This window comes from Spea bombifrons, chromosome 6 (assembly GCF_027358695.1).
Source record: "Spea bombifrons isolate aSpeBom1 chromosome 6, aSpeBom1.2.pri, whole genome shotgun sequence".
NCBI lineage: Eukaryota > Metazoa > Chordata > Amphibia > Anura > Pelobatidae > Spea > Spea bombifrons.
In genome coordinates, this window is record NC_071092.1 from 42,399,818 (window position 1) to 42,542,819 (window position 143,002).

Genomic DNA, 143,002 nt, shown 5'->3' on the forward strand with positions numbered 1-143,002 from the left:
GCTTTTTTTTATGTTGTATGTTGTGCCTATTGTTTTATTAAGGCACAGAGGCCTGTGGCGGCAAATATTTCTTTTTATTTAAACTTTTTTTTTTAATCCTAATCTGTCCATTCTACATGAGAATTTCAAGGCTGTTGCTACATAGTGTGAATGTTTATCTGAAATTTAAATGTCCAAATCTCAATGCCTTGCAAAACCATTAAATAAAAGATTACAAACCGCATACATGATCAAAATGGTCTTTCCACCTTGCCTAAGCTGTGTTTTTGTTCTCCAAATTTTTATACAGAAACACAAAATAAAGGCATATATATATTGAGGTGTCTTCTGGTTCTACCCTAATGGATATTACCTTTTTTATATATATAATTTTTTTTTTCTATTTTTCTTGTGACCATGGCACCACACATTTATATATGTGGGCTCTAGTTTTAGTTCCACTGCTTCATTCATGCGCAAGAGTTTATACATTAAACCCCTTATGGCAAAAGCCAACTGTCCAAATTTGTTGCATTGTGTAGGTCCAGCCCGGTCCGAGCCGTTGACCACGTTACTAGGGTGCTTTTTATAATGCACCGTACAATGGAAGCTGCACCTTAGTGAATAAACCTCTACATGCTATCATTCCACCAGTGCCTCTTTCTGGGCGTCTGTCTATTTTATAAATGGTCAGCCTTTTTGGAACGGATTTTAACTTGTACATGCTATTTGCATCATCTCTGCCTCTGAGTGACCGGTTATATTAGGGGTGTGCAAATATCTTCTGGGCCTGTTCCAAATCTGAAACGGTGTAATATGAAAGCATATAAAACTTCTTTGTCATTTTTGCTAGAATAAACAATTTAAAGCATATTTCTTTTTTTCCTTCTAAAAATAGATCCTTTGTCTTTCTGGAAAGGACAAGCAAATTTTATTTTATTATATACATTGAAAAAGTGTTCCATGGATTCATGACTTGCACTTATTTTTAAGTCTATGTATTTGACACGAGTAGCGATCTGTCCTTGGCAGGACAAAACTTTTTTTTCTTCTAGATACAAAACATGTGCTTTGTAGTAACTGTAATACGTCTTGGAACAGCAAATGAGACAATAACACAATACACTGCGGTAATAGTATGCACACTAGTCTCCAGCTACCGTACGGTGACGGGACTTAACTGAACCAACTTTTTTTTTTTTTTTTTTTTAATAACTTCTTTCTTTGACTTTTTTTGGTACCTTTATAAAGGGTTACTCTTTAGGATATTTTTTTGCGTGTGTATGTGTTTTACCCAAGACATTGCTTTGACATTTTAACGCCTTTCTCTCTCCCTCCACGTTTTACTGAATTTCAGCATGTAACTTTGGTACTCTGACTGTTGTTAGTATAAAACACGTTCTGTCTTTTTTATGGTGTCAAGAGGAATTCATGTAGCTAGATTTTAAATGGTTTCATAATGAAACAAGATGTATGTTTAGTGTTTTTTCAAATAAATCATGATGTAGCCTTTTAGGTAGACCGATCACGTTATGTGTATACTTGTCACCAGGTATGTGAAACATACCCAACAGGCTAAAGGAGCACGATGCAATAACTAAAACAATGCAATAATGCACATTTTACACAGTCGCTGAATACAGTCTAGCTTTAATAAAGTGCATGCTGGGTCATATGGCCCCGTGCACTAGCACAGGCGAAAACTGAATTTACTTTCCATAACATAATTAGGTTGTCATTCCTTGGCAAGAGGGTAAGAAACAGAATACATGGGCCCTCTTTCTTAGTTTTCTGTAATTCACCATCCCAATGAGACCCAATGGGGTAGGTAGTCCATAAATATTCTGTATCTGCTTTTATTAGAAGTGTAACTGTTGCCTCTGCTCTTGCTAAGGAACAACTCCCAGGATCCCCAGGCAGCATGTGGTTTGGCACACTGTTGTAACTATTTTGTAACTTCTCGAACAGTGACCTCCCCTTTTTTAAGATGAAGATCTTCGACCAAATATACAAAGTTTCCTGCATCTTGGTTTCCATCCTCTATGTTTAAAACTCACATCTTCTGCTCTGGACCTAAGTGAGTGATAAGAAAGAACAATTGGAATAGATTTAGCTGTCCTTTATTATGGCAGGAGGAAAAAGTCTACCATAATGTAAGGCACAATAGTTTCAAACACCTGCATTTATGTCGGTTAAGATGGCAGCATTTTGATGTCGGTGTGACAAGGGTCTAATGAAGGTGACCTATCTGCCATTGGCCAATGGAAATCTGATCTCCATCCCTATCCTTCCATTCTGATGGTTCTCCATGCCATTGAGAACACCACTAAATTGGATCCACTTGAACATAAACTTGGACCGTGTTGGCCACCATCTTTCCGCACTTGTAACTGCTTTGCTCTGCCCAGCTGAATGTGATACCCCTGGTGACAAGTATATTCTTCAAGCTCTTTTTCTCTTGGTATTTGCTTTTGGTTTGGTACCATGGTGCACTATTGTTACAAGTACGGTTGCATCTAATCGTTCAATAATCTGTATTGGCTGTGTTTTTAAACCCCCTTACCACGGGGTGTTGATCTGTGTACGGCATTTACATGGCTCCATGATACTTTGTCTTGCAGAATTAAAAACAAAACAAAACAAAAAAGTTTTTTCTTGATTTCATATGGCTGAAGCGTCTTTTTTTTTCTTTCTTAATTGGAACGTCTATGGGGGAAAAGTGTAATGTGTTACTGATTAGTTATATACTTGGACTAGTTTCCCCTCTTCTTTCGGCTCCACCTGAATCTATCCCTATTGCCAATGCAAAATGAAGCTAAGTCTTGACTTGACTGGTATTGTCCATGTATGTATTTACATAATTCTTCATTTTTCTTAATTTTGTAGCCCATTCATGCACTTTTCAAGCTACATGATGTCCTCTTTAAGATCAGGTTCCTAGACTCGCACTGCATAGTGGGGTCGTATATTTTCCTCACGTGTGTCAATACCGCTTTCTGTACATGAGAACATTACTGGCTGTTGAAGCACTAACTGACATTGAACACTAGCGCTATGTTTGTCTATAGTTATTCCAAATACCTTTCATTTAATGATTTCCCTAAAATCATTGATTGTATCATTTGCACATTTATTTCTTTTTTTCCAAAATGCATAACTTTGCATTTGTCAACATTCAAGTTCATCTGCCGCATGGGTGCCCGGTCCAAATACTTGCAGAATAGCAACATCTAGTTCTTACCTAATAATCTGTCCTCTGCAAACACCAGTTCATGGATTTAAATAACCACTGCAAGATCGTTAATAAAAACATTAAATAATAGTGGACCTAGGACGGAACCCTGAGGAACTTCACTTTTGACCAGGTGGACAAAATGCTTTTGCAAAATCCAAATAAACCACATCCACTTTCACATCCAGTTTCCTCGCCACAGATGTCAGGCTTGCAGGTTTGTAATTACCTGGCTAAGATCGTGATCCTTTTTTGAATATTGGTGCTACTTCTTTACGTCGGTCTTCATGCCAGACAACAGGGAACGTTTAAAGGTCTAAAGCAATTGCTCTTATCCTAATTACCTACAGAAAGACTCACCCAACCACACGATATGGGAATGAATTTCTACAAAAGTTACAAAATTCTTATTAATTGATCCGTCAGAGTAAGGAAATTGAATTACTTTCTTCTGCACCAAAAATAGTATCCACCTAGCTAAAAGTAATATTAGTGTACAAAAAGATACAAGAAGTGATGTTGCTCTAACAATATGCCAAGACCATGTTTAGAAATAATTTATTACAAATCTAGGTTTTATTGTTTGAAGTCATCTAGATACAGCCTCAAAACAAAAATATACAGAGCAAGGGTACAATAATTGTGGAGTGTTGCAAAAATAGCTGGCCGTTTGTATTTTATCAGATGCCGGTTTTATGTTTATTCATCTAAACGGTATCTCACGAATTCATTATTTATGATCGTGATGGACACCAACAATACGTACTTGTGATCCATTGAACATATGCAAATTGTATTTTTTTCCAGCTGAATATTCATCCCACGCTATGTATAAATGAAAGCACTTGTTACAAAGACTTCGTATTTGAGATTTATAATTATGGATTATTCAATTATTTTGCCCTGAAAAGAGCAGCATAAAAAAGCGACAGAAGAATTAAAGGGCATCTTTCATAAAGGAGAAAAAAAATGCATTTTGTTACTCTAAATCGAGCAAAAGATCACATTTTGAGTCTTCAGCTTTTCACAAGGTTCCACGGTAGGTGGGTAGAGAGAAGGACCAAGCATTGTGTTTGTGGAACTTGGTTTAAGAGAAAGAGATTTTAAATTTGGGGTAAAGAAAAATATCAATTTGGCAAATGATCTATGGTACAAAACCGAATAACAGATGTAATTTGTACAGTGTTAGGCTGGTTTCTTCCAATACCCAAATTCCAAACATTTTAGACTGGCGGAGATGTGAAAAGCCATAGGAACACTGACTATAGTGAGTACAAATAGGGTTGCCATCTGGCCGGTGTGATTGGCCGAGGCTGAGCGCTGGGGGGAAGTGATGTTTAATTTCATGACATCAGTTCCCCCAGCGCTCTGGAGTCTGGCAGCATCCGCAGACCGGCCGGCCTGTGCAAGCTCGCTGCCTGTGGAAAAAGTCCCTACTCCTGCCTGCACTGATAAAAGTAAGGTAGGTGCACATTATGTTTCTGTGACAGGAAATATTTTTTTTGGGGGGGTAGGTGCACATTATGTTTCTGTGACAGGAAATATTGGGGGGAGGGAAGGTGCACATTATGTTTTCTGTGACAGGAAATATTTTTTTGGGGGGTAGGTGCAAATTATGTTTCTGTGACAGGAAATATTTTTTTTGGGGCATAGGTGTACATTATGTTTCTGTGACAGGAAATATTGGGGGGGTATGTGCACATTATGTTTCTGTGACAGGAAATATTGGGGGGGTATGTGCACATTATGTTTCTGTGACAGGAAATATTGGGGGGGTAGGTGCACATTATATTTCTGTGACAGGAAATATTGGGGGGAGGGAAGGTAGGTGCACATTATGTTTCTGTGACAGGAAATATTTGGGGGGGGGTAAGTGCACATTATGTTTCTGTGACAGGAAATATTTGGGGGGAGGTGCACATTATGTTTCTGTGACAGGAAATATTGGGGGGTAAGTGCACATTATGTTTCTGTGACAGGAAATATTGGGGGAGGGAAGGTAGGTGCACATTATGTTTCTGTGACAGGAAATATTTGGGGGGAGGTAGGTGCACATTATGTTTCTTTGATGTTACACATATATCATTAATTAATTAGCATGGCCGGTATTTTTTTGCAAGAAAGGTGGCAACCCTAAGTACAAACCATGTGAAATGGGTATGGGGCCATGACCATTGTTTGCACACCCCACGGCTCTCGGATACAGAACAAAATTTCCTGTCTTGCAAAATATAGAATCATAGAATTTAACAGTCCATTCGGCCCATCTAGCATGCTCTGATAGTCAGGTCTCAGTCAGTCCTTGGTCTTCACAATAACTTTATGCCTATCCATGCATGTTTAATGTTGCATTGCCTGCTTACCTTCAGCCATCAGAAAAATTTACTCCTAAGTCCCTCTCTTCTGTTGTCACCGACGCTATATTCTTCCTTTGGAGTTTTACGTCCCAATTGCATTATTTTACATTTATCAACATGAAACTGCCACACTCGACTATTCTTCTAATTTGCTTAAATCACTTACCATTTGGTTTGTTCCACCAGGAATGTCCACCCCGTTGAGGTTAAGACCTTTTGTAATATCTAAAAAGAATAAAATATTAAAAAGTATGGGTCTCAATACTGATCCCTGAGGTACCCCAAGGTACCCAACAAGAAATTCCTCTGAATATATACCAAAAGTGGAGTCTGGCCCGGAGGGATGTCGCGCAGGAGCTTCTTATTGAGCCTCTCTGATCTCACTCACTTAGCCACGGCCACTTTTAAATTCTACATGTTTTGCTCATATTGAGCCGGATTCGATAACCCATCTAGTTTCTAGACTTTGGGGGGGGGGAAAGAACAAGTGTTAAATTGTTATTAGTCAGTGATTCAACTCCCAGGGCACACGGCCAAGCAACATGTGCTAATTACTCAACCTTGCGTACATGTTTAGCGAATGGAACTCAGAATTTCCTCCCAGTGAACACTATTTTCAATTATCAATCACCACTTGTCTAAGCAGATCAAAGCAAACCTCTGGGCAGCCAATTCAGATCAAAGTAATTGACCGATTATGTTCAATTAAGCTAAACTAGCCATAAAAAAATGGGCCTGGATCCCCCTGACACAAACTTAAACTCATACAAGACAAATACAACCTTTACATATGCATTCAAACATTATTGCCATATTTATCTAACGCTGTCTATACAATTTAATGTAAAAAAATACTTGTAAATAACAATAATAATAACTCCAAAAAGACATCTGATTAGGGAGGCATTACGGCAAAACAAAAATTAACTTGCAATCCTGGCACCTTTTAATTTTTATATTATTTAAATCCAGGTAATAATGATTTATTAATACTTATTAGTATTGTTATTTCTATTATTAGTTGTTTTAGTTTTAGTAATTATTACATTTTATACACATGTAGTACATAAACTAAACTATTATACTGCTGACACCTGTTAAATTTTAACTGGCAATGAAATGGTTCATTCTTCAGTCCTGAAGTGTATTGAGACTCCTCTATGTTGTTAGATTGAGATTTTAATGGAGTCTGTTGAGTAGAAAATCTAAATAAAATGTATCAGTTTAACGTGCGTTATTTTTCTACGGATCAGACTTTTTTTTTAATTGCAGGCATCTACATTAGTTTTAATTGCAGTGTTTTTTTAGCAGTCATTGTCTGGACTCTACCTCTGAGAATCTGAGTTTAGGCAGGTCATCGAATCACAAACCAGGGGTTATTCATCTCCACTAAAACCAATTAAGATTTAGATGTGCCATTGGATTAAGCCCATTGTTCCTTTAAGGTCATTATCCCTGCACCTGACTTATTGTAGTATATATGACTTCACTAAATAGAAGGCAAACACTTTAGCGTCTGGGATGTTTTTACCTAGAGGATTAGGCAGAATCAAATGCCCCACCCCACGGCCAACATCAGCAGGAGATAAAATGCCCCCGAGGTCTGGCCATTGGCCATTCATAGAGCCTCCAGGCCAAGCAGGGATCAAGACGACCTTTACTCAGTTTTACTTACTCAGCCTGTTTTCCTGCTGTTGCTTTATATTTTTTTTCTTCTGCATTATCATTACTTATTAGTTTTTGCCCTATATTTTTATTGTATGTCAAATGCTTCTTCTGGGATGGTTTTACGCTTCACCAATTTACAAGATCCATTCTACTCTATTCTATACATAATATGTAAAGTACTGAGATGTATCTCGGCTGGGTGATGGCCTGCAGCTCCTTTCTACCATGCTGAGCGCTGGTATATGATGTCATGTTCCGGCTTTTCTCATGTGCCGCACGGAGAAGGCTGTGCCAATTAGGCAAATTGTTCCAAAAGGTATATGGTTACATGCTGCCCCCTTGGAACTGCCACCCTAGGCCTATTCAGAATCCTATATTTTTGTTAGTTTTTTTACTACTTTACAGTGGAACCTCTTTTTATACTTCCTCCCCGCTGCACATTGCTTTAACCCTATGTATCCCAGATACTATGCTACTGAATTTGATGGCGCTATATAAAAAAATAAATAATAATCATTTTAAACAGGTAATTATAGCGTTACCAGCTGATGCCTGCATACCGCCGAGTAGCTCTCATGCGGCTGGCACACTCCACGGCTGGAGGAGGAGGTGGTGGTGTGATGTGTCTATTCAAGCACAAGTAAACCACAGAAAAATGACATGATAATCAAAACTAGCAGAATACATAAAGTATAGCTTTAATCGCTAAAAACCTACTAGTCTCAATGCGTTTTCAAAGGGGTATGAAAATCAGAAATAACTAAATTTATGTAAAAAAAAATAAAATAATAAAAAAAGAGACAAAGAGACTTTTTGAAATGTTTCTAGAAACAGTCCTCTGCTTGAAACAAGGGCTTGCAGAAAGTCCAGCACCGAGAGCAGTAATCCAGAATTCTTTTTTTTTAAAATCCCTTTTGTCCTAGAAGCAGTAAAAGACAGTTGTGCTGTGTCAGGGTTTTTTTTTTCCATCGGTTCTCTTTCTGTTCTACTTCTATTGTATCCACCAAGGAACAGAGTACTTTGGAAAGCAGCCAGCAGCGAGATGTGGAGGAACACCTGGACAGACCGACTTACAATGGCGTGCAAAGCTAAACAAAGACAAATGGCTTTTCAGTGAGGCTCTTGTAATGTGCCAAGCTCTCTTCTTGTCATGCAGCTAGACTTTATATCATAATAAAAGCCTTTTTGAGATGATGCCGGAGCTGCCTGAAAAGGCATACATGTATTAATTGCTCAATCCACTCAAAATAAAATAAAAATACATTTTTTTAAAAAAATCTGTGAACAGCAACGACTTCATAAAATATTCAACATAATCTTTTTAAATGTAATTTCTCCCCGGGGCTTCACGCAGAAAGTTTTTAAATAGCACCAAGTGGCATCTATCTAGCAAAACAGGACCATGGGTGGGGAAGGGAAACAGATGATGCGGAGCTGAGTTAAAGGGACAGAGAAGAAAGTGTTTTAAGAAAGAGAGGGAGAAAGAGGGAATGGTACATAAAGGCAATTAAGTGCAATGTCTGCCTCAATGAATTTTGGCAACTTGCCTATACCTGCAGAGTTTTCCCCTATAGGGGTAGAGTGCCTCTTTGGGACCCATCTTGGGGTACCTGTTATACATTCACACTGAAAGGGACCCCCCTTTCTTGAGTTCCATTCTATTAAAATATGTTTTATTCTAAAATCATTAGGATTTTTGGGACCACAATTAATTTGGATTTTGTCAACATGCTTGTTATTTCTGTAAATGGCCAAAATACTTTGTTGATCCTTAACACTGCAGTAAAACACATCATCTCCTGTACAGAGATTGTACTTGGTTGTTGTTGCTTTATGTCTGGCAACCATACCCGGTAACCTCTTAAATTTATCCCAGAGTTGGCTGGGGAAGCACTGCTTCTGAGGAACTCCGGATACATTTCTTTAATATCCGGGCAGCTTCAATCCACTTCACTGCCTCGAAGCATTACCAAGAAGCTGTAACAGGCTCATCAGCCCAACAGAAACCACACAAACCCTTCATTCCTCTTGTAGCTGGATGTCAATTGCTGTATTGTACTTGTTGTTATATGTAAAATTTTCATCTTGTACAGCGCTGTGGAATCTGTTGGCGCTTTATAAATAACGTATAATAATAATAAACCTTCTTCTCCTGAAATAAAATATTAGCAAAACTTCAGCATTGTAGGCTGTTGTAAGACCGAGGTGGGTCTCTGGGATCGCTATCAACATCTTCAACTTCAGGTCCATGCATTCCTTAATCCAGCAATGAAGAACTTAATGGGAAGCAGGCATTATGTCTAAAGAACCTAAAATGCTGCTAAATTCTATCTCTCTATGACTCTCACCTGCACAAACACAATTTTTCCATGGGGTAGAAAATGCCATTTTCTTCTTTTTTAGTTGACATTGCCAACTTGGGCATTAACAAGGTGTTGGGCCCCCACAAGACAGTGTAGCTGAGAAATAACTGTTCTAATTTTTTAGCATGACATAGCAGATACATTTTTAGAACATTTCCACGCGTAAAGCGTTGCATTGTACTCACACCCCACTGGTATCTAAAGTGTTAACAATGAATGGCTATTATTCTGCATCCCGTTTGACCTCCTGCATATGAATTTCTCCAACGAATAAGAATGTCTGAAAATCAGAAGAAGGCGATAAAGTGTGACTGGTTATATCAGTGTGGATCCGGCAACCAACAAAGTACAATCTCCAGTTCTGTTGTAACAACACCAGGAGATATGCAATTTTTCTAACAACAGCCAGAAATTTGGAGGCTGCCAGGCCTGTAGGGTAAGATATATAGTTTTCGGGACAAAAACTACACCCTACACATGATTTGGCCACCCATCTAGATTCTGTAGGATTACAGACCATGTAAAATCTATTTTAGTTTCTACAGGCAATTTTTGAAATAGCAGTGGTGGCTCTGTAATGCATCGGGAAATTCCTGGTATGATATGCCACCCACCTGCACCGTTTTCCACCCAACCGTCCTTGGGTGTATTGCACACCCGTGTTTATTCTTGACATGGCTCGCTTTACAGGACAACATTATACATGTGCTGGTTGGAAACATGTGAAATTCAGAAAAAAAAGTTCAATGTGATCATCACAGTTCCATCAGGAGCAACTGACAGAACCCCAAAGTCAATGATGATGACCGTAAGGTTATATCTGTTATATCATCAGCAGACGATGAACCTAAAGCTCTGAGCGCAATGAGAAGAACTATTTTAGATATATTTCCCCCTTAAGTGCAACTTATTTTTTAAGGAGTTCATCATAGGGCTGCCATTTTGAAAAAAAGAGCTGTCTCTTTTTAAATCCCACATAAAAGACAGGTAATGGTCTGAAATAAGTTATGTATATGTATTAGAAACCCACCTTAAGTGTATAACATAGGAGCAGCCATCTTTAACAACCGTCACGATCAAAGATAATAATGTGTGTTTTAATGTATAGCTTTAGTTCAATCTGTTAAAACTATTATATAGTTTGATAATGTGCACGGAACTGAAAATGTAGGGGTTCGGGGGAAAGAAATTGTGAATAATCAACCCCAAACTTTTCCGATTTGCCCTTGTTACTAACGATTTTTTTAAAGACAGATGTGAGTGAGAGCTATTCGGAGGAAGGATTTTTTTTTGAGCGTATTTCGGCTTAATGTCCTGTGTCATTATGTATCCTGAGTTCTAAGAAGCAGTTTCTACAGAGGAACATCTGCTACATCAATACAGGCGAAAAGCAAACTTCACGGATTGAAGTCCGCTGTTATGTTTGCTCTTTAACGTACATCTGATTCAGTGTCTTTGTATCTGGTAAATCGTCTGAGAAATGTCATTTGTCAGTTGACAATATCCTTTAACTCTTCGACTACCAGTCATATGTGAACAAGCTAACGGGAGCAACCACAGCTACATGTGCAATAGGTTGGCAGACGCTGCTCTATAGTTAGCACCTTTGCAAATTAATTCTTTTAGTCATTAGCAAATTAATAACCCGACGCGGCATTGAGCTGACACTGCAATCAGTAAGGTTAATGACATCATTTTACAAAATGCACTGGGGCACATGTAAGAACAAAAGAAAGTCTTAAAAATAGAATTAGAAGTACTACTTTTTTGTATATGAAAGCAAGAAAACTTTTTTTCTTTTTTTTTTTTTTACTCTTTTGTAACGAAAGTGGCAATAAATTAATTTGATAAAATCCTGTGGAGTGACTGCAGAGAGTTTATCTTGTGATGATAATATTGGTTTATACTGAATTCATTTACATTTTAAAGTTTAAATTTTTTGAACAGATGTGGGAATAAATGATTTAAAATTACCGTAGTGTGCGTTATGTATTAAGCTAATGGTGCTCTTTGTTATTTTTCATATCAGGGCCAAACCTTCAGCGACGTATTCTGTCCTAGGGCAGCTAGGCCCAAGCCTAGGGAGGCAAGTCCAAGGGGGCGGCAGTCCCTCGCCACAAATTCATGGGGCAGATCGCCCTCTTGGGCGATCAGGTCCCTCAGTGCTCCTCTGCTCAATGGGCCGGTTACAAAGGAGATCTTCTCAACTGGCCCAACTGACACATGGAGGTTGTGCTGAGCCAGCTCAGCCTTCTTATATTGCTTTAAAATGTGATTTGCACCTTTAAGCCACGGAGCCATGGAGCGCAGGGATATGATGTTGTATTCTGGTGTACCGCAGCAAAGACCACAGCCGTCCCTTCCTAACACAAGATGCCACCAAGACTCTTATACATGCCCTCATTATCTCCCACCTTGACTACTGTAACCCTGTCTTTGCTGGTCTCCCTCTTGCCCCTCTACATGAACGCTGACCCTCTCCTCACTCACTGCAAAACTGCAAAAAAAAACACTATTACTATTATTTATTGATTCATACAGCACTTTTTATTCTCTTTCTTTGTACCCCCATATCGGGATGAATACCTAGATTCTCAGGATCACGTAATCTCAAGCTGACTCCTTCACATTCTTTTATTCGTTTTCCATTCTGTTTTAATGATAGAAAGATCCTAATTGGTGTTTTCCTCAATGTTGTAATAACAGATAATTTCTGCTCTAATACAGGTGACTTAATCAGAATATCTTTATATCCTGAGACATTATGACGTTTAGAATAAACACTCCAGATGTAGCTGAACACCCTGCAGCTCAGGCTATATTAATACGCCGTCTTTACTAAAGCTTCTTTTCTGTTCCCCGTGTATATTTTTGCTGGAAAAGATCAAAGGACTTCTCTGCATACTCAGAGCATTCATGGAACAATCTAGAGGGTCTAGAGGGATTTGGGCTTCAAAGAGCGACTGTCTCTAGAAAAAAAGAGGCATTAAGAAAGGTGGCGCAGTTGCCTTTTAGCCTCATTAAAGCCAATATAAGGAGGCAAAGTATGCATACTTTTACATATACATTTTTATATATATACATACATATCTGCCAACATTCTAAAAACAACATTTAGTAATTTTATTAGTGTCTTTAGTAATATAGCACCTTTTGAAGTGAATCTTGGGCTTCCTGGTAGCAGTAATCTATACCGCACCTCGGTATTATTCTTTGTGAAGGTAAAAAATAAAATAAGAAGTGATATTTGTATAATATATTAGTGGTTACTAGATAACCCTGTCATTACCTCGTCTGTTTTGAACGAACTGTCTAAATTTGGTTTCAGGAGCGACCACAGAAGTTTAACTTCAATTCTGTAATAAGCAGTTACTCTAATATCAACCTGTAAAGAGGAAGAGCTGGTCTGCGGCTTACAGTCACTTGTGTGAAGTTGAACATTCTGAGATAGAAGCTTGGGGATAAATAGTGCGTGTCAAACATATTGATACTCTGCCTAACATGTAATCGACACGTATGCAGTGATTACAAAAATAAAAAAAAAAGAATATTCTGTCTAGTTCCTGCATGCATTCTTTAGTGCAGATATAGACACTGCCCGCAGAGCATTGCGGAGGAAGAGACATCCCTGGCAGTGCCTGTTTGGACAGGCTTTGGTGAGAGCCATAGAGCTCAAGCTCAAAAACTTTTATCGAGTGAAAGTATCCATCTTACCACCCTGTACCTTACACACAGGAACACACATGAAGGGCGCCATTGGCGATGCTTGGCGTCTAATGTGCTGTGTGAAGGACGCTTTATTGTTTGCCGACAACTGCCTGGTGTTGAGGAGGGAGAAGGTCACAGTCCATGACTACTGTCTTATAGAGAACTAGTCCCACTCTCCTCCCGGCCCAATCACCTCTTCAACTCCCTCATTTACACCAGCTCGCCCTAAACTCGCCTCCCACACTCACCCCAGTCACAACACCACCCCCATTTCCCCAGGTCTGTTTGCGTCACGTCTGGTAATCGTACTCTGCAATTATATTCTGAGCTTTCCGTGAGTTTGAGTTTGTACTCCACGTGACTCTCCCTGCCCTGCGTCACAGGACTTATATAGTATGTCTGATGTTACGAATGGGTTGCTTCTGTTCGGCGTCACAGTACATTTTGTATTTTTACTGATATTATTTATGTTTTTTATGCTATTTAGATTTTCTTCATTCTGTCCCTCCATGGCCTTTTTGGCTGGTTGGTGAGGAGATTAACGTTTATTATAACAGGCTGTGAGTTGGGGCTTCCTGTGGCTCTTCCCCCCCCTCACTTTTCCCTCATATACTGCAAATTTGTTACATAGAAACATAGAGCCGGCAGGTAAGACCCATCAGAAGTGGTAGAGGGTAATACAGTGAGGGAATTTAACCATGCATGGGGTAGACATCTGGCTCCTAAAGACAAGATCAAGGACTGATTAAATCCTGAAAAATGGGCAGATTAGATGGGCCGAGTGGTTCTAATCTGTTTCTGTTTCTATGTAAAATGCATTTTTTGGAGTTTTTTTTGGCGGTAGAAGGTGGCAGTGGCTTTTGGCTCCCATCTCTCCTTGAAGAATGCAGTGGTCCCAACTCAGGTTTTAACCAAGGAGGGAAGGAAGGGGCAGAAGATCCTCTCAAGGAGAGTTTTGGGGTTTGGTTTCTACTGTGGCTCCTACCGAGCACTTTTTGGTCGCTTCTTCATGTGGATAGGAAACGCCCTCGGGCCTCAATTAAAAAAAGTGAACTAAATATTCTGAACTAAGTATTCAAATTATCGATATTATATAGAAAGGCAAACAATTTACTTTTTCTTTGTGAACTTATTTACGGGTTATCTGTATGGTTTCTTACATGTGTGAATCGCGTTTAGACATGTTTATGCATAAAATCAAACACGGGGATAAAACATGAGACTAAGGGATCATGTTTAGATCCTTAAATAGCCGATTCATTTATACATCACCCCCTATTGTGTCTAGCGGGTATACATTACAAAATACAAAATACCAGACTATGGCTGTGAGTGCCGGTGACAGGGGAGCGAGCGGCAGGAATAGCATGGAGATTAACCTCACACATAAAGACTATGAAGCTTCTTAAAATTAAATTCAGTTTATACCAAGATTACAGTTACAGAAATTCACAGAGCGTGTAAACGTTACGGCGGCTGGGTATTTATAGTTTAATTGCTTTGTTTTATAGTCAGGCGTGGGGATTCCATACATTTATTTCCCTCTGCAGAATTTATGATCAGTGAATATGACGTAATTCCAAGCTGTCTATTCATTGGCTAAAATCACCAAGAAACCCATTAAAAGCCAGCTTTTGATTTCAAGTGTATCGGTTAAGATGTTCAATTGAACTAAGATTATGAATTAATATTTGGGCTTCTGTGGCCTCCCACCAATGCGGTAGATTATCAGGATCTCCAGCACCCCCCAGCAGGCATCATGAGCCAAACGGAAAGATCAGAAGACATTTTCATCTGGCTCTATTGTGATACCCGCCAATGCATAGCTTTATAATATGATGTCATATTTCACCAGTGTGTGTGAACCAATGGTCAGGACCTATAGTGAGCCTGGCCACAGAGGTCTGGCCTTTAGAGAAAAAAGACTGGCTCACTCTGCTGAACCAACATTGAGAAGGACAAGAAGATAGTGTAAGCCATATCTATCTATCTATCTATCTATCTATCTATCTATCTATCTATTTCTAAAGTAACACATTAGTACACAGATTGCCTTCACAAACACTGATTACCTTTATGTTTACCACGGCAATCCCTACACATAAATATTGTCAACTGTAACCTGAAAGGCAATCACACTAACCATGTCAATTTGGTGGCCACCTGGATTACCCCAAATAGAATGCAGTGAGATGGAATTAAAAGTGGGGTAAAGACTTTTGGCCCTTTCCAATATAAAGAAACTTTTGCCAAAGAACAATGTATTCGTCCATTTCTTCAGCCAGCTATGCCACATACGCTATTATGTTGACATCAGAATGCGCTCGACATTTCAGGAAGTAAATAGAATGGTCACAGAAACTTTCAAAGTACTCAAGCGGCTGTTGGCGTTCCCATTGGAGGTTTCACAAAACGCAGAAACATCATGGGTATTTGGTAATAATTCCCTTCCCCCAACGGCTGGAGATCTTCTACCAAATCTGGTTCCTCAGGGGAACTAGCTATAGTGATCACCAACGAGCAGTTGGTGATATGAAATGTACTTGCTGTGTCATACTACAGTTAAACAATATCTCAGCTAGCCTCGGAAAGGTTATTCCAAAGTGATTTATTTTTAAACATTTATTTTAGGGGGACAAATAAGATATACTAAATACAAAGAATATAGGGCAGGCTGGCTTAATCTAGCAAGAGCTCGGAGATCTTTGTGTTGCCAAAACAATGTGAATTTAACAGCAACGTAATATAGCAAGTAACCTCTGAACTGTTCTGTCAATAGATTCAATGGTCATTGAATATTCCCATCCCCCAACCCATAAAATTCTTCATTAGTTTACTGCCCACGTCGGAGCTTCATGGTAAAAAGTCCTCAAGACAAGCAGTTGGCAGGATAGGACTGGCCCGTTCTGTCCGGGACTCGGGAGATAAGAGCCAATTTGGCATCTGCTCGTACATAGCTTGTAAAATCTGTCCACGCCATGTATATCTAAATATATATAGCTTTGCGTGCTTAGCTGCTAGAGTGTCCTGGGATTCCCCTACCCAGCAACTTAACCCCAAGCTAGTAACAGGATTCCTAGAAAGTGTCACAGACTCTATGACAAATTAATCAAACACGCACCAATGTAAGGGGATATCTTCCATTGGGGAGATGCTGGGATTTCCCTTTCCAAACAGATGTATTTTTTTTTTTAAATCATTTGAAATAATGCGATATAAGGGTATTTCGAAAGATAAGCGGATGGGTTTTTCAGTAGTCATCGATACATTGTATCACATATTATCTTTTACTGTAAGGGAAAAATATTGAATTATACAATTCAGAAAATGGTTTTTATGGTCCTACAAAAACTTTTAGGAGAAAACATGGTTTTCACCCATAAAATTACTTAAATGATGTCGTGCGTGTCATGATGTGCTTTGTGACATCAGCAGGTTTGTGGACAACCAACCACAGTACATGGGTGCCGCTTATGTCATACGCACAGAAAACTCCCTTTTGCGCATGATCAGCGATTTTAAGACAACATGTAAAGAAGTGGGGATTCACGAGTGACGTAATGGTGAAAAGAAGACAGATTCAGAAAACATAAAATGTGACCTTATGATATATATCCCTCAAATATATCAGCAGATTAAAGCAAAGTATTGTATTAAATTAAAATATTTAAAAAATCATGATTAAAGGGCCGCATGCAGAGGTACTGCTAACCTACAAAAGAGGTTGTAGTTTCCTGTTATGGACTCCCAGCAGATGTGGATAGGGCAAATTTTGTCACTAGAGTTTGCGGTGCATTCTGCTGACCACCGAGATGTGTTATATTATATTTGTAATAAATAAATAAGAGGAGACAGATCGTTGTGCAGTTATAAGCAGAAGGGCCTTTTCTTCTTCCATAATTCATCTATATGAATGAACATAACCGATAATTTAGTCGCATTACATACGTAAATTAAAAGTGACATTGTTTTTATATATAACCCCCCTTTTTAAAGGCTATTGCAGCGAGTAAACCCGGGTCTAAGACTATAGCATGGCAGTACACATACTTAGACAGACAACACAGAGGACAGATCATACGTGTTAAAACACGCAGTGGAATTTATGTGAACTTTCTTAGCACAGAGTATCTCCTATCGTTATCTAGCTGCGGGGGCTCACATGCACCCAGAGAGGGGAGAGACTTCGGAAGAAAAGGTGTGAATATTTCTGCAAATTCTTCCTTAATCAGGTCGAACAGCTTCAGCCACAGCGACTCCCAAATTACTAGCGTGAAAGTCCATTATGTTGAAGGATTTCAGTGGCCCGTATATTGCCTGAAGCAGAGAGGGAACTGGTTAGGATGAAAGAAACACAATGTCGGCGGAAGGAAGAATAGATTGGAGAAGGAGAACGCGGGGCGGACAGCGAGATACAATGCAGAGCGGACACGGGAGGTGGCGAATAAAGAGCGGCTCTGGAGGGAAATACATTACAACATCCTAACCAAATATTTTCAAACGGCCATGTTTATAAAGAACAGGCCTGGTGCTGAAGTTCTAAATTTGGAGTTGGAGCGTAGCTTTGGTTGCCATGGAGATTGCTCTACATTTAGAAGATTCCCCCGGACGCTCTACATGTGGCCCTGGGTCTCTCGTCCTTCTATGGCTGCTTCTCTCATTACTCTCTCATATAACACTTAGCTCTCGGGATACGTTCATTTCCCAGTTTAAAGAAAGGTAGCTCTTCAGTGGAGTGTGTTAAACGTGTGCTCACCCACACGCGTGGCGCACCAGGACAGAAATAGATGCGTGAGTCAGACGTGTCTCTGGACATTCCCAGGGAGCCGGCTGATCTGCCCGTCTGCTTACCAGGCGGCGTGTGCAAACCAGTGTCTCCTCTACTTTTTTTCATTATTAACTCATTAAGGACCACAAAGTGTTTCACATTTAAAACCCTCTTCAATGTCTCAAACACAAATAATTCAGGAATTTTGCTTTAAACCGTTTAGCGTCAAATATTACACTTTTTTTTTTTTTTTTTTTGGTGAATGACGTTACACGGTTTTGATTTGTGTGCATTAATAAAATTAATTACGGAAGTAAATGCATTTCGTGCAACTAATAAAATGAAGCAAGAGTTTTCTTGTTAAACAAGGTCTGGCAGCCTTTAATATAGAGAAACAAAATAGAGGTAGCCCGCAACTCACGTCCAAGACGATGAGATCATTTCTTGCCCTGGAAAAAAATATGGATGAGACAGGATGATTGTTAGTGGGGTATCTGTGTGTAGTCCTAAACTAACATGGGAGTATATAGGGGCAGTTTTTCCTGGAACCCTAGTATATAGAGGGACCGTATATAATGGTATAATTATGAGGATCACATGGGGTTCCGAGTCGTAAGGCGCTTTGTCACATAAACACACTGGGAACACTCTGAGTTTGATCAAAGAGTATGATGAATGATGGACAAGTCCAAAGTAAAGTTTGGTTGGCATGAAAATTGACCACAAATCTTGTAGATTGCTTGGATTTGACAGGAATTCTGTCCTAGAAAGCACCCAACTGCAACGAGATTCCGGCGATAACAGGAACACGTATTCACTCACTCTCATATCAGTGGGTGGCAGCAAACAGGAAAATTCACCATTTTTAAAAACAAACAAGAACAAATTACCTAATTGCTGAAAGCCAAACTTACAAAGCCATACCTGGAGTTTTAATACTGTAATGGCTAATGAGCATAAGCTCACCTGCCATGTCAAGCCACCCCATAAGAAGGGAAAATGGCTGGGCTTCCAATCAAAGTATTTGTGATTGGATAATCAATGGAGAGCAACGCCTTAGGATAAACATGGGTATGTAGACTCAGCAAAGTTGTCTCAACTCTAAAATTCCAAACTCTTCCAATTGAATTTTGCTGCGGCTGAGTTTTGAAGGAACCAGCGGCAAGTGAAGTTAAACATTCCATTAAACTCGTCGGGGTCCCTTGTGCTGAATAACCTGGATAGGATAAGATGCTGAGTCAAGGCAAAGTTGGACAAAACCTTAAATAATTTGATTGTGTCGGTGGTAATGGTGAATAGACAGCTTTCATTTGTGCACCAAAGCCAGTGACCAAGACCAGAGCTGCCCATCTTGCTGACCGTCTAGATGGGTATTAATTGTAGTCCAATTTGAATATATGAATGCATTCCTGCCCATGTGTATGCATTAATCTGTAACCTACACCCTCATTCAGACACGTGCTAATTTCACAACACGTGCAAACCGCAGGAATACAGATGAGATCAGGACTCCGTCTCTGGACTGTAGAAGTTAGAGCTGCATTCGACCAGCACAAGAGCACATTCATCCGTTAACCAAACAAACCTTTCCATATCCGTTCCAAGGCTTTCCAGACTTCGAGTTGGTTTCATCCACCGGCACATGTGGCACTTTATTTATTTTTGTTTCCACTCCATCCCGCTCTCCTTTTCCCTCCTCACATTCATTTTTACAGCATCTTTGATGAGTTATTTTGCTTTGAAAGTCACTTAACATTTTGGTCTAGGAAGCAGGTGTGGTAAAAAGCCACTGAAGCAATAGGATGACTTGTCATGAGAAGAAAAAGCGATCCATATTAAAATAAGCTGGAGCTTCAAAACTCAGAGATATTGCAGTGTTCATATCTACAAACGTTAAATATAAGCCATCTTTGAGGCCCCGTGAAAAAATTAACCCTTAGCTTTCTATGTGGTATAATGTACATAAGTTGCCTATACCAACTGCTCGAACCCAATGACCTTCAAACAAACTCAGAACTCCATGGAGGTCCAGTGACCAAGGGTTGAAGTTTTACTGGATCACCTGTGTTCAAGGGCATTTTTCATCTCTGAGTTAGTAGTAGGAGAAACAGAAAAATGAGCGGTTACATAAAACCAGTAAAGCACTGGAAGCAGAACTTTACACTGGGGAATACAAAATGTTCTACGAAATGTGTTTTCTGTGGAAAATGTTCAGTGGTCACTGCCAATTCAATTTAAATGACCACTTTGGCCCTATTTTCCTGTGAAATACATATTGGTGTTTATTTTGTATGCATTCCAGTGCATTTAACTGAATAAAAATTGGTTCAGCCATTCTTTAGTTATCAAGGTTAAAAAATGATGCTTCTGTCTCATTTAACTCCTCCCCTGGCTGCATCTACTGAAAGCATAACGTGTACTTAAGTACACTTCCTGCACATGCTGAGAAGCACTCCTGTTGAAGTCATTGGACGCTGATCTCCCATTGGAAGATCAACGACTGATTAAAGTCTGAAGTCTCTACATCAGGAGATATGGGCAGACTAGATGAGTGAAATGGTCTGTATTACCTTTAAAACTTTTTCAGGCTCTGATATTTTCTTTTCCATTAGATTTCAGAAGTAAATAATTTGTAAGCATAGCACAATTCTAGCATTAAACCCGTGTTCAAAGAAAAAAAAATGACCCAAAGATTTATGGAGTAAAAAAAAAAAAAAGTTTAAAAATCTTCTTACAATAAATAAAAGTTCCCTGTAGATGATCCATCATTAATAAACATCTGGATGAGTGGTAGCAGGGCCCCCTTCATCACATTAATTAACAGGCGGATATGAATTACCCCGAGAACATTTTTTACTCCCAAAATTAAAGAAGAATGTATGCGTGGGAGAGACAGGGGATTTATATGCACACATTTCAGAAATCCTTATCACATTCTTTTACTAAACATTTTTCTTTGTGTACTTTTCAGCACATTTCTTACCAAATATTTCTCAATCTTATGTTTTATTTTGCTGACTACATTCTAAGTCCTGTGTTTTCATGGCAATTAAACAATTAATCGTTTTGAACAAAAAGCCATGAGTGTCCACAGATTGTTGGCCGGGGAGCAAATAATTAGCCCTATGCAAGGAATGGGGTAATGGCAGAATAGGGTGGTATTGTTAGGGAATTGGAAAAGGATATGGGTCCAAATGAGGGATGCCTGGGAGGAATTCAGTTCCTGATCCTTTTCCTTTCGGGATCCACCAAGTGAAATACTTCACCTGCGGATCAGAAAAGGATTTTAAAAAACAGTGCTGTTCCGGATAGCATCAGGTAACAGTTATCTTGGTTTATCGGTAAAAGACGATGTATTTTTATGCAGTCAAGAAGGACATTTTCAGCGCAACCATCCACTGAAAACATAACTAAATTCCACCGACTCAGATCTTTTCCCCAGAACTCGTTTCAGGTGCAGGTACCGCCAACATGGCAGCATGTCGGTTGAATCAGGAAGTCTACTATCTCTTTTAGATCCCTCCGTGATGGGGACCGGTAACGTGTTATACTTGTTTGATAATTGGCAGCCCTCAAGGCTGGACTAGGAGCTTTAGAATTCTCCATGGCCAGCATACGGTCATGTTGACCACAGCTTAGATTTCTTTGTAGCTGTTACAGGTGGTTGAAAGCAAAGATGTTTTGTTTAGGTGGTGGTCATCCCTGTTGAAGCTTGAATGAAACCAAAGCATTTCATGGGTACAATGTCCCCTTTGAGCTTGGCATCGGCCTATAAGCTGCTTAGTAAGCCGGCTCGCACCTGTATACATAAAGAATCCTTCGAATGAAAGAGATGTTGTGATTCCTCCGCAGGCTGCGTTACAGAGAAGCCTGTCCAAAGCCTGCCTAAATTTGACCACAGTCCCCTGCCTACCCCTTTTATGTAGGAAATGAGTAGGGTGAAACAGGGACTAGCAAATGTAAGTCAACAGATGAACATTTCAAAGCGACGTATAGATGAGCCAAGCAGAAAGTTGCAATGGAGGAAAGAAGTGTTGGCTGTTTGCTTTGGAGCTCGTGTATAGCGGGGTGAGAGGAGGGTGGATGCGAGCGTATAAGAGATGTTGTGATTAAGGAGGGGGACTCAACGAGAAGGAGTTAGAGCAACATCTGGAATTGATTTGGTGTGCACGGGAGAAGAAGAAAAGATGCAGAAATAGATGAAAATCAGCAGAAATACTTGGAGGAAGGGAAGAAAGAGAGCACTTACTAGCAAAAAAAAAGACCAAGAAGTGGCATGATACGGGAGGAGAGGCGCGCTACTCCCAGTTGGTTTATTGCATGGTGTCTGCCACCTGAAAACATCTTAACATTAATTTGTGACGATAATAATCACATTCTGTGCAAAGCATTCCTTCCAAGGGAAGCAGCCTTTCACCCAAAACGTTCCCAGGTATGAGTGCAGGCAGCGCTACGCATGGATTATCAACCGCAAGGGGTTGCCCTGACCACGTGGGGACCAAAGCAGCAGTTTAATTCGCTTATAAAGAATCACCGCCACAGCATCTTTCATAATTTTATAATACAGGTGATGTCCATTCTGATCAATACTCCAGATACATCACACCATTCACCTTCACTAAACTGGCAAGCATTTATTTATTTCAAGGAATCATACTTTTTATTTTTTTTTAATTAGTTTAATCAATTTTTATTAATCTTTCCACAATATGTGCAGAGGTGCACACGCTCACGTATGTTTAACGTATACATTTAAAAGAGTTAATAAATTGCTTAAGTTGAGTCAGAATGGTTGTCTAGCTCTCCCCCAGCCCCTCAAAAAAAAGTCTGCTATTACGAATGAATAAACAATTCAGGTTTAGGAGTTGGATCTCCCTGATTAACGAAAGAAATGTATCCAGCATTTCACTGATAATCAACACAAGCTGCCCATCTCGTTCCAGAGTTGGGTGAAACTTTTCCTCCCCTGGCTGCTCTGGGTGGAATGTGCTGATTTAGCAGTTTGAAGATCCTGGCTACGGAGAGGTACATACTGAATTTAAAATGAATAGTCAAGGGACTGGAAGGTGAAACATCAAACTGTGCTGAATGAATTACAGGAACACATCCAACTCACAACTGCAAAGTGCTTCAAAGTGTTCGACTCTCCCAGCTACCTCATCGAGCGTTACTTGCCAGATGAACTAGGCTTTTCAATTTATAGGTGCCTCTGAGGTTAGCCAAACGCGGAGTCTGTGAGCCAGAATAGGTTATTAAACCAAACCTTCTCTGGATATATTTGATCTCTTTTTCCTGAACTGCATAACCACCACTTAAAAAAAAATTGGGGTGTCTTTGCCAATCTGAACATCCAATTAGCGAAGAGCAAAAACTTCTAACGCAACCAGCGTCTGAGGACTATATGAAAAAAAATTGGCTAGCGGCTGGTTTTGTCATATTTTCTTGGAGGCGATAAAATGTATATTATATTACATTTTATTTATAACGTGCTACAGATTCTGTAGTGCTAAAAAATCCTTAAATGAGACATCCTCGATTAGGAAAAAGGGGAAGCAAATAAAATAATTTTAAGAGGAAAGGAGTCAAAAAAAATGTAAGCTTTTTTTTAAAAAAAATGAAAATAGTAAAAATAAAAAATAAAAAATTACAAAAATAAACTTTCGCATGGCTTGGAGTCAAATGGAATCTTAGTAAGTGTTAGGGGGAATGAAAGTAGATACACTACCGAAGGTGAGGACTGGTTCACCTATAGTGAGCATATGGATAGGTTTTCAGGTTCTGCCAAATGTTGTGTTTCCTCAAAAAAGAAAACTGCTCAGGACCTTTTTTTGGTGATTATTGTTGACCTTATTTGCATGCACCTACCCAGAATCCCTTTTGTTTCTGGCAGCACCATGAGATTTCTGAGGGGAAAAACAAGCCTTCTGGTATGTCTGGTGTCTGTAGATAAGTGTTCAATAATGCTTCTACTACCCCCTTAATTTTAAGTGGAAGGGTTTTCCATCACCTTTACCCACCATAACTTATGTAATGGTATTTCTCCTGCTACCCCAAGCCTCAAGCTAGTTTCATATCCTCATGCTGAAGAGTCCTATGAGGACAAAAGAGCTGTCCATGGGTGCTGATCTGGCTATTGCACCTCATGCCTGAGTTTTGTCTAAAGGCTGTTTTGTATAGTGGGCAATTACTTTCAAGGGATCCATGTATAAAGTGGATATAGAGGCAAGAGGTGATTATTGCTGATCTTATTTGCATGTGCCTACCCAGAATCCCCTGTGGTTGTGGCAGCACCATGAGATTTCTGAGGGAAAAACAAGCCTTCTGTCTTGTCTGGTGTCTGTAGATTAGTGTTTAATAATACTTCTACTACCCCCTTAATTTTAGGTGGAAGGGTTTTCCATCACCGTTACTCACCATAACTTATGTAATGACCCTGTTTTTTTACACAGAGAAATGTATGTGAATAATATACTAATATATCACTCTGGGTCACTATTGTCCATTAAATCTGTCCAGGTTGTTCTTGGAGGAGAAGCTCTTCTTAAAGTAAAGTGAAGTCAGAGAGAACCGTCTTCTAACTCTTTGTAGAACAAACCTCTAGAAGTCAGAGCGAGCCACGAATGGTGAGATGGGGCTGTAAGAATTTGGTCAATACCTGGGAAAGGTGTCACTCACCCCATTTTTAGGGGTCAGCATTCATTCCTTCTCTTTTCCTCCCCTTTTATATACAAAGCCTTAAACTGTTTGCTAGAACTCAAATGAAATGTCCCAAAAAAAGATGTATGAAGCAGATCTCCTGTATGGGGGTACAGCCAATAATTATAAATCGAAGCACCACGCTGTGTATATCCCATAAACTTGGCATAATTATACCGGGGTCCCATCGCCAATAACTGCCAGGTATTGCAGCTGCAGTTATCCATGGATTAGAAAATTATTTCAGTTAAAAAACAAAATAACTGGCATAAGAGTGGCAAACGGTCAAAACCAACTCTCGTATAAGTCTTTGGAAAGCAATAAAAGGATAATTCGAGTTTTATGTGACTTACTTTGCCTTAAAGCGCTTGTTGGATTCTCTTTAAAGTGTTACCCAAAAATGTGAGGAAATTGGTTTCTAGTGCCATGTTAGTTAGTGCGGAGTGTTACCTTCTTTCCGAATTCTAATTTAAACTGTTTAAACATCCTTAGTGAGAACAGAAGAGTAGTGTTCCCATTCGCATAAGGAAAATGAAATACCAGCCTCCCCTTTGATTTTACTTAAAATAAGACAGAAAAGAAACTTAACGTACTTTTCTCTCTCATGTAACAGAACCTCTGTTTCAAAGATCATAATGGGGTGAGATTTGGGACTTGGCTTAGTTGACAGGGAAGGGGCTGAAAGAGGAGGACAAATTACCTACGTGTCATTAAAAACTGCCATCCACACGACGATCCACCTAAACACCATTTCTTTACTGTCAGCAGTTTATTATGTGCCTTTATAGTCTGGAAATTCTTCCCTCTAGAAAAGCCCATTAAAATATACATAAGCAACAACCCTGATTTGACTCAAACAGTATCTCCTCTCTGCCCCAAACTGGAACTTTTATACAAAAAAAGGTTTGCTCTACTACTGACCTCGGAATCCAGAAGGGCAACACTCTGTCCCAAGTTTATCAAACAGGATAATGTCAGAATGTCAGTAGAAGTTGGGTGATGCAGCAGGACATTGACCCCAAACATTACAGTAAATCTACTACAGAATGGTCAAAAGGAAAAAAAAAATGCCTTTTGGAGTGGCCCAGGCAAAGCCCAGATCTTAACCCTTTAGAGGTGATGTGGAATGACCTCAAGAGCCGTTCACACCAGACATCCTAGGAATTTGGCTGATCTTACGAAATTCTATAAGAAAGAATCTTCTAGAATTCTTCCTGAATGTTGTGCAGGTCGGATCTGCTTGTTTGAGGTTATTGCTGGCAAAGGAGCTTTGTCTAGTTATTAAATCCAAGGTTTCACTTACTTTTTCCACCAGCACCGTGAATGTTTAATGGTTGCGTCCAGTAAAGACCTGCAAGGTTATATTATCATTGTTTGTTATCAGCTTATCAGCTGAAGCACATTGTGTTCGTCTCTTCTTTTGACTTAGATGTAGATAAGATCACATTTTATGAACAATTCATGCAGAAAACCAGGTAATTCCAGAGGGTTTGTTTACTTGTTATAGCCGCTGTATGTAAGAATGCATGTGTGTGCAGTATGCCTTTATGTATCTATGCATACATCTCTGCTTCAATGACATATATTTATATATATTTATATATATATAAGATGTACCTTTATATTGTCTTTAGGGATCTGGTTGAGTGTACAGTTAGCTGTTATAAATTTTATGAAGCTTTGTGGGAGCAAAAACTTGCTTTATGCGATTTACGTCCTGGCTATGTCTGTGTTCCCTTCTTAGGCAGAATCCCCTCGTATGCATTTGCCCCTTTCAACACCCCCAGTTAAATGCCATGATGGAGATGTGTTTAGCCAAACAGATCTCCCTGCACATGTTATACTCACAGCACTGACTCCTACAAGCCTTCAATGGAAGCACTTGCCTGCCATTGATTGGCTGCTTCAAACAGCCAATCAGTGCAAAGAAATGTTGGACTTTGGAGGGGAAAGTGGCTGCTGCAGTAGGATTGCACGTTCTAGGTCATGTAAATGCTTTATTGCTCCCTTATAAAATAAAAATCCTATCTATATAGAGTATTATTCAACTAAATCAGCGAGACCAAATTTGTGGAAGGAATCCTATGTAAATTTGCAAAACAAATGTTTTTTTTAATTTTTATATTTTTTTTCTCTTTTATGCACATTTCATTTAGAACTAATGAAAGACTATACAAAAAAGTGGTATAAAGGCAACGTCCTTCAAAAAGCAATATATAATTTGTGCTGAAAATGGTAAAAATGCGTCCGTCACTTAGGGAATAAAACCCTGTATCACGAAGTGGTTAAAGTATTCACAGAGGGTTAAGGTTACTCACAAAGTAATATCCATCCTAGTGGAGGTGTCAGGGAGCATAATACCGACTAGAGATTTCCAAACCCAGCTTGAGTTGTGCTGCGACTGCCTAACGGGTAAATAAGAAGAGTTCCAGAATCGTAGTGAAACATAGTAATCCTGCCGAGCACCCAATGGCTTGTTAAAGCAATGTGTGTGCGTACATTATTCTGCAGGGGGCCCCTTGTAACAGTGTTGCCCACCTGCTATTGACTTTCCCCCGTATACCCACATGCCTTTTATTAACTGTAATGACTGTGGGTTTTTTTGAGTAGTCAGCAAAAATGGGGCTCTCTTTCTCCCTTCCCCCTTTGGACTAAATCGTAGAACTCCTTTTCAATAAGGTCTCTGATAGAAATTAGACTTAAAACACACGATGAGATTTGTAGTCAAAACACTTCTCTCTCTCTGCATGTTCTAACGTTACAATCCCGCAGCCCTGAAATCCCAGACAAAGCCCACCCCACACGGCAGCTGTCTCTGGGTGACCACCAAATAACCCGAGCGCAGAACGGCTAAAGACCGCAAGAGTTTCCGAATCTTAAACCTCGTAGATCCACCTCGTTCTGCGGTGTTATTGTTCCCGTCCGCTCCATTTGGGTTCAAGACAACTTTATGAAAGAAACAATTGGGATTCCCATTTGAAACCATACGGTTGTTTGCGGCGCAGGGATGTAAGGCATGCAGCTCTATAAATAAAGTATATAGAGATTTTGGAAGGCGCTCAGGTTCCTGCTTTATTTTTTATTGAATTACTTTACTATAGGGATGGAAAATCCATTAACCCTCTTGGACAGGCCTGGCTGTGATACTAAACATTTTCAGCACAACCAACACTGTTCTCTGTGGCTTCAGTGTAGTCTCAGCCCTTTAATGCCTTGAAAAATGTGGTCACCCTATGGATTGGGACAAAGGGGTAGATGGAACATTGTTCCCAACTTCAGTAGGTTCCTTGTTGAACGTGAGCGCTATTAGTTACCAAGGTTCATCTAAAGAGTTCCCAGATCTAGACTGCGATTGAAATAAATGAGTAGCGATCTATGTCAGAAGCTTCACTATTGACCACGTTACATCTCCTGAGCCTGAATGAGGACTGGCCACCAGAATTCCACTACAATCAGCCTGAGACATTTCTAGAAGAGGGAGAAACCTATGACTTCATTTACATACCTGCAGAAAATAAAGTGTTTAATTATTGCTTATTTGTTCCAGTTAATAACAATTGTCACGTTATGAAACTTAATGTTTTCATAAAACAGAAGATTTCATTCTAAAATCAGCTTGTTATGTAATTATTATTCCGGCCCTTGGACCATCAACACTGGTAAGATAGAAAGCTTCCCAACTTGCACAACTGAGGCTTGCCTTACGCTGCGCTAAATCTACGTTTGTTGACAGTCAAAACAGCAGTTTAGAAGGGAACAGTTTCCGGCGTGACAAAAAAAATGAATTCTTTAAGAGGAAGTTTACTGTGAAAACACAAAGCAATCTGTTTAACGATAAACCTCCCCCCCATCTAATGGAAAATTGGATGGGCGGGGGAGGGGGGGCAAGTAAGCAAGTGGAAATTGCCCTTCCGCTTATAACCCATCTCTGCGATTAACCCTTTCAGTGGTTTAGCACAAAATTGAATAAAATACAGTGACCAGATGTCTTTTACCAGGTGCTGCTTATAAAATATTTATCTTATAGCAATAAATACCTCTATTCTAGAAGCGTTCTTCAGAAAGGGGAAATAATATAACGGAATACGTTGGCAGCTTGTAAGTATTTCAAAAGTTAGTTCCATAAATTCATTCTAAGTGTAAATTATAATTTTTAATAAAAAAAACAATATTCTTTAACTGATATTTCCAATTTTTGCCAGGAACAGTTAATTGTCACATTACTCAAAAGCAGCCACTGATAGGCTATTGTCATAGACTTTTGGATGAAAGAATAAAGTGAGAAATGTACTAATGTTTATTCGCTTAACATGCTAGAGAGTTCAAGTGAAAAAGCCACTATAAGGAACTAAATACAGATATATATATATACACAGGACTGGACTCCTAATGCTGGACACTGGGTTTTATGCTCACGTTTTATGCTTACCACGGGCATATACTGCTGGAACATATGCCCAGTGTGCCAGGCCTATATATATAGCCATGTGGGTTTATTGCCTTGGCGTTTTTTATGGCGTTTTTTCCACAGTTACAATGCAGAGGATGGACCCAGTATCTGTGTGTCCTACGAGAAATAGGCTGAAAACAAACAGTTTCACACAAAACAAAGTCCTGGACTGGTTCATATTGAATTTTACACCATTTGGAACAAACATGCCATTACAAACAAACATACGCGACCGGATCCTGCGTGCCAAAAGCAACAGCAAACAATTTGCACCATCATTTGGGGCCAATCTTCCCAGAGGAGCAGACATTCGGAATAAAGCATGCCTTACAAACCACAGAAAAGAGACAAAAGGGTCTACCAAGTAAATGACATCAGGAGGGGGCAGATACTTGCCATTTATCCTAATCCCTTTTAGCTGGGTGAAACTTCTAACTTGTAAAGGCTGGGAAAACTGCCTAAGGTCAAAAAAAGCAATTTCCACAGAAAGGCTAAAACGCCAGAAAAAACTGCAGAAAAAACGCCAAAACGCAGGTAAATGCAGTGGCAGTTTTCTTGGCAGTTTTCCTGGCGTTTTTCATCAAGAAAAAAACGCCGGACAAAAACCCAAGTGGAAACCTAGCCTAAGGCTAGTTGGTCATTTGCAATTATGTTACAGCCCAAAATGTCCTTGTTTCCCTTGAAAACAGTTAAGTGACCCCAAACGGTAGTGTATATATATATATATATAAACTTGCAGGACTGAAAATCACATCATTTTAAATGATAGATTAGAAATAATTGCTTTCCTGAATTGTTCTTTCTATTCATTTATTTGCACCTTTATAGCCTGAATATTTTCATTTTGTCCTGTGCGTCCCGTCTGCCGGGGGGAAGGGTACAGGTATAGTACAAGGCGTTCTGCGATGTCACATATTTCAGTAAGGTGTGCGGAATGTGCTTTTCCATTAGTCTTGTTATTACATTAAGCGCGCACGTACGTCCCTCCGTACGTGGGATTAATCGCTGACTAGTATTGTTTGACAAACAATGTCTTATAACAGGACTGAGCGTTCAAAATAATATGAAGAGAAGAGAATGACAGCTTGCAGGTCACCTCTGGGAGCAAAATAGTAAACCCAGGCTGCATTAAGGACTAGCAATTAAATTTATTATTTCCAGCTTTAACTTTATAAACTGGTCCATGTGTAGGGGGGGGAATATTTCACAAACAAATGAAGTGTAAGCTTTTTGGAGAGTTTAAGTTTGAACAAGTGCTTATTAAGAAACCCACCACTACGTGCAACAGCCCCTGTAATATTTTCAGTTAAAGCCCCAAAAGGCCTGGTCAGGAAGGCAGACGGCAGGTCAGTCGGGGCTTCGGAAAACATTTGGCTCTGGTTTGTCATTAAACAGGAAAGTGAGCCAGATGTGAGTTTTGACACGCACTTGTGTGTTAGTCACTATGCAGTCCGTGTTCCTGGCGTGTCCTGCTCCACGCAGCCTCACTGCTTTGCCACGTTCTATAGTGTGGTGTTTTGATAGCGCTTTCTGACTTCACACACGCAGTAATTAAAGCACCCGGTGGCAGAAGAAGCACGTGGCGATTGCACTGGGTGTCGGAGTAAGAAGGGCTGCCTCTCGTGGTCCTTATAGGAGGCAGAAAGGGATGTGTTAAGTTAAGGAGGTAGAACTAGAACCATATAGAGGCAAATCTAGCCCCGGTTGACTTGTAATGTATGGGGGGAGAGGGCAGGGGCAGGTCCACATGAAACTCCCCTACTGGCCATAAAACACTGCCCCAGAGGCCCAGTAATTGGCTGACTCCTTGAGCCAAACCCAGAGAGTTCTGGTATTATTAAAGGTTAAGATGAAGCTGAAGCCTTGCTGCAGCATTCACAGAGCCCAGATTATGTCTGAGGGATCCTAAGTGGCTCCTCATAGGCGTGCCTTTAACTTTGGATCCGGCCCTGGATCTGTGCTTTTTCTACTGCTTCCTTTTCCATGGGACGTCGATGTTCTTGGTGCCTTGGGACTGAGATCCAGTCGCACTCATACTCACTCGATCCTCACACCACAATTAGCTGTATTTGTTGCCATTTAACATGTAGTTCCACATTTGAACTATCAGCATAGGTTTACAATCAATATTGCCTCCAGTGCTAGATTAGCTCCTTTTGGTTAGTTATTTTAGACAGAATCGGCCGGATCCCATGCTAAATGCCATTTTAGTCTACCATAAAAAAATGCCCTGTTGCCAATAAGATGGGTTTGTTACCCACACAAAACAAATAAAAAACATTGTCCAAATGATGTCTTAATAAAATTAGTAACTATCTCATTTACAGAATCTTTACACTCAGTTTAGCAACACGAAAGTCGATCCAGTAATTCCAGATTGTAATTGCTTCTTATAACACCGGGAACTATAATTGCTTTGAATTAAATGTTTCTTAACGACAGTCCCTGCGAAGAACTGCACACTAATAACATCGACCATTGCAAATGCTAACTGGGAACTGCGCACTGGAACTCAACAGGTTAAAACGGTATTTATTTTGGGGGATGCCTGATACGTTTATTACCAGCTGATTAGACGAAAAAGGACTTAACGCACTTTAATAAAGGTTGCATTTCCACATTTACATTTCATGAAATGGGTTGGGATACGTGATCCTTCGAGTCAGGTATGGGGCAGAGTATGGCTTCCTGTAGCTGCAGATGTCAGAGCGGAGTTTGAAAGTAATTTGCTACAAACCATTGCAGGATTGAAACATGACACCAGGTTAATAATGGGGAATAAGCGCGGGATGGGTAGAGCCGCGAGCCTCTCTTGTACGTTAAGCAGCAGTGCCATCAAGTGGTGAACTGCTATACTGCATCTTCCCAACACTGTACTTCTATGCATGGCTCTCAACATTAATGAACCCTTGAAGAACACAACCAATAAATAATTATTATCTTTTATTTATATAACACCAACAATTTGCGCAGCACTTCTTACAGTACATTTATTCAAGGGGTACGACAAGACTTGAATTGACAGACCGATACATCAGGTGGAGAGGGCCCGGCTCACAAGCTTACGATCATAGACCAAAACGCAAGATTGTGGCTGTTGGCAAGGGTAAGGGGTTTAAGGAAATTTATGGGGGTGTCATGCAAAATTTGGGGCACACTCCCAGGCCTCAGGTGGGTATATTCAGTCCTGAAAGGGTTAACCGCTTGGAGCCAATGGGTGGCAATGGGAAATAGAGGGTAAACTTGTTTATGGGAGGAAAAACCTGACACTGGTAAAGTGAAGAGAGCATGGACAGCATTAACATACCCTGTGGTTGTTCGCTATAGTCAGCATGCAAGTGGTTAACCTTAACATTACCCAGTGCTTGCTGACTGTTGCCAGTGTGCAAGGGGTTAAATATACAATTAACTTTTCTTTGTGATTGCTGGCTGTTGCAATTATGGAAGGGGTTAAATAAACTTGATGAAGCAGAACCTCTGTCTCTAGATAAAAAGGGGGAAGCTCCATCTACTTCCGGTCTGGATGCTATATGAGACTGCCTTGATGTAGCATAGTGGCCATCTTGGGTAGGCTCAGGCCTACTATGTGTGTTTCTAGCAAGACACACAGCTAGATTCGAGCCCTCCAGGCCTCCGGTCTCAGGATAGCACTCGTGCCGCTGAGCAGTGCGACAGAAGATCCCTGGTCTGCTGAACCGACGGTAGTGAACCGGGTTCTAGGGTGAGTGTATGGGACGTGAGGGGTGGGGATGGAGCAGGGGCAAGGGGTGAGTAGAAAGGGACAGTAGGGCGAGTGGGAATTATGGAAGGAATAAGAGAAGCGGGCAGGAGGGTCGACAGCGCAGCCTGGAGACCAGGATCCTGAATGACTTTTCTCTTGTCCTTTCCAGGCAGATTCTGGTTCCTCGTCACTCTTGAAGTAGAAGGCCTCGGCTTCCATGGCTCCTTAAAAGCAGAGCCTTGAAAACAAAGCAAAAAGGCCGGTGATAACTGACTTGGCCCAAAGGGCCTAATTAAACAACCATTACCTGTCTTTGCAGCTTCGCCCAGTCTGCTGGCCTTTGTTCTCTGTAGAGAAATGCATGCTGGGCCATCCTGGATGCCACTGGGTTTGGCCCTTCACAATGTATAGTTTAAGCGGTGACAAAGAGTTTAAACTCATCCTTACTTCACTGTGTGCTGCGTAAACGTCAGTATTTTAAATGTAATTCCTACAGATTAGGGATGGGGTCATCTGGTTAAAATGGTTTTATATTAATTCAATGCGAAACAGCAACACAAAAATTTCTGCTGTATCTTATTGGAAAGGACCATGTCTGTTTTAATGTGTTAGTACCTCCTGCAGATTACAGAACATGAAGAGGCAAAATTCTTGACCAAGCTGTCAATACAACTCCTTCCGGGCTTATCTGTTCATTAAATATCATTAAATAGCGCCATCAGAGCTGTAGTCCACTGCAGCGAAGGTGTTAGATGGTGCGGGTCTATCCCTAGCATGGTTACCAAGCAGGAGAGGACATCCCGTTCCAGAGAACTCAATAATTCCAGCTGCAGACACGAATGTCATTATTATGCACAATGGAATTAATGTTGCAGGGGATTGATAGACCAAGTTCGTGGTTCTACTTGATCTGCCCAGGATCTCAGAGGAAACTAGAAGAGAACCGGATAGAAGCGGGCAGGTCAGACACTGATGGTTTTGTAAACCAGTCCATCCAGACAAGGGAACAGCCGCTCATTGTATGCTTCAGGATGGGTTGGCATGCAGCCTGGGTTTGACTGGTCGGGTCATATTAATTTAGAAGCCAAAACATAGAATTTACCAGCAGGCATTTGGTGCAGGCGGCTCGTTGAAATGGTCCCTAATCCTAGATGATGTTCATGATATTTTATTACACAGCATACACAAGTTGTTTAACATACCACTTGCCGGATTTTGTCTTATGTCACTGGTATGGACAGGGCCATCTATAACTTACATGGACACAAACCCTAGACCTCCAGGTTCTCCAAGTGCCACCTTGTCCATCTGCGCCAAATTCCATCCACCCAAGGATGAAATCCCTTCTTCACAGTAAAACAAATAGTCACTGGCTGTTTGACATATTGTTGCCCCACTGTGGCATGAGCATCTGCAAGAGGGGGCTAGCACTTAGGAGGGTGCTACAGGATCTACCAACAATTAGTGCCGCTTCTTTCTTCTTGTGGTTTTTAGTGGGTCCTCTGACATATGCTCAATTGATATGGGCCTCGTGTACTTTTTTGCCCCACGAGTGGGCATGTTAGCCTTATCCAGCTGTTACCTCTGGCCATGCTCCTCCACATTCTGCTTAGGGCTTGTCCCCTGGAAAGGGCCAATACACCCACCCCAAAAATTCATAGGTCAACTCCACCACTTCTTCCCCCTTGAAGATAATTATGGTTACAGTTTTTCTGGTTCTGCAGAATTTTGTGAAGCTTCCTACACTGTTCAAGCTCTAATCTTTAGCTCCAAAATGACTCTGTGCTCCTTCGCTCCCCTGATTTCCCTCTTTTCTAGGAGCTCAGAATGATTGCTGGATAGGAGTGGATTAAATGAGTGCGAGTTTGTTCTGCAGCGTCACAAAAATAAACAGCAGAAATGTGTTATAGTGAGAGAACGTACATTATCTGATTGCAACAAGTAATAAACACTTTCGTATATTCTGTTTTTTTCATTGTTTTAATGCTTAGAAGATGTATTCCAAGTCTCGTGTTGCTGGATTAATTGGTGAGTTATTAAGAGACATCAGAAGATGACAAACGCATCCCGCCGCAGAGAGCTCCAGGCATATACTCCATTGATAAATAAGGATCTCATTTCAGTGGCACGTCTGCAGTGCGGGTAACAAAGCAGAGAAAATTAACACATTTAGAGAACAATTAATAGCCCCTTCATACAAACTAAAACAAACCGAGCCCCTGATGCTACGCAGGGATTGCTCTCCATCGCTCTCCCCAGGGAAGGTCTCCAAGAGTGGAATAGGGTTCTTCAATAAATACATTTCATTAGAGAATGCGCCAACAAAACAGTGCTAAGAAATACTATGCCCAGATTATAACCATTAATATGAAGATCTGGGGCCTCGATATACATGAACGGCAATCTGGGGATTGCTGAAAAGCGACGATTGAATTAGTGAAGTGCGTTTTGCATCGACCGGATCCGCATTGGCCGAGTGGCGAGCAGAATCTCCGGTAATAAGAATAGTTTCAGCCATGGGATACCTAAAAATCCAAATAGGCCGAGTCCTTTATAAAACATAATGAGGATTATTTATTACGCGTAATTCTCGAGCAAAATGGAGCAATCAGCAGGAGCATAACATTGGTTACTATGGTGATTGCATTAGAAGTTATTTATCCCATCGGTTCATTTAATCGCACATTAATTACTCAAAAAAAGAAAATAGCGAAGTATATTACTGTAGCTTTTTCTAACTTGTCAAGCTGTGCTCAGAAGTCCTGTATTTTATAAATGTGCTAAATTGTATAGCAGTCAAACTACAAATATAGACCACAGTTAACCCACCGAATGCCAGAGGATGGTCAGCCTATAGCTTTTCAATGCCTCACAGAGCCCGATTCACTTAGGGCAGTTTAGTATCTCGGCGGCTGTGACCGGTAGGATAAATGTGCTAGAAAAAGTCCCTCTTAAAACGGTTACAGTTTAAACACTAAATAAAGCAAGCATTGCTGCATTATTTATGACCCTAGTAATTGTGAGATAGGGACGGGGGGGTACCCGGCTGAAAGCGTTCCTTATTAATAATGTACGTTCTTTTTGCCTTGGGGCATCATTTCGTGTTACAGTCATGCTAGAGACAGGGCTGTCAGTGAGATAAATATAAGGTGTCAGACCTGCCGGTGTGATGTGACACTGAGCTTCTGCAACAAATGTACTCATTTTGTTGCAAAGTGATTGGGGTGTCGGAGACTCTCACCCGTCTACGGCTGCCTCAATTACTCCTTGTCACGGTGTTACCTCCGGTAGGGGTATCACAATCTTACAACAGAACAATGGTGAACAAAAGGATCCCAGGAAAACACCCGACAAAAGCTGCTGAATGATCAAAAACAATAAGAAACAGGGACATATATGCCAATGTTTTCAAAACAGTTATTTTTAATAGATATTACTTAAGGTATAAAGGCATTGTCCAAAAACTCATGATCAAAAAATTGGGGGAAAATGTCTAAAAGGGGGGGGTAGCAAGATCACCCCCACAACATTATGTGCAGCATCACTGCTATTACAGGCAGAGGCGTAATTTGCTCCGGACTGACCACTCGCTCTGCGGGAGCCGGTGGCAGGGGGTATCCGTGGCAGGGGGTATCCGTGGGCAGTGCCACTCATGGATACGTCACTTCTTTAAGGCCCGTTGGAAGCATTGAGGGATCCAGCAGGGGAAGCAGGCAATGAAGAATAAAGGGCGGAAGGATAACAAATAAGAAGCTCTGAAATGTAGGTGTGTGGAGAAAACGAAGGCAGGTAATGGAAAGAAAGGACAGAGAAATAATATCTAAGATTCAGAAATAAGTGGAAGAGATTAATTGGATGTTAAAAAAAAAAAAGTAAACGCTTACTTCTTAATTTAGCTTTTATCCCAGACACGCCAGCCCTCCAGCATCTCCCTACTGCAATAGAATGTGGTATTTAGTAAATCTTGCCCTTTTATGCCTTGCGGTCTGGGAACCAACGCAATAGATGACCAGAGATAACATTACAAAGCAGAGTCTTATTTCCCGACGCTACATTTTAGGGTAGACTTTATGTACATATTAGTGTAACTGTGTACTGCTTCAAGCAGACAATATACCGTATGTATTAGAAAAGCATTTTGTATGTTAATGCAAAACTGTAATAACCGCACTAAGGTACCCTGAAGGTGGCTTTATTATTGTGACCATAATGTGCATTTCCAGACTACACACGTGGAGAATCCGGACTCTGCCCTAACCTTTCTTTAAATGGACCATTTGGTTTGAAGCGCTATAAGTGATGATATCAGCAACAGGATTCTACCGGATACAATGAGGACTGCTTCACATTTAGATTTGTGCCCCATGTTTAAACTTTTAACATTAAAGTGAAACGATTATAATTGTTGCACCCTTTCTTCTCCGTAGGAGGTGGAAAATCCCACCCAAAGTTACCGGATACAGAGTAATCCGCTCTGATCATCATAGCGCGGTATAATGGCCGTTACTCTCCCACAGATGCCCCACTTTGCCAGGTCTCTGCTTACTGGAGTAGGATGTTCCTGAATTGTGGCTACAGATGCTTTTCTATTTCGTAACCATGATAGCTCGAGAACGATCGGCTTTACTACTTCTTCACTATCATCGTCTACTTTAGGTCCGCCTGGCCATGCTTTGGATGGAAACGATTCGGCTTCAGAAAATCTTTTTAGCGTGCTGGGAATGGTTTTCAAAACCAAGGAGGACAACTTGTCCTTGATGTTACTTCTCTAAGCTTTCTTAAAATAAATTTCAATAAGGGTATTTCAACTGATATCCCCCTTCAAAGGCCCTAACAGGAGCTCTAGCAGGACCATAATAATATAACGAAATAACATATTCCTCAAGAAGAATCAACTAATTACGTTATTTCGCTACTTTTTAATACCAGTTGGTGATTGGGGACTCATATATACGTATTAGACGCGTCACTTGCACGCGACTCCTGCTAAAAAGTTCGATGTTGGTCTTTGTGGCAAGATGTGTTGAGTTTACCCGTACAGAATGTTTGAGGCTTCTAAGTGGATACATGGAGTGGATACATGGAGTGGATACATGGTATCGCTCACCTATCCCCCCCAAACCAATGCAACATGGTTTTTTCAGGCATTTCTGGTAATCCGGGACCCCAGAGATCTTACGCACTCAGTAAGGAGAAAGAAAATACGTGAACAGAACTCGCATAAGCAAAATCTGTTTATTGGGCACCTTGGGTAAGAGTAATTACCACAGCAAACCACTTTGCAGTCTTACAATGAGAGGATTCTCATCAACATTTTAGTTCCACAGGAGCAGATCTCCAACCCTCATTACATATATTTTTTTTTTATTTTTTCTTCCCATGTAATAGAAACAAGATTCTTGTTTTCAACTATTTTGTGTGAAAAGTAAAAAAAAAACAAAAAAAAAAAAACAAAACAAACCCACACATCGCTAACATTCAATACCACAAGATGTTTCTATATTTGCAGGTTTTTAGCTAGCCAAGTTCAATGTATATAATAAAAAAATCAAGTACCTTCACAGCGTACATAGAAATTGTGGACGCGCTGTCGGAGGTTCCTAGATTTTCTAACGCCACCTTTCTCCCTCCACAGCGCACAATACAGATTCACAGTAAACATACACAGGTTGCGTAAACAGGAATATTCATATATATATATATTTATCTTGCTTGGCGGAGACAAAAAGTCAGAGGTTGGTCCAGAGAATGTATTTCAAGTCTTCCAAAACCCTGGGCAAGTCCAAAATCTACGGGCACTTAGAACGCTCGACGCCTGAAAGGTCAGACTAACAGAAGGAATATCATACATTTGTATAGAAGCTGGGGGCCACTCGTAGGACTATTTACTAAATACACTATTCTAATCACAAAGTGCGGAATTCCTTGTGTCTAATGAGAAGCAGATTGAGGCATAAAAGCACTCTGTAGTTTACCGTAAGTTTAAAGTTTTGAGTGGCAGAAGCCGAGTTATTGGCCGTCAGTTCTGTAAAACTTTTAAATAAAGGAGCAAATGAAGAAAATACTTCGATTATGAACTATGGGATGAAGGGTTTACAAAGTGCCTTAAAACAGAATGTGTGGTAAACATGTTATTGCCTTGAAGTACATGTCGTTTCCAGCTCTGTAATTGTCTGAAAGTTCAGAATTTACACAAACTTTAGTGGATCTGTGAACAGAGGCTTGGAAGGTAATGAAGCGGGGTATCCGATACGCCATACACAACGTATTCCTCAATGAACAAAAAAATAATGCAGTCGATAACTGGGCACGAATCCTGAGTTTGCAGATGAAACTTTTGAAATGCTTTAGGAAGACCCAACCCTGGAAAGATTCTCCTGTAAGACGCAGAGACGACCCCGCATATAAAGCCGAAGAAATCCCACCGATTTATCTACACATTACGTAGGGCGAGCCCAACCGTTCTTGCAGGAGGAACTCACCGCAGTTGCCGCTTTATAAATGCATATAGATTAATCTCGTATGCAGATTTGGGGGCAGGCGAGTATTGATGCTCGAGAACGATTTCTTCTAAGTCAGGGTTATGTAAATCGATGGCAAGAAGCCTCAGAGCCTGAATGGCTTTTCAGGATGATGAACAATGTTAATTCCTGTTAAATAGAGAGAGGCTGCGAGGACCGGGCTTCTCTGCTGTAGGTCACGCTGCGGACATTTCTACCATGAGAGAAGATCCATGGGGTACCGACCGCTGCGCTCATCAAAAACACAAAACAAAACATCGTTCTCATTGCTTTATAGAACTTATTGCAGACAGCGTTCCTGTAAACACGTTTTTTTTTGTTTTGCTACATTTTTACTGTTAAATGTCCACCATATACAAAGCAGACGTACCGTACAAAATAAACGGGTGAACGGAACCGGCTGCCGACGCACCTCCAAGCCAGGAGAGGCTACATCAGAGACATTGTTTTCACATCCTACTCAATGGTTCACAAGAAGAAGAATCCTGAAGGTTTATGACGGGCAGAGAAACGTTCTTCCTTAACAGGTTTATCTTTATATTTTCTGTCTCTAATCTCTTATAGCGCTACACCGAAGTATTCTATAATTGGAACACTATTAAGATTTAAACCTAATCTACAGAACACACACATATGCTAACGATGTATTTTCGCTTGGGAAGTTCTCGCGTTGTCTATGCTAGCCGACGGCAGGTCAGGGATAGCCATCGAGGAGCTCCTTACACGTCGTACCCCACCGGCTATAAGCACGCGACTTCTCTTTGAGCAACACGCAGAGTTTTAGCCTTGCCTTAGCTGGTTGCAGCGTGGTCACTCCTGTAGCGGATCAAGAAAATCGCCTCCCATCTCATCACAGAATATCCAGCATAGATTATTAGAGAGACGGGTTTATGTATTATATATACATAGTAACTACTATAATGTGTATGTGCTACGCAACCATGACACAGGGGCACCTTGAAGAGTAAAGATGGTGTATGCCTTTTGCTAGATAATGTTTAGGACATGTTCTTTTCTATTCGGTGTTCAGTTTCCAAACACATTACATTTTAAAGCAGGTGTACAGGTACAAAGGCTTTCAAAGGCAGTACGCGGGTTGGTCATGCACCCTCGAAGCATAGCGCAGGGTTACGTACGATGCATTAAATAAGGTTCAATCATAAAAGACCCCGCTTGTCCGGTCTGATGTTGCATACATTGGCTTTTTCAAATGAAAACAAAAATTTTAGTGAAAAAAAAGGAAAAGGATTTTTCAAACACAATTTAAACAAATTGGAGTTTTTGAAATGTTTAGTCTGTGAAATCACACGCGTAACCAATACGGGCCAGCAATGTATCAATCTTTGGTTGCTTGCCATAGTCCAATCTTTGTGAAGCACTGTACACACAAACACACAATTTGAAACAACCAAAACCTGCCATTTGAAAGGATAACCCTGTTCCATTGGTTTAAAGGAACCCTTCGGGGTGGCTGTAACAGATTTGTCGATTGGTTTAAACTCTTTGGGATGTCAGTGGAATGAATACTGAATTTCGGCAGATTCCTCTGACACTCGCACATTTATGATATTCTAGGGATGGGAACGTAAGGATGAAAACACAAACTGGAAAAGTGTATATATATATATAAAAAGCTATACACAGATATATACATGCAGTCATAGATCAAACGCCAACACAGTATATCAGCAATAAGAACTATGCTATGTTTTCTTCAGTGTATCTGCATGTAACGCCGCGATGTCCGGGGACTGCGTACGGCTTCCAGTCTCTCGGCTTTTCCCTTGTGTTTCCGTTTCGTCTCCCCGCAGTTTCTGGCCGACCTCAGTAAACGAAGGAGACCTCGCAGTGCATCTCTCTGTAGCGATAGTACGGTCTGAGGGCTCGGTGCTTTTGTGAATGGAAGTCCGGTTCTGCTGCTGGGATACCGCAGACACGGTGCAGTCGGTCAGAGACGCACACGTCCTGAAACCCCCAGCCGCAGAAACCGTTCTCAAACCTTCCTGTACTGATTCGGAGCGGGAAATCTCAGGTTTCTTTTGTTTTGGTTTTTTTTCATTTTGCAGATCATCTAAATCCCTTGATCCCGGTTTGCTAAGCTTCACTGGTCCCAAGATACTTTTGGCCACGGTGGCGATGGGATGTGCAGATGGCGTTTCATCGTAGGGGGCGCTCCCGGCGGGACTGCAGCAGGATAGTTCTTTTAAGTCCGAATGGCCTTTGTTGTTCAAAGTGCATTGCGTTTCGGGGGGTCTCAGCCGTCTGTGCTCCTTTACACCGGGCTCATATTGCCCATTTGCATCTGATGCAGGAATTACAGGTGAGCGGATATTTGACTCGGGGCAATTCACTGCATTAGATCTTGGGGCAGCCATCATGCATGGAGAGGCAGCGAGAGAAAGTGCTGACAATTTAGAGTCATTCTCAATACAATTAGGCACCCCCAAATTCTGAATTGTATCTGTCTGGTTACCTACAGCTGGTAGAAATATGTTGGCATCTAAACAAAGGTCATCTCCTTTAAGCATCAGTAAAGTTTTTGGATTTCCATCGTTACACCTGTTTTCCGGAGCAGTACCCAGATTCAGTTTGCCTTCTAACAGGGTGTTGGACTCTTCACTCCTCAAACTTACTTTGTGCTTTAGGGCTTTGCTTTGAAGCGCAGACTGCAGGCACATTTCTGGAAGGGTTCTAGATTTACAGGATGACAAAGGACCAGCAATTGGTACCTTTTGACTAGTGTCCGAAACCTGCAACAGCGTATTCCATTCGCTTTTTCCCTTGGCATCCAGGGCCAGGAACGAATCATTCTCTGTACTCCTCTTGCTATGTATTTGACATGAGTCCTTTTCATCACTAAACCCAGAACCTGAATCCTGATCATTTCTAAAAGACGACCTGTCTAATCTTCTCCCATCTTGGCTGTCCTCGGACCCTTCATCCGTTTCATCCTCGGAAGAATCCACCTCTCGAATAGCTTCTTGCTTTTGCAGAGACTCCCTTCTCTCCACTCGGTCCTGGCGAATGGCCCCAAGTTTCCTCGAGGAGGGCTTCTGCAATGTTCCCTTTTCCGCAAGTCCCACTTTCCCTCCTGCATTCTCAATCAAAAACTCAGGCAGACACTGCAAGCTTAGGTCTCGCTGCATTATATCTTTCTTGAATTCTGAGTGAGAGATGTCCAGGCTGTGCTTGCGCGACGAAGCAAGCTTTTTCTCAGAAGAGAGCGACCCTGATAGCTTCTCTGCGGACTGAACCCGTTTTAGCAAAGGAGATCTAGGGGGCTCAGCGCTCTTTGGCCGTGAAATCTGTCTGACCATAGGTGGGGAAGAATGAAGTTTGCCAGTAAAAGATTGAAGAAGGCTACAATTTCCAAGCGTGTGCCCCGGTAGAGGTGATGGAGAACGCGGCGGAGACGTGGACTGGGATGTGGGTGACGGGGTATGTGCCAAAGGAGAAAGTGGTATATTCCCTGCGGACTTTCTTCGTGGAGACCTGTATTGCCTTTGAAGCTTGGGAGCCAAACCATGGAGAGAACTTGGTCGTATATGTCCAGAACTGGCAGGGGAATTGGGGACGCTGGAGCTTGGAGAACTGCTCTGAGAGGAATTTCCACCAACTGTAAGAAAACAAAATGTAACGTTAATATACAAGAGAGAACCAAATCACCCTCCGAGTGTCCCATCCTGTCATATATGCATACATCTTGCGTAGTCACTACACAAACTCCTGTTTATTATTGGCAAAAACAATAAGAAGGTTAAAATATCAGCTTTTTCTACACAAGAGTTCTGAAATATTAACTGTTACGCCTGCTTTTCTGCCATTTTACCGCATTGTCTGCCCTGCTTGCTCACCACTTTATTATGGAGATTCCTACCTGAATGTGTGGATTCTGGCGTAGATCTGTAACTCTGTGTAGGGGAGCGAGGGGACAGCCCGTGCGTCGGAGATCCCGGCATGCTCTCTCCAGAGGAAAGCGAGCGGTTGAGAGAAGACAGGCTGCGGCTCGTGTGAAGTAATGACGCTTGCTTCGTAATCTTCCTGAACAAGGAAGACTTTTTCTTACTGTGCAACAAAGAAGATAAGTCACTGTCTCCAGAGAGGACAGGCAGGCATTCCTGTAATTCAACAACTGCTTCTAACCTATTGGACGACACTAAAAGAGTCTAACTTTCATGTTTAAATATCAAGAATTAAAATACATACAAAGCCTTCAAACCACAGCACCCAACAAACAACACGGAACAATAAAGAAATCACTACACGTCAAAAAACTAGTAAAAAAGTCTATATATTGGATCATTTTTCATAGTAATGGCACTTGCCTTTCCTGGCCATCCTTGCTTCTACTTTTTTTGATCCTTCGAGCCATTTTAGACTTGTAGCTCTGTTTCCTTGCCGGTCCAACCTTGATGGAAGTGTTTTCAAACGGTGTGGTGGATATGGACACTTTGTTTCCGCTCTGGGGGAATATATGCAATAAATAAAAACTAGAGTACGTTCCAGAGTTTAAAGAGCCAATCTTCCATATAATGAAATCAGGAAGAATTTATAAAATTATGTAAGTTTTCCAAGGTTTCGTTTTATACAAAGTTTTCGATGTGGGCATTTACCGCACGGGAAGACCTGGAGTGTTTGTCCACCTTCGCAAAACAAGGCTCCAGTTAAATTATGGGCAGTTCAGATGTTAAAATTAAAAGAAAGGCACACAACTGAATGAGGACAGAAAAGCAAGGTCTCTGGGAAGCAGCGAGTGTGCATGTTAAGTACGTGCGCCATGTTAACGGAAAACTATACCTTCAAAATGAGCTCCACAACTTCTGTATGGACCAGTCCGTGCACCGGCTCCCCGTTCACATGCGTGATCAGATCACCTTCCCGCAGGCCAGCTTCTTGAGCTGGGCCACCTTCTTCCACATGCTGTGAAACAAACACAACAGACAGTTAACGGGATACTTATACCAAAGTATGGAAAATAAAGACAAAGGAATTCTGTTCTGCTTCTTGGGGATACGACGAGATCTTCTACTGCAAATGCCTCCTACCACAACTGGATTTCCCAAGCAAGCTACTATACAGTCACTTTAAATGCAATTTTGTAATTTACAAAAAAGAAAAAAGCCACTTTTTGTTAGATACATACCCACACCATGTGATGGACCGTGTAGACATCAGTCTCTCCCATGTAAACACGGATGGCTCGCAGAGTGAAGCCATACTTCTTCCCAGCACGGTGTATGACGACCGGGGGTTTGAGGTGGGATACAGCCGGGGAGAAATCCCTGCTTGGTGAGGAGTCTCTTGAGGATGGGTTGGAGGATAGGGAATGAGGGGACATTGGACTGGCCAAAGGAGAACAAGTGTGGTGGTCTGCAGTAGGGGAAAAAGAAAAAGATGTATTAATATTAAAAGAAGAGAGATTGCAAGGACTGCCTGGCAAAGTCAGCATATAAAGCTGGCACTGTCAGGAATCGTTAGAAACCAGGTAGGTGAATTCAGATACCAGCTGAGATCAGTAGAGATAAATACAATATTATTATAACGTTATTAGCTGCATATATTGATCTAGGTACCAGACCTAAAAACATAGGTGTTGATGCTCAGGTTTAAAAAAAAAACCAATCCAATTTCCTATTAAGCACATAATTATAAGACTGTTGCCAAAGGCTGCTCACCAGAGGGAATCATTAGGGACAAAGCAGTGGCAGAGGCCGATTTGATGACTTTGTTAATGGGTCTGGAAGCGCGTTTCTCTCCAGCGTCCCCGGAGAGAAGCCTGTGCCGGGCTCTCCTCACTGCCAAATCGCTGATGGCTTTCGGAGTGGTGAAGTCCGTGCCTTCTGTGCTCACGTTATGTGTGCTCTGATCAGAGAAGTCCGCTGTACTACCAGCTGGTGATCAAAATCAGGAATAATTTTAGATAAAGTGTCTCATTTAAGAACTACACTGAAATAAACGTGTGGTTTTTATTAAATTTTTTGCTTTTATCAGGGAGAGTGGAGAGAAACTTCTAATATCACAATCACCGATCTCTGTGTCTTAGGAGGGATCAGGGTCTATTTGCAGCACGCTAGCCAGCGCGTTGTCTAACGTGTTTAATTATACAGTATACACCCGCACACTGTTTGGACAGCAGTTGTAAAAACCTTTAATGTGACGCTTCTTCCAAAGAAGCTGCCCCCGGCATTGAGGATCAAGTGGGGCGACCCCGTAGCAAGCAGCTTTGTGGCAGTTCTCATTGGTATACGATATACCTCTATAATAAAGTCTATTAAAAGTCTACCTTTCCGCATCTACTCTCTGACCCTGTCTTTCAGCTGTAGGAGCGAGCAGGATTTCACATAATAGAAGCAATGCCCAGGCTACAGCTCTGCCGGGCACAGAGATAGTTATTTTAAAAGCCGTTTCTTAATGTAAATGTAATGATATAGGGTGGCGGTTGTATTACACTGAAATACAAAGGACGGTTGCCTTATTTAAAATGTCTAACAGGAATTAAAGTCAGCGCCATTGTGGTTAAAGCCACGCTCGTTACCAGTGAGTGTCGTGGAGCTGCTTATGCTGCTGATGGTGGACGACGGTGTGGACAGAGCCGTCTCTTCCTCAGTCTTCACTTCGCGGCCCACAGGCGGCGGCACAACCGGGAGGCTTGCAATCTCTTCTCGAGGAACGGATGCCGGGGTCGATGCGGATTCCTCCAGTGAACCAGATAACTTCTTATGGGACTGCGAATCCTCCTCGGTGCTGATGGCAAAACGAGGGACATCTTTTCCTTGCGGACAGAGCCTCCGGGCTGTTAGCGGGGGGCTAGAATCACTCTCCGTGTGCGAGGACTCGGAAGCAGATAGACGTTTCCGCAGTCTAAGAAAGGGGGGAAAAAATCCCAAAGTTTATAACCATGACACCATCAGGTAGCGCCTTGATCCTCGCGGTCATCATTCTGACGGGTTTATTTATGAGTTATCTGATCCTATATCCGTTACGTCTGCGGTAACACCAACATGCTGCACTTTAGGATCAAGTTTTGGGTTCAGCAGTCAAATCCATACTAATCATCCTAAAATAGCCAAGCGTAACCAAAGTCTACATATTATTTAACCCTTTCATTACTGAGGGCGTTTTGCCTCAGCCTTTTTTTCATTTCGTATGAATAATACATTAAAAAAATGAAATATCTGACCCCCCCCTCACATTTTCTAATATTTTACTATGAAAATAGTCCCCAAAGCTGTTTAGTTGACCAAAATATCACAAAATTACGTTAATGGGATTGTCTGGAATTTGGGGGAAAAAAACCCACACAATATGCATAGTTTGTTTTTTGTTTTTCGACAAAATCGAACATGTCTGCTCCCTTTTCCAAACGTAAAATTTTAAGATTGGGAGTCCACTGCACTGAGAACTGTCGGGTATTTGCGTGCACCTGCGCGAACATCGCTACTTCCTTCATGATGTTCCACGCCGTCATGATGGCTTTTTGGGCCACTTTGATCGCGTTACTTACATCTCTGGGGATCCAATTTCCCAGTTCCTGGTCTTTAGGCCACTTAAGATGTCCAGTCTGTCTTCCTTCTCTTCACTTAGGCTGCGTTTAGCGGGAGGCGGTGTTTTGTCATCATGGATGGACAGCTTTTCCATGCTGCGATATGCCTTGGGTCACAAAAGTAATAAAAGTTAAAAAGGAAAAATACTTTATCATTGAGCATTAAATCCAGGGCTTTATACAGTAATGTAGGTCGCCATTACATCAAAGACAACTTGCATTAGGTACTTATAATAAAACCCAGAAAATTAAAGATTCAAAGTATAGGACTGTTATTAAGTGGGAGGTCAAAACATGGAAGTGAATGGATATCCAACAGCATTATTTATAGTCTACACCAGAATGAAAACAAAGCACTTTTGCAAAAAAATAATTTGAAAGAATATCTTAAAGCGTTAACCACATTACAGCTTATGTTTGACTACCAGAATCATTTACTGATTTTACCTTGCAGTATCTAGGTGAACAGGAAGAAAATTGCCTAATTTCAACTGGATCATCATCATTGGTATCATCATCATCTTCGGAATCTAGATGATGGTACCTCTCCGACCGGGCTGCATGAAGACAAGATTAATATGAATCAGGATTTAGACACAATGGCTTTTGATCCTACTTAATTGAGTTCTCCTTACTGTTAACTGTGCCCATTGTTTACATTTATTTTGATGAACTGTATCCAGATATAACGAGCGCTTAAGGTTAAGAGTCAGCGGCCGGGTTATCAGGCCATTGTTAAGATAATTTGGAACTTGTTTCTTCACTTTTGCATAGGATCGTATGCTATGGACTGCCAGGATATTCCTTTGGCGTGCTCACTCCAGGTGCTAATCAGAAACATCAAGAGACTGGTACTGTACATAACCGATACATACACAAAAGATTCGATTGTTTCCTTACTGTCAAAATAGCTTGTGTCATCCTCGGATTCCAGCTGCGGTATGAATTCAGCTTTCTGTCGAAGCAATCCAGTCCAGTCCAAACCTTTGAAGAATATATGTTGTTTCACCTCATATGCTCCTCCTTGAAAAAAAAATGCAAAAATCATCTTTTTGTGCACCGGTACAAGTGAAAGGCTTAAAAACAAAAAAGATAAATAAAAAAAACTACTTGTACCTGTCCCCATTCTTTCAAGGGGATTCCGACGCAAAAGTTGACATATGACATCCTGGGCATCAGAGGGCAGAGCGTCATCACCTTCTGGCCAAGCGATCTCATCTGATAAAGAAATCCCACATCATATGAGCAAATATACACGTGCAATCACACAACAAGAGAAATGTTGAAGAACAAAATTGACATTGTTGGTTCCGGTTAAGCTACAACATAATCCCACTTCATTCATAACAGTAGCCAATTCATGTTATTTATGTCTAAACACAGATCTTTTCCTTACCTTACTATCTTTCAACAGTTTTAAAATATTACGTTTCTGTAGGATAGATCACCAGTGCCGTACTAAATGTACACACAAACTACACCACAAAGCCTAGTAAATAACATCAATAAGTCCTTCCCAGAGTCAACAAAGAAATTCTTACCACTGATGACTTGCCCAAACAACTCTTCTGGGGTATCTCCGAAGAACGGCACGCAGCCAACTAGAAATTCATAAAGAATGACGCCCATGGCCCACCAATCCACAGGTTTTCCATAGCCCTGCGTGAGTATGACCTCCGGCGCAATATATTCAGGTGTACCACACACCTGGAGAAGAAAATGTTTTAAGCGTAGATCTTGATAGCGCACATTATTTTAAACCGAAGTCTTAAAAGTCACGTGAGAGTAGATTTACATGGAATCAACAAGAAAAGTACAGTCATTGTGCAGCATAGTAATCCGTGGAGAATGCGCATGCAGGGATTTATCTCACCTGTTTGTCAAGGAACTCTCTTGCATCCTTTTCAATATGACCTTCGTAGAGGTTTGTCGTTAGACTCATCAGACCAATTTTAGAGAGACCAAAATCAGTCAATTTGATGTGACCCATTGACGTGATGAGGAGGCTGCAGGAGAAACGATGAAACGTTGTGCATTTTCACAACTGAACAATTCACATATAATCAAACGACAATCTCACCACTCAACCAATAACGTCTACCCGATAATTCTAGCTTGCCACGGTTTTGTAAAAATACGATGAAATAAAAATATCAGTGAGCGGTTTTCTCATCTTGTATTTACGTACTTGTCAGGCTTTAGATCGCGGTGCACTATGCCGTAATTGTGTAGATACTCTAAAGCCAGCACGGTTTCTGCAAAGTACAGTCTGGCCATTTCTACAGGGAGAGCCCCGATGTTCTTCAACAGAGTCGCACAATCACCACCTACAGAAAGAGCAGGAAAGTAAAGCTGTAAACCACGCGCTGCATTCTTCCACCTGAAAACTTTAAATACTAATGTCAGCATATATAATCAATCTATGCATGATTTAAATATGCACTAACCACCCTGAGGACCTGAACTAACATTTACAGATAATAATGTGTTTAGGATCTTGGGCTTAAACACCCCAGAGACCATACCCCCCCCAACCGTAGTGACCTCAGGACCTCCACATCTTTCCATTTGCATCTGATGCAGGGTACTAGAGAAGCGACAGCATATAGCAAAATACAGGGGCGTCCAACCTGCGCATCTACATCTCCCATCCTCCTCAGCCAACCCCTTAGCTGAAAGAGCATTATGGGAGATGTAGTCCTGCAGCAGCTTGAGTGCCGCAGGTTGGACGCCCCTGGCACAATACTAATTAGAACATTGATATGTTTTGCAGTCTAATGACAAACGGAGCTGCAAAAAAACACCACTAGTCCACTACTTATATTCAGTGTTTTATATCATTAAATATTAAATTATATAATTATATATACAAAAATACATATATAAAGACACCACAAGACCGATAACAGAATATTTCTGAGATGACTGAAATATTTAATAAAGATATTGCATGTAATTCACCCACACTCTACGTAGATTTCGTTTGCTGATGAAGGGATATTTTAACTAAATAAAAGCAACTACATGAAAAAAAAACCAAACCAGATGAGATTATAACCACAGGAAGAGGACAGGTACCTTCAACGTATTCCATCACCATGCAGAGGTGTCGTTTGGTCTCAAAGGAACAAAACATGCTAACGACGAAAGGATTTTCTGCAAACGTGAGAATGTCTCTCTCTACAAAGGCTTGCTGGATCTGATTACGGAGCATTAAGTTTTGCTTGTTGATTTTCTTCATGGCGAACCTCTGTTTGGTCCGCTTGTGGCGCACCAAATACACAGCCCTGAAAAGAGAACAGAGGGCATGAAAGAAAATATACCCAACGTGTACATTGCTATTAGGTGATTGAGCATTTTAAACTTCATAAAATGTATCTTTGGAGTTTACTTAAGTTTACAGTTTAAAAGTTACGTTTGATATCAGATAAAACCAGTTTTTGATCTTTACCCGTATGCCCCGTTACTGATCAACTTGATGTTTTCAAACTCTTCTTCTGACGGGGTCTTCTTTTGTATGGTAGCACCGCTGCGGCCCTGCAAAAAAAACAACAACAAAAAATAGGATGAAACTAAAATCTTTGGGTTACGTACCCATTATTCTAAAAATGAAATAACTCTGCTTGGACCTAGTATTAAAGCAGGTGCGTAATACTAGCCAGGCTACCTCAACCAATACTCAAATCAAGTTTGTTAAGTAACTTTATGCTATTAAAATGTTCAAGACATCATATTTCTTTTAATTCTGTACACAAACACTAAGCTTTCGAACAACGCATTACAGTAACTAAAAATTGGTTCATTTCACTTTTAAACCGGATGTCGGTAGCTCGTGTTATCAAAACTTTTGACTGTTACCTCTAGTGGATCATCTGCCTCAGGAGTATGGGCATTGCTACTTTCATAGCTGTTCAGCTGGGTCATTTCTGCGGGGAATAAAAAGACAAATTAGGATAAAGAAGAGATATATCTATCCATCTATCTATCCATCTATCCATCTATCTATCTCTATATATATATATATAAAGCAGGAGTCAATGAAAATCTTTGATCACTTCCATTGCTAAAACCAAAATCATGCACACCATAATAAAGCATTCTGGTATTTATTTGATCGTTGAGTGACATCAGATAAAAATATATGGCTAGATGGTGAATTGATATAAAAGGTATCTAAGTGTGTGTGTGTTTATACCCAATTAAATTAATTAGTAGAGTGAATTATAAGATGAAATACAGGGAAAGTGTGAAGCAACTTGTATACAAAAACACAAAAAGTTTCTGCTGGAAACGCTTGATGGGTAGAAAAATCCTCGCCACGCATCATAACATTTATTTACAATAAAAAGTGATACTTGCCTGCCAAGGGGTCTTTGGTGAGACCCAGCTGACTGATAATATATTGCGGGATGTCCGTTTTAATTCCTTCCCCTTCCTTAGCATGGCCTTCTGCTGCTTCTAACAGATGATAAAACTCTTCCGGGTCAAACTCCTGGAGAGAAAAATAAATAAAAACAAAACACCTTTACTGTCACAATTTCACAACCTCTAAGTGCGAAGACCCCCCTGACGACGTCATGCCGACGCACGCGAGGAAAGACTCTACAATTACAGGACAAGGGTAATATCTGTATAGCAGGAAGCTGATCTGTTGAAGGGTCAGTCGCGATAGTGATGTACGGAATACGGCGTAGAACTCGCGAGGATAGGGGGGATATTACTGATCAAGCACACGGCGGTCTCCCTTTGAATTAGTGAGTCTTGTATGATGCCGGCATCGTTGCTCCCGGCTTTCATTCAGAAAGTCTATATCGATGAGTCCGCTGGCTAAAGAGTTTGTCTTCTTTTCATAAACTTGTCAGGTTATTTTATAAAAGTGCAATAATGTTTTTTTCTTAATTTTACATTTTAATTGATATCATGGGGTAGGTCTGTGCTTTTCACATCTTGGCTTTTTTTTTTTTTTTTTTTTTTTACCAACTAGAAAGATGAAGGCATCTGAATTGGAGCCCCCCGGAGCACGAGACGTCAGCTCAGCCCCGGATAGATGGAGTGGGGGATTTTAGGGGGCCCGAGGCAGCAACGCTGTACAGAACCGACGATGATGACACCTGCACGGTACAGACTATTCTGGAAACGCGTGTACGAGACAAGCCACACGTGTCACCTATAAACCCTTTGTTTGCCAGGGAGTTTTATATTGGTTAACATGTCAGCGCTGAAAGGATTAACCCAATGCTAGAATTGTGACCATGTTAACTTTTCAGTTGATTTTCAGCGTGGTCTCCGTCACTCACGGAGGGTTTCTGCCAGGCGGGGAGCGTATCGGTACCCCTCGGTGTATGTGACAGACAGCTGCTGGGGGGCACTCGCTGACGTTCATGGATAACACAGGGAAAGAGCTGGGTTTATTCTGGAATAAAATCTCAGCGCCTGTGACCGGCCCCCGGTTATGTAAAGCAGACGAGCGTTAAGTCATTAGCGGAGACCGGGCAGAAATCACTGGAGCTCTTGGTGAGGAACATCCGTCTATTATAATAATAATAATAATAATATGCAAATGCGCTACATCGAGTTTAATGAACAGGAAAGAAAACAAAAAAAAACGATAGCGCTTCTGACATTTATTACGTGAAAAATAGGAATATGGGACACAGATGGGTGGCGAGCGTCCCCGGAGGCTATGACTTTCTTTTAGTGTTCCTGATGTTATGAACCCAGGTGAGATTTGCCTGAACTCGATACATTTCTGAAGGGATTACATTATTTTTTTACGTTATAATCATGTTCCAGTTTAATCTTAAAACCAGAATTGAGTGCCATTTAAATCGACGTGTTCCTCAGCTTCCTCGCACTAAAACGGCTAAAAGGTGACAAGCTTTCCCATAGCTTTTGTAGTTGGCGATCAAATGGCACACGCACCCGAAGCGTGTCAAAATATCAAAGTCTAAAAAGTCCCGATAAAGAAGTTTCAATTCAGCCGCTGTTTTATACACATTTTCTGCAAAACGACAACAAAAAACGAACTTCTGAATTCAAAAATATCAAAAAAGCCTCCGGCAGCAGAGAAGCTGGAGAAAAGCCCCCCGGGGGGCCGCAATGCTTAGTCTGGCCACAAAGGGGAAATAAATCAATCATAAAGTATATAGTAATAAAAACGGTAATATTTAAATATACTATAACTACGTTATAATATCAGATGCCAGGGCAACGTATCTGATTTAGGAATATTTTTCTCTTTCACATTCAGTAAAATTTGTTAATTTGTTAAATTAACCTTTTGCTGGTCCATTAGGCAGGTCAAGGGTTAACAAGCCTCACACGCTGCGTCTCTAATGAAATACGCAAAATCCAGCAGCGCTCAATTGTCTTTTTTAAGACTTAAGCATATTAGTTAATGGCTTTTTATAAAATAAATGCTTTAATGACGTGTGCGTTCTGCATCCTAACCGAAACCAAAAATCTCTCTAGACTATCAATAGAAAAAAAGACAAAAGGAACCGATTACAAAGCAAGCCAACCAAGATTTTTTTTTTTTTTTTATATATATAACAAAGTTGAAAAGGTATTTAGTTTGATGGCAGAAAGAAAGGTACACTTTCATGTAAGGTTCCCAAATCTCCTAAATAAACTAGAAATGGCTACTAAAAAAAATGGGGCTGCCAAACCAAGGTCGTAACATGCTGGCCGTGAATCCGGGTATCGGTTCCCAATTCCCAAACCGCTGTCTATATCATGGAGGTCAAAGGGCATGTCCTGTAGGAAACCAGCAAAGTCAAAATGATGTATTAATAATAACGCCTTTTGTGTCTTGTGAAGGGCAAGCTTGTCTGTCAGGGAGGTCTCGGAGAGACATGCTGCTATATTAAGACATTCATTTGGCAGACCACAGGCAGGGAGCTGTCAAAGACTTACCGACGAGCTGCCTGAACGCACCGAAAGAGGAAAAATAACACGTAACGGCCGGAACCCTCCTATAAATGAATCTATACAAAACGTAGGGCTCTTTCAACATCAGCGCTGCCTCCCCTTTACTTTGGAATTTTGTATTCTTTTTTTGTACACAATTTGTGTGCGTTTTTGTGTATTTACCAAAATTTATATATAATAAAGTCACAATACCATGACTATCTTACCAGACAATCCAGAAGACGAGCCGGTCTTGCAATAATAATTAGCAGCTTTTTGACCAGCTGGGTTACGAAAGCAACCTCGGAACTTTCTGACCTCTCGTGGGCCTGGAAAGAAAAAAACAATATTCTGAAAAAAATGACATTTTAAAATAGTGTGCATGAAATCTAGGCGTCAATATTTTGAGCAAAACATATTCAGAACATGATGCCACTTTTTTTTTTTTTAAATGCCATTCAGTCCTAAGCCAGGGCCAGGTTGAGAAGGAAGAAAGGAACCGCCATGCTTTGTTCGAAGACTCAAGGACAAGTTCCCGGTTTAAAGTTCTTTCTAAAAAAAACAGTAGACTTGGCCTACTGGCTTCAGTGGTTTGCCATGTGCTTGGTGGGTGAACCAACAGTCTAATCCAGGGGTGTCCAACCTGCGGCCCTCCAGCTGCTGCAGGGCTACATCTCCCATAATGCTCTTTCAGCTCAATGGCTGGCAGAGGAGTATGGGAGATGTAGTCCTACAGCAGCTGGAGGGCCGTAGGTTGGACACCCTCGGTCTAATGTAACAGAGAAATCCCCGTCAACTTTTTACAGGTAAACCTCCATCCCAAGGCACCTAATACTAGAGGAACTCCTCAACGCCTTTAACAGGGAATTGTTTTGCCATACTGTATATAGAATACATTGGCTCGTGTTCACGGTATAAATGAGATCAGTGCTTTCAGCCATCTATGGGATGTTAGACGGATCCTTTTGTCTGCAGGCATCAGGCTGGACAGCACCGCGTTAGATACACAGAGAAGATACATGTGGATTTACCCTGAATGAAAAGGGCCGCGGCATTACAAGACACATTGTCTGCACTATATATACAAGTCAAGCCAATCAAGTGGACAACCCGCTATGTAGAGGAAGATGGCAACGTATAAAGGAGTCGTTCGGGCTGCAAATGCTTATTGATTGAGCTGTCGGCTCTGACTTCTGAAAAGCCATTCTATCACAATTAAAAGAACATGCTGTTTTTATAACACAAGCCTCAGAGGAATCTAGACGGCTCCTTTATGTGCCAGAACAAAATCGATAGCATCTGATGAGCTGGTGTTACCAAATAATTCAGAGCTTGATTTGCCCTCAGTAATAATAAGATAGCTGGTACCCCCGGCGGTGTGACACACATACACACGCTTACAAGTAACTTTACACATTCTTCATTAACAGTCCCGTCTGGAATAGCAATGAAGCCGCAGAGGGCACAGAGCTGGTAGGGGCACAATATAGATCATAAATCACGGAAGATCATAAAAGACCATCTCTCACGGGGCTTCAAGGAATAACCCTCAATAGCCTATTAAATTAAGATTTTACAGCACATCCCTGAAAAATGGCACTGGGTGAGCCGGAGAGTGACAAGGTAACCGGCAATCAACCCCAAGCGCCTGCGGGCATGATATTTATCAGCAGAGGGACAGAAGTTCATTTAACAAAGCTTATTAAAACCCGCACAGACAGACTCCTCCAGGGCCTGTAAAAGCAGGAACGAAGGGTAACCGTGTTTAAACACAGGGGAGAACCGACACACGGAGGCAAGGATGGTTTTAATAAGCATCTACCGCCATTATTTAGCATTTGATCCCGCGTAATTACTCCAGTCCTTACCACTGGGATTAGTCAGGTGATCGAGCCTGGACCATAAAGAAACAAGCATCTAATTACAGCAGTATATAGAACATTAAGTATGCACGGAACGGATATATATGCAAATCTCACAATTAACGGAAGACACAATTACACAAAAAGGACTCATAACTAGCGGACAACCAAATTCAAACTGATCCTTGGCATAAACCGATGCTCTGGCTCGCAAAGGGTTACAACGAATGGCAGAGAGCAAGTCTAACTCTGTACAAAAGAGCAGAAAACTACGAGACTCTACCAGACCTCGACCGCGGACAATTAACTTGGTAAAAAAAATGAGAAACACACAATCTTGCGCTCAAAGGGTTAAATATGCCATCTGCGAGTTATAATGTTTTCAGGGCATATAATGGACAGAAAACACAAAGCCAGCATGAAGTAAGAAAATAAATAAGAATAAAATCCCAACTTGTATGAGCCATTCGGCCAGGATCTGTGCACATTTCTGCGGGTCCGGCATCCTGAGGAACATTTCCCCGTCGATCCTCCGCGACCGGACCACGTCCTCCAATGGCTTGTTTATGATCGCTTCTGATAAGAACGCGGCGTTATATACAGAACCGCTTCCACGCTCGTCGGCTTGATGCATCCCATCTAATTAGCCATTCCCGGTGACGGCATTCTTGTCTGAAGGTTAAGGGGGTCTTCCCTATTTTTTTCCCTTTCTAGTGGGTGGGGGCTGGTGGGAGAGGGGAGGGGGAGAGAGAAGGCTGCATTGGGGAGGCAAAATGTCATTCCTTTAGAGAATGGAAGGAAGAGGTGAGAGCCAGGCATACACCAGCCCCTTTATCTGATAGCCCTATCAGTCACTAACTGCAGCCAGCGGGGCATGAAATTAAAATCGCCGTCCTCCTCCGGGGATCAGAACAGCCAATAACCGCGGCGTAGCAGTCACAACACTGTAATTGAGCTAAAACACAGGACAAACACACAGGCTTCGCGGCAGCAGACAGATCTATCGGCACTTATGCCCTCATTAAGAGCGGACTCTTCCCTGGATCCAAGAGAACACTTACTGATAGATTCTAGCACACGCGGAGGAAGCAGGAGTGTGTAACCGCGCATGTTGTTTAGCCTTGGTATTTCACACCTTGTTCTGCTAGGTCTGGTGAATTTACCAGCACTAATTATTTTAGCAGAAGCCTTCCCATATACCGGAGATCTGCGTTACAAAAAGCACAGGTTTGGGTCTATTTTTTTTTAATGGGTTCTAGAACAGGAACGCACCAACTCTGCTGTAATTGAATACATCTTTAGTAAGATGGCACTGAAAACACCCTTTTCCCCACAAAGCTCACCTGTCTATTCAATTAAAGCCAATCTATGGAACGTATTGATCTATGTAATATTTAACTAAAGCGAGCCGCTGTATACATATCTCTCATCTTTACTACGCACCCGGAAGGGTTAAAACAACCAAGGAAAGTGAAGGTCACGTTTTTTGGAGAGCCTTATCGGGCAGATTTAATCCCCATGAAGTCACTATCGGCGATGGCTCTAAGGAGGAAAATGAAAGGCTTTGCTTTCCCTCTTCAATTATCTCACCTCCAAGATGAGTTTTAAATAGAATAGATAAAGACCTGAAGGAGGCCGTCGGAGGGATTTAGATGGCAAAGATGACATAATGAAAAAGAAAAACTAAAACAAGTAAAAGGTCTATTTGTCAATAGTAGAAAAAATGTCCCTGTTGGGCAGATTCTATAGGACTTTTTCACTTGGATTGCGTCGGTCCACACGTTGAATTAAAAGCTAAAGGAAATCATAATGAACACTGGTGGTAATATAGAATCATATAGAATCTTCTAGCTTCTATAAAACCTGGGCGAAGGGACATCCCAGACTTACCGAGCACCGCTCCTGTACTCTGCTCATGGATTACGTGGCATAAGTGGTAAGCAATGTGGCTACAACCTAAACGATATACCTATACAATATAATATACCTATACAATATAACTAAACAATAAAAGTTACGCCAAATAAGATCCCCGGGGCACTGAGTGTTTGAAATGATTATGACGAGTCTTTATGGAGTCTCCGTGTGAATGACGGTAACGTATATCCCTGCAGATATCTGTCCTAGAGGGCTGTACAGTGTCATTTGGCGACCTATGGATGTCTTGAACCCACGGTGTAAAACAGTCCTATTACAAATGCCCTGTGGGTAACAAGCTAAAGCGGACACTTCGTCAGGAATGGTTCCCTAATAAACTTATAAAACAGAATACTTTGTCTTTTGAATAGAAATGATTAAATCCTCTGATTACATTTCTGAGAAAGGCCGTTGGATATTGGATTTTTTAGAGCGAATACGGAGCAGAACCAAAAGGATCGGCGGATTAGCACTCACATCTCGCAGAAGTTTTGTCAGCTTCTCTTGGAGCTCGTAAAAATATCGCGACGTGATGAGTCCGTCCTGAGATTTACTAAGGCAGTCCCGAGCCAGCTCAACAACTTGGTGATGGACAAAATTAAGGACGCCATCTGCTAAGGGGTTCTCTGGTGCGTTATCGGTGATAAGCTCGGCCAGTCTTTCCTCCATTTGGGCAGTTGCCTACAGGAAAAAACCACAGGATTCACAGAACGTCACTTATATTTATAATGCAGCAAGGAATCGGGGAAAAAACAGTCCAAAACTACCAGTTACCAAAAATAACGATTCTATACGAATTTATTCAGTATTGAAATACGTTTAGCTCTTTAAGTGTCTTTAGTATAAGGTTAAAAAATTCAGGCAGGGCTGCCAGGTGCCTTTTCACGCCTGCCCCGCAGACACCCAATGTTAAAGATGCAGTTCCTTTAATGCTCCTTTTTATTAATCACGGCTGTGAAGTACAAAAGCTCACCTTTGGAAATCTCTCTTTATAGATGTGGTTTACCAAAACAATCTCTCCATCATAACTGATGGGAGAGCGGCCGGGGCTAGAATAAAACAAATAGGCAAGTCAAATAAATAGGTATGAAAAGACATTTTAATTGGAAATGTAAAAATAATTACGGTTTAACACGTACTGTTCAGCAAAATCATCAACGCTTTGCCACATGAGCAAAAAAATTGCTGCTTGCGTATTAAGTTAAAGATTTAATAATACTGGCGGATCACTGGAAAGACAAGGATGTTGAAAGCAAAAATACAGTTTTAAAGAAAAAAAAAACGGAGCCTCATCTTAGAACGTTTTATAGATGTGTCTGTAGAGGAATATGGAGCGCTAGCAGCGAGCGGCTGGCCTCTTCATCACAAGGTCACTCAGTGATGAATCTGCTCGTCACTTTTACTTATCAAAACCACACAAAGAATACAGCAATACAAAGTATCCGGCACCAAGGCCGAGATACACCTGTATTACTTACATGCGTTGTGGTTTTGCAATAAATAGAAAGGAATACGTAATGTTTGGGGTATAAACCATATGGCTTATTTCACATCAGTTCCAATGCTGCCCCAAAATGATCTAATTATATATATATATATATATACATATATATATATATATATATATATTTATATACATACATACATACATACATACATATAGTATATATAGCAAAACAAAATGTGCAAACAACAAAATGTTATTTTAATGAATTTCCCTGAACTTCACACAGTACTAACCGGCAAATTATGGTCTTAATTAATGGAAAAAATGTTATGAACGGCCCTTTGGACAGCGGTGAAGCCTACAGATGCTATGGAGGGGTTTCTTAAATATGCGGTCCCCGTAATTTGTACACGTTTGGTACGGTGGAGTTTTATCTCCTTTAAACTACAAATCAGTTTAATGAATAAACCAAAGAGAGAGAATGCCAGGCTTTTGATGATATTTATATTCATACATTATAAGAGACACATTTTTAGGGACGAAATTGTTTTTTTTGGAGTCTCGGGTATACATTGGAAACTTTGAATCTCGCGTCAGAGGAACCAATGAAGGCTGAAAGGCGCTATAAACATTTCCAGATTTTATCGCTGTGTATGAGGCAATCGGGTGATTTCAGCAGGTGAGACGCAGTAACAGGTGGCGCATGCTAAGCAGAAGGATCCACTGAGTGTCGATGCGGCCGTGTAATGCGGTGACGCAATCCCCGGCCCTCAGACCCCTCCGGGGACAATGAGGTAATGCAGATAAAGAAATAATTACACACTTAAAGCGTGCGAGAGGCAGCGGAGCGTGTCGGCAGACAGAGTGTTTCATCATTCGGGTTAACAAACTCCATTTATTTACCGTGTAGAGGTAGTCACCGGGCTCTACGGCTCCTCTACAAACCCTTTCAGTGCCGGGATAAAGAAGACTAAAGCAGCTTTGTCTATGACTGTGTGGGTATTTAACTAGACGGGGACCCCAGCTTCTAAGCGCAGGTTAAGTGGGCTTTATGGAACCGTGGTACAGAATCGGGTACCAACTCCCCACTTTAATGCCTTAATATGCAAACTATTAGTTTTCCTTTTCTCACTTTGTTAACTTAACCCATTCCTCAACAGCCGGCATAAGTTAATTTATCAACATGTCTCCAATTGCTTGTCAGACACACGTGGCTGGGAGATAAATGGCATGTAACAATCAGCCTGCCTGCCGTCAGAAAGCACGACTATAGCCAATGACAGGGGGAAAAGCAGAAATTACCTAAACATGTTATAGACGACACGCGTGTAACCAGCTTTCCCGCAGGACAGGGACGGCGTGAAACCGGAACGCATGAGCGCTCGGCACATTTATAAACATAGAACGGGGACACCGGACAGAGACAAGTGGGGAAAAATGGACACGATATATATCCATGAGACCCCTGGACCCCGAAGCGATATCCCTTGGGGTTAATTACAGGCGACAGGTCCACAGTGAAAAATAGTGTATTAATATTAAAAAAAAATAATAATTAACCGTCCTGGTGAGCCTTCGTTTCAAATGTGAGGAAAAGGGGCTCAAAATAATACCTGAATAAGTCACAATATCTCAGTATGATAATGGCCCTTGGGAATTAAATGTGTCAAAAAGGAACATTTATTAAACTGAATATAGTCAGCAATAATAAAAAAAAAGAATATTTGCCTCCCGGGCAGGACGGAAGGTAAATACAATCTCGACGACACATCAGGAGGGCTGATAAGCACAGTATGGTGGGAAGAAATTCGAAATCTGAAAGGATTGTATGAATTTTATCAGTAACCTTCTGCCGAGCCGAGGAAAAAAAGTGGGAATTTAAATCAGCTTCATTTTAAAACCGGCAGCCAAAGGAAGAGAGAAAGCAAAAGGTTATGGGAAGAATCCCGAGGGATATGGAAATTTGCAGGAACAAATCGCCACCGAAATAAAATGTCAAATTAAATATGTGATTGAGTGTGGCAGGGGATGCGGAGGAATGCATTGCATCATAAAACGGTATCCAGCTATGAGGTGAACATCCAGCGAGATAATTACACGGCTAATCGACTAACCAGGAACTCCGCGCTCGCTTTAAAGGCAGGCAGGATTAGGTCACCAGGAGCGGAGATATTATCGCCGGAAATGTTGCCCTAATTATCGCATTTGTCCCCTTATTAATTATTCGATTATTTCAGAGGCTTCCCATTTTATTGTATATTATTAAAGGTTACGTTTTAACGTGTTTTTTTTTTGGTGCACAAAGAAACCTCCTACTTTGTGATGGAAAAGGAAGGACTTAATCTGTAATTTGTACTGGTGGGGAAATGGGGAGGTTTAGATTATGTTACCTGGACCGGTCCAATAGAGGACATGAATGTATCTTTAAATGATCACCTGGGAGGTAAGTTGCATGCTGTAGAATCCTTTAGGGAACATGTAGCTGCTCACCTGAGGCTTCTGGATCGAGGTCTCATGACTGGTGATTGGCGTCCGTCCTCGTCAGTGATGCTCTCGGTGCTGAAATGTTTGGTCAGGAAGTGAAGCTCGTCCGGCGTTGGTTGATAGGGAAGTTGGTGCAGCTTCTCCTGAGATGAGCATGATGACTGAGTACAGAAAACACAGAAAAGAAAAACACTAAAAACGCATGCATACGGGACTGCCCATGAGTGGAGATGGAGGAGAGACCAAAGTTGAACAGGAGGGGGAGAATGTCCGCTATCTTATGCCCTGGGCCATCTTTAATCATAGTGGGGACCAGGGCAATCGACCCCCGTGGGCTTCCCTAGGACCATCACACCTGCTCCAGAGCATTGAGATATATCATATAGGTGCACAGACTCCCAAGGAGGAACCCATACTAAAATGCACAGTTCCAGAGGCTGTACAGAGATCTATTGATTCTTAAAGACCTCCACCTCCAAAAAGATTTGTTAAAATGCAGCTCATTTTATCGACACACACTGGCTATTTTAATCACTACCTCACTAACTCCACTACCTGAGCAAGTCATGCAACACCTTCCTGCTGAGTGAGGTTTTTAACTTCAAAGGGCACCCAAAGCCACAACGTTAAAGGGACAGTTTAATGCATTAAATATAAATATATTCATATATACACATACATACATATACACACACACACACCGATCAGCCATAACATTACGGACCACCTGCCTAATATTGCGTAGGTCTCCCTTCACCTCCTGACCTGTAGACCTTTGAAGGTGTGAGATCTGGCAGCAGGACCTTTAAGTCCTGTAAGTTGCGAGGCAGGGCCGTCCATGGGTGCCATGTGTTCTCCAGGTAAGAGAAGCACGTGCACCCAGACATCCACACTCACCATAATCTTTTTTTAAGCACTTACCTGAGGCAGAAGCTACAGCTTCCCTTTTCCATGATTCGACTATTCTTGCCACTGATTGGCCAGCCAGTTAGTGGCAGAAAAACTCAATAAAATCAATGGGAATGGGGGTCTCAATAGAGCCTTGCCTGTATATCACATGCAAGGGAATTTGTTCAAATGAACATCCCCCGAATAGAAAATAGATGGGGGGTGGGGCAAATTTAAAGGGTATTAAGTGTAGTATTAAGGATCCAAATTAAGGAAATCTAAATGCTTTACAAGTCTGGGTTTTGGTTAGTAGAACCAGGCATCATGTTGGTGGGTTCTCCACTAGATAACCACATCTCATCAAAGACCCGCTAGTAAGAAGAAACTGTGCAATTGTCGGGATCTTAGCGACTCAGACAGGTCCACTTAGGTTAATCACTCTGGGTTGGCGGCCACCAAACTAAATGAATAACCATAAATAAAACGCAAAACAACTCAGAAAGGAAAGGAGATGCTCGTGTTCTGGGCAGACGCGGAGTACAGGGAACAGGCACCAAATGACGAGTACAGACTGGAGAAAACCACAGGCGTGGGAACAAGAAACACAACGACAAACACTCACTGAAACCGTTGAACTGGGAGTGTTGGTTCCATATCCCGAAGAAGGCAAGGATGCCAAGGACCAGCGGCGTCCATCAGTCCTATAAACAAAACAAAAGGGAAAACCACACGGTTACGTTCTGTCTGTCCCCATTAGCGGTGAACGAGTCTATGGATGATCGCGTTTCAGGGTGTAATTGAAAACTCAGCGTGACGGCCACAGACAGAATGAATCTAGACGGATGTACACACGTTCACACGCAATCTTCTCGAAAGCTGCAAAGCACACGTTTTGACACATTTCAACCCGTGATAGGCAGCGGAAAATAAATGAAATTTGGTTATGAGGCTATGATTACAACAAATTACCCGACGTTTCCATTTCCACAAACCAATTCCAGATCAGAACGAGAAAATAGCATTAAAAAAAGCTCAGTCTAGGTCAAGCCTGAGCTCCATAATAAGCTACGTATATCCCACCCCGTCATTTACGGCGGTGAAAACGCAACAATTATTGGCCGGAACGCTAGCATCTTATTATAAATAGCAATGTATTTTCCTCAATAAAACGTCTAAGCGAGACATCTTGTCTTTTCACGTTGCACCTCATAGGATGCCTAGAAAGCTCCCGGACGCCCCTGGAACGTTTCACTCGTCATGGGGAAGCCCCGCGGAATAAAGTATTTTCTCCCTGAGCATTAACCCCAGCGCTGTATACAGTAACGCAGGGAGGGATTGGAGAAAGCCTGGTTTATCTCCATCGAGGTTTGGCCGGGCAATTAAGACTGGAGTCATTTTTGGAGTGACCGCTCTAGCGAGTATAAGATGGACATTACACGGAGAGAGAGAACCCCGATTGATCTACAACATGTAACGTTTGCAAACAGAACAGCGCCATTATTCTGGATGCTTCTGGTGAACTGACAATGTGCCCCCATTCATTTGCAATTAATCAACAACTGAGACGGATATGGAAAGATTGCTTTCACGCATGCTGTAAAACCGGCCTAAGAACGTCAAAGCAGCCATGCAAGAAGCCTTGGGGTTTGTGTATTAGGCGATCCGGGCTCTTTTCACCAAAGGAACGTTCTAGCTGCCTGGGCTTCCATTGGCTGAGATGGCAATAAGGCCATTTTACTACAGAATGGCGGCCATACTCCGAACACGCGTGTAGAACGGTGTGGCTGTGTCTCATGAGATGCAGGCATGATACAGACACACAATGGAGGGTACGGTACGCGTGCTTCCTACATCACACACTTTCTTAATGTTCATGTGCGCAATAAACTATTACACAATGTCATAGAGCTGAGGCAAAAAACCTCAAATCAGAGGATTCTCATGCAAAACGAAGGGGGGGGGGCGGAGCTCGTTACCTGTCGGCTCTGTGTCCATGGCTGGATTGAAGAGATTATAAACACGTATTTAGGATTTGAAACACATGGAATCCCATTAACAAAATTCAGAACTTTCAGATTACAAATGTGCACAGCTGGCCTAAAACATATACATGACGGCCGATCTGAACGCTGCTTAAAATCACAAAAATTCCCACGTTTAACCCATTTTCAGGCGCTGTGTATTTATTAAATTACAGGCAACGAGTTTGCCCCGGCACCTGGCGAATAAGTACCAGCTTCAGCTTCACAGCCTAGAGATAAACGGGCACAAGTTTCCTAATTAGTATATTTATAATTAGCAAGAAATAGCTGTCTCATTGTCTGAACACAAGTGACACAGATAAAGGTGCTGTTCCACTAAGACAAAATGGCCTCTACAATATGAGGCGGCCCATCTGTGTACTCCGAGTGCGCACTCCATAAACTGCTGGTTTCTATTATTAACAATCACATCCCATTCATTCACAGATTTAATTTGTGAGTAAATAGGGATTTTGCCCGATGCAGACGCCAAATGCATAATTACTGCCCCCTTGTGGTGTAATGAAGAAAGGCACTGGTTTTCGCTGCTAGCGAGTAAGACACTTTCAGCTCATATCCGCACTCAGTCGTAAAAACAGATGTAATGCGAGCGTCTCCGATGGTGGGGATTTCACACGGTAAACGGCCGTCTTTAATAGAGACAAATGAGTCTCTGCATTATTGCATCGGGGGGGTCAATAAAACATTTAAAATGAGAATAAACCTGACATTTCCATGAGCTGCAGGACACCGCAACACATTCCAATAGAGAAATGGGATAAAGGCAGCTTTTTATGATTGACTGCCTGCGAGGAAGAGTTATTTATCTCCCAATATTTATATAAGGGAAAGGTCAGACAGCGGAGACATCCTCTAGAGCTTTAACGAGCCTCAGCATGGAAATACTTCATGGTATCTCCGCATCCATTAGTGAGCCCCGCACACCCCGACCCCACCGCGCAGGGCGGCCCCGCACACCCCGACCCCACCGCGCAGGGCGGACCCTGCACACACCCCGACCCCACCGCGCAGGGCAGGCCCCGCACACACCTCGACCCCACCGCGCAGGGCGAGCCCCGCACACACCCCGACCCCACCGCGCAGGGCGGACCCCGACCCCACCGAGGTTAGTGACGTCTGCGCCAACGTGTGGATTATTAGTGGGTCGGCGAGGTCCGTACAGTGACGTGTAGGTAATAAGTGTGTAATTTCACAGTAAAAGTTTCTATTGTCTGTTTATATATTTTTGCCAAAACCTTCACGGTAACTCTCCCTCCGGCGGAATATCATGAATAAGCCGACATAGCCACAACGGATTCTTGTTCTAGCAAATTGCCAATGGCCCTTTATGAATGTCATGATTTATAAGAGGTATGATTATTCGGTTTACACCTTTATTCAAGCAGGGATTACAGCTAACATATACCACCAATTGGCCTTCTCGGATATCATTAAACAATTCGCTCCAAGCCGAGGGACCCGGACAGTCTGCCCATTCTTCCAGAGACTCGGGGGGCCAAACTAAGATCCATGCAGGATATATTCTAAGCAAAACGTACATTCCCACCATCCAAAATGTTACATTTTTCTGCAATCAACACAAAGACCACACACACGAACACACACGCACGTGCCACCTACCTCCGCGCAGGAACAAAGGAAAAGTGAGCAGCGGCATTGGGGGAGAAGTTGCGGGGGCTGTCCAGCGGGCTGTTACCTGTGCAAACAAAAAACATAGAATTTAGGGTCAGTAGCAAGAAAAGGCTGTGAAAGTTGGTCACTTGAAATAAAAGATGGACGTGCCAAGTAACCCTGTTCCATTACCAATTCTAATCGCACAATTTCAAATAGGACGTTATTCCTGGTAAGGTAAGATTTTTTAGTGATTTTCAGAACAAGTTGAATATAAGGGGTGCATGCGCGGAACGGATACTCTGGGAGTGCAATGACTGCGATGACCTCCTGTAAGGGGACGTCGCATCTGAACGTTCCTTGCATAAAACACAGAAAGGCCGCCGCGCAGCTGCACGCCGATCGTCCGCAGGTGCACCCCGCTTCCAGCCGTCCGCAAAGCCGTATTGTCATTTAGATCGCACGCAAACCACGGGGAGGCCAGCTCTGTTTGGGCTAATCTTTACAGAAAGAAATTCTGATGTCTGGAAAGAAATTTGCATTCGGTGGCGTACATCGAGCCGTTCAATAAACCGCAGCGCTGCCGATTACAGGCAATCCAAGATTAGGACGTCTTCTCTACTAACCACGATCCTCAGATGGTTCCTTCCGCGCGTGTTCAGTCCTGTGTTTTTTAAGCGGAACAAAGATTGTGTTTCTCGGAGTAAGACCGGACAGGAAAGCGAGCTGTGCATACTCAAACCCGAGTGCCACTCACACGGCGGACTTACAAGCGAGATGATACTTAAGTACTAACAAAGCAAAGCATAAAAACTATAATTCATCAATTGTAATCCCGCAGAGCCGCTTCCTCTACAGTGAACAAGACAGGAACACGAGTAATAATAATAATAAAAATGATTATAAATAACACATCACCCTTTAGTCTTTAAGGCGATTCATTGCAGCATTGGGGAGCCAAATCAATCATCTGTGTCTTACCTCTGCTCAGCGTTCCTTAAACTGACAAGTAGATTAAACACAAAGCCAAACTTTGCATTGTTTGGAAAAGTTAAACTTATTGCCTTATCCTTTGGCCTACGAGATGATGGAATCTATGAAATAAACATAAATCATCTACTTTAAAGGACTATAGTAAAGAATGTATTCATGTTTAATGTACCACCCTTTGTCCCAATCACAGAGCATTATCGTTAATAAAGGGTTAATATAACACTTCATGGCAGCGGATGGATGAGGAAGGCGGCCCCACCAGTCTCGCGTTTCTGGAGATTGCGTCAAAACGGAGAAGCGACTCGGTCCCGAATTCCCGGGAGAACCTTTTTACTGTATTCTGAGAAACGGGGCCGTAATCCTCTTTGCAAACAAGGAATAAAGAGTCTGATAATAACGGCTCGAGGAAGCTCCGCCAACAGTCAATTTCACAACAAAGGCCGACGCCGGAGACGGTGCTATAAGATAATAACAGCGCCTCAGGCGGACTATGGCCGTGATAGATTTATGAATCGGGTTTCAGTAATTACAGAGTATTTCCCAATCCAGTCCAACACGCAGAGCTCACACCAAGACACAAACAGACAACAGCCCCCCGGGCAAACAATCTCATCTTCCTACATGCGGAAATTATCTCCCTGAACAGATCTCTGCCTAATAACTAAAAAAACGATTTACTGAGCAAAAGAACGGAATCCAAAAATACCCAAAATTAAATAAACGCACTGGGTTTTGGGAAATGAAACAGCTTTTAGGGTAACTTATACCATCGTAACCCCCAAGCAGATTGATGAAGCTGGAGGTGTTCAGCGAAACGCGTTGTGGGACAGCAACTTTATATTTTTTGTCATAATCTCCCCCCCCGGGGTATGATAGATTTCATTATGTATGAGAGGTAGAATGCTAGCTGCACTTTGCTGAACCCAACCGTTCTTTTTATGTTGTGTAATTGAGAAAGTAGCAAACTGTTGATACATTGTTCTCATTGTTGTAGGTCATGTATACTTTATTGTTATTATTATTATTATAAGTTACATTGTTGCTGCATTCATTCCTAAAATTAGTGACAATTTCTCATTTTAAACTGCCGTTAACGAAAGGTAAAGCGATATTCAGCCCTCACTAGCAAATAACGCAGACTCCTATTAAGCTTGCAGCAGTTTTGGCTGCTTGACAGAGCCGGTGTCAGGAAAGCCCCCCCTGCTGAAACCAACGGGAGCACCTCTCATTAGACACCATTGAACTCTTACACGGCTGGCCAGCGGTGGGCATAGCGCCTGCGCACACCGGCAAGCAGGGTGTGTATCTGACCGAGCGCATCTCATACAAACCACAACGCTGTCCTGCATGGGCGCACGGAGCGCCCGGGTGTTATGGGACCACAAAATGAAATGTGAAGCTACGCACCGTCCATACAATTAAAGCAATGCATGAAAGTATGGATCAAATAAAATGTGTTTCCAATATCCGGAGGAGGGGGAGGGGGGGGGGTCGGTTCATATAATCTGTAATCTCTTAAATACTTTTTTTTTTTAAGCAAATTATTAGTACCTGACCGAAAAAATTCATATCTGAAGGAATGGGATAAAGTTAATATTCCCATCAAAGTACTGCCAAGAAATCGCCAAAGCGGACAAACGACATTTAAACACTGAAGACTTTTTCTTCTCTCCTCTCTCGGACGTGAATCATGCGCAATCTCCTGGACATTTCTTTCACGATCTCCATTAATAAGCTTGGCTCAAATACATCAGAAATAGTCAGGGCTTTAAATGGAAAAGTAATTTAAAAAGAACTTTGTCCAGGAAAAAAAAGGTGATTATATTCAAGGACTATTAACGCATTTAATCAGAAAGTTACCGCAATGAGACCTTCAAAGAACGGCTTAATACCAATCCTAACCGTCTACGCATGGAGAGAGATACAAAAAGATGTCGCCGATAACCTGGGACTAACCTATCCTCTCGAGGGTATAAGTAGCTCATCTTTCTTAATTTGTCATCCACCGGCTTGCCCGGCATCGCAAATAAATTAAAGATGCCGTCTGAAACACAATACGTTCAGGTAGAACAGACAAAGGGCAACGTTGTGCTGTCTGATTCTACTTAGCCGCTGCCTCTAATTAGATTTTAGGGCTGAGTGAATTCTAGCGCCCGTTCCACGGGTCCGCTCGGGAAATATAATTTAAAAATACACTCTTGGTGTACAGATCTTTATAAAGTCAAAGTCTGTAGGAATTATTAGAACCACGAAAACAACAACTTCTTCTAAGAAGCTCCTTGGCGTGAAAGAGATGTGTTTGGCCGTAAGACATCTTCTCCCATGTGATAAACTCGCAGCCAATAAGCACTAAGCCTGGCTCAGCGCAGCCAATCACTGGCAGAAAATGTCAGACCACAGAGGAGGCATCGTACTGCAGCTTCTCCTTAAAAGTTTTTTTTTTCTTTAGTAAACGCACATTAACTTTTAATGCAACCCAACAGGGGTGGTAAACTGCTTTATAACCCAGCGCCGTCCATCCATAACACATAAAAACATTGACTTCCGTGGTTGAAGTATGCATTATACAGGGCCAGCACAGCCACTCTGCCAGATTCCTCCTCCTTCATAATGGATAGGGAATTAAGGGTGTTAAAATACCTGTACACTCTCACACTCCAACTTTAGTGAATAACCCCCGTAAATAGGGCTGAGTACCTCTCAGGAGCTTCGGTGAGGGTAAAGATCATAGCTGCATGAGTTGGACCGATTTAAACCAAAAGTCCATAAAGTATAAAAGTATAATAAAGTGTTAATCAGCCAAGACTTACCCGTCAGACATAGCAAGTCCTCGCACATCTATTCTAAAGGTGAGGCGGCGTTTTAACCGTAATACAAATTATGCAAAACTACACTAAAAAAGTAAAAAGTAGGCCAAAGACGTCACATCTGAGAACGGCTTGAGAGCTTTTGCTATTTAAAAGGTTAAATACCCCAGCAGCAAGCGGACTTATTAATAAGGGATGGAGATGAATCCGTCTTCCACGAGACGGGTGTCGGGTGATTAAAGAAACGTTTTCTACCTCCTGCAACTTGAAATCTCGCCGGGCCGAAGAAATTTGGGCTGCCGGATTATAGCCGCAGCCGTTCCCGGTCTATATGTGTCAAACTCGTCTATAAGATCCCGCTCCGCCAGGGCAATGGCTTCTGCTGATAGGATTGTAGAGGAAAACCAGCTTAAGCATTAAGAGGATTTTCATATTAAAAACATACGCAGGAATCCATAATATGACACTAAGCACAGGCAGCGCTCGCTACGGCGTCACTCACGCTGCTAAAGAAATCAGCCGCCAAACTGGAGACGCTCATCATGCTACAGACCGTTTCTCTCTGAAAAATCACTATTTTAGAGCAATTTTCAGGTGACGGAAATCACGGAGACCCCCGTTTCAAACCAATTGGTGGCAAGTTTACCCCGACGAGTTATTTACGCTTCTCAAACTTAGGAGGAAAGAACTCGATACCTGGGATCCGCCACAGGAGCAAGAACGCGCCTGCGATACTTTCCAGACTTCCAAAACATGACAGCCGTTTAACAATATGTATCACGCCAGCGACCAGAACGCTGCACGAGCGCTTTGTGACCCCTTGATGACAATTGACGGTTCGGGCACATCACGCACTAACATACAGTTAGCGACAATTGAGGTGCCAGGACCGTCATGGCTTTAAACGGCTGCAGAACGCCATCTACGTGTTTGGGATTACATCTCTTAAAGAAGAAAGGGCTGTTTCTTGGATAAAGGTTTGATCTCCAGACTAGGCTGTAGGAGAGCCTTAAATTACCTCGCTGATTATTTGGGTACTTCTGAGGCTCCGGGATTTCCAGATAAACCGTAGAACACCGGTTACCCCTTTATTCTCTAGCAATAGAAATACAACAGATACGTTCTGCGCCTTCCTCCTATGATTTTAGATTATTTCTCTGTATCTAAAGAGGCGTCTGCACTTTATTTACTGGCGGATAACACTTTATGAACCATTACTGCTCGGACCCCACACAACGGACTCAATAACAATAAAAAGGCTATTTCCCACAAACAAAACCACAATATTAATTTAGAAGTCAAATAAAAACCTAGGCAAGCTCCAGCTCTACCCCGTCGTCGTGCGTTTATCACATAAATTAACACCAGAAACCGCGTATGATTCTGGTGCAGGCGGTGACGGTTAATGTCAAACCACATCAAAGGAGAAAAAAAAAATCAACTCATTACTCGTGTAAGAGAGGAAAATAATAATAAGGAGACGTCTCTCCGGCGGGCTGCATGCGGGTCACCTACAGCCCGTCTCCCAGCCGCAGCGGAGGAGGAAATATCAATTTGTGCCCCAGCCGGATGGCTGCGAGATGAATATGAGAGCCATTAATCATGTCCTGTCAGGCGGCTGGGGAGGAATCGCGGCTTACCTGTGTGTCCATGGAGGGGCGAGTGAGGTCGAGGTAAGGTCGGAGATGTGCTGGAAGCCAGAACCAAACTCTTCCGATTGCTGGTGCGGCAGCTGCGGGGGAAAGAGGAGGAAAAAAAGATTGTTACAATTAGTGAAATGTGTTTTCTGTACGAAGGAGGAACTTCTATCAGTAGGAGAAACTCTAAAGAAAGGACCGCCAAGAGGGCGAAGGTTAGCCGGGACATCAACTGCATTCTCAAAAATGGATTATATCGATTTTATTTAATTGGTAAATTTAATATGTTTTTCAGAAAAAGAGAAGACATCACATTACTGACAACAGCGTCCCAAGGGTTATTTTTGGCAACATTTAAACTCATTTTCATCATTAGTTATTTGGAATAACTGAAAAAAAAACGTTCACAAATACTTAGTGATAAACAAGATCTGATATAAAACCATAACGGAACTCAGCCCTGAAAAGCACCCGTCACTTTCTTACAGACACACAATAATGCCCCATACAGCCCCGGCAACTTTGTGGAACTTTAACATGGATTATTTATTTTAAAAATACAAAAACACTGTAGAAGCTGCAGCTCCAGAGCGGCTGAGTTCTGCCCCCCCCATCTCTACTGAAGCAGCCAATCATTGGCAGGAAAGAGCTTCCATTGACGGTTGCTCTTTAAACTCGTTTGGCTGCTGCTACAAGGAACATATTAAAGAATAACCATGGAGAGGAAACATCAAACCCCGGCCAAACATTTCTCGTAGGAGACTGGCCACGCGAGTCATATAACAAAGAAAAATTAAACAAAAGAATCAAATAAAAAGCAAACTGACTTAAAGGTAAACAAGAAAATAATGTGAAGGCTGGAAATAAAAAGACACCTATTTTAGAGCCGAGATCGTTAAAGAAAATCAATTAGAGTTTTTCAGCCAGCAGGGGGGGGATCTAAAATACCCCCAGCGACCAGCACAGGTATATACCGTATATTATATCTATCTATATATATACACAAACATACACCGGAATATATCTCTATACCAGTATATATATATTATATAAGCACACATTCACATACTTCTATCTTTATCAGTAAAGAAACACACTGTATGATTATATCTGTAGATAAATGAAGGTTATTGTATTAATATGAAGATAAGCTCAATGTTATTCACTGCTGCATATTTTTAGTATTTTGGAATTCCCAAAGAAAAGTTGTTTTTTTTATCCATGTGGCTTCCCCTTTAAAAAGGCATTTAAAGATGGTGCGGCGCGCTGAAACTGTAGCGTCTCCCTTACAGGAGAGGGTTAGATCTATTGTATCTGCGTTTAAATAGAGATGACCTCATCTCATTACTATGCCAGGCTCCTCCAGAGCATGTATACGGGGAATGAGGTCATTCAATGACACGACGTACGTTACCTTCAATGCACAGGATCTCACATAACGGCTGAGATTAATGGATTCTCATACCGTTTCTAGATACTCTGAACAAACCGATTACAATCCACATAAACCATTAACCACACTTAAAAAAAAACAAAGTAGTTTGCTGAAAACATACATTGAAAGATAAAACAAATTTGTGAAAGTGCTAAATCACCAAAAACCTGCTCCTCTAAAGCACGCACACTGCAGGTATAGAGGTGACAGTATTTGCCCCCTTACCCCAGCTAAATGCCATGCAGGAGACGTGGCGGGGCAAACAAGCACCTGATAACACTTCCCTCCAGCACTGGCTTGGGTAACACTGCATGTGTGTAGAAAGTAGGCCCAATAAAGTCAACGGGAACACTTTCCTGCCACTGATTGGCTGCTTCAAGGAGCCAATCAGTGGAAAGAATTGTTGGACCATGGCGGAGGAGGCCAGTATGGCTGCCGCTTCTGTATCCGGTGAATGATTTTTTTTCCCCTTGTTTTGGATGAATTCATATTAAAGCACTCAGAGTAACGTTCATTCTTCCATAGCGGGGTCATTTTAATGTAATTTTGGGAGACACATGCGCTGCCAAGACAAGAGATTAGTAATCAGAGCTCGGGATATCTGATCCGGAAATCAGACGCTCCCTGGGGGGCAGCATCGCTTATCCTGTTCTTGAGTTCCACGGCCCATTAGTCCGGCTTGAAACTCAATGCTCTCCGAATCCCTCAAAGAGCAGATTGAGTCAGATAAATATCTCTAAACCAGGGGGGGGGTCTGACAGACGGAACGATGCCCCTGAATTAATAAGTCAACATTTACAAAATCACCAATAAACTCATGTGGGAGTAATAAAACGGGGCTTACAAATCTCCACCAATATATAATATATAACTTTTCAGCACTCCCCATAATATAAGAAAGCTGTAGAAAGGTTTGAGCTGCCCTGCATAATATAAAGGTCAGCGAGATGACGAGAAACGCACTTTACAGGAGGTTTCCAAACTCTCTCAGAGTAGGACATCACTTGGGTTGGCCGTCAAACTTCCCTGCCTGATAAGAATTAAACATAGAAACATCACGCATGGATATCATACACGATGTATGAAGTCTGTATGTTGCCTCCAAGCTGTTTGAGGGCCGTACCTTCCATAAGGTCTCTCTCAAGACCCTGGCGATTTTCAGGGAATTTCGCGAGAACCTAAACGTTCACCGACGCTACGTTTGATCAGATCCGTTCTTGAGACCATCAGCCAACGCTTGACCACTAATTCACTGTATGCAGTGCAGCAGCAAACCTACGGCTCCGGCAGAAGTTTTATCTCCTTCGTTGAGTGGCACATATCGTCTGGCACCCATGACGCACCGCAACACACGCTAGTCCCGCAGTCAAAAGGGACCAAGAGGTAACAAGAAAGTTACGGAAGAAGAGCGACGATCTTGTGGCATTAAGGGGCAACTAAAATGGTTTTATGTGTTTTAGAGGCTCACGGTTTATAGCTATGCCAGTTTGTGAGTCGCCCTGCTTTGTGCAGAAAGCAAAGAACCCAACAGAAATCGTAGGAAAAGAGGAAAATGGTATATTGTGCACGGCTTGACATATTGATGTGTGTATATTGTGATATTGGTAACGGAGAGCGCGTTCATGCGAACACACAGGGAGCCTGCGAATGCACACAATGTACCGGTGCCAAGGAACGCTCTAAGGAAGCAGGGATAGCTGGGATATGAGAAAATCCGGTGGGCTCAGGTAACGCACCTACTATGACCATACATTCACCTATACTATAATGTTTCATAGATAGGGACCCGTATGTTCAAAGCACTGGGTCTTGTCACCCTTACATGCGATGAAACGGCTTTAGTACTGGGTTGAAATGAAAAAAATCAAGGAACCCCCCCCCCCCCAAAAAAAAACACTTTACTGACTCGGACGTTACACATTAAATAGTCCATCTCAGTGACACGAGGAACTTCTATTAGTTATACCATAAGAGCGTGGCTCCAAACACCAGGCGGTCAGAGCTGCGAGCGGCCTACGTGATTATCACTCAATTACCGCAGTATACATTTCACTCTAATGTTACATTTATGGCCAGTTTTTTGCTCTATATGTTGAATTAATGTACGCAGCCCTGGCAGACTATCGTCCGAGTCTACGGTTATAAGGCGTTTATCATCCTCTTGGCTGTGAGTGATTAGAAAACGGCCTTTATATAACCCATATAACAGGCTGTGCGAGTCCGTCACGTGGTTACTGAAATTGGGCGTCTGAGTCGCTTTCAATGCCTAAAACGATTCGGATAATTTTGTGAAAGAGCGACGCTCATTAGGAGTAGACTCAATGAGGAGGAAACAAATATTTAAGACATTTCTGCTCACAATATCTGAAGTCTGGCATCGTCTGGCTCATAAAAGACCCAGCTGCATGCGACGGTAAAGAAGACACAAAAAGTTGTGCCTTTAATTACAGTAATTTGGAGATGGATGCGAGTTTGAAAGGAGTGACACAAAACAGGCGAGAGCAATAATTAGTTCCTCAGAAAAAAATATATAATATAAAAGCGCCAACAAGCATCTGCTTCACGGCTATTATTTTACCAGAAAAGAACTTGAATTTCTAGGATAACGCTTCTTTTTGAATATTTTGTAATAATTGCAGAGCAAGTTTGTACTTAAATCTTTGTGTATAATAAAGCCAAACAAAATTACGCAACATTCCATTTACCCGTATATACAACATTCATACACATATATTACAGTCCCTACAACCAAATGGTCTAACAAAACTAGAACCGACAGACTAAGACGAACTCGTTTCACAAGACATTATATATACACACACACGTGTGGCTGTTTTATGGACAAAGATATGATGCATTTATGCTGCAATATTCATTGTCTGGGTATTGTGTATATATTATATGTATGTATGTATGTATGTATGTATGTATGTATGTATGTATGTATATATATATATACACATATACATACATACATACACACACACACATATAATATATACACAATACCCAGACAATGAATATTGCAGCATAAATGCATCATATCTTTGTCCATAAAACAGCCATGGATTTCACACAAGAAAAACATTTAAAAGATTTAAAAAATACTTGGCTAACGGATCCACTTATTGCAGGTCTCTTAGATCGTAAGCTCTGAAGACAAGGACCCTGAAATACTTTTGTATCAGCTGGCATTTATATGAAATGTACTAAACGCACAAGTTCTGAGTTTTCATCCCATCTCATAGTGACTACTAATAATAAAATATTGTGCATTTTCTTCTTAAATTTTATCCAACATATAGAGGCTCTATCCACAAGCCAGACAGGGAGAGATCAATAAAACGGGAAGTTAGAAGCCAGACCTATAAACGTACAATGCATGGCTACCTTTAATTTATCAAACACAGCTTTATCAGTATAAATATATGAATTTCAAATTTCAGTTTCTTCTGATGAACCAGGAGCTACGGGAACCGCAAACCCGTACAGCCGGGGCTGCGTCCGAGGGCCGTAAGTGGGGTATAAAGGGCAGGCAGTACGCGGCTTACTTAGAAATACATGAATGGCATCTAAACACCATTAAGACTCTCTTCCGAGGACATGGCTTCCGTGTCATTGGGAACCTGCAATACTTTACCATGCGCAGAAACGTAAGGGATACCGGGGGGGGGGGTATATAAGTAACGCTTCTAGGTCGGATTTCCCGTATAGGCCGTATAAAGGACTGTCTGGTATAGGATACGGATCAGCGTTCACTCAAAGCTCAGACTCCTTTGTACTACAGATAATCCTGATCTCTCTACACAGCAACATCTCAAAAATACAAAACGACTAAGTGACCCGAGATTATTATTCTCCTGCTTTTGATGTATTTCATGGAAAACGGCTCGCGCTAAAAAGTACATCTTGAGCAGGCTCTCCGAACCGATATATTAGCCCCTTACTTCGGAGAGTCGCCCAAACAAAAGGTTCATCAATCTTCCCATCCACGCAAAAGCAATTTAGAACAATTCGGTTTACGAGAGGCCATTCGTAGCGTCGATGTCTGTTTCTTGGCTCAGTAGGTTCCGGTGAAGCGTTATTTTTTCCAATGTCTTAATTATTTTATATCTGTTTAGTAACTTCGGAGGTTTTCCGGAGTGGAAACTTACTAGAAGCAGCAGGTACTCCGTAATATTACCGGTCATGAGACAGACTACACGGCACTGGTGACCCCGTACCGGGCCAAAACCCCAGGCGGCCGGAATGTGATGGACCGCATGTGACCGCCGACCCGACTGCACTTTACATACATCGCTGTCACCAGGAGTCTGCTCCTGTAAAGCATATCTAACGTATATACCATATAACATATCTAACATATATATACTGTATACCTGCCTGGAAAAAAATCATAGCGCTAACCCACCTGTGTTCAAACCCAGATACTCCCCTGCTTGGAGTATACTCGCAGCCGTGGAGTATCCTCGACAGGCAAGGCATTCGTTTTCAGTATACAGGCTGCTGGGATCCACTAAGATCCAATTAAAGCTCATTAGAAGGACCATTTGCAGCTGAACCACCGGCCCCTCCTAAACCCAGAGCTCCTAAAATATTAATGGAAGGGGATTGAAAGCCAACTTTCACGTGATGAACGTAACCGGGAATTAAAAGCGATCCTCATATCAGACACACACACACACACACACACACACACAATATCAATCCACTCCTCACACAAACCAAGGGCTGTTTGTTAAGGACAAGATAATGTAGCGAAGGGGTCTACTGTTGGTTAATCTTTAGTTGGCAACAATTGGTTAATCCCTTAGATTGTAAAATCATGAGTGGGGTCCTTGAAGCCCACCATTCCGGGTTATCTGCATATATATTAACCCCTTAATGACAAAGCCCGTACTTGTACAGGCTCAAAATGCATTGTTTTCAATGGGTTTAGGGACCGCCCATTGTCCTTAAGGGGTTAATGTGAATTTGTGATTGCGGTGTCCTAACAAGTAAAAACACCCCGCTGGTTGCTATGCGGATAACATTTCCATTTAGTTTTATACATGGCCCTCTCCTTTTCATTTAAATCCGAACAAACAGATTCAACATTTCTTTAAAATTTGTAACTATATTAAAACTAGTTAAACTGGAAAAAAAAAAAAAAAACCTCACAGAAGAAATACATAAACCCTAAGAGGACGGGGAATCACAGACGACGTAGCGTCCTTCATTGTATGACATCGATATATACTCAATAACATCTATATATTTTCTGAATTAAACACGGGGGCAATGGGTCTTAATTGCTTCAAAAAAATTATATATATTACATATAACACACACACTACTGTTCAAAAGTTTGGGGTCACTTAGACATTTCCTTGTTTTTGAAAGAAAAGCTACATTTTGTCCATTAAAATAACACAAATTGGATCATAAATCTAGCACAGACGGGGTTAATGTTGTAAATGACTATTGTAGCTGGAAACTGCTGATTTTTTCTGAAGTATCTTCATAGGTGTACAGAGGTCCTTTATCACTCCCATCACTCCTTTATCACTCCCATCACTCCTGTGTTCCAATGGCACATTGTGCTCGCTAATCCACATTTAAGTTTAAAAAGCGAATCAATCAGAAAACTATTTTGCGATTAAAATTACAACTAGAAATGTAAACACACACACAGTATATACAGTATATGCTGTACTCCAGCGGTAACAAAACAAAAATGGATAGATAGATATATATAGATAGATATCTATCTATCTATCTAGATATATATATCTATATATATATATATATATATATAGATATATAGATATATAAACCGTAAAGAATAACTGCAAGCAAATAAATCGAACCTTTATGACTCCCCCGAGTACAAACGCATCACGGCGAGGGCCCCCCTGAACCTGCGCGCAACTTCAGAGCTTCGCTACAAGTGTCACAAGACACAGAACGAACCGAGCGGCGGGTCACAGGGCACAAAGGCCGATGTATACGTACACACACACACATATATATATATATATATATATACTTGGCATGCGGCTCTATGCGGCTGGCAGAGTAAGTCATGGGCTTAGAACAGCAAAAAAAAACTTGCAGAATAATTGTGCTGCAACAGGTACGCCACTAATTTACTTAACCCTCTGTCAGCTGGACAGGTACGTCACTAATTTACTTCACACCTGTCCAGCCGACACAGGGTTAATTTCAAAGGAGGACATGGAAAACTCAGCAGAGCTGCTTTTGTCCCGCAATGACCCACAAACACGCGTGAACACGCTTCACAACGATCATGAACGTAGGGGCAGTATATTTGGCGCCGTAGGCAATGCCGCAAAAAAGCAGTTGGCGAAAGTGATCTAAACCGATATGAATGTCTCCATCGCAGGGTCGCTGGGGTGATAGGAGTTGATGTCCAACAAACTAGGGTGGTGGCTGCTGTTACTGTAATTAAAAGGAACTTAATGCAGCCGATTCTAAACTCATTAGGAGATAAGCAATCCCCTTATATACCAGCCATGTCAGACTGAACAGATATTAACCTTTTATGTGCCAGACAAGGACGCAATCAATTTGAAGAAGCTCTCTGGCACAAAGTGTATTAGATGTTAGATGCTAGTCTCGGATTCCTAATAAAATGGTTAATAAGACAAGGCTATGCGCTCAATAGTGTATGTCTGGGAAATGTAATCAGGAAGAAAGTACATTATTTCAATTCAGACCAATTTTTAGAAAGACTTACGTGTGGGGTAAAAAGTCAAAGCTTTTGTTCCACTGCAATTTTTTAATCAGATTTCATATAAAATGCCAAAATTGTATTTTTGCCAGAGATCACTTTTGTCCCAGTGAACGCTGTGTGTCCAGCACCCCCGGGGACAGACGAGAGACGGGTTTTGCCTGGGACGGTTAAGCCAGGTGTTAAAATCCTGGCCAATATTTTAACAGGTGTGCGAGATTTCTCACTCCTACGGTTTGTTTGCCGGCCGGTAACTCAAACCCTCTCCCCCACGTGTAATATTTACACTCCCAAAACACCGCATCTCGCATGCATCTAAGAAGAGACCGATGTGCTTGGAGAGGCAATTAATGCCCCCGTTCACCACCCCGGCACATGTATAAATCTACCACACAGCCCAAATAATGGCTGATCGCTGGCACCTAAGTCCATGTCTGGGCATCCATTCCAATACACCCGGGGAAAGTCATCTACTTCTAGCTACACTCCGTAGATAGGTGCACCGGTAAATATAATCATAACCGGGGGCTAATAGGAACCGTATAAAGCATGCGGGGGATCCTGCACATCATCTCCGACAACACTTCTCCAATAAATAGTCGAGGAAACTAAAACAGAGGGCAAAGAAATGGCAAAAGGAGGAGAAAAAACAAGGAGACAGGTTTACCTCTTGGTGCGTCTCAGCATACTGGTCTCCTGCAGAGAGAAGTTGGACAGTACTGTCCAGAAAGAGTCAGACATTGTCCAGGGCGGCCCTCATGGCTGGCACCATTCAACATGCATTAAAGGACCGGCCTCGGGACACGAGGAAACGGACGGTGATGCAGCCGGCGAGCGTCCCCGGAGCTCTTTCCATGAACACGAGGCAGGCAGATCGCTCCCTGCTGCTCCCAGCGCTTCTGCTCTCGATTGATTTCAGCCGCCCCTCCTTTCCGAACATCCCTCCCTCTCAGGAGGGCGATGAAGAATTAGAAGCGGATCCCTCCTTTGATTTCGAGTTCAGTTTGGGAGTCGCTCATCAGACAGATGCCTCGCGCTGCTGGTTTTGTAGAAGGGCCAATAATGGGGGGGTTTTGGGGGGGGGGGTTCTTAAAATTCCTCCAAGCACCAAAAAGGCTTTGCTCTTAAGGCACATCTATAACATCAGCACAGGCTCATATACCCTGTATACAGAGGGGTATATAAAGCGTACGTAGCGATAAAATCTACCTATACCAAACAGACGGATAATGGACACGCCAGCAACTCAAACAAATCACCCAGACAAGCAGGTTTTCCCATTTCACACGAAAACGCGAATCCATTGATCCACCAAAAGATGCGCTGAATCAGACTTTATTACATATACATACATATATATACATACATAGACACACACCTATATCTATCACACATATAGGTCTACAGCTTATACATATTGGTAACAATTTCCCCACAATATCTTTACAAGCAGCGTAGAGCCGAGTGAACTTCCATACGCATCTAAACACGCACGCTCGCCAGCGCAGTCCGGTTACACAGACGCTTTGTCCAGGGTCCGGTTTCAGCCCTGCCGCTGGGTCACACAGGATTGTGTTACGTGTAAAGTCTTCTTAAAAGTTTGAGTGGTTTTCATCCGACTAAAGAGGAGAACGACAGATCTGCAATTCTTTCTTCTCTTTAAAGAGTTGTAGTAGTGGAACGGAACCTTAAGATTTTGCCATAGAAAGATTTTTCCAGACAGATTGTGATAATAGGTACAGATTATATGCCGGTTTCTCAAATGATCTGGACTGCAGAATAAAGGGAAACTGTCAGAACTGTGAGCCGGCTCTGTACAGAGCACTGAAACTCATCTGGAATGTAGATTATTTTATTACCTTTATGGAATATTCCAGGTCTGCTGTACAGCTCTTGTAAACATCTAAAATCGCAAATATCTGGCGAGTAACTAGTTTCTAAAACAGGATTAATGATCGGTATGGACGGAAATATTCTGGCTCACGAGTACAGCACCAGATCCCAACTATTTGGAAGTGAAAGGTGAGGAGGGCAGCTTGTTTTATTGGTGCTGGTTACACATAAAGGGTAATTATAGTGTAAGGCTGTGTCAGCCTGTGTGGAGCAGTCAGCGGGTTATTGTTGGTTGCTATAGCGATTGCACCTTTTCACAACAGCACTTTATACTGTCACTACTAAAGCTCAGTACAGCGGCCCCGTAATAACATATTGCACAGACTTTAAAAAAAAAAATAATATCTATAGTTATAAAGGGAAAAACTAATTGAGATCGGAAAAGCTTAAAGATTCCACTAAACATAAAGGAAAAGGGGGAATGACTTCTCTTTTCAGCTCCCGCTTCATGCCGGGAACGGATGTTTACAGTCGTAAACACGTAAAGGAGAGCTTTACATCACGCCTCGAGCAGCCGTTAACCTCTTACATCCTCTCTGGGTCTCTCGTTATCGTTTGCCTGGTACCTAAATTCTAAACTGGGCACAGGCCGGTTTAAGACAAGCTGATGCATCTTCAGGTGTCTCTGGGCATTCATTATTATGTATTGTTTTTATATAGCGCCACCATATTCCATAGTGCTGTATAATGGGGAGACAGGACATAAGTAGTATATAACTGCTGCAGGACTACATCTCCCATACTCTTCAGCCAGCCCCTTAGCTGAAATAGCATTGTGGGAGATGTAGTCCTGCAGCAGCTGGAGGGCCGCAGGTTGGACGCCCCTGATATAACAATTACAGAAACAACAACAGGTGAGGAGAGCCCCGGCTCAAAGAGCTTACAATCTTTACATTCATGAATCCAGCATAACCAAGGCTTTAAGAGCGTCATACCAGGGGTCTCCGTTACACGCCTGACCCCGAGCCTCTAACACACCCCCCCCAGAACTAAAGTGTTCATCTCGAAAAGTTCAGAGATATTAAGAAAGCCCCCATAAGCTTCCAGTCCGGATATTACACTGCGGTGAATAGAAAAGCGGATGTTCTATTCCATGAACGAAGGCGAATGCAGTTATTCAGGGGACGGAATTGTGAAGATAAAATCTAATTTTAATATGACGAGATCTATTTATATCTCTTGTGCGATCCGTATAATAATTCAGTTGTCTTTTTGCCCATTTTGCTCAGATCATAATAATGAATAACCACTCTGGCGTTAATATTTCATATTTAAATTAAAAAAAACATTCTACTACTGCTCTGAGCTCTGCGTTCCACAGCTAGATACCAAGTAATGTGTTCTAGGCTCTGCGTTATAGGACATTTCAAAAGATTTGGCAGTGTTTAAAGGGAATTAGGGATGAGGTAGTGAGCGGGGTGGTGACCCAAATAGCAAGGTGAAACGGAATGTAATTTATCACATTATCAAACCAGGACATCGAAGCTCATCAAAAGGTAGATGCACAGAACAGCAACCCAGCAGAAGAGGGAAAAGGTTAGTGTGTGATTATAATTCGAAACTAGCAAAGTTAGGGCCTGGACAGCTTAATTCGACCATGACGTTCCCGGTGACGTTCTGACTGCCTAGAAGCGTGAGCGCAGGCTAAAATCGATTTGCGTTTTGCTCTCACATTGGGATATAATGTATGGATGTGTGGGTTGATGTATGGATGTGTGGATTGATGTATGGATGTGTGGATTGATACGTGGGCTCTGTTCACAGCTCAGTAAATCACTCCTGGTCGAGAAAGTGAAATCCGGAATTGAGTCTGGATAATGGGCTCTTTTCCTGGGTTATTGTGAATTAACCGTGCAGAAGCCGACACGCGCAAGAGATAAAGCCCGATTATAGCCGGAGTCATAGCTTAAGACGAAACATGTTATTACGGGCGAAGTGCGTGGCAGCCTATAACTTGCGGCATTAAATGCAAGCTGCGACTGTTGAATTCTATGCTTGGGGTGTAATAATTTGTTTAATCCAGCGTGCTTTTCACCGCACTGCCATGCAATTAACTTCATTACGGAGTAGTAATGCGGCAGCATCTGAGCGAAGCCCGAGCCCCCCGTCCCCCCCCGATCCAACAGACCTGAAAGCCACGGATCTGTGTCTGCCGATGAGAGCGGCGCAGGCACACAACGTATCCGCCGGCAAAGCAAACGGATGCTTAAGCTGGGGGGATAACATTGTGTGCACAGTATAAAAAGAAAAAGGGGGGGGGGATAAAACACTACCAAAGGCTGACGAGTTTAAAATATTAGCACTTTGGACCATAATGTAAATTTTTTAAGAAATGTTTTACATTCCTGTTCCTTAATTAACATACCATTTAGTTATAAAAGTGCTTAATTCGGTAAGATTGGTGGAATGGCATCTTTAATCATCATTTGGCTACTAACCTAAATCTTTCACAGAGAATATTTAATCTCGTACGATCGTGCCTCATTCAACATTACACAGGGAAGGCTCATTTGTCATGTGACAAAAAAAGCAGACACTTATTGGCTGTTGCCATAGAAACAGAAAAGGCATTTCTTTATGAGATTAACCTTTATTTTAAAAGGCATCGACTTTAATATTTTCTAATCATCGCGTTTCTGTAAGTTAAACTGTTTTGGGATGCGCTACTTGTTTTGGGAGCCAATCCTTGACAAACTATTTATTCCTAATTTTTCTCTGCCAATAACAACAAAAAAAAACATAAAAAATGTCCCTATGTAGTATACAGAAACGATTTTCCAAAGGTGGTGTAATTTTATCATCAAGTTATTATAAGACAGGCCCATTCATTTAATGTATATGCTAATAAAGAAAGGCCACAAAGGCCATAACAGGACCCCCGACAGCTGGATACGGACTGTTCGCTGGAAATGAAGCCAGGTAAAATATCTGCGTAACGCTACACAGAACCTTCGCGGGAGGATTTCCAGTAACAGGTAATTGCGGCTATAACGCATATGCCTTTCCTGCGCTTGGAATCCCCAACGTCTCTCTAATGCAATATGAATGAAATAGCGCGCGCCTCGAACGCTTCATTAAAAGCACTTGGTGCACAGAAAATGTGTCTTTATACAAAGAATTATTCAGAAAGAAAGAAAAAAGAAAAAAAGAAACACTTTCTATGAAGCATAAAAATACACTTCATGAAACTGCCTTTATCTGCAGACATGGAGGACGCCGTTATCGTCAGCCGTTATAGTTTTGGGTTATTTTCTCAGTTCTAACACCACAGCCGGTTCTATAGTAATGCGATGTCCGACTGGGTGATTAAGACTGAGCTATACTATGGTTTCCGCAGGCAGTATGACCAGCAGTCCGGTTGTTTGTCTTGACTTGGCTGTAATAAATCTTAAATTCATACAGTCGGTGAATGCGCTGCTGTCTGAAAATATAACAGGAATAGTAAGATATTTTTTTTAATAAAGATTCAGCGTTTCGTTCCGCTTTAAAGCCGTTATTACACAAGAACGTCGTTTGTTTTCTGAACCAGGAACAAAGCTTTACTTAACCCCCGGGAACCTTTTGAAAGGCAGCGTAGGAGTCGAGCGGCAGCAGCGTGCCTGACCTCGGGAGGCTCCGGGATATCCAACTGTAAATGACTTGTCAGATACACAGGAATGAATGCGGCTGCCATGGCAACCAAGTCAACAACATGCAAACAAGAACGGCTGACGCAGCAATTCTACAGGTGATGGCAACTCAAACCTCTCGATACAACTCTGAATATCTCCAAAAGACCCACTTATCAGGAAAATAATAAAATCACTTAAATTCACAGCACACTAGTCTACTATCACATCATCTCACTGAACCAGGATTCCTCCAACTAAATCGCACCATTCTCCTTTAGGTTTAAAAACTCAACAAGAACGAAAAAAAAAAACAAAAAAAAACAGGGTTTTAAAATCTTTTTTTTTCTTCAACTGTAAATTGTAAGCTCTTTGACCCGGGCCCCCCTCACCTGCATCTGTAAGTCAAACTCTTATGTTATATACTACTTGTTATGTCTACCCATTGTACAGCGCTACTGAATATGATGGCGCTATATTAAAACTACAAATAATATTTTGATTTCTGGTATAAAGTGTCCTTTTGTTCCCGTGGCTATTTCTCACTTAAAACTTTTAGACGTTCTCCTATGTACTTTTTTTCACCACAAACATAATTTGGTGAAGTCCGGGGGGAATAAGTTTCTTCTACAAATCTCTTCCTTGTGCGTTTGGGTCCAGAAATGCTGGGAATCGTTCACTTATTTGTCCCGAGTTCACCTCCTCTCATTTCACTCCTTCCGAAGCTGCCAGAATGTACCGGGTTCCACTGGGAAGGAATAATCGACTGAACCGGGTAAAAAGAGCTTATACCCGTATAAAAATCGGGTAAATCCAGTATATTGTTCCTTTCTACTTGTGACCAAAATAAACGTTTCACAAACGCTAAAAATGGGCAATTCAAAGAAGTTTGTGATATATTATAAATGACAGTCCGCTACAAAGATGTGAAGCTGGTGAGGTCTCAGAAGTCCCTTTTCCAGATGTACACATATTAGCTTCTGTTACATCTGAAGTGTGTGTGGGGGGTTTGATGAAATGCTACCCATCATCCACATCAGGCCATGCCTTACGAGGTCGATCATTACAATTTTAACGCACCCCCCCAAAACACAGTATATGTATGAATTTGCAATAATAAAGCAACATAAACCCTCAGAGGCCAACGTTCAGCAAACAAGCATCACGTCCAGGATTATTTTCACAGCGCCCTTCGCATCATGCGGTTACTTGTGGCGTTTCCATCTTACCTCCACGGCAGTGGGCTACCGTAACAGGGGCTACCCGGATTGCTCTGTGGCTGCGGGTAGGCGAAAAAGGCTAGCGGCGAGGTGTCGAGGGCGCAGTCGGCACTGAACGGGATTTTCAGGTGCTGCGGGTTGGACGATGGAGACAGAGCGCGGTGGAGGGCTTCGCTTCCTCGGCAGTGCGCATGCAGAGGAGAGAAGATTCTGACGGGGTACCAGAAACAATCAGCGTTAAAAAGCACCAGAAGATTCCACGCGCGAGTTCTGGGACTAGTTTTTGGGTCATTAATAATTCATGTAGGGTAATTAATTTTATCTGTTAAACCGCTCTAAATGGGTTAAAAGCGCAGAGAAGAAAACAATGCTAAAGGGCATCATTCCCTGCCATCATTTATATATAGTTTAGTTTTGCATGAGTGATAAAGTGGGTCTGCAGCAGATTATTGTGTACGTTGAAGGCCGAGAAAGGCTTCCCCAAGGGGTTCTGCAGCAGCTGCCGCCCTTCCGTTCTATAAATGCTCTTGGAGCCGTGCTCAGATTCACTCGCACCTGTTAGGGCGAGCGGGTGCCAGGGGGCCGAGAAACAACAAAAAGACATCTAATAGCCCCGATATTCACTGCAGACTCCTCTGCCACGAAACGTTAAGTCATGGGGGTAATTTTATCCTCTTTTTAACCCCTTATTTTAAAAGCCGCTGAGAGGCTTTATTCCTGATCTCATAGTTAACCAACTCTTTACAAGAGCATTACCCCGACTAGTAAAAGCTACATAGTGTGTGTTTCATGGGGAAATTACACTGACTGAATAATGGGTTAATACCTCCAAGGGAAGCAAAGCATGGAAGGGAATTAATTTTGGGGTGATCAGCAATAATTTTAATTTTCTATAATGTCATACATTTATCATTCTTTTTAAGCACTAACTTTTATGGAGAAGGGGAAATAGCAGAAGAAACATTGCTGCCACCTAACAAAATACCAACAATTTCCCCTCTGCGTATTTAACAGATTTACAGGTGGTAATTAAGAGCGTTAAAAATAAAGCAGCTAAATTATATATATATTTAAAAATATATAAGGTTGTTTAATCTATGCCCGGTGTCGTAGGACGGGTCTCTTTAATGGCGGTGCTTACTGGATCCGCAGGTTTGGCGCTCCGAATCTCTCTTGTCTTCTTTTCATCATAATGTCGTATTAAACGGGAATAAATGCTGCGGACGACGTTCAGCTAGATGTGGAGGAGCTGGTTATATTCCAATGGAAGAAAGTTGATCAAAGCGTCCTGCGCGCACATCCCTCGGCAGGGGTCTTTAGTTCAAAATGATGGTATTACTGGTGTCCAAAGGAGGGCTCGGCGCGAGTGACACTCAGAGCACGGAGTCCACCTGAAAACCCTCAGCAGTCATATAAATAGCAATGCACGCCTGATATGGCTGACAGCAAATCAGTGACACCGAGCAGAATGTTTTCCTGGGCTTCGGATATCACAGCGGCAACAGACAACCACAGAGCGAGCCAAAAACCTGACCGGGTGGAGGAGGGGAGGCCAAGGAGCCGGCACAATAAAAAAGGGGACAGAGAAAAGGAATGACTTTGCGGCTGGAAAGGTCCGGATGGGTTTGGAGATCGTGCGCGACACCGGCTGTCACTCGGGAAGAAGTTTTGCAGCAGCTGTTCCACTCGCACAACCGGAACATTCCATTTCGGCGGATTAGTTTATGATTCATTTCATACGTTTAAAATTCAACTGGAGCAGAAGGCAAACAAGTTTAGAGCTGCAAAATTAAAAAAGCCCTTTCCACGCCAATCTCACGCTCGGCAAAGATAGATAAACGAAACTGGTTTATGGCACGATGATTAACCGGTCGCATAAAACAAAGCCGATACATCACATCGTCACCTAATCGGAGAGGATTTAAGAGATTAGATTCTACCCCTCTCTGCTTTCAGACCCTCCTCGTTTTACATCGGGATCCCGCAGACCTTTCCCCGTCTCCCGCCAGGTCCACTCTCCGTCGGGAGATCGCGGTTATGCAGCTTCCAGGCCGCGCTCCGTTCCTTTGCCAGCCCCCGATGCGACGGCTCCGGTGGGTCCTCCGCTTGACATCATCGGTGTTTTAGTGCCTTTGACCAGCAGACTTTTTGCATCATCTCACTTCACTCCCTTCTCCTCTCCCTCTCTCATAGCATTTTGCTCGTCATCCCTCCACCAAATTCTTCCTCTCCTTGCCACCGTCTATGCGCGCTTTGATTCCGTATCTCCGGGCCCCGTCTTCTTCCCGGGCCCACATTGCTAGCGAGGATGAAAGAACGCGCTAAATTCCTGCCGGGCATCTCTGATTTACCATTTTCTCAGCGCTAGATCCCCGCAGACAACATTGTTATTAACAAAGTGTGTGCGAAGGGGTGAAATAAAGGTCTTGCTGACACGAGCAAACATAAAATGTGCGCTTTAATTGAACCCTTTGTTATAAAATGTAAAAAAAAAAACAAAAAAAAAAACACTTTTTCTATAAATCTGAGAAATGGGAAAGGCAGCGCGTTTTCCGCCGGCTCAGGAATTCTGAATACAATGAAAGTAAGATTGTTCAAAACGCCATATTGCAGGACCAGAACCCACTCTGGAGAACTCCCTTCCATCCATGATGAGTGATCATTAACCCTTTATAACAGTGTTTGATTAACAGCGCCCCCTTTTTTTCTGTATCATACACAATTTATTGCTGAAGGGTCTCACCAGTAGGGCTGCAACTAACGATTATTTTAATAATCGATTAATCGGCCGATTATTTTTTCGATTAATCGATTAATCGGATAAAAAAAAACAATATGCAAATTTTTCGTTTATTTAAAAGAATTTAATGAACTGGATGTTAAAAAACAACTTAAAATTTACATTAACATTCTTATTTTGTTATGATGTAATAAAAAACAATATTTTCAAAGTACAAGAACCCAAACACAATATTTATGAAACAAAATAACCCCAAACATTCTGAAAAGAGGTGGACTATTACTGTTCAAGAAACTTTGCCCCAGCACTTTGCACCCAGCACTTTGCACCCAGCACTTTGCACCCAGCACTTTGCACCCAGCACTTTGCACCCAGCACTTTGCACCCAGCCCTGGCACTTTGCACCCAGCACTTTGCACCCAGCACTTTGCCCCAGCCCTGGCACTTTGCATCCAGCACTTTGCACCCAGCATTCAGCACTTTGCACCAGCACTTTGCACTTTGCACCCAGCCCTGGCACTTTGCACCCAGCACTTTGCACCCAGCCCTGGCACTTTGCACCCAGCACTGGCACTTTGCACCCAGCACTTTGCACTGTGCCCCTGCACCCAGTCTCTAACTCTGCCCTGCACCCACTCTGCCCTGCACCCACACTAACACCCTGCCCTGCATCCCCACCCCCACTCTGCCCTGCACCCAGTCTCCCACTCTGCTCTGCACCCACACTCACACCCTGCATCCCCACCCCCACTCTGTCCTGCACCCAGTCTCCTGCCCTGCACCCCCACCCCCACTCTGCCCTGCACCCCCACCCCCACTCTGCCCTGCACCCACACTCACGAACCGCTCTGTGCGAATGGAGCCACTCGCACAGAGCGAACCGCTCTGTGCGAATGGAGCCACTCGCACAGAGCGAACCGCTCTGTGCGAATGGAGCCACTCGCACAGAGCGATTCGCTCTGTGCGATCCGTGCACATAGACATGAAGAATACTTACCTCCGGAACGCGTCACATCCGTCACGTAGCTAAAAGAAGGCGGAGACTGCAGAGCGTGTAGCAGAAGCGGGGAACGCTCGCGGAGGTAAGTAAAAGGAGCCGAGTGCTCCAACAACGAATTGATCACTCGATTAATCGATAACGGAAATCGTTATCGATGATTTCCGTTATCGATTATTATCGATTTTATCGATTCGTTGTTTCAGCTCTACTCACCAGTCATTTATATTTTTAAAACAGATGAGTGGGAAAAAATGAATAAACCGAATTTCTTGTAAAATCTTTAATTAAAGCTGAGCCGCGTTGGCCGTTGGATCTTTACGCAGGATCGTTCTCGGATGAAATGCATTCCTAATGCCCGGTTAACACGTATAACACTCAAGATGACACACCGTTTGATAGAAGAACAAAACGTTAACCTGAGATCCGGCAATAACAGAGAGGGCATTAAAGGCATAATCACAGATAAATATACACTAGGATGACAGTAATTAATACCTGTGTGCATGCGCCGGCAGGGAAGCGAAGGCTTTGTGTACTCTTAATCAAATGGGTTATTTTTACTTATTCCGTGCAACAGCTGCACAAAGGAGAAGGAATCGGGTGACGGAGAGATGACCTTTAACACCTCTCGGCTGAAAATGTCATAGCCGAGGACTTAAACCCGTAGCCTCCTTTCATTGCTCATTGAAAACTAGCAACGCCAAGTGGCAATCCACTCGTCGGGACCCACTGTGGGCAGGACTCAGGGTTGGTTGTTGAGACCAAGCGCCCAGAGAATTCCCTTTTCTCGAGGCTCTCTTAAAAGGTATAATATTTACAGATAGGTCTTTTTCCTGTTTAGGAACTCTTTGTAATGTTTTTATATTTGTCCAGGGAAACGTTAGGAAGCCGACCCCTGCACTTTAACTACGGGACGTAAGCCAAAGTATTTATACTAATCGTATTACGGGCTTACACCTTAATCACGTCTTCATTAAACGTATCTGCCACGGCAAAAACTATTTGTTCTAATTAATCTGAACTAATTCACTTTACTTATATTTAACAGACTATTAAAAGGGCCAGTAGAGAGCGGCAACTATCGGCCCTCATAACAACACTAATGCTTGTAATGTAAACCTCGCCGGGGCGCGTAGACCCTGCTTTTTACTGCGGTTTGAGTTGTCAAGCGAGAGGCAACGTCAAGCGCTTTTGTGTTAAGTGAGAAGTACAGCTGGAACAACTAATCTATCCACAAAACATCTAAAGGAGTCCGTCTGTCTGTCTGTTACTTTGTTTCCATCAAGCAGGAGAAAAGTACCGGCTTTCAAGAGCGTCCATCTAAAAGCTGCGGACCCAACTCTATTGCAGGATTTACACAAATGTATGAAGCACAATTACTGAATGCTACATTATTGTGTTAAAAATTGATCATTAATAAGATGGGGGGTATAGATAAATCCCAGGAACACAGTAAACGCCCTTTGGTCTATTTGGATGAGGCTCTGGGATCGGTTTATATCCAAGCGGAGTCAGCTGCTGCTCAGAACAGCAATCTGTTATCAGACAGCATATATACAGCGAGTTCTGCCAAACGGCCACCGCGCTCCCTCACGGAGTGCGACACCCAAACACGGGGTACGCTGCGGCTTATGGGGTCCGAGGTCTTGGTCGGAGGGAGGACTGGCCTCTTAGGAGTAACTCTGCACATACGGCTCGTGGCTTTGTAGTAACCCGTCTTAAAGGGACATTCCCGCCATCATTTGCCATTTAATGCATAAAAAGCTTAGGGGTTCAAGCAGCGGAGGGAATTGTCAGACCACAGAGGTTGAGGGGCTATGAACGGCAGTACACCGTCCCTTTAACTGAAACAGCAAAATCCTCCAGGTCCCTGGGAAAAAGTCCCACGGACCTGGAGGCTGAAACGCTTAACGGGATAAGATGTTTAACACGGAATCTCGTGGAAGCTCCGTTATAATTGCTAAAAATGACTGTGCTGATAAAGCACATGCGTGTAAATGGTTAACCGTCAGGGAGATTGCAGAACCAGCCATTTTTTCACCCAGCAAAATGTTTTTTTTCCTTTTAAACATCTGTAAATGATAAGCGCGGTGTGACCAGCGTGCCAGCAGCCTGGTGACATTTTAATTATTTTAATTATTGAGATCACAATTGGAGGTTGAGGTCCATGAAACCGGCCAACCTACAATAACCAGAGGCTTCTGCTAACGGGTAACAGATTGGGAGCCATCCCGCCAAGATCTAATCTCACAGCCAGCAGCTAAGCCAGCATTTCTGTGCTGTATATATGCATCGAACACGGCGCCTCCTGCATTTCTCACCCAACTTTGGGTTTAAAAATATAGTAACCCGTTAAAGTAAATAATAAACAACACCTTCTCCCCTGCATAAAAGGGCTCTCCGGCCATCATTATGAGATCAGCCGCATCCCAACCCTTCGAGACACTTAGAGAAGTAACAACGCTATCGCCGGGTCCGCTGCATCGGGCTGTGTACTCGAGTCATAGGAGATCAACAACCGTCGACAAAAGACCAGGCAGAAGTATTGACGAGGATCTGCTTAAAAGCAACATCAAAGTAATACAAGAATAAAAAAAAAAAAAAAGAAAAAATCGACTGTCTTCCGCAATCAGGGATAACGCCGAAAGGTTTTAAGCACTTGTGCCAAAGTTTTAAATATTTATTAGCACAAGAGAAAAAACAAAATACGTCAATCTTTTCAGCTAGTTGAGTGCTTAAAATGTTTTAAAACAAAGTATTTCTAAACAATTGTTCCATGTTCATTGCACACAGGAATAACTGCTACACAAATAATTTAATATACGCGCAACACTGTTTCAATCAATAGCTAGAGACCAGTAAGACCTTGTATGCTTTCTTGTTATTTTATATAGCACTATATTCCGTAGCGCTGTACAATTAAATGAAGGGTGCACTAAATATATTAGTATTTATATAAAAAAATCACCATGTATATTTCTGAGCTTCGAGAATATAAAAAAAAAAAAAAACAATCCACTTACAAGCTTCCTCTTCGCGGGAGACTCAGTTCTTTCTAGAAAAGAAAGAAAAAATAGTGTTACACATAAACGGTACATAATCCTGCAGCTAGGATGGTATAAATGCAGCAGATATAAAACGGTGCCACCGATAAAGTGGCTACAATTCAGGTATTACATACTATTGTATCGCTTCTGTATGATAGCAGAATCGTTCACGCACAGACAGGCTACAAACAGCGCTGTACCTTTTATCTTTTTGCCACAGATTTTGCTCCCATGAATGTGCCGGTCAATCAATGCTTGAGCTACAGATATCAATTTTAACAAGAACTGAATAGTGTGTGTGCGTGTGTGGGGTGTGTGCGTGTGTGTGTGTGAGGTGTGTGGCTTCAATACGTTGTCCTGCGGCGCATGTTACTAATTCACCAGTAGATGGCCTCATTGCTCTGAAAGCTTCTGATCGGGATAAATAAAGGGAAATCCAGAATTTTGAGCCCACGAGGTTACAGTAATATGGATAAACATTTAGAAGGGGATGTTGACCCACTGTAAATATAGAAGACAGGGCACTAAAACATATTAAAAAGGTATGACTGGCACAGCTGTGGCCTGTAGAACAAAACAAGCTCTTGAAGAGGATTGAATAAATCATTTCCAAAGTCAGATTTTGATAGTACCAGGAGTTTCTCACATTCTGTATGAAACGCACTTCATCTGACACATCAGCGTATCACTCGGGTAAGACGAGGTCAGGCTAAGGATCGTGGTTAAAACCGAGCACTCTGAGGAAGTCATAAAATAACACCTTTTAATTTACAATCTCCCAGCGCTAGCCCTCTTCCCAGGATCCATACACCCACAAAAGCCATAACGTAACCGTCTGTTTTTCTTGGATAGAACCCCTTATAACTACAACTCCGGTACTCATTATAATCATCCGGGGGCCAATTAGGCACCGCGGTGAGGGAGAGCCCGTTGGCACCAAACTACACAGATGGGTCCCAATGCAAATGACATTAACAGATCTTCCTCGAGCACATAAACGTCTGATCAAATGACCTGAGCTTTTAGTTCAAGCTCCAGAGTTTAAGCTCCAGAGCTTAAAGTCAACAGAGATGTAATTAGCGGATCTGCTGAGCTCTCACTTGCGAGTTCAGGCCGAGAGCATCTTCTGCGAGTTATCAAGGTGATTCCAGCGAGTGAACCTCCAGACGGCACAGAGGAAGGTCGATGGTATCGAGCTAAACTTCATACTGCCGAAGCACCTACCCATATGTTAATTGATTCATATGGCACCACCGTACGCCACAGCACTGTACAAACAAAGCAACACATTCTTTAACATGTTCAGACTAAAGATCAGCAAATGTATCGGGAACACACAAGACAGACAAAGCTAGATATCGAGCCTCAAAGTAATACTAATTAGCAATGCATATATTAACCCCTTAAATTACATTAAAAAAAAACACACAAAAAAAAAACAGCGGTAACAATAGCCTCCCTTAAGCACAGAAGGGGCCAATAATAAAAACTTTCACCACCTACTAAATTAAATAAACACGGATGAAAAAATAAAATAAAGCCCTACCAAAAGATTTACGAGAAGATAGTGGGGCTGCTGCAAGCAAACGCAAATATTAAGAAAAAATATTATAAAGAGCGAGCCACATATATCACATTAAAGGGGAACGCTCCATGCTTTTAAATCCTTTTGCCATCGTCCTGTAGAGATACACACCTGTAGTGAACACGGGAGGAACCGCATGTAAATTACCAGGAAAAACAGGAACAAAGGGCACCCACGGGAAGCTTTGGGTCCTCAGCGCAGGTATTATTGCCTTATAGCGCCACCGTATTCCGTAGAGCTGTACAACGGGTAAGCCAGGGCATAAATAGTACAGAACATAACAACTTGACTTACAGACAGAGGTGAGAAGGGCCCGGCTCAAAGCAGCGTAGAAACCCTACTTCACACACACACACACACACATTACCGGGTACCCTACCGACAATCTAACCGCGCCGCGTAGAAAGACGACAATGTGATCGTGTTACCGGCCGAGTTTACAATATGTGTAGAAAGACTAGATATTGTGGGCAACAGGTCAGTAATAATACTTTGCTGCAATAATAAATTAAGAAAATGACCCCCAAACAAGAGCGTTACTTAGATTTTGCTTGAATAATCTGTCTCGTTATAACAGGAGAAATGCAGGGAAATTTACCTAGATTGAGTAAAATGGGGGAGAATGGATTTCCCAAACCTACCAGAGCCTCTACGGCTGTCGTTTAGTATTATGGGTTTGAAAAAATAATTATTGCAACAAGAGCCTATGCCAGCAAGCATAATAGGTTTCCCAATCTGAACCGACCTGCTATACCCACACCCTGACAAAGCACGTCACAACAGGAACGCGTTCATGGCACAAATCATTAAATAAAGCTTAAGAATGGAAAATCAAGACGGCCAATTTCATGGGGAACACATAAGGTGGGTTTCTAATGTTGATTGTATAAATCTGTGAGCATAATCACAATTTTTATGTACTTTATGCAAAGCGATAGATAGGGGATACCATTAACGGGGGCTGGCATCATTCTTCATGAGGGCAATACCCACCAAGAGGCCCAGAAATAACCGGTACGGAACACTTGGCAGATAATCAACGTGAACTATCTACACCTGTCCGACATACAATGCAAAAAAAAAAAAAAAAGGAGGGCAAAATCAAGGGGTAAATGCCCCCGAAATTACCCCTCTGCCCAGATCAACAGCGGTTTACCGATCTAAAAGGATCGGCGAAAGCGGAGTGTAACACGCTGTATTAATAACCATGTTTGTGGCATCGGAACGTTTCGGTTTGTGGATGGGGTTTTATTTTATGTATCTATTCTAGCGACCCAAAGGTAGAATCTGAGAAACAAAAGTGCAAATAAACACAATCCTAAAAAATTCGACACTGGATGAGGGGGGATACATATACACACGCGCACAAAAACGAGCACAATTTGGGGTTAACAACCTTATTTTTATTCTCTATTCAGATGCTGGGATAAACTAACGGAGAATTAGGCTTTTCACTACTTGTAATTAAGTCAAGTCATCTAAAAAGTAATCCTTACCTAGCAGAATCCATCCGCCTGGTCATCGATTCTGCTGCCCATACAGAGAAGGAACACGCGAGGTACGCAGCGCTCCATATCTGTGCCGGCTTATGTCTGGATGCACTTTAGCCGTCAATAAATGGATATTAAATCCTCAGATTAACGCCAACACGTGCCTGGAACGCCTCGCAGAACCGAGGTCACAACATAATCCTATAAATAGAGGTTAACTCGCAATATCATCTCACCGGAGTATTCTATAAACCCGTTCTATGACTAATGAACACACTTTTATCCACAGACATGACCATGATTACATGTTAACATAATTCAGGTTAAAAACCGACCCAAGTCCAATAAGCTAAACCCTTCTAATTATCCTTTCTGCGTTTCAAGGTTATTTTGTGTTTATTTTATTTATTTATTTTTTCTTTTATATAGTTTTGCCACTTAGGGGAAGATTCCTTCTGGACTCCAAAAGGCGATCAGACCTCTCATTTATTGCCCTCTATGTTCCGCTTTTCTAAATATCCAGACCCTTTTTGAAGGCATCCATTGTATGCGATAGAACTACCTCTAGTGAATCCCATTCCACCTTTATTGACATTACTGTACAGAATCGCTTCCTTTGTTGTGTGTGAAATCTCGGCTCTCTCGGTCTCAGAGGACGCTTTCTTGTTCTTTGTACATTTGTTAATGAACAGGTCGCCGGAGAGCTCTTTATATCGCCCCCCGCACACGGTTATAATATCCCCTTTAAGACGCTGTTTTTCTGGCTTCTATAAATGCAACCCTTTTCATAATTAAGATCTTTCAATCTCCTTAGTACATTGTGTAGCCCTCCTTTGTACTTTTTCTAGTTCCATAATTCCTTATTAAAGGACCGGTGCTCAGGATTGTGCCGCATATTCAAGGTGAGTTCTTAGCATTGACTAAAAGAGGTAAAGACGATATTTCCTCCCGTGAATCTATACCACGTTTTATACACGTCAATGACGTATTGGGCTTTTGCAACTGCTGACTAGCATTGTGCACTGCTGCAAAGTCTGCTGTCTACAATTATTCCTAAATCCTTCCCCCCATAATGCATAACTTTACATTTTTCTATATTAAACCTCATTTGCCACTTGCCTGCCTAAATCCTCCTACAGAGAAGAAATAAAGATTAACCTGTATTATCCCAAGTAATTGTGTCATCTAGTTACAAAAGTTACTAAAAGGAATATTACAGAGCTCTAGGCAACCCCAGAGCAACGGGTGCATAAGAGTAGAAATTTCTTCATATGCATTTATTTAATCTACGCCCGTTCTTCAAGCAGCAACACAATGAACTCACATTGGTTTCATCTCACATAAGGGGGTCTTGTTAGGCCTCCCTTGCGACTTTTGCGGCTCACCGGCAGTAAGTATATCCTGAGCATTGAGATGGGTTTGCCAGAACTCATCTCCTACACGGCATAGAACGGAGAGGTGGGGGAAAGGGGCTGAATCCCCCATGCGATTGCAAGAGTAACACCAAAAACATTTTAGAAACCGATCTGTAATCACACCGGATTTAGTTGGCGGGCTCGTGGCGATGACTTCACTGCCTGTAGATGTGAATCCTACGTATAAACACAATAACGAATCACGGATAAAACTATCCAATTACAAAACCCAGGAATTTTTAATTAAGAATTCAATCTAGGAAAAAAGCTCTTAGCTAATTACATTAAGGGAGGAGGCCTGCTTTCACAACATTAATAAATCTGTATTTAAGGCCTTCTGCGGCTTTCAGAACCCAAAGGTTTAAAAGCCCCCTTCTCATTTAGTCTGTCCAGACTCAAAAAGCTTTCATAAAACTAATTTACTAAACGGAAATTAAATCAATGTGATATGAAACAGCGCACACACATAACAGACGTATGTCAGTGACGGATCACGCATCATCAAATCCTCAAAAGCCGTAAACCGTCAAAAGTTTGGGGTCAATTAGCCGTTTTCATGGAAAAGCCTAACCATTTAACTTGGATTAGCAAACACAACGTTCCACGGAAACAGGTGAGCCAGGAGATCGTTCAGCCAATGGGAGCCCTGCGTTCAGTGCAGTGCTTATGAAACTCAAAATGTATTATTCAGCTTTATCAGAATGCGATAAAATCTCCATGTCTGATCTTCTCAAGCACTTTCATTAAAAATAAAGTGTAAAGTGCGGCAACCACATAGCAACACAAAACGGTCACACAAACACTATGTTTCTCTCTAATTTAAAGTAATAAAGTGTAAACGCATACCGGCCCCCGTTACGGCGAGGAGTCCACTGTCCACCCAACTACATTACAAAGAGGTTATTGTCGCAACACAGTCCGCTTTTATATTCTGTGTTAGAAGCTTGATGTCCCGTATCACAAAACACCGGCAACGATCAGCAGGGGCCGAGTGGGAAAAGGTAGCTAAATATTTTGCCTATCCACACACCGCCATAACTATACATTTCATAGTATTTTAATATACGATGTGTTTATAATACATCGTGACATATACTGACTTGGGGGAAAATAAAGTAATAGTTTCACGCATGCTTTCCCTGTCCCTTCCAACAAGATGGCTTTCCCAGGCCTCATTGCCGCCGTACTATGTATATTGTAACAGTTACAAGAGGAGATCACAGTAGTCCACGTTCACAGAACGAGCTCCGTCATCCCTGCGGATAGAGCCCTGTAACCAACAGCTGTAAAGATCATGCTACATAACACGGAGTTCCTGAGGAACGGAACACAATGTGGTTAACGGGAACCCATTAAAAACCTTCGGCAACAAGTCACTATAAATAAAGAGACCCGGCAAGCAGTAAAACAGATCGAGTGTAAACATGTACGCAACACGATACACGTCTGTTACCGGAACGGCACACCGGCCATTGTAAATCTACACTATGCGGGGAAAACCCCTATTAAAAAACAAGTTAAAGTTACATGGATTTTAAGATGCTAAGAAAAGCTCCTAGTTCTGCCCGGGGTGATTGGGGTAAAATGAGATCGCCCCACTACCCTGGTCCATGGACCCACACTGATGCTCAGCACTTTGCTTCCATCCCCGCAGCCGTGTCACAACGCTCGATATGTACGGCAGCCGTAATACACCGGACTTTATTTCCCATTCCTGTCCTATATCCCACCAAGATTGTCTTCCTTGCGAGAAGTAAAAGGTCACGGAGAGAACACGCAGCAGATATGTTTGGAGCCTTGGGGTATCGGAAACACACCCTGAAAGCTGGCAGAAACACGGAACCATCTGCAGAATCACGTGCCTTACGGCGCAAACTGTAAAGCCTTTATTAATTCCACCGGGTACTTAATACCAGATGGTGCGGCAACCGCGGAGGCAACAAAAGAAACGTACAACTAATATTACAAATAAAAGGAAATTTAGATCATTCAGGGAGAAGTTAAATAACGACGTAAATTGTAGACACTATAAACCCAATAATAAGGGTTAAATAATCAGAGAATTACACCACACATAACATTATCAAACAGCACCAAACATATGCGGCTGAACTGGACTTTTAGATGAGGAAGGGAGTGTAAATAATATGAATTCTCAGACCAGCATTGCTAACGGATCTCGCCAACATCAGCCGAGCGCAGGGATTTAAACACTGAACGCCGCGGCCTGGTCTCTTTACAGAGCGCAGCACATTTTTATCAAACTAGCAACATTTAACATTCTAAGAGATTTAAAGTATATTGTTTTTGCAAATAACAAACATAAGGCGATATTTTCATTATATTGCGTTAACAGAGAACATGACATTCGAGAGACAGCCCTGAAAAAGCACTCTAAAATATACTCTGGGATGCAAAACTAGTAAGGATGTATCAAGAGCGTTGTAAGAGCGCATGATTATAAAGAGGAAAGGGAGAAGAGATTACTCATTGGTGCATATAAAGCCCAAAAATACTTAAGTGATGAATACAGTCCTAGGCTATTTAGTTGGAGGCTATTTATATAGCAACAACCACATCTCACACAAACACACACACACACACACAAACACACCAACCACACACACACACACTCTCTCTCTCTCTCTCTGCAATCACTCCTGTATAGGTCAAACATAAGAGCTCTTCTGCATTCTGGTTCAGTGAAGATCTGATCTAAAATGATTGCAAACTCCCCGATGATTCATTAGGTTTTTTAGGCAGCGAGACAAACGCACCAAGATTAATGAATAGCTATTTATTTCAAGAGATCAGATAGAAATCGGAATGCCCATAAACAAAGGTTCTAAAACATCAGCACAAAAGCTGATCTATTACTATCGTCATTTCCAGAAAAGATCTGACCGTTCATTATTACTCGGGGCTCTCGGCTTGTAAAAGATCTGACTGTTCATTATTACTCGGGGCTCTCGGCTTGTAAAAGATCTGACCGTTCATTATTACTCGGGGCTCTCGGCTTGTACCGGACAGGGTGTCTGAGCATTTATCTTTGCACTCGGTCAGGGCAGATAACATTTTGAACGCAATAACCAAGAGCATTCCCATCGAAATAACCATGTCCCCTACCGCAGACCTTTAACCCCTTCATGACAAAGCCCGTACATGCCCTTATTACACTGCATGTGGTAAACAATTGAATAGCTCAGTCTTAATCACCCATACATTCTGATTAATAAAAGTGTGTAGAGGAGTGGATTTCATTAGCATTTCCATAAGGAAGTCACCAAAAATCCCAACAATGTTATCGACCACCGAAGAACCTCTGCGAGTTCTCCCAGTTTCAGCCCAGCTTACCGGTACTTCAAATTGGCTTCAACACAGGAATACAACATGGTATCCGATGGGAAAAAAAACTCATGGCGTCTAAGTTGCTGAAAGTTTCCCGCAAGATGAGCAGATCATAGAAGTGATCGGTGCCATTTTGTGAGTCTTACGGGGCCTGAGGTTGCAAGTGGAACCCAAATGGGACATTTTAACATCAATAAATGTAATACACCGCATCTTTCTAGTGATTCCTAAGAAGCAACTAAACAGTACTAAAAAGATAAATATTTTAAGTCTTTTGTGATGGGAAGGTAATCGATGATTTTATGCATGCCAGAGAACCAGGAGGTCTGCATCAGCTTCCTTGCATACCTATGATACAGACTGCGATCAGGAAAACAGATCCGCACAGGCCTGTTCTCTACTCACAGCGTGACAGAAAACCTGTAAGATCACCATTAACCGTAACGCACACACAATTCTATAGATTTCATCCAAACAGATGGATACACTTGCTTTGAAGGAAGGGGGCGGCGAGCTCCACACTTCGTAAATTTGGCATCAAGGTCTTAATCAATTCATATGTCATTTTGCTTTTTCTTTAGTGCGACAGATTTTTCACAAGACGCCCTCGTATTTTGCAAGTTTCAGTCACGAAATACTTGTCATTTAAGGTCCAACGTATGGGCTCCCGACGCAAACGCATTCTCCCTGAAGATATCATTTGAAAGATCGAGAACTGGCTTTACTTATTAAAACTTTTTTAAGCAGGTGATTTCTCCCTCCTTTCTACAGAGCCGCGTCCCACCATATCATATACACGGGATGTCATATACGCAGGTCTTTGGGGGTTGTTTTTTCGTTTTAAAGTATTACTTAAAAATGAAGGATAAAAGCCACAACAGCCTACATTTTTAATAATAAAACAAAAAACGATTTGTTTTCAGATATACAGAATTCCTGGCCGGTTTGTGGCCCTGGAAAGACTGGAATCGTGGACCCCTGTTCTATATAAACAAATGAATGAATACCGGTTAATACACTAGGATATCGCTGTCTGATCCAAGGCCGAGTCCGCTATGCACACGTCACTCAGTCTGATCCGCAGGAGTTTCACTAAAAGGACGGAGCTCTTTGTTAAACGTACAAAACACTGAAATCAGAGCCAGAACGGTCATTTCCAGACACTAAGTTTCTGGACTAAATCTACAAAAGTTATGATGATGGATGCGTTTTCCCCGAGGAAGTGTGACAAACGCTGTGCTTATTCAGCTGCTGGAGTCATCACAGCCCATATGAGCTCTGGCATTGTAACAAACAACAAAAAAAAGGCAAACAGGCAGAATTAGTCTCGTACAGTACCAGGTTGTGTTAAACACCACCACAATTACTCACAATACTCAAAACATTTTCAAATGAATATACATTATATATATTTATATTTATTCCGAGTAACCCTGCTCATCAACCACCCAAACTATAGAGATCAAAGAAGGAAGATCACACCACGTATTTTTTTTTTTTATATAGTAGATTGATATATTTAAATCCATATATTAGTGGGAGGGGAAAATATTGAGTTTCAGTCCTCTGGATAATATCCAGCTTATTATTAATAATTTCGAACAGTGTTTATAATCCCGAGTAAGCAGGTGGAGGATGCGCGTATTGCCGGACATCCCTGGGGTGTATGGGTAGAAGAAATACTTTGTCCTTTTATTCAGAGTAAAATAGTAATGGGGTTGTCTAATTCACCCGGGTTTACATGACACTTCCACTTTTGCTGAGCAACTAAAACCTGTTTAATCACCTTCAGTTTTTTTTTATCTATTTACCGCTCATAACTTGTGCGTATTCTCCAAAACTTTGTAATATGTCTCAGTCACTGATAAACAGATATCAGGATTTAATATCGCTGCTTTCATCCCACTGAGGTCTGAATGCGATGTCCCACCTCGATAAAACATTAACAGAGAGGGATATCTTACTAAACAAAAGATATGAAAGTTGATCTATCACGTCTAATAAAAATAACACAAACTACATGTTTACACGCTTTTATCTGGTGCTATGGCTACAACGCATTTCAGCCTATCAAATGTTTCTAGGCAGTTTCAGCATTCCACCAAAAAAAAAAAGTTATAGAAGTATTTAAACCAGCAGAGACGTCACAATACACAAACGTCATACAGGATCTAAAAAGCCATAAAAAAAAATTAAAAAAAAATCTAATTACAATGGCCAAATATATCAAGAATCAGCTTAGAAGGTTTACCAGACCAGCAACAACTCATTCACTCCCAGCTTGCCTTAGAAGACAAAATACAAGGTTTTCAGCCCACATACCTGCAGTCCCCTCCGTCGTAAAATACTGGAGTCATCCATCGGTACAACGTCCTCTCTCCCTCGGGAGGCACAGAAGGTTTCTTCTTTGCTTTCAATACGCTTTCATGTTCTACCAGTTGAACTGGTCGCACAAGCCCTATTGTCAGTAGTAATACGGTTCACATGGGTGAGAGACCACCATGGAGACGTGCGTTTTAAAACAGGGGTTTAAGCCCCAGCAATTTTGCTTTAAAGTCCTTGAAAGCGTTGCTCCTTTCCAAAGAGGATTAAGAGGAAAAAGATGAGTAAGTGTACGACGCTGCCGGGGCGAGACGAGAAGTCTGTTCCAGATTGTATCTGTCGAGAAAGCCTAAGAAAAAGGGCAGAGCAACTCACTGATCTAAGGACATTGTTCACGTAACAAAGTGAATCTGACTCGATGGGGTCTCTGGGACGGGTGTCATGTGATGTGTTCAGTCATCACAGACCATTTTTTAAGGCCTGCCCACTACTCCGTATACTCAAGAGATAAAGAAAAAATATATATAAGGCGGGAGGCTACAGAATATTCCCTGCCTTTCCAAAAAAAAAATTTCACTTTTGATTTGAGGGAAGAAAATATCGATTCAGTAAAGTGCAGAAGGGGGGTTAACAAACATGAGCAGAGAAAGGGTTTAAAGATTAAGGAAGAACACAATGGAACAGAAAATTATTTTGATTGATATCTTTGGAACCTGTCGATAAGATTTTGTTGTAACGAGCAGCGCAGAATCATAGAAGCAGCTGAAGGCCGTTCATCTCTTTAGCATCTGGATCTGAATAAGTACATGATCAACAAGCTAAATTCCGAGATTAAAATGAAAAAACAAAAAAAGACCACAAGTCCTAGATTAATGGAGGATAAAAGACGACAAGCTCCATTCACATTTCCGACTGAGAATGAGGAGATTTGTACCGAACCTCCCCGATACCTCCTTCCATCTGCTGTTTAGACAACTAAAGCTGACATCACATCAGGCAGGGAAGCAGCGTGAGAGCTGCCGGGAACAGCAGACAATCAGAGGCTGTGATAACAGCTAATTTGCATAGGGCCCGAACCATAACAGCACAGAACTGGTGAGAACATCTCATTCTTCTGCGCTCCTAGCAGGAAAACGAAGTCAAGCCTTTACCTCTATTCTAAAAAGATGCACAGCGCTGCAGGGACGAAGTCATAGAAAATATACACCGACGGGGAAAAGGCCTTTGGAAGTAAACACTAAACTCTGTACCCAATGTATATATTCACAGACACTAGGTCTTCCTCTGGTATGACAAGTGCCTCCACGTTGGGCAGCCTATAATATTTAATATGACTTTGTAGTATGTATTGTGATATAGGCAAAAGGTGTCTGAATCTACATAAAGAAAATAAGGATACATTTAATAAGTAATCAGGAGAATGACTAAACAGACACGGCGGGAAGCTCAGGGTTCAATCATTTGCAGAGGTGAAGAAGTTCAAATAAAAGTGGATGTAAAAATAATCAACAAGTCAGTCATGAAACCAACTCACTTTATCCCAAGACATGGGAAAACAGCTGAGATCATCAACACACTTACGGCCCAAGGAACACCAATTGATCCAAGTGATTAATGAGATTACTATAAGTTTGTCGTGCTCAGCTTAAACGACGATGTGTTTCATGAAGAGTTTTACTCTTAAAATAACACCGTCTGGGAGGCAATTTCTCAAACCCGGTCCTCGCGTCATCAGGATGTCCTTCCAGAAGCCAAGGAAGATCATTCTATTATTCCGAGTCTCTCAGGTACATGCGCTAATTAAAGAGATGTCTGATTACATAGGAAAAAAGCTGCACTCACAGACCAGGGTTGTCCTTTTGGCCCTTGAGTGGAGCCAACGTTACTCCCATGGAGGTAACTGTCAGAACGATCCCACTTAATTACCAACAAGCTGCTCCAATTTTAACACACATGTCCAAACTTGTGAAGAATTACTCGGCTTCTCGGATCATATTGGGGTCACAGTAATGACGAGGATGCCGTTTCTACAAAACAATTTATAAAGTAAAGAATTCCACACAGAATTCATTATCATAGATAACCGAGTTATTGAGGCCATATAACATAGTAGAAATAATCAACTGTATATGTGTGGCCCTTAAAACTAAACAGAATTGCAAATTCTCTTAGTACGATGTTCTTAATACCAACAAAAGCCACAATTAAATTGAAGTTATAATGGATCATATCAATCATTTCAAAACTAGAGGAAAACACAGTGAGAAGTGGCTGATTCGGGGCCAAATTCGTAGACATCCCATTGATTTCCAGGGAAATACACAATTTACCCCAGATGTGGCCCGGTTACGCTTCCCCCCCCCCCGATGGCTCACAATATAATTCTCATTTAGCTCAGTTTCCATCCAACCTTCTTGACACCACTGAAGGGCTATTTAATTAGGTCATTAGAGGAGACGGCTCCTATTTGAGTGTTCAGGAGCCGACTTCCATCACTGCCAGGGCTGCCTCAGGCAACTTATGTTGCATTCGTGGCTTTAATTAGAACAACGAAGAAACAAAAACACCGGGAACATAACGTATCAGCGCGGCCAAACACGTAGCCACAGCTGTGCCGGAGACCAACCACAGGCAGCCGCAGGGAGGTCTCGTGCCGCACAGCTTATTTTGGTAAGGGCAGCTTTCCTATCCTTTCCCCTCTTACTCTACTATTTGAGACACATTAATAGTTCATTTACCCAGAAAGAGTCCTCTCAATATATTTATCAACATATGGGGGGGGACTAAAATTTAGTGGGAAAATGCCCAGTTCACCATGCTAGAACGCATACATAAGCAATCAACATGAACACTTAAACCCTGAAAGCTCCCCATTTCCCACTCCTCATATAGGACAAGCGGATATACAGACAAGCCCCGCTAAATACCCCCTGGCTATCATCATTTAAAATTAGACATAATTGCCCTTAACAAAACCAGACTCGGTATAGAAAAGGCTCCAGAACAGATGCTCCTCTTCAATTTAGAATACTCTTGTTTTATGATGACCTAGAAATCAGAATCGCTGCAGAAGCCAATTAGGTAATGGACGAGCCGCCGCGTGCAGAATACTAATTTCTTTATGTCTTTGGTGTGGAAGGACAATTTGTACCGTAGCTTGTCAATGATTTCACTGTGCGCACAATGACACACGGCCTCCTTGTTTCTAATCTCGTAGGCTTGCCCTCTGCCCCACGTCTTTCTGTGTCCATCTATAATAAAGCCGAGTACATTTCCAGTAAAATATAAATATATATTTACCTTCTTGGGTCTCAGGAAAACGAAGGCAGACGAGACATCAGACAGATGCATAAAGGAGTTATACAATTAAACATACTTTTTTATATAGAGCCATCATATCCCATAGCACTGCACAACAGGCTATAACAAACATTATTTAACATATCAATATAGACTTTCATAAACAAGAGGTAAGGAGGGCAGAGCGTTTAGATGAGCCAAGCAAACACGACAAGGGGGGGGGCATATACAACGCTATCATTACATAATAACACAGATAGAAGCCAATCTGACAGCATTCATACTTCAAAAAGTATTTGAGGCCATGATCAAAAGACATCCTGAAACGAGGGAAGTATGCAGAAGAACTCATATTCCTCATTAACTGTTACAAGTGACAGTTACAAGTGGCTTCGAAGAGTTAATTTGGACAGAGGTTTTTAAACACTGCATACATAAAATGTTATAAAGTTTTAACAGCACACTCCAGCCACCATATGTATTCTAATTGATATGATGGCTGTGAAGTCCCTTTAAATCATTGTGGTGCCCCTTTGCAAATGAATGAGGGGATTTTACAAAATGCCCCCATATGCATTTGCCCCTTTCCCCATCCCCCGGCTTGCTGTCATGCAGGACACGCGTTCAGCCAAGCGGATCTCCTGCCACGTGAAGCAGTAATCACCACTCAACTCCAGCCACGGTGCGCCTAAAGAGATTGCTTTCCTGCCACTGATTGAATTCTTCTGAAGCTGCAGCTTCACCTAAAAGCCCCCCCCTTTTAATGGTTAATGAATGCATATTATATAACTTCCTAATTCATTGCATTTGAATTCACTCTTCAGGAGGCTGCCCGGGACACTGACGCATCTCTTTTGATGCACCATCTTAGGTGAGAGAACATCGCAAAAGGAACACCACCTCGGTCTCCTACTGTTTTGAGGGATTCCGGTTCCAACTACAATGACGCTACTGGAAACCAGATCAGCTCCCGCAAATGCCTAATAAAGATATTGTCCGCAGTGACACAACACACTTTACATTTTCCAGGTTCTCATTCGTAATCGGTTACTTGAGATAACGGAAACATTTCTGAGATTGCCAAAGAAAGTCATAATGTGGGCCTTTTCCACTGAAACAAATACTTGAACGCACATTATATGCCCTTGCAAGCTAAATTCCATTCCCACATGGCTGACATTTCAGCTCTCTATTATCTACAGAATCTTGAGTGCAAACTATACACAATTATACAAGTACATTCACAAATGTACATTAAAGTGGAAGATGGAAAGCATATACACCCTACATAAACACATAAATGAGAAGAACAAGCACACAGTTTGCTCTTATCCCAGGGCAGTGTGGCTGACGGCTTTAGATGTTTCCATATGACCTTTACTCCAACGGGTAATTTAGAAATAAATATATATATAAAAGCTGGTTATTAACTCTATACAGATTCATCGTAATTGTATGTATTATGCTTGTGGCACTTATATTTAAGGAATTGCTGCTACACGCGGAAAGGATTCTCGCACCCTGCTGTACAGATGATGAGGCTTCAGATTTCAGGAGCGAGCATGCTTGATATCTGCTGCCCCCTACTGGCTAAACTGTGGAACAGTTCATAGAAAAATGCCATTAAAGAAGACCAGGTCAACGCTTGGAAATGCAATTAACAAAAACTTGGTCAATGACTGTGGAAATTAAAATTATTATAGGGTACTTTTTAAAAACATTCTGTCAATAACCTCATCATAATGGAAATACAAAAAAGAATGTCATTTACCTGACATTTTTGCTATTGCTTTAGCTTCCACTAGTCCACTTGGCATTGAGATGAAATTATAGGAAGGATGTGCATTTTCCTTTTGAGAAACAGTATGTTTATTTTGGTAACTTAAGTCTGTCCACAAAGTATATTTAAAGGATGTGTTTTGCGAAGCCGCCACGCTTACTCTCCTCCCTTGGTTTTCCTTCCTATGAAGATTTTAAATTAAGAAATAAAAACCACTTAAAAAAGGTTCAAGAGCAGTTAACCCATCTTCTCCACGCTTCCACTTGATGACCCCTCTTTACTGTCAACTGTAAGCAACACAGCAAGAAAACGCTGCTTGTGAGGTCGAGCAGGAGTTACAGTAATTCTAGCAAGCGACCATAACTACAGAGTATTGCTGCAAGCAGGAAAGCACTGGGAACTGCCAATTATCAGATATAAAATGACGAGGCATTGCTAAGGAACTTAACTCCTTCCTAGTGAACCGGATGGAGCGCCAGGAAGGAAAGCGTTCACTAGGACATAAACATACAAATTTCCCTTTACCTAAAGTTTTCCCTTTTCTTGTGCAGAGAATGGGTAATGGGCATCCAGGGGCCAACATGGGCATCCAGGGGCCAACACGTCACACACTGTACCATAAGAGTTCAAAATCCAAGCAAGGACCAAACTTAGCCAATAATACCAGCAAGAGATGCGTCACTCCTACCATAGCCTTTATTATACGTTTGTTTTTTTGCTCACATTAGCAACTTCGTTCACAGGTGATGTCTTCCTGAAATAGGCAGCGGACAACACAAAAAGCATTCACCAAACTCGATAAATGTCCAGTAGATGGCCCGAAATGTTGATGTCTCATTTATGTGGATAAACCCATGGAGTATTTATGGAGATCTGTGAGTGCGTGTTTTTTTTGCCGACTATGTATTTATGTATCTCAGCACCCTGGTTGATATATCCTGATTAAAACAAGTGAGGCTGAGCGCAGACACCAGTGGGCATACACACACATACACACACACACACACACACACTAAATAAAAATTGAGCAGGATAAAGGCAGATAAAGACAAACACAACAAACCAAAGTCAGCTGCTATTATAAACATTTAAACCATTTGCATACCCAATGGAAAAGGCCTAAACAGACACACGGTGGCAGCAAACAAACATGTAATGGATTAGCTGCTTTATACAAATGTTTAAAGGGACAAGTACCCTATGTACTTAAATGCATATTAGGGCTGCAACTAACGATTATTTTAATAATCGATTAATCGGCCGATTATTTTTTCGATTAATCGATTAATCGGATAAAAAAAAAACGATATGCAAATTTTTCGTTTATTTAAAAGAATTTAATGAACTGGATGTTAAAAAACAACTTAAAATTTACATTAACATTCTTATTTTGTTATGATGTAATAAAAAACAATATTTTCAAAGTACAAGAACCCAAACACAATATTTATGAAACAAAATAACCCCAAACATTCTGAAAAGAGGTGGACTATTACTGTTCAAGAAACTTTGCCCCAGCACTTTGCACTTTGCACCCAGCACTTTGCACCCAGCACTTTGCACCCAGCACTTTGCACCCAGCACTTTGCACCCAGCCCTGGCACTTTGCACCCAGCACTTTGCACCCAGCACTTTGCCCCAGCCCTGGCACTTTGCATCCAGCACTTTGCACCCAGCATTCAGCACTTTGCACCAGCACTTTGCACTTTGCACCCAGCCCTGGCACTTTGCACCCAGCACTTTGCACCCAGCCCTGGCACTTTGCACCCAGCACTGGCACTTTGCACCCAGCACTTTGCACTGTGCCCCTGCACCCAGTCTCTAACTCTGCCCTGCACCCAGCCCTGCCCCCACATTCTGCCCTGCCCCCACACTCACACTCTGCCCTGCACCCACTCTGCCCTGCACCCACACTCACACCCTGCCCTGCATCCCCACCCCCACTCTGCCCTGCACCCAGTCTCCCACTCTGCTCTGCACCCACACTCACACCCTGCATCCCCACCCCCACTCTGCCCTGCACCCAGTCTCCTGCCCTGCACCCCCCACCCCCACTCTGCCCTGCACCCCCACCCCCACTCTGCCCTGCACCCCCACCCCCACTCTGCCCTGCACCCCCACTCACGAACCGCTCTGTGCGAATGGAGCCACTCGCACAGAGCGAACCGCACAGAGCGAGTGGCTCTGTGCGATCCGTGCACATAGACATGAAGAATACTTACCTCCGGAACGCGTCACATCCGTCACGTAGCTAAAAGAAGGCGGAGACTGCAGAGCGTGTAGCAGAAGCGGGGAACGCTCGCGGAGGTAAGTAAAAGGAGCCGAGTGCTCCAACAACGAATTGATCACTCGATTAATCGATAACGGAAATCGTTATCGATGATTTCCGTTATCGATTATTATCGATTTTATCGATTCGTTGTTTCAGCTCTAATGCATATAATATCGGAGTTTCCCATTTAAAGGATCTTTTAATCCCCTTACAAACGCATGCCGGGATTCAGCTGAGTTCTGCTACGCGTTTGCACAATTTGATTTCATTGACTGCCATGGAGTGGTAACCGCCGCTCCTCCTAAAAGGTAATTGGCTTTAATTTTATTTTCTACAGCTAAAGCATGCATATGAAAGTGCATACAAAATACTTTAGTATCCATTCTTTGTTGGTAAGGCTGTGACGGTAAACTATCCTCTTAATATTTAAAAAATGATTTTATAATCTAAAGTAAATAGAAATATTTTTTGGAATTTTGATTTTTACAACAGAGGAAGCCAAAAAAAAAAGAATAAAAAAGGTAATGTTTCAGGTGTGTCATTTTATTCTCATATGAAAGTGTAATCATATAAAAACACTCTGTTATATGACAAATATTCCTGACAAAAAATGTGCATGAGGCAGAATCTGACATAAAAAATTGTTTCTGGGAAATAACTACTAGCAGTTTTAGGAATAATGGTTCTGAGGCTACATTTATTTAGAAAAAAGATTTCAAGATAAAGTGGCATGAGAGAGGGGGACAGCCAAACGTCGTCCGTAAAAGCTTCATAAGGCACTAAATGGCTGAACTGCGGACAAAAGTAAAGGAAGGGTGAAATTAAAATGGGTCATTTATGATGGTTAAGGGTTTTTTGTGGGTGAGGAATGTCACATTCAGTAGTTTTCTCATAAGGCAAATCCATTGGTGAAAAGTAACTTCCAGTTTTGGGATGGAGAACAGCTTGACGATCCCCACATGGTTACTAAACAGCTGCACACATCTTGTACTCTCCAAGATCTCAGGATTGCTGACCTCTAATGAGCTGTTTATCGTGTCAAGAGTCCCTTCATGTCTTGGAGGATAGCATTAGCCTTTATAAACACATTAAGTGGAACTTAAAATCTGCAAGCGTTTTCAACCAGGCAACAGACAGAGCCAAGAGCCTCCAAGCAACTTGGAAGTATACCTTGTCCCCAAATATGTGGTTTGTAGTTGAAGCTTTCAGCACCAAGAATCTTACACTAATGAATTTCACAGCGCTGCTTAACAGCTGAAAAGAGGGAAAATATATACCGAGAGCCAGACAGCCTGGAGAGCGCAACAAAAAAAGAGAGGAGGAAAAGAAGTAAACCAAAGCCCAGAAACACGGTCTGTATTGTGTATCTCTCTCAGACGCAGTTCAACCAGCCCATAAAACGAGACTTCCCTTAATACTCGAATCGCAAGAATTTTAGGGCGTCAACAGAAATGCATTTACATTTATTTACCATGGTGCTAAAAAACAGATTTTACAACTTACGAAGCTTGCGGTGAGAGACGGCGCGGACTGGCCAAGACACTGGTTTCGCATTCGGACCAAGTTGGAAGACTCCGCAGGGGGCTGCCATGTTAGCTGACTGACCCCGCTGTGCACGCTGTTAGAAAGGGGGAGCAGCTGCTTACCTATAAGAAAGAAAAGGTTAAATGCCATTTACTGAGAAGCTATCATCTCCATAGCCAACTAAAAATGATTATTAAAACTACCTACGGTTGTGATATATTTGCTTTCCCAATGGCACAACTCTTTAAAAGAAATTGAATAGAAAGGGGTGGTAAAACTAGCATATCAAATAACCTTAACGTTATTTTCCTTTTCCTCACCCTTACAAAGTCCACTTGAACCATTCAACAACAAAGCGGAGAGGAATAATAACTTCGCTTTAAGCTATAAGTGTGGGATCCCATGGAGCTTTGGACATTTCACCTGTAAGCGAGCTCGCTAAACTTCCCCTCCGAAGCTTGCAGTCATCCTGGCTCAGTTGCCGATGCAATTTAACCTTTCCTGTAGAGGAGAACAGGTCTGGATTGCTCAGCTTCCTAAAGATCAGCGGAGCCGGAGGAGGAACGGTGTCCTATGGAGAAAGAAAGAAAAAAAACTCAACCTGCAAATCAATACTAAAATTGACATTAGATGATCAGACTGTATGTCCCTTTACTAATGTGTTACCTATTGCACCTCAATGAAAACGTCTGAACGATTGCTGTACTTTTTATATGGCTGCAAAAATTGTTCCTCTCTATGCTTATTATTGGGTTCACATAAAATAACATCCCGTAGCAGAGGGACAAGTTCTACTTCCTTTAACAATGGACGATGTAATAAAACTAGATCGGATTATGGGTACCAAGTAAGATTTGGAAGACTCCACATTGAGTTCTTACTGTGGCTTAGGAGTCAATGTTCATCACATAATTATGGATGACTACATGGCATACAATACACAGGAGACATTTGGTTATAAAGCCTTATGTGAATAGGCAAACTCGACCCGGTCAGCTCAACAGCTTAACTACCAATCCAGTTCAGACTGTAATTAAAGATTAAGACAAGCTATTTTAAAACATTCTTAGGGCAAAGATCCATAATACAACTGGTTGGACAGCCCTGCGCTGATGCTGTATTGTAGGTCATGTTGGAGGCTAAGACAGTTCTATTAACTTGATTCATGGGAGTATTGAGCAGTTCCAGTGCCAGAGATGCCATGGCTGTCTTGACTGCTCAAACCAAAGCCTTAACCTTCAAATGAGCATTCACAAAAAAGCGCCGCATCTATCTCGTTCCATAACGGTCCACATAATATGGCTGGAACCGCATACTATATCATGAACTGGTTGCCCAACTAAGGGTATCCAGAAGTTTGCAGTCCTCACACGCTCTGAATAAGTAAAGCTTTAAGGAAACCTTTACTATAGGTGCCAACTATAATCTCATTATACTACTATAGGTGCCTATAGGCATAGCCTTCCACAAACCAGGCACAAATAGTGTTTTAAACTTCATATGAAGGTCACTTTTACCTGGACAATCATTTAAAAAGAAATACTCGTTATAAAAGGGTATGCTGTAAACACAATTGCCGTCCAATATATATTATATCAGGTAGATAAGGTGTTGATAATAACTTGAAAACACGTCTTATCTCATTTCCCAGACTGTTATTTGAATAGCTCCGGAGTATACAACTGCAATAAATCCAAAAACGAACCTCACATTTGGAAAAAGTTGGACACGTAACGCATGACCGGAACCCCTTAGACATGCAATTCTTTTGTAGAATTTTAACATCGTTTTGAGCAGAATATAATAATAAAACTGTTGCTTAAGGGGAAAAAGGGTTCACGACTGACCACCTTCTGTACTACTTACTACTTCTGATATCAGTTCTAAAACCATGACCTTGAATCTGAGAGACTTCAATCAAATCACTTTTCAATTGTAGCTCTTACATGTATCGTTCAACAAAACAATGAAAATCATTTTGCATGGACTTTGGTTTAATAGAATGCAAGCTTGTACTAAGCTGTTAGGTACTTCCAGGGTCACTCAGTTAGTTACATGTACATGATAGCTGAATGGACCCTTTAAATTTCCATGTGGTCCCTATGGCAAAGCCAAAGGGAAGATTCTGCCCCCTTATGTGTGTTCAGGAGACGGACTTACTGCCAATGGTGGCTTGGTAAATGCCCCGGGTGAGAGGGTTCCCGGGCACATGAATGGAAGGCGCTCCCATTGATCGGAGCGAAATGTCAGACCAACTCCTACGGTGAAACATTCCAATAAGCTCATATCATGCCATAATCACTCAATGACCAAATCAATAAAACGCTCATGTGACCACATCCACTAAACATTAACTAAATACAGCCTTTGTGGAAGCATCCAAGCCACAAATAGAGAAGTTATTAGATTTATATTCCGTTACATTCTTCTAAAAGAATATTGGGCCAAAAGCTTACACTAACTGTTTAGTCTCAATCCTCAGCAGTGTTTTCTGAAGTTTGGGTTCCCACAGCGTACGAGGGTGTAAGGCGAGGATTGAATGCACTACGGAGCATTTTCTCACCAGATACATTAGAAGCTTGCGTGCATGTGTCAGGAACATAAACCAAAGGAGGATAAAGCTTGAGTCAAGGCAGATCTGTTCTTCATCTACACATCGATACACATGTATTACTTCAACCCTGGAACCGTTTATTGTCTTTCCGATGCACAGACCGAGCAAAGCAAGTAACTAATCTCTAAACTGTTAACTGTACGTTTTAATGAAACATTAAGTTATTTTACAGAGCATGGGTCACACCAAACAGGGGTTTGGAAAAAGAAACCAAAGAAAGTCATTTAGCGTTATCGGCACCTAAACTTGTCTGCTATTTTATAATGAACCCTACGGACAGGCCACTTCTCAGTCTCAGAGTTGTTGGGTGCGCCATGAGCACTTTTTGAATGAGGTAGAAGTGCCGACTATTTTTATATATATATACATACATACATACATACACACACACACACGTGTGTGTTCAGGACTACAGCCATGGATAATTCTCTATAAAAGCATTAAACCAGGGTGGCCTAAAGACATTATCCCACTCCAAGAGAAATTAACACCAACATTTCATTAACATCCCTCCTAATTAAAGTTCTGTTCTTACAATTAACATTAATGAAAGCAGCGATATTTATTATGATGGATTCTCAGTCATGGATTTCAGAACAAGTGATCCTGTTCACAGAATTACCTCTCCTACTAAGAAAAAGTAATCAGGGATAATCCATCAGAGACAGTTCCACATTTCAAGCACTATTTAGATTTCCAGAAGGGCTTTACCGGCCGTCCATATTATCAATAGATGTTTATAAAACAGGAAGTGCTGATATGATGAAAAAAAGATGACCGGTGCCGTTTAATGCACCAAACTACAAAACGTTACCCTTCAGCAGCACATAGTAAGACTACACGCCTGCGGCTAGTTAAATGCAAAATGATTGTTATAAATCAAGTGACTGAGTGTACAGATGAGGAAAAGTAATGTGTGGGGTCTTTAAAGCCCCCCCCCCTCACATTTTACTCTAAAAGCCCCCCATCCTACAAAGCTCTGCAGAAAGCATCAAGCATTCTGAAACCTGCAGCCAGAGGATAAAGTATTGATAGTGAACGAAAGCCTAACGCAGGGGCGTCCAATCTACGGCCCTCCAGCTGCTGCGGGACAACATTTCGCATAATGCGCTTTCGGCTAAGGGGCTGGATGAGGAGTATGAGAGATGTAGTCCTGCAGCAAGCTGGAGGGCCGCACGTTGGACGCCTCTGGCCTAATGGATACACAGTATTAGGTGGCCACGTGCGGTATACCCGGCAGCTGCTCCTAAACTGTATTAGCAAAGTTTCTGAATGGCATCAGTGAGGTAGAAAGAAGCTTTTTTTTTTTTTTTTTTTTTTATTTACCGGTATTGTTGTTTTTTCAAATTAATTGTGTGATTTTTTTTTCTCTTTTTACACATTTTACCAAAAGAGCTGCAGGATGATTATATCTATAGTAGAGGATTCAAACCTTGTCATTCGTGAAACCCCACTGACACAGCGGGACTCACTCAGAGAAGCTTCCTTTCTAGATAAGAAAAGAAACGAGATAAAACATGCTGGAAAAAAGAGAAGTAGGGTGAACTCCCTGCAATACACAGAAACACGACACGCATACACAAAGAAAACCACTAAAAGGCAGTTTGCCGCCAATCGCATTAAAATAACCTATTAAAAAAAAAAACATATAGTAATCCTTATTTTTTCCAATACATTTTCTCATTTAGTCACGAGTGCCACAAGCGGCACGCCAAGGCCTCTGTTGTGGCATGTGGCCCAGTTGCTAACTGAACGATTAATTTTAAATAGAATTCAGATTCTGCTTTATTAAATTGCTACATTTATCCCCCAACATAATCATACATGTGTATCTTGCTAAAATAAACTTAAATCTGTACGTGTATAATGTACATGTATGCAGTGACCCATTCTGGGCGATCAGGACCCCCGTATCATGCTGCTGGATAGGCTGGTTACAGGGGAGATCTGTCCGTCATACGCAGCCGCTGTGTCTTAAAGGCACGGCGCAGCTTTAAGGGCAGTGCAGACTCGAAGCGCATTGCCGTGTGCATGCAAGCGAGTGTGACTATATGCTTGTATATGTTACATTTTCTTTCTGGAAAAGAAAAATAACTCTCGCTGCACCAGGGGTGGCACCAACATGCAGCGTTGGCACTTTGAGGTCTGCAACTCTGTTTAATGGAGAAAATTGGGCATATATATATATATACACACATATAGATATCTTAATTTGATCTTTTTTTACTCAGAGATATTATCGCCGTAAGATTTTTCTCTTTCTGGAAGTGTAAAGAGATTAAAGATTTCCATTTACCATTACAGGTAATGTAATTATCTATTATCTGCCCCTTTATCACGTTTATATGCGCAACACCTCAGGGGTTAACTCCTTTTCTTACATGTTCTTTGTTCTTTTCTGCAGCACTAAAAGTGTCTACATATCTTACATAAAAATAATAATATTCAGAGTGTTTTATTAGTGCGCTTAATCAGACAATTTAAATGCATTTCGGTATGTTCAAAGGATGCCCATCACCGACTCCTTACTATGAGGGTATGATAAGAGCGGCATCTCTGTATTGAGGAATCCCAATGATCCCCGAACATACGCGACTGCTCCTCCGTACACAGGAACTCTATAAACCGGTACTTCGGAGCAAACCGTTCGCAGGATTATTGTACAATACATTATTTGGGTGTTGCTCCACAAAGTGAATTCAGCCTCCGAACTGTAACTTTCCACTCACATTCATCTAAAATATGACGAAATATAAAGCTAGCAACACTTAGAATTACTGTTTGTTAAGAACTCAAAATATCAGCATTGCAACGTTAATGCAAAAATAGGAAGAAAGAAAGCACACAATGTGTCTTTCTTCATCTGAACACAAAACATTGAAGTTAATACTGATTTATTAAACACACACCGTCCCGTCACATGGGAATATCATCAAATAGAAGCTTTTGGGGAGAAGTGTTGGAACGCATTTATAATGGAGCGAAGCCAAGCTGGCATCACAACTGCAGGTGGCTTTTAAGCACGTCTGTGCAACTTGTAGGGTTTCATTCTTGCTGGAGAAATGTCAGTGTTGGCCCTTCCTAACAAAAAGTGAAGGGAGTTGAAACTATAACTCTCACTTTAGTGAATAGACTCCAATGATTTTTGAAACTAGCATTAATACAAAAGTGCGGATAAAAATCATGCTACAGGTAAATAATATGGTTAACCCCCTGTGTAACTTACCAATTTTCATTGTTACTTTATTATCATGCTTTACTTTTAAATCTAGCATCTTGTGCCGCATCCTATGCTATACACACGCTTTCCACATACATGTATTGGCCATGCAGTGTGGTTCTTTGCTGTGAGTCACTGTGGCCACGGCTTTGCCATTCATCCAGTACATTATAGAAGATATATGGAGCAAAAATATCAACAAATAAAAGGTGAGGAGCCGGAGAACATTTGCCGCCATCATGGAGAGGAAGCTCGCATCAACAACTTTTCTGCCGCCTTTCTACCCTCCCGACAGTTTCCTATCTGGCGATGAGACAGCACTTCGTGTAAAACCAAGAGAGGAGCGCACACATCCATACCTCAATTCATTGGGAAACAATACAACACATGGAAAGAAGTCACAGAATGGCAGCTGTCATTGGCACAGCATACATCTGCTTCACATCCATACACTGTATTAACATAATTAAATATCCTCGCTAAAGGCCAGAATAACCAATAAACCAAACAGGTTCTCCAGTTTGTAATGTATGTCATTTACAAACTGGAGAAGATCGCAGACAGAGGATTGGAGATTTCCACAGAGTATGAAACCCAGAATAATATTAGTTTTAAACAATGTGACTGTAAACTCACAAACCGCTCGGAACGGTAGCCTAGAACACGTGAAAAGCACCCAAACACGTACCACGAGGAAGGTCAGTAAAAGGGCTGTGATATTAATTTAAGAATTCTTTTAAAGGCTGACAAAGCTCCATATTTCATTGAAGTAGAACGTAATTTAGCTATCTAGTGGCACTTCAGTTACAGAGCCGGTTTATTTTGCAGGCTGCTTCCTTCATTGACGTAGAGCTACACAAACACGTTCCCAGAAGCAATAAGGCAGGGCGAGCTCGCTCCTGACTCGGCCTGGCTGAGACACCGCCAAGCCAGAGCCCAAAAACACTAAAGTGCTCTCTTCTGATCCGGCATCGGACGGCCTTTTTCAGCAAAGAAATATATAATTGGTTATCCGGCAAAATTAGTTATAACTCTGAGACACAAATGAAAATCGATTCAACTTGGAATTTACCAACGTCTGCCGGATAAACAGCGAGGTTGAATTTGATGGACTTTGTGTCCCTCTACAGCCTTAACTACATTACCATGTTCTCTGCATATCTGGCGAGTTGGCCGTTCCGGCCACCTACCATCGCGTGCATGTTCACCTTCTCGCACTAGATTCACTCCTGGATTGTTCCATTTACACGCGAATGGGATAGGGTGGCGGGTCATACAAACATAGAGTGGCCACGCAGCTATACAGAGCTAAATACATAAAAACTCTCCACAGGGCATAAAGAGGTCGGGGGAAATTAATGAAAACAGGTTGCACTTTGCATTTCTCTTAGTGGCAATTTAAAATGCTAGTTTCAAGAGTCTTGATGCGCTGTTTAATTATATATATTATAATGTATGGATTCTAAGCAAGAGCCACAATCACTATTCAGAGCAGGAGGAAACAGCGCCCCCAGTGGTTGGAAGGTTATCCAGAGAAACGCACCCAGGCTTGCAATATGCTGCTTTAATTAGCAAAGTAGAGGGGCAAATACATGGGGCAAAATGTAAATATAGTGCAATCACCGCGGCATGTCTGCTGATGGCTCTACTGTATGTATGTATGTATGTATGTTATAAATAGGTACATCAATAAAGTGAATTACGGCGTGTGTATATATATATATATATATATATATATATATATATATATATATATATAAATACACACACACACACAAATATATTTCTAACGCCGTTTTCCACATGATTGTAGGAACAATTAATTGAGGGTTTATTAACAGTAACGAATAGCAGGGGCCTCACGAGTCTAGATCTTGTCTGCAATTTAGATTGTAAGCTCAGCGGGTTAGTGGTCCCTGCTGAGGTTAGTGGTCTGTACTGAGGACTCTCTAATAAGAGATAACCCTGGCCTCTGTATTACCCCATTTACCGTCATTACCTGTTCCTTGCCGCCTGCCCGGTCCTCCGGTCCCGCTGTTCTCCTGCGGAATGACTGTGCTGCCCGCGCTTCATCCCCATTGCCCGCTGCGGGTTTCTCTTGGCTTCCCCGCAGTCTCTTCATGGTTTCCGGTAAGGTTTAGGTTGGCTTTCAGCCGGGATCCCGCACAGAGCCCGACACCATGTCGATACCCCTCACCCCGAATCTCTATGGAGCTTCAGGCGCCGGATACCCGCGTCAGCTCCTCACAGACTAACCGGTCTGCTCCAATACTAATTCCCGACCTGGGGCCGCAGCGATCACTACGCCAGCCGGAACTACATCCGATCTCTCCTGTCAAACCCGCCGCCGCAGCAGCAGAACAGCGCGACGTGTGGGGGCGTGTCCCAGAGGAGGTAAATACCAGGGAACTACGTGAACACTAGGGGCGGGGCTATAGTGCAATTCAGTTTGAGCTTCACGATGATTGGCTTCTGTTGCCAGTCAGTCATCTTCACACTGCATTTTCCCCTAGTAACATGTGTGCTATATAGAATAATGGGGGAAGTTCATTGCACTGCGCTTTATAACACATCATAACCCTTCCGTGAATTATAACATGACGTCATAGGAGGGTTCATTTGTATTAAATTAAATTTAGTGACTCACTTAGGAAACTAAAGTCCATTTTGTTCCAGATAAGGCCACATTGCTACTGAGTACGGTCACACCTCTATGACTATATCTCCTTAGTGTGATCACCACTAAACCAGAGGGTCAGCGGATTATGCGTAATGTAAGGAATGTTTACTTTACTAAGGTGGTAGATATGTGGAGTAGTCTCCCAGCAGAAGTGGTAGAGGGTAATACAGCGAGGGGATTTAAACATGCGTGGGATAGTCATATGGTTCCCAAATCTAAAATGAGGCCAACGACTGATTCTAGTTAGATTCTTTACATCAGGAAACATGTGCAGACCGGACGGGCCGAATGGGTCTTATCGGGTGGCACAGTCTATGTTTGCCACGCTGTGCCGCGGGTCGTACCATCTCAGTGATGGGAATTTTCTCTCATTTTTGCTGCTTGAAGTGAATACCTGTGAAAGGGGGAAAGCTTTGAAGTCCAGGGTATGTTTGGATCCCCCTGATTTGGTCCTTCTGGGCACCCATCAAAGAGGAGTCCTGGTGAGGGCCACGCTGTGCATGCGCTGTGTGCTGCTAGAAGCACCATTCACGCTTTGGGCCGCTCCTTGCACTTTTCTGTCTCACCGCCTCGGCCTATGTCCGGCAGGCCATAGAATCATTTTTTGGAATGCCAGGCGTGGGCTACGGCCGGTTTATCATGTAGCGCTTTAATGTTGCTTTTTCTCCACGTTTTGGGTGTTTTTGGGACTGATTTTTTTTTCACAGTAAATGCTGCAGTAGAGTCGGCACTTCACCCGGAGACTCCGGGGCAAACACATGTCTGACTATACGCCTCTCTGCATGGGGCGCCTCTGCTGTGGCATTAAATATTGTACATATTGTTGCCCTGACCTTTGTGGTTGGTTTAAATCATGTATGTATAATATTATAATATTTTCAATCACTAGGACAGTGTGTGATGTCATACCTCCCTTTTTTCACAATCACTGGTGATTGACTGATTCATTGCTTCCTGGGATGAGGCAGATCGTGGGAGTCCTGGATGTCCTCTGCTCACTGTAACATGCGCGGTAACAGCACAGTCATGCACACATAGCAGGAGCTCCTCGTACCTGCGTGGCATCAGGGGCTATTTTATTAACTTAAAAGTATTAGTCACTGACCAGGAAGTGGACGGGACAGGAAGTGGGCAGGGCTGGGGCGCGTGGTCATCCACCCCCCTTACCCGAACAGCTACCCAACCCACAAAGTTAGTGATGTGGGGGTGGGGGTGCTGGCATCGTAAAGGAGGTAAATGCTTCAACTGCACAGATCTCCATTGCTTTTTTTCACCTTCCTGGACTGCTCAGGAGAGATCAGAGGAGCTTCCCAACCAGCCCATGCTCCGGCAGTGGGACAGCTACCCGAAAATCAGGACTGTTAGGATGTAAAATGTAGGTTTTGGTAAAAAAGCGAGAGATCCATTTTTAGGATCTCTTCAAAGCGCAAAAGACCAGACAGGGAGGTAAAATAACGGCACTATAATCTGACCCAAAATTAGACATCTAGTTATCATGTTAAAAAAGGAAAATGCAGAACAAAAGAAGTTAGGGCCGCGGGAAGAAAATTCTGGTGAGGACGGTGTCATCTGTAACGGCGAGTCTAACATTCTGGAAAAGTTAAGTATTATTTTCCAGTGCGAAATGAAAGAGACGTCACGGCTCTGCAATCCTACCGAGCGTAAACAGCAATCAAAGAATGACATTAACGCCTGCCACGTCTTCCAGACACTGTACAGCAGCCCTCCGCTTTAACTGCGCTGGTGTCTTTGGGCTTTTAGACGTGCAACAGATCCACGGCAAGTCCGAGTCCATTTATTAACAGTATATGTCATATTCTGGTGGCATACATCCCAACTGTCCCTGTTCATTAGCAACAGTCGCTTTTTACATCTCGCCCTCTTTTCTAGGAGCTCAGAATGCTTGCTAACTATAAATACAACACAGAATATTATTTTTTTTTTATAAAAAGCTTACTAAATCTGGAGTTATGTTGATGAGTTATGCTGTATCACTAACGGGACACAGTGATCAGGAAAAGACCGTGATGTCCTTCAACCATAACTCCTACAGGCCTGTCCTTAAAAAAGGAACCCGGTCATCAGCCCTATGTGACCCTGCTATCAACCACCACGCGATACATTAGATACGTGTGCCTGTATGTGACACGTTATTTATCTAGGTGCACGGACTTTCCAGCTGCCTGATATTTTCTGTGCCGTGTACTCTCTATAGTACAGTTAGTACATTATTATCATCATTATTATTATTATAATCTTTTATTTATATAGCGCCAACAATTTACGCAGTGCTTCTTACAATACATACCGGTATATTCAAAGGTAGTACATGTAAGATAACCGGTATAAAGGTGAGGCATGAATAGAAGTTCATTCAGTATGGAGACCGTTAACATTTGCTGCTCTTACTTATCTCCCAAAGTTCCAGTAAAAGCGGCACATTAGTTAAGCTGCTGTCCGCGTAGACGAACCATGAAACCCTTCCACCCTTCGAGGTGTTCTATGGCATCATGAATAGAACGTCACGTCTTCCGAAGCGGTGTGCATGCGTGTGCAGGAACTACCCTAACCAAGGCAGTCCGCGGGAACCATCGCAGAGCCCTCCGCGTGTGCTGTCCCGTGTAAACCCTAAGCATCCTATAAGTATAGAAGTCTCGTGTTTATGATCTCCGCTGGGTAACCGAGGGGAAAACAGGGAGAAACCCTGTTGGAAATAATAAAAGGGGTACCACCTAGTTCCAAAAGCAAAAAAAATAAAAAATAATATAATATATAATAATAATAAAATTGACTGATTATCCTTGAAAAGCCTTAGAAACAACTACCAATTGGTTACGACGGGATAATAATAAAAAACAAATTCTGCCCCTATCCACACTCACTAAAAGACTATCTGGGCTGAGAGGTATGCTACATTAAATCCTCAGCGGATTAGTTCTGATCCCTTTCATTTTAGGACTGTCCCGCTGGCATGGCCAGAATGGGGATGACTAGGTGGTCCCGGCAATTCGAGGCGAGTGGCTGCCATCAGGAAGGGCACAGCCACATCCCTTACGAAAAAATTACTGCAGTTTTTCTGAAGTAATACTGCATTTTTTTGGACATGAAAAAACTGCAATACAGCACATTTACTGCAGTTTTACGGCATTTGTACTTCACTGTACTGCAGTTGTACTGCAGTTATTTTTGTACAGATGTACAAATGCAATAAAGCTGCAGTACATTGAATTACAACTGTAGGTTTGCAATATAAAAAAGTGCGGTAAATGTGCGGTAATACTGCAGTACAGTAAAGTACAAATGCAGTAAAAGTGCAGTATTGCAGTTTTTTCATGTCAGTTTTTTCAGTATTACTTCAGAAAAACTGCAGTAATTTTTTGTGAGGGATATTTTATACACACGCGATGGACGGCCGGGCATATCTAGATCTCCCGCATGGTGAGCCAGATGGCCGTTCTTGGACCCACTTATCTACTGGAGAGTGCGTTGGGAACGCGCATCCCCAGTACGGTCACACATCTGGCGGTGCGCCTTTTCTAATTGAAACATTTTACAGGTACTTGTTTACAGGTAAGAATGGAGTCAATGGAAAAACACAGTTTTCTTCACTGATCCCTGAAAAAAAATGTAATTTTTTGCACATGTTGAGGATACTACTGTTTTTTCTGTGCTCATTTAACCAGGATTCCATTGAACTCCCAGTTTATCACAGAAAATATCTCGTTAACCATTTAAATACCACATTAATAAAAATGCAAAAAAAAAATAATATGTTTTCGAAAATCCTGCCTTCTCTCCCTATATGCCAGGGAGTCGTGCCAGACGTTCGTAAACAAGACTTTGATCTCGTTACAACATCGCAAATTAATGAGCCAGCTGGCTGTCCCTCTGCTCATAAAAAAAGACAAGGCAAACGATGCCCCGTCTTCTAAAATGCTGAACGATGCAGAATATATCCCCCATCTATAAAGAAATATTTAATGCAGCGTTAGGGGATCTATGTAGATGTGATTAACACACGAGGGAAGCTTTGGAGGATACGGCGAGACATGCTATAAATCTAGGAAATCCGTACAATCGTTTGTTATCTTTCCTAGAATGACTACCTTTGTTTTTTTTTTTTTTAATACGATTTGACCCGTTTCATTCATCATTTTATTCTAGAGAGAAGCGTGTTACATTTTCAAACATCAGCTCCATATGTAAGGGAAAAAGGTCAAGGTTTGTTTTTTTTTTTTACATTGTGTAATTTTGCTAACTATGGAGTAGAAATTTACAAACATGCTCATTGCGTTATTTTTAGTGGAAAAAAGCAGTCTCACCTGAGGTTACACTACAATTAAAATCCAGCTCTCAGAAATGTCACTTATTTTTTAATGTTCTGCTTTTAAGTTATTTGGATTTTTTTTCGTAGCTCTGACAAAAGCCAAAGCCTGAATATTAAATGCGCATTTTCATTTATTTCCAATAATCCTTTAGTGAGGATTGCATTGGAATCCTAGGGGCATCCTAAAACATACCTCCCATGTGTCTATTTTTTGTGGGACAGTCACGATTGTCACTGTCCCATGTAACTGCCCCACCGCCCCGCTGTGTGGATCACAGGCCTGTGTGATTGATCTTCTGAAAGACCCAGGGGGTCTATAAAATCAATGGGGGTCTGTAGTGCAGTAGATACCATGCGTGGTCACCGCCAGGTGGCCCTTTGGGTAAGGTGGGTGGGTGGTCACACGTCTGGTTCTGCCTATTTCCACCCCTGCTCTTGCCCTTCTCACCTATAAGCCCCATCTTTCCCACCCCAAGCTATGCCCCCCCAACATGGGTGTCCCAATGGGGGGAGGGGGAGTATGCTAACAGGAAGTTGTAACTTACTTCCTGGAGTTTACCTGCCTCATTTTACCAAAGTTTGGATGACTCTAACACTAGCACTAGATAATCTATTATCAATAAATCCGTATGTCGTAAATAAGAGTAAATATTACAATCGGGGATGTGACAGCTGCTCTTTATTCCTGTTCTATATACAGGTATACCTGGGAACAATGGCTACCTGGAGCCCCCCCTTGCTGGATGTAGTGGGAGTACCTGTGGTTTTAGTGGGGGGCCAAGACTTCTCGGGTCAGCATTGGCTCCTTGGAATTGCCATAATCTGCTATTAATGGTGCCGGTAATATTTCATTACTGGCTGAACACAAAGCATTTCATTCTTCCAGCTCAAACTTTGATCCTAATTGCATTTATTTCCATTATTTAGATGGAAACGGAAAACGTACAGGGAAAGGGGGCCCCGAACACAGCTTGCTGAAGGACCCCCGGATGTTTGGTTGTGTCACTTGACCTTACATGTCGTGGCACAGTGGGGCTACGGCCAGACAGCTGGACAGATGGGGAGATTCTAATCTATATTTTCAACTCAAAGTTCTGATTGTCTGAAATAAAGCATGACACTAAGCAAACTATTGATAAACCCGCAGTGTTTACCGGGAGTCAAGGAGAACAAACAGACTCCCTTATTTAAGCGCGTTATGGAGAGGACACACTGAGCTGAGAGCGAAACGCGTCACAATCCCTCCCGGCAGAGGTAAGAGAGGCACGGCGTCCGCGACAAAGATTTATAATCCACTATCTTCGCTGGGACTAGAAAGTATCTGCCTTACAATTTATCTTTGTGTCCCTGGGGTTGGGATAGACCTTCTCTCCAGCTGCCGTCTACAGTTAGCTGGCTAAGGATTGTAAGAGTTGTCATATACGTTATTTCAGAGGTCTGTCCGAGGGGAACATTGAACAGCGGATTTATCGCTGACGGATTCAAACCTCATTTAACTGCTGAAAAAATGTATCTTTACAATAATAAAGTATGTAGGACGAAATACAAGATGCCTATGTAGAAATTTTAACGTTTGGACAGGAAACATTCATCTTTCAATCAATTCTGCCCATATTTAAAAAAAAATGTTTTTAACTTTCACTGTTTTGGCAGAGCAATTCATTTTGCGATAGTATTAATTTGGGGACAAAAACAGCGAAAGCTAGAAAAAAATGATGAACATGCGCAGAACTGATTGAAAGATACTTCTCTCTCTCTCTCTTTATATATAAAAATACTTCTCTCTCTCTCTCTCTCTCTCTCTCTATATATATATATATATATATATAGAGAGAGAGAGAGAGAGAGAGAGAGAGAGAGTATATAATAATACCATTTTATTGGGTAATATTTTAAATTGCAGCATTCATTTGTTTTTTCAATTTACACTACTGGACCCATGGCTACAATCTATCTATCTATCTATCTATCTATCTATCTATCTATCTATCTATCTATCTATCTATCTATCTATCTATCTATCTATCCATCTATCTATCCATCTATCTAGATGTATCATAGATGCACATAGTACTGAATTTATAGGAGAAAAAAACTCATTATCCCGCTGAAAGGATGTGCCTTTGTCTATATCTTTTCTCATGTGTTAGAACTTGGTCTGAACCCTACACTAAAAAAAAATGATTGCGAGAACTCTCATTGCAGAAGTTTTCCAAAAACCTGAAATGTAAAAAAACACGTATTTTTTAATCTTTGCTGTGCCTTCAAACCATAAAAAATTGTGTTTTTATCACGTAGTCCAGTAAAGATTTATGAATCATGCTGATCAGGATAGTTCTTGCTGGAGTCATGGGAAATACGGTGATAGAAACATAGTATCTGACAGCGGATACGAAGCATTCGGCCCATCTAGTCTGCCTGATTTTCTGATGTAAGGACTTAAACCTTTATCAGTTCTTGATCTCGATAAAACATAGCCATATGCTTATCCCAATGCATGTTTAAATACCATTACTTCTACCACTCTCGCTGGTTGGCTGTTCCACTTATCTACCACCACCACTGTTAATCATCTGCTCACTAAACTCCAGGTTTATTTAAACAAAATCAGTTTACAGACCGTCCCTTTAACATTAAAAAAACTGATTTTACTGTAATTACAACCAGTATTCTTATGAAATATTCTGCCAATTTCAATGGAGTTCAATCTTAATTTTTTTTTCAAATGAACTTAAGAATGAACCCAGCGGGGTCTAAACTGCAGATGGTTTTACTTTACTCAGAATAAAGTCAACAGAGATACATTTATGAGCAGATTGGAATTGGAAACATGTTTATTCATAAGAACCAAAAAAATCAAGATGTTGTGCAAATAAATGCGTTATTCCGAGATTCACTTATTTACGGTATAAAGGAGATGCTATTTTTCATGCAGTTATAGGCGTTCTAGGCGATATGAAGCTTGCGTTGGTAATCCTAGTTGCTGGCTACTTCTGCGCTGTGTCCTGCCAACAAAGCTGTCTGCAGCGGAAAGATCACAAAGCGTCCCCGAGCCCGGAGAGCGGTCTTCACGAATGCCTCCAGTACTCTGAATGTATGTAAAGCCTTCTAATACCTCTCTGTGTTGGGCTATAGAAAAGATCTTAAGAACTCCGTCGTACAATTACACTCTAGAACACGCCGTTTAGATTGTCCCGTGTTAGCGCTTCTAGAGATAAACAGCTGCCTTTCTTATTCCCGCTAGCTTCTTGTTGTTATGCAAACCTCACCGAGAAGCTGGCCCATTTCCCTGTCGTTGAGGGGGATGATTACTACTGGGACAAATGTGGGAACCTCAGCAAAAGGTGAGCGTCTTGCGCAGTATCAAGAGATGCCGCAGCAATACAGATCTAATCCTCTCCCCCCCGTAACGGGGATACAAGTTATCCCAAATCACCCCTTAGAGTACCAAGTGGCATGGCAAGGATTAAACATTTTAAGACTTATGCCAACTTAGGTAATAGACATGCCTCTAACTACACCTTCTAAAATAAACGTGTCTACTTTTGCCATTTGAAGTGTCAGCAGGTGAAACGCTGATGTAACCAGTGATGGGATAGGGGATGGAAAAAGATTAAAAATGAAATATTTAATCTTGCCACAGCCTGGAGCTTCTCTTCTTTTACAATTTTCTAGGATACAATGTCATATCCTGGCACTCCGTCTCATAAAGACACCCTCCATAGTGTAATGGGCCGGTTGGGGAGATCTCACCCATTGAGCTGTGGCACTGCTTCCCGGGACTGAGGGTAACTTGCTTCTTTTCATAGGGCAGGGTAGCAGCGTATTGCCACATCCAGTCCATGTCCACATCAATCACTATCCATGTAATTCCTAATACCTGCCACCTTTCCAATTCTTCCAGCCCAGTTCCCGCTCTCTGGGGCTTCCCCCACCCATACATATGGCTAGCCCTACCCCATGCAAATTCACTTACCAAGTGGAGAGAGCTCTGGATAGCCTTCCCTAAGAGCTTCCCAGACATACACATCACATATGCTGTCAATATCACAATATATACACTCCTAAACAGGGAAACCTTGGTTCAAGTGTTATCTTGCCTCAAGTGTTATCTCTTAGTGTTATCTCTTACATTACTTACGATACAATCAGCCGTGGTAGCATGCATAGAATTTTTCTTTAGGTGGAGTCACCCAAAGGGTTAACATTATATTATTAAATGCCACCCTCCCATACTTCTTGCGGAGCCAAGGGACACAGATATTCGAGAGACTAACCGTAGCCGCAGAAGGTGGAGAGCTAACATAATGGGTCTGACTGATAGAGAGGGGTAATTATGCTGGCCATCTGCACCCGTTCTCTGCGGGAATACTCAATGTGTTGTTTTAGAGCTGAAAGCCCAAGAAAAGGCGATTCATATTTATATGTAAAAAATTGCCACCGTTCCCAAATTGCCTTAACCTTTTTCCTGATCATGGAGACAAAGAAAAAAAAAACAAAAAAGAAAATATGTTATCTTGCAAAGGAAGCAACCCTGTTTTTTTAAGGTTATAACATCAATACGTATTATATATATATGTCAATTTTATTATTATTATTATAATTATTATTATTTGTAGCATCAGTACAGAAACAATCCTATGAAGGCGAATAACAAACATATGCATATTATTATTTTTTTAACATTAACAATACTTTTATATTTTTTATACATTTAGTTTTTTTCTTATTTATTTCAATAACATTAACAATACTTTTATATTTTTTATACATTTAGTTTTTTTTCTTATTTATTTCAATAACATATTTGAATAACTATATAGTACATTTTGAACTACGAAGTAAGCGTTCTTGTATTTATTGAAAAACATACACTTTATGATCTATAGGGTACTTTAGTTTGGGATACATAAGACCAGCCACAGGAGAGTTAAACGCACGGTGCCGTGCTCTGTGAAAACTGGCAGGATAAGACGCCTATAACCCAGTAATGAAGTGTATCCAGGCGTGTAGGGTATAATCCTCCCATGGGGAACTCTTGTGGTTTCTCCATGTAGTTTAGGCCGACTGTGGGAAGCTATAAATATTGTGAAGCCAAAAGCACATGGGGATGATGAATATTTATAGCGTTGGACTCCCGCAGCAGTCATGCAAGCAATAATTCCATAATAAAATCCCCAATGAGATATAACTCATAATGCACAGAAAAGGAAGAGTCTGTACTGAATAGCTCAGAATTCCTGATCTCCTGCAGGAAGAAGAGGCAAGAGTTTCAGTTTAAACCTGTATCTAATCACTGGTGTTTGGTCTAGCGCATAGACAATAATGAACAAATGTCATCTTGCTAGCATTAATGTTACAAAAAAAAAAAACCATGGAGGGGCTCCGGCACTAGAAAAAGATAGAAAATAGAGAAAAAGGTGATTAAATCCTGCCTATACGTTATGCTATGATTTGTATTTGTAATAACATATTTCCTCTTTAATTTCCTGCCTCGGCTGCAGGGAATAAGCTGTTTTCCTACTTTCATCTCATATAACAGTTGTGCGCATGATTGTGCTTTACTCACAGGATAGAACAGCCTCCCAGGAAAGGTGGTAGAAGTTAAAACAGTAAGGGGGGAAGGTACAGACAGGCGGAACGGTTCTTACGTGCCGTCAAATTCTATATTTCTAAGTTTTAACGAGTGGCACTGAGAACAGCAAATTGAGAGAAATCCACGAGTGCCCAAAATGCTCAAGGACCAGAGGGGTTCCCACTAGATAATATTAGATACTAGAAAATATTTCCATTTTCTTAAGAATTCCTATGCACTAAACGTTGTTAATGCATGGTGTTTATATTTGTATGCTCTTTTGATTAAAGCGTAATGTTTCTTTTAGGTGAGAGAACCATCTTAAAACATTCCTTGGTTGGACATCAGTCCTACTGTTGTGACTGCCCTGACAAAATTGGGATAGTTATCAAGACCCGGTACCCATGACTCAGTAACCGAGTTCCCTGCTTTGTCTTACAGCTGTGAAGATTATATGAAGAAGTTAGAATGCTTCTACCAGTGTTCCCCACTATCATCTCACTGGGCTCACCCCAATAAATCCTATGCATTGCGGCATGTTCCCATCTGCCAGTCCTTCTGTGACAGCTGGTGAGTGAATATATATGGATGCCCCGTTGTGTTACACCATCCACTATTGGACACAAAGACAAATAAGCAATCGGGTTTCGATGGGGGACACTGTGGGGATGTGGGAGAGGTATCCTAGGTGCCCCTCATTGCTCCCATGTTTTCATTGTTTCCACAATCCCATGCGTGCCAATACCACTACCCCCTTAGTTTGCTTGTGTGATGTCCCTGGTAGATTATGGAGGGTTGTCTCACATTTTTGCAGACAGCTGGAATGTATCTTTCGCTTGGCATGGAGGGTTGTGTTTCATAGAGTGCCATTTCTGGGGGTCTTGCTTAAGAGGTCCTGAGATGTTATGGTCCATGAACATTATGGCCATTTTAACAGCTCACCATATCCCAGTAATCCGGAACTGACATATAAAAGAGTAACATAAAATGACACAAAGGAAGCTCACAGTTAAAGCATCCAATAAATGGGTCTTTGTCCTTCTTCCCTAACGTGGGAAAGATCCATAAAGCTACTGTTACTTAGGGTAAAAATAGTCTTCCAACTCATACTTGGGTTCTGTGTTTGATACAATGTACCAAGATGTAAGAAGCTCTGTCTTTTCCTACAGCTATATGTCTTACTAACACTCACACGGTGTGGCTTGCATTGGTTCAGCTCAAGTGCTGCCGGTGGGCTGCAGGCCAAATTTGAAACCAATTTAAGTCCAATATTTCTCTGCTCTTCCCGTCAGGTTTGAAGCCTGTCAGTCCGACCTGATCTGTGCACGGAATTGGTTTTTTGACTGGATTATTGATGAAAATGGAAACCACTGTAAAAACGAATGCATCCCATTCAATAAGGTAGGAGCAGAACTCTCTCCCAGTTTCTCATTTTATTATTAATTATTTTATTAAAATACACTAACACATCTCTGAAAAACCTAGATAACAATGGTAGCAAAAGTGCATTACAGCGTTTACAAAGGCTCGAGTTTGTAAAAACTGCCCCATTGACCACATTTAATACTGAATTGATCCAAGCCGCCTTGACTAATAACAATATATTCCTATGAAAAGTCCTAGAAACTTGTCTATTCAGAGAGGTTTGACTTGAGTAAAGTTAAAGTTGACTTGAAAAGACTCTTCAAAAATTAACCCGATACTTCAGGAGGATGCAACTTATACCAAAAGTTTATCAAAAACTTAATATTGAATGACTGATCACGGGGAGGGCTGGCACCTTAGGGGCTGGGGAAGGGGGGGGGCAGGTAAAGCCAAGTAGCCCAAAGTTGACTCTTTTTTTCTATCCTGTCCATGGCCAAATTATATCACTAAAACCGTAAGAACAGATATTTGCAATGCCTGCTATAAGACGCTTCTACTACTTCATTCTATACATGGATACACAGAGAAATATTTTTTCCCTGGGACCGATAGACTTTGTTTGCTCTAGCAGAAGGTAGCTGAGACTTGAGGGGTGGTGTTCATTGAATATGCCCCCTGCGGCTGCTATTACTAATTGGATAAGGGTGATGTATCAGCGACTCACTAGCTTGATTTTGTAAATGTCTACATTTGGCTTTATTTCTGCAGGGTGTTGCGATTCCCCTATCAGGGTATGGAGTATGAGCCACGTCTAAAAGGCCCGTTACTACTATATATGGCTTAGTGGCCATCCAGTTATTGGAGGGCATTTTCCACAGTTACCACGGGGCAGGGCAGCTGAGTGACTAGTTATACCGTTGAGTGACTCATTAGAAAATGTTTAGGATATTCATGCTTCCTTGAGGATGTCAGATGGCTTCGAGTTCTCACGCTGAGACATTCTCATATGTACACTAGAGGCCAAAACTATGAGTAACACCATTCGGAATATTCCAAGTGTTAGACTCACGTCCTCGTGCGGATGAAGCTCATGTTTCTGCCTATCATACCCAGAGACATCTAGAGTTCATCTCTCCCAGCGGAATTTTAACTATACTTTCTTTACTGGGAATACTGTTTTTTTCCGCCTCGTCCTCCAGGGTGCTCTTCTACCTCTGCTGACTTTTAGAGCAGTTGGTGGCAAAAATGGCAAAGTTACTTTTTCTTTCCTTACCTTCATAATTTGCCTTGCAGAACCAATCAGCTCTTTCCAGAGGCAAGGTGTTGTGTAAAAAGGGGGATTAATCATGCAAATCAATTCACAAGTAGTTAGAATGTTGGCTTTCTATGGGATGAAGGACTGGGATGAAGGAGTCCTTCATGGTGTAAGTGGGCTGGCTTTGTAAGTGGCCCATTGAGCAGTGGCAATGGCCTGATTGCCCAAGAGGTCGCCTCAGCTCTCTGCCGCCTGGTTTTGCCGCAGGTGGACTAGGCCGAGTTAGCCTGAGCTGCAATACATCGCTGTTTATCCTAACCTACTACACACGGGCGTAGGAACCGGGGGGGACGGGGGGGACAGATCCCCCCCAGGAAATCATGCGGGGGGGACCGATAATAGAGCAATCCCCCCCAGTGCCCTCGGTGCACAGCTGCCCGATCAGCAGCTGCAGCGTGCAGGACTGGTTGGGGATTTCCCTAACCAGTCCAACACTTACCGGTGTGCTGTCTGTCACTGAGTGCCGGGCGATGGGATATGACGTTTATATCCCAGCCCCGGCGCTCAGCAGAAACAGCTCTGCGCAGCTGCACTGCACTAGAGCGGCAAACCACCAGAAGGGGAGGAGGAAGAGCAAGCAGAAAGCAGAAGAGAAGAAGAGAAAGGTAAGAGATGTGCAAAACGAGGGGGGGGTCTGATGTGCAAAACGAGGGGGGGGTCTGATGTGCAAAACGAGGGGGGGGTCTGATGTGCAAAACGAGGGGGGGTCTGATGTGCAAAACGAGGGGGGGGGTCTGATGTGCAAAACGAGTGGGGGGTCTGATGTGCAAAACGAGGGGGGGTCTGATGTGCAAAACGAGGGGGGGGTCTGATGTGCAAAACGAGGGGGGGGTCTGATGTGCAAAACGAGGGGGGGTCTGATGTGCAAAACGAGGGGGGGGTCTGATGTGCAAAACGAGGGGGGGTCTGATGTGCAAAACGAGGGGGCAGTCTGATGTGCAAAACAGTGTATATGTGTACGGGCAGTGTATATGTGTACGTGTGTATGGGCAGTGTATATGTGTATGGGCAGTGTATATGTGTACGTGTGTACGTGTGTACGTGTGTATGGGCAGTGTATATGTGTACGTGTGTGTGGACAGTGTATATGTGTATGGGCAGTGTATATGTGTACGTGTGTATGGGCAGTGTATATGTGTGTGGACAGTGTATATGTGTATGGGCAGTGTATATGTGTACGTGTGTATGGGCAGTGTATATGTGTATGGGCAGTGTATATGTGTACGTGTGTATGGGCAGTGTATATGTGTACGTGTGTGTGGACAGTGTATATGTGTATGGGCAGTGTATATGTGTACGTGTGTGTGGACAGTGTATATGTGTATGGGCAGTGTATATGTGTACGTGTGTATGGGCAGTGTATATGTGTATGGGCAGTGTATATGTGTATGGGCAGTGTATATGTGTACGTGTGTGTGGGCAGTGTATATGTGTATGGGCAGTGTATGTGTGTATGGGCAGTGTATATGTGTATGTGTGTGTATGGGCAGTGTATATGTGTACGTGTGTATGGGCAGTGTATATGTGTACGTGTGTATGGGCAGTGTATATGTGTACGTGTGTATGGGCAGTGTATATGTGTACGTGTGTATGGGCAGTGTATATGTGTACGTCTGTATGGGCAGTGTATATGTGTGTGTATATAAGGAGTGTATTTGTCTTATAGTGTATACGTCTGTGTAAGTATGTGCAAAGGCAGTGTATATTTATGGGGAGGCGTGTGTGTGTGTGAGCAGTTTATGTATGTTTGGGCAGGCGTGTATAAGGGTAGTGCATATGTGTGAGTACTGGCAAGTGTGTATGTGCAGGCAATTGCAGTGTATGTGTGTGTTTTTGTGGGCAGGCATGCGTAAGGGCAGTGCATATGTGTGTATGGATAGTGTATATGTGTGTATGGATAGTGTATATGTGTGTATGGATAGTGTATATGTGTGTATGAGCAGGCATGTCGTACTTAAAGGGAAGATTATGATTCCCTGTAACACATGTTTAACTCAGGGGCACCTAGGGTTAAATCCAGGCCTATTTCTGGTTAAAATGAGTATGTGTGTCACTGTATGTCACAGCATTCGGACACAAGAGAATATTTCGGGGTGCTACTTGGTCTAGGGCATCACTAATACAAAGCACCACGAGTTAATCTAGGGGTAGGCAGAGTAAGTGAAGGATGTGTTTGCGTGTCTGGGTGTGATAGCGTATGTTTGTGGGTTTGTTATTGTGCACATCTGTTTTTATGGGTATGATAGTATGTTTCCAGGTGTGTTATGGTGGGCATGTGTCTAGGTATATTAGGGTGGGAATGTTTTGGGGTGTATTATTGTGTGCGTGTGTATGTTATTCAAGTGTTTAAGTGTGTGGATATGTTCCTGTGTGCATGACGTGTTAGGAGTCTTAGATGGATCCTTCAATACATCATAGTAGTCTCTGTGGCTGGGTCCAGTGGGGTCCATCTGTGGTTGTAAGATTTTTCTGTTTCTGTGGGAATTTTCTCCCATTCATCCAGTAGAACGTTTTATGAGCTGTAGGTGATATACCTTTTTGGACAGCACTATGCTTCTAACTTTGTGGGAACGGTTTTGGGGAAGGTCCTTTTCTATTCCATCATGACTGCCCCAGTGTACAAAACAAGGTCCATAAAGGCATGGCTGCAAAAATTCCCCACAGAAACTCTCCAAAATCTTGTGGAAATCGTTCCCAGATGAGTGAAAGCCGTTATAGAGGCAAAGGGGGACCAACTTCATATTAATGTCTATGTATTTATAATGTGATGTCATAAAGTCCCTGTTGGTGAAATGGTCAGGTATACCCTACCAGAAAAAATGCTATCCCCCCCAGATTTTTAGGGGTTCCTACGCCCATGCTACTACAGGCACTTGTACACGGTATATACAGTATGGTCTATTCTGAATTTTGCTTTTCGAGAATCATGTTTATTGCACCCCAACTCAACTTGCAGTAAATAATCTATTATTAAGTTTTAATTTACTCCTTAACAAGGCTCCTGCATTTTGTTTATACCGAGCGTGGATCATCCGCCAGAGAGTTCTCAGCACAGGCAGTTCCCGCTTGGCTCCCTCTCTCGTGCCGTAAACACATGGAGATGTTTGTTCTGCGGCTCTTCTGCCAGCAGCTTGTTGACTGATCGCTGGCCAGCAAGAATAGATGTTTTTTTTTTTTTAAACGGCAAAAAACTCAGCCTCTGGATCTTTAACTCTGGCAGACACAGGCCGTTTAACTACTAGCCATCAGTGGAGAATAAGGATTACTTAGTAAGGGGTTTAGTCACTAAAAACCTTGTGTTTGCACATGAGCTGACTCAAAAAGGCAAGCAGTCTGGGCTTATGTTGATGCCACAATACAACACCTATAAACTATTTGCCTAAAGGATAAAAGTCTTTGGAGCTACAGAAACTGGTTAGTGATTGCCAGGGAATTGGTGTTTAATGTAGCCGAGGGTGCCGCGGGGGAGCGCTAAGAACTGGAAATCCAGCCCATAGACCAGTTAGACTGGTAACATAGTGGCTACATATTGGTAACACAGTCCCAGCTTATTCATCGGGATAAATACATTTTTTCATCATAATATCTACAATAGTTACTGTTTATCTGTTTATGGAAATGAAAGTGTTAAAGTGTTTTCTTAACAGAATATCAAAGCGTGTATGTATTTAATCCTTTGATTGCGTGTGGGGTAACCTCCTATCCTAATGAAAGGCTTAATAAGCGCAGTAAGAAAAAAAAAAACATTAGACAGGGAGTTAGGGAATTTACCAAATTAGTTTGGGCAGATTAGCCAAGTATTAGTGATGTAAAAGATTAGGAAGGCGTTTGCCAGGCTTCACTGCTAATTCAGAGACACGGTCATTTGTTTTGTGCCTGTTGGCTGGTGTTGATTAGCTGAGTTAGACGGTCTGCATTTTGCCCAGGCAAAGTTTAAGCTATTATTTAGAAGTTCAAAGAAACCAATTTAGAAACATATTATTGTTTTATTACGCTACAGAGGGTGAGGGTGCCAGTTAATGTTGTTGGGGGGGAATGTTGGATAACGTTGCGAAGGAGGCTGCCAGATAATGCTGTGGAAGGAGGCTGCCAGATAATGTTGTGTGCAGAGGCACAGTCTCCAGAGAGCGGTGTGACGTGAGGTCTGTCGGATACTATTGAGTGCGGTGGGAGTTGTTCCATTTGACAGCGGAACAGCCAAGATTATCAGGCTCTGTCCTGCTGCCCTCCGAGCTGGATCGCTCTCTTGCTTTCGGTGATCATGGACCAGTTGTTTAGATCCTTTAGGGGGATTTAAGAGCACTTTTTTGTTTGTTTACTAGTCTAAGTATAAATTTATTGATAAGGACATGTAAAAAAATCTTCAGAGAATCAATTTGCAATTATACAAGCTGGTTGGATGTGTGTAGTGATTTTTTTTGTTTCTTTCTTTGTGTTCTGATGTTTTTCTTGTACTTATTTTTTGTTTTATCTCCACTAGATGTACGCGAATGGCACCGACCTATGCCAGAGTGCATGGGATGAATCTTTTGTAGTCTCCTCTTCGCCGTGCCGATGCCTGGACATGACTGCGACGGATAAAAATGTGATCAAGTACATTTTGGATCAAGACAAATCAGAGGAGAGCAGCGAAAAGGAGGCCTGCAAAGCCAGACTGCAGAAACCACAAGACAAGAAGGAGGGCGACGATGCAGAGGATGACTGAGTGTGAGTAAGAACTAGTTCAAACAATCTCTAATTAAGCCTGTGGGGTGCACCTGTAAGGTTGACGGTAGGGGGGCCGACAAAAAACACTGCTAGTAATATTCCAAAATTCATTAGTCATTAGAACCAGCATCAAAGGAACCACTTGTGCACCAAGGAGCCTTTGGGGTCCCTCTAGGACCCGTGGACCCTTGTGTACTTTTTGTGGGCAGCCGGTGGCATCATTGCGCTGTTCTCTTCTCGGTGGCGGCACACATTATCCTAACAGAAGTGATGGTGGGTAATACAGTGAGGGGGTTTACACATGTATGGGATCGGCTTATGGCTCCTAAATTAGGATAAGACCCATAACTGATTATGGTTTAAATCTTCACAGCAGGAAACATGGTCAGACTAGATGGGCAAAATGGTTCTTATCTGCCGTCAAATTCTAAGTTAAAAAGCTGGTATTAAAATATGCCAAGACTGAGCCACACAGCAGCTTCCTACGTCGTACCATCCGCTCCCTTCACATACACGTAACTTGCACGGCGTTTTCTGTGTTTAATTGACTCATTCTTTGCTATCACCGACTCGGTTAAACACTCCATTACACGCTGGCGGTTTAAGCTTTGCCTTAGGACATAAAGTCTCTGCATTCAGGAAAGACCAGATTGTAAGCATTTATTTGATCTTTGCTCCAGTACCAAAATCACAGTATATTTATATATTCTCTCGCTGTGAGTGACCTGCCCCGCTTAGTCATTGACATGCAAACTTTGCATCACATTTTGCTGGGATTTAAACAAAGGCACAATAGGGTGATGCGGACTCCTACATAGAATGGGGCTCGGGGCGACAGATCTCATTCATATCAGCAGATTCCACAGCATTTCACAACCTTATTTCATCACACAGGGGAGGAAGAAATGTATTGATTCCCCTTCTGGAACTCTGCTCAGTAGATCAGTTTCTTAAAGGTGCTGTTCCACTAAGCGGAAAAACATTAATTGCACACTCTGGCATATCATACCCCACAAGTGTCCTATTTCCCACGGGCAAGTCCAGAGTTTCAGACACTGTCCTGCTGCCCCCCATGCTGCATCAGTGCTTTTGCAGGCAGTGTTGATTGTGGACCAGTTGGGGAGATCAGAGGATATCTGATGAGCGGCCTGCAGAGCTGGTCAGTCGACTAACGTCTGTGCTGTAAAAGCAAATCGAAATCATAGCTCCCACTCTGCTAATTGGCCCCCTATTGCCAGACCTGCCTCTGGCTACACCCCAGCTCCTCTTCTAATCACGACGTCAACCCCTTTGGGCATGGGGGGGGGTATGGTATGCTAAGCAAATAAATCTCAACAAATCTGTCATTTTAGTTGTTCCTCTGAATCAGTGTCTGCTTTTGTGTCACTTGATAAATTTCCCTGCAAAAAGGTGAATGACACAAAAAAAGTTACTTGATTGAGGAATAATTTCTGGAAAGGATTTAGGCGTTAAGCAGAACTAGGAATGATTCTTCGAATGCTGGCTTTAGTTCTAAAGGTGTTAAGTTCAGTAGTGTAGGTAGAACAGCACCTTGAACTATCTTAGTAGCAAAAACGACTACTTTTGTAAGAAAAGTTTTTTTAACCATAAATACTTTATGCATAAATGTGTCAAATTCTAGCAATTTTGCGATAAAGGTATCTCCCAGGAAAGCAGAATGGAAAAGCACGACCAGCCCTAGGGTTCCTTGTGCCTTTAGCTAACTGTGTTTGTACCCCCTTTTTATGCAGGAAAATTTCAGTAGCACTACGGGAACATCTATGGAAAAAATATGCTTTTTTTTTCCGTAGATGTTTCTCTGTTTTGCTCTCATTTGCATCAAGACCGCTCATGACATCACAGTGTGCAATATTTTAGGAAAACTTGTATGCATCGTAATGTCAGCGGACTAAAAACTGAAAGTTTCTGCACTTGTCGCAGGGGTAGGTGGAGATGCTGCGAGGTTTTTGCAGTAAATGAAGAGAGACAAAGAGAGTGATAGAGAGAGAGAATTGCCAGGATAAAATGTATAATTTTGTGAACAATCTCTAGAAAAATATCTATCTATGTCTAATATTATATATCTGCCAATAACATTGAGATGACTCCCTTCCCTCCCCAGGTGTGGCATGCAATGGAATGAATCCACGGTGGAGATGCAGTTGCCTACTTTGGTAAAGTCCTGTTGGGGTGAATAATATGAACAGTTTACATGATATTGGTGAAAAATCCAGAAAATAATATTAAACGTTTTACCCAATGCCACCACATGAAGCCATGGAACAGTCAGAAGATCCATCTGTGAACATCTGGCTCAGCATGGACACAAACACGGTGGCTCACTATCTTTACTGCTTTACCAATAACAATATAATAAAATCAGCTGTTGAAATAAACGTTCCCTTTAATTTGTGTTCATAGAATGTCCACAATCAGTGAAGAGACATTTACCAGGAGGGTCTTTTTTTCTGATGTTCATCTCTGATATTAAATGATTTTTTAATCTCATTGTGGATGTATTGTTTCGTACAGAAAGTGGAAAGTCAGCCCATATTATTACAGTTAACGATATTTTGTCTCTCGAGGGGACGCTTAAATCACTCACCACCATAAACAAGAACAATGGCTATAGCTTTATTAGTTTAGGAGAAAATGGTTTCTTTAGTCGAAGTTGATTCCTTTTATTGAACCAAAATAGAGCTTTGTTGACCTCAGAGATCTTTTCTTCGGACCACCATAAAATCGTCACCAAGTAGCTGACCCTGAAAAGCTTCTCTGTATAAATACATCAAACAAATAGCTGGTTAAAGATGTTTAGCAGCCATTGCATTTCAGTTACGCGTTAGATGTCTGGAGCTGAGCCTTAGGCAGCTGACCTCATCTATAATAAAAGTCTTACAGTAAATGTTGGGTCGGTCCTTTTGTCCTAATGATGAAGCAGACACAAGGTGGATTTGTAAGGGGGGTATTTAAAGTTGATGCCACTATGGACTTTAAAAGCATTGTTTATTATTCTCATATAGTCTCTTATGTCCAATAAACTCTTTTACCCTAAAAATAATAAGTCGAAGTATTTAACAGACAAACCAATGCAGAAGGTTGTGAGGACCCTGTCTAAAGGGTTACTGTTAAGAAAGAAATTTGGGCACTTAGGGAACCCCTGGTAAAAAGAATGTGGGACAGGGGGATGATGATGATGATGATGACGGGAAGACTGTTATTTAGGCAGGTTATTACAAAGTACTGAGCAGATCCAGTCTCATCATAAAGGTGACCAGGGGTGCTGAGCTGGTAAGGGCACCCTGACCAGGTTCTCTCTTATATTTGTAATCAAGTGCATGGCAGGGTTGAAGGTGACATAGTTTGTCCTAGGCAGTGCCTGGGACTGATTTCCAGATGTTTTGGGTAAGTCGTGTAAGGGAAAGGAGTATAAGATTGGAAGCAAGACACCAACAATGACGGGAGAGGACAGTCCAAATGCAGGATTTGTATATCAGCTTAAATTCTTTTGAGATGAAAGGATTAAGTGAAACGCGTTGGCTCTGCAGAGAGTGTTGGGACCACAACAGGCTGTGACGATTGCCAGGGAAAGTGGATTGGGATGGTCTGTAGTCTGGTTCAAATGAGAGAATGCAATGAAAATCCCTTTAGTCAGAACACAAGAACTGATGGCACAGAAATGTGTTTATACAATGACGTAACTGAGAATAATCAGACATTCGAATCCATTACACACAAAGAACTTGCCACGCAAGGATATGTTCCTACCATCTGTGTTCCTCACTCACATGCAATGTGTTGATACACTGCAAATCCATCTAATTATTAGTATCATGTATTGAGACGCACACTGCTGGTCCAAACAAAGTCCTAAAGGATCTTGCAATGACTTCTCTATTTGCAATAATATGTTACAGATGCCCTGATGTTTGTGAATCAGACATTTGCATGTAAAAGTCTTCTGGTTCTATCCTTGAGACCTTGGGATCCCACTGTTCTTATAAAAGGAAAATATTTTTAGGATTTTGGTGAAGTTTTATAAGTATTCCAGCTCCTCAAAACTATTTAAAATGCTGAAACCTTTTGAATAATCAATAAGACGACAGAAGATAGTGATGAGTTAATGTAGGAAGCCATAACATTTATTGCCTAAAAATGAAAGGTCGGCAAAGAATTTGTCTTCTCCAAGGACGACTTGTCCGTTTAGGATAACAAACTGAGAACACAAAAGAAACATCATTTTTAATGGCTACAAACACTTGCAGATCAATACAGCTGAATCAAATGCACTCATATGATTTTTAACTATTTAGAACATTTAATTTGAGCAGGTAGCAGCACCTTGTTCCAGAGGACGGTCACAGGAGGTAGCGGTAGCCTATAGTCCAGGACCATCTGCTGGTGCGATTAGATTACTACTGCAAGATTGTTACATGTCTAGTAAACCTGGGACTGGTGCTGTCCTGCTACAATAGCAAGTAAGACACATCTTTATCAAAGTCACATTTATCTTTGGTGATCTATTGATTGAAAGATTTGCCCAACTAAGATGGCTCTAGGAGTTGCTCATATTTAATATACACTGGATATAAAGTTACCTCTGCTATATGTGCTATAAGGTGAATCTCTGGCTCCCCCTGGTGGATAATGAAGCTCCATGCACAAAACTACTTCTATTATAGGGACATACTGGATAAATGGTTTAGAAAAGTATCTATATGCACCAGAGCAAAAAGTGTGAAGGAGATGGAGACCTCGATTCCTGTCAGATATCAGATTTTGAAAGTATCAATAACACATTAAATCAACTCAAAGATCTCGGGGTTCAGACTAAAGATAACCTAGTATTCTTTCTCAATAGTAATCACTTATATGACAAGCAAT

The 143,002-nt window shown here is 41.9% G+C and overlaps 2 protein-coding genes and 1 long non-coding RNA gene across 5 annotated transcripts; 2 read left to right on the forward strand and 1 right to left on the reverse strand.

The window, feature by feature from the left end:
- Positions 1-41,065: 41,065 nt before the first annotated feature.
- MAST2 (microtubule associated serine/threonine kinase 2) lies at positions 41,066-120,512 on the reverse strand. 3 transcript variants are annotated; one of them, XM_053469930.1, is made up of 30 exons: positions 120,149-120,512; positions 112,739-112,886; positions 112,295-112,437; positions 93,256-93,287; positions 71,607-71,698; positions 66,176-66,251; positions 64,490-64,510; positions 63,136-63,214; positions 61,632-61,786; positions 58,668-58,743; positions 58,172-58,375; positions 54,143-54,244; positions 51,366-51,498; positions 50,865-50,932; positions 50,458-50,543; positions 50,085-50,293; positions 49,195-49,333; positions 48,880-49,012; positions 48,548-48,713; positions 48,123-48,224; positions 47,907-48,029; positions 47,454-47,563; positions 46,968-47,113; positions 45,999-46,324; positions 45,139-45,354; positions 44,607-44,833; positions 44,261-44,383; positions 43,789-43,925; positions 43,341-43,528; positions 41,066-43,079 (listed from the first exon to the last, which is right to left on the reverse strand). In XM_053469930.1, the coding sequence occupies exons 1-30, from the start codon at positions 120,269-120,271 to the stop codon at positions 41,167-41,169; spliced, it is 5,796 nt and encodes a 1,931-aa protein (XP_053325905.1). In that variant the 5' UTR covers positions 120,272-120,512; the 3' UTR covers positions 41,066-41,166. The 3 variants fall into 3 exon arrangements, with proteins under 3 accessions (XP_053325905.1, XP_053325907.1, XP_053325908.1); XM_053469932.1 differs by lacking the exon at positions 64,490-64,510; XM_053469933.1 differs by lacking the exons at positions 64,490-64,510; positions 93,256-93,287; positions 112,295-112,437; positions 112,739-112,886; positions 120,149-120,512 and adding exons at positions 86,502-86,702; positions 87,634-87,971.
- Positions 120,513-126,285: 5,773 nt separating this feature from the next.
- On the forward strand, positions 126,286-140,626 carry LOC128500987 (riboflavin-binding protein-like). The gene is made up of 7 exons (XM_053470359.1): positions 126,286-126,410; positions 128,092-128,250; positions 128,401-128,500; positions 131,173-131,301; positions 132,024-132,132; positions 137,892-138,118; positions 140,241-140,626. Exons 2-6 carry the CDS (start codon positions 128,112-128,114, stop codon positions 138,114-138,116), a joined length of 702 nt encoding a protein of 233 aa, XP_053326334.1. The 5' UTR covers positions 126,286-126,410; positions 128,092-128,111; the 3' UTR covers positions 138,117-138,118; positions 140,241-140,626.
- On the forward strand, positions 129,243-130,330 carry LOC128500989 (uncharacterized). Its single transcript, XR_008354966.1, has 2 exons — positions 129,243-129,873; positions 129,934-130,330. It is a non-coding gene; the product is annotated as an uncharacterized LOC128500989 (long non-coding RNA).
- Positions 140,627-143,002: the final 2,376 nt, after the last annotated feature.

Bases quoted from the DNA above. Each gene is read 5' to 3' on its own strand.
- LOC128500987 (XM_053470359.1), top strand. From the start codon at position 128,112: ATGAAGCTTGCGTTGGTAATCCTAGTTGCTGGCTACTTCTGCGCTGTG. The intron at 128,501-131,172 runs GTGAGCGTCTTG...TTTGTCTTACAG, and splicing joins TGTGGGAACCTCAGCAAAAG to CTGTGAAGATTATATGAAGA. The intron at 132,133-137,891 runs GTAGGAGCAGAA...TATCTCCACTAG, and splicing joins AATGCATCCCATTCAATAAG to ATGTACGCGAATGGCACCGA.
- MAST2 (XM_053469930.1), bottom strand. From the start codon at position 120,271: ATGAAGAGACTGCGGGGAAGCCAAGAGAAACCCGCAGCGGGCAATGGG. The intron at 61,787-63,135 runs GTGAGTGTTTGT...TTCTGTACTCAG, and splicing joins CTCCCAGTTCAACGGTTTCA to TCATCATGCTCATCTCAGGA. The intron at 43,529-43,788 runs GCAAGTGCCATT...TTTGTTGCACAG, and splicing joins AGCAAGGATGGCCAGGAAAG to TAAGAAAAAGTCTTCCTTGT.